This window comes from Watersipora subatra, chromosome 1 (assembly GCF_963576615.1).
Source record: "Watersipora subatra chromosome 1, tzWatSuba1.1, whole genome shotgun sequence".
Classification (NCBI taxonomy): Eukaryota; Metazoa; Bryozoa; class Gymnolaemata; order Cheilostomatida; family Watersiporidae; genus Watersipora; species Watersipora subatra.
This window is the reverse complement of record NC_088708.1, coordinates 20,935,991-21,080,169: the sequence shown is the minus strand read 5'-3', so window position 1 is coordinate 21,080,169 and position 144,179 is coordinate 20,935,991. Positions and strand designations below refer to the sequence as shown.

At 36.9% G+C, this 144,179-nt stretch overlaps 1 protein-coding gene across 2 annotated transcripts; it reads left to right on the top strand.

Annotated features, from left to right (window-relative positions):
• Positions 1 to 37,915: 37,915 nt before the first annotated feature.
• Positions 37,916 to 98,742, top strand: LOC137410460 (uncharacterized). Of its 2 annotated transcripts, XM_068095876.1 has the most exons (7): positions 37,916 to 38,030; positions 67,055 to 67,198; positions 73,520 to 73,846; positions 89,209 to 89,505; positions 90,493 to 90,789; positions 94,501 to 94,627; positions 98,496 to 98,742. In XM_068095876.1, the coding sequence occupies exons 4-7, from the start codon at positions 89,235 to 89,237 to the stop codon at positions 98,542 to 98,544; spliced, it is 744 nt and encodes a 247-aa protein (XP_067951977.1). In that variant the 5' UTR covers positions 37,916 to 38,030; positions 67,055 to 67,198; positions 73,520 to 73,846; positions 89,209 to 89,234; the 3' UTR covers positions 98,545 to 98,742. The 2 variants fall into 2 exon arrangements, with proteins under 2 accessions (XP_067951977.1, XP_067951978.1); XM_068095877.1 differs by lacking the exons at positions 37,916 to 38,030; positions 67,055 to 67,198; positions 73,520 to 73,846 and adding exons at positions 77,698 to 77,860; positions 78,883 to 79,178.
• The last annotated feature ends 45,437 nt before the right edge of the window (positions 98,743 to 144,179 follow it).

Sequence of the window (144,179 nt, the reverse complement as noted above, 5' to 3'; positions counted from 1 at the left end):
CACTATACTCCTTAAGAAACAGGATCTGAATTCTGAATACAGAATAAAAGTAGAAACTGATTAACCCAAAGCTACAGGTAAAAGTTTAGAAACTATATCAAGTCATGAGGGCTTAACCTAACCAGACTTGCTTGATAGAGCCCCAGTGACAATCATCCGTATAAAATGAGAGTTAGTTGAAACCCTTTCATAACTGCCTGGATAATCTAGGAAGAGTGCCAGCTACTGTGAAACATCAAAAAGGGCTTAATAAAAAGGGCTACTACAGTCAATTACTATTGCACCTTGCAGTGAGCTAGTACTCTCTCATAGATATACCAACATCTACACCGCATACATCAATTTATTTTCTGACTAGTCTGTTGACGTGACTAAACCAGGTGACACAGTACAATCCCTTGTGAACATGTTGTCCTGTTGAAGTAAATGACGATTAGTGAAGAACAGTGCTTGGCGGGCTCACTAGATTCAAACAATTAGTTTGTGTTCATGTGTAAGAGCACAGCCCTTTCTAGTTCAGACAAAGGAATGCAGCCTCTAGCAACATAGAAGAAAAATGCTTTGGCCAGACTGCCTCTATAAGCAAATATGTTTCACGCAGAAATGTTCATGTTGAGTCACACCTATTTGGCCTTCTGCATCCAGGAGCGACTAGCCATGACCAACTTAAATCATTCTCTACAAATATATGCTAAGCTAGGTGCCAGGAGAAGCACCTATCAAAATACAAGAACATCTCAATTGGATAAATTTGGCTGACAGAGCCGAGTTGCCCGAGCCAGTTTGAATTTGTTGTATGTCAGAAACCGAGCCGTTGCAGCACCATCCTTGTCTAAAGCAATCACCCAGAATCTACAATTACTGATAGCCACACTGTCTGCCGAGCTGAAAAAGTGAATATGTTTTGACGCAGCGGTATATCAGTGGTGAAACCTGGTCAAAAGTGACCGAGGCCGCCATAGTGTACAAAGAATACTCCTGAAAACTGCCATACCACCTGAAGGCCAGCAGCGTGGTAGCATGCAACAACATACTGCTGGGTGTCTGACTATCTGCAAAAACTAATGCGTACTCAATGTACAGAGGAGTAAAACAAGCTGCCTTATCAGTTGATGAGATCTTATGGGAATCAACTGCATTTATCTAATGCAAACAACTCTTTCTCTCTCTCTCGGTATAATAACATCAAAATTTTATATACATACTCAACATATTGAAATTAATAAATAAATAGTATATCAACTTTAGTAACTTCAAGATTTATAGCAAATATTAAACATAAAAATAACAAATTTGATATCAATTTACTCACATAATATCAAGCCTTCACAAAACACGAATAGTGTTGAAGTGAAAGAGAACATTTTAAATCTTGCAGATGTTGTGAGAAACGTTTCAGCAAATATTATATTGGCTTTTTTGTAACTCTGATATATGCAGCACACTAACCACCAAATTTGAATACGTTTTAATTTAGTTTAAAATTATAAAGGCATTTTGTTGATGTCTTTTGGGGAAAGAAATGCAGTAACAAGAGGCAGAAAAAAACATGCAAAAAATAAGACAAGGCCGCCGTAACTTGAAGTCTACTGTATTATAATATGCCATGAGAGAATCGCAACCAAAATTCAAATGCTTCAGTAATGTCCAACCACTCATTCACTAACTTCACATAGGGTATTCAAAAGCATCATGAAATTGTAATACAAATATTTAGTCATGATGCAGCTTTTATACCTCAGGCCTTCTCTCTCTGTTTCTCACCATCTGTTTCTATGTTTCTTTCACCCTCAGTTTTTCTATTTTATTCCCTTTATCCACCATTTTCTGTTGCTCTTTATTTCTTTTTCTATTCGTTTCTCTCTCTCTTTTTTTTGTTCATTGCTTCGCGGTTCATTTCCTTTTTTGCTCTTTCATTTCCTTGAATCCCTTGACACTTTTTTTCAATAGTCTTTTACTCCTTCATTCTCACTCTTCAGTTTAATCATGTTTTTTTTCTTGGTCTCTCTCATTCTCTCTTGTTTTCTTGGTTTTTCCAGCATCAACCAAGGTTAGCTATATAAGCTGGTAGACGAACCCTGTTTGTTAGTGTTTGCTCTTACCTTAGCAGAATAAGACTGCACATGATAACTATTTCTTGAACAATAAAAATATCGACAAGGCTTAATAATTAGTTTTCTTGCTACACTGTTAGTCAAATTAATATAAATATGTATGAATCGTGTACTGACAAACATTAGACAACAGCATAGAAATATAAATAAGCTGTACATATACAAATCGCATAGTAGTCTTATGCAAGTAGAATACTAGTTGAACTTAAGAAAAGCTGTATGACTCTTAGTTTACAATCATGACCAAAGTTTGAGCTAATGGAAATTTGTTTGTAGGACCTTTGAGACCTGTACGATTCTCAGTTAGTAAGCTTAAACCAAGTATGCCAGGTCGACAATCTTCAGTTACATTTAAATGGGCTCTGTCAACTATGGTCCCTTATCACGGAGTTAAACTGGAAATAAAGATTGGCACAAACATTGAACAACGGTTGGTGATTTCTAAAGTAATAAATGGCTCGCAATCTAATAACACCTGGACTTTGTCAGACATAGATGGAGAACCTCTAGATGTGGGAAACTACTTTGCTAGTCTACAGACTTATTATGATGGACATTCTTCACGGTTTTACAGCAAATCAAAAGGTGCTACTTTTACAATAGGTAAGCTTTTTTTACTATTTAATAGGTAGGTGTAGAAATATGGCTGACATAAACCTACCAAAGTTAATAAATGCTGTTTTGTATTAATTATTATACTAATATATCTCAATAATATATATTTTCATGGTTTACCTTTCACATGGACAAACAAGATGGCAGCCATAACTAAAAAACAACATTGGAAAATGAGAAGCTTAGAGAAAATAAAAGGCAAACCTAACTTAAAAGGAGACAAGAAGCAATGCAAAGAATGAGGAATCAAATGAGTAAAATTGATAAAGTTGCTTATAATGATTGTAGTAGAGAACTATGGCAAGCAAGATTAAATCAAATGAATGAAAAAAGATACAATAATTTTCCAACATTCAATCAAGCAAAATGGTATAAGCAAAGATAAATGCGATTGATCAAGTTGACAGATAAGAGTAACAAAGTGTTGACAATCGGCAGAGGAAAGTTAGAATAAATGAAATGACTTGAAAAAATTTAATTGACCGTTTGACCTTATCACTCTCAATTAAACTATGCATAAGTTAGGGACGTTATACAGTGTATTGAAATACCATGTCATGCAATTTACATATCTTTAAACATGAGAGAAAATAAACATGTCAGATATTGAACTTGAAAAAAAACTAAACAAGAGCAAAAACAAGCACGTTGGAAGGCTTACAGAAGAAAAACATGGAAGAATGTAAAGCTGGGAATCTGTTAGTTTTGAAAAAGGCAATTATATATAAAAGTAAACATAGTGGTGAAGTAAACTTGGCAAAAAATTAAAAATCTGAAAAATTTCAAAATCAGCGTCTTTTGGATGGATTAATAGTCAACTAATAAAAAAATGAGCTTTCAATCGCCTGTGTTGAATTAGGGTGACTAAACAAATAATACACGACTATGAAATCTTCCTGGATCTTGCTAGCATTACATGCTTATATCAAAGCAGAAAATTTTTCAAACACTACTGCCAGTAGTAGGAGATATATAAAATGCTAATTAAGAAACCGGTAATTATATTAACAAAGGCGTTTCTCTTGTTCACACCTAAAAAATTAACCTATAGTTTACTATAATTTTTATTTGCACAATGTCAAGCTGCATGTTATTTCAAATTTGTGTTTATTGAGTTTGTTCTCATTGGTGGTTCTTGGTGTTCTCATAAGTGTTACTCAAGAATTACTATCTCAACTAAGTGCAGAGCTAGTAGGAACTTTTTATAACAGAAGATTTACAACTTAACAAGTTTGTTCAATTTTTCCCCTTTAACGCTCTGCCTTATATTTTTTCAAACCCAATTTTAATATTTTCAAAGATAATCAAAACTGCCCAATAGAGGCATAGCTGGGTAAGCGTACACCCTAGAGACAAAGTCCAATGATTACTCTCTTGCTACTTATTTCATGGTTTGTACTACCAGGGTAATGTTAATTTGTTAACTGAGCTGTTCCCGCTACATATCATTGGGTTATTTTAACACATTAAGCTATCTCATTTACATTACAAAGGAAAAAACTGAATAATAGAAAATTACAAAAAAAGAATAGATAGTGTGTAAAAGTTAAAAAGAAAGTAGTAGAGTGAGTACATAAATAGTTGAGAAAAAAGAGTAGAGAAGGAGGTACATTGTTAAAAGCAAAGACTAGATTGTGATTACAATATTAGGATAAAAAAATTACATAGCGAGTACCTACATGGTTAAGGAAAAGTAGATAGTGAGCTCATGGTTCAAACAAGTATATAGTGAGTACAAACATGTATGTAGTGGAAAAGACCAAAACGGCCAGCTGAACTCTAAATCCTGGTTCCCAGATCGATTGCAAGACTCCGGCGGTAACATGCACAGCAAAACGCTTGCGACGCTAAGCTCAGCAGGATCTGTTCACATAAAAGCCACACCGTTAATAATATCGTAAAAATAATTGTGTAATCAAATAAAATGTTCACTCGCCATGCCGTTCCTATAATGGTGACCTTTACCCGCACATTGCATCTCGGGAAGGTTTTGCCTGCGGTCTTTTGCGAAATTTGAGCAGCGCGAAACTATTGCGATGCCGCCGGCAACTACCGGAGGTCCTAGGCGGTACCCGACGCGTAGGTTCTCATTTCACTGCTAATAGTCTGCGGTGCTGTTGCCAGTGCTTTGCGACGTATATGGGAACCAGGCTTAACAATTAGTCAGCGGGCTAAGCACAACTATCACGACGTAAGCCGATATAGATAAAGGCAGCACAGTTAAAGTCGGCACAGCTATTTTGACTAGAGCCATCATGATTAAGCAGAGACAATTATCAAAACTAAAGCATCATTGTCATGGCAATGCTTGCATGGCTGAGGCTGGCATAGACAAAACCTGCATGGCTATCGCATACACATGATCCGCCGAGCTATAAAGAGCTCAGATAAAGAAAAGCAGAGCTTGCAGTATACAAAGAGTTTAGATGAGCGAAGAGGTCCAGAGCACGCAAAAGCCTCAATATGTTATGGAGTGCCATTTGTAAAATTTTGTGATATTCACACTATAAAACATTTTTAGTATATCAGTTTACATGTTTAATATGTGAAGATTTATGTTTAGTATGCTAACTTACATATTTAGTATGCCAACTTACATGTTTAGTATTTGAAGATTCGTGTTTAGTATGTCAGTTCACATGTTTTATATGGCAAGGTTCATGTTTAGTTTGCTAATTTACATGTTTAGTATGTGAAAATTGTTGTTTAGTATGTCAAAATTCATGTTTGGTATGCTAACTTTAATGTTTTGTATTGCGAAACGCGCATGTTCGCTAATCCGTTGCGATCCTGTTTGATATGTCAATACACATGTTTGTTATTCAACTTTTATTTTATATGCGATCTCCTTTTTATTACATTTCGAAGAAATGCTCCTAAGTCAATCGCGCCCTTTTTACACGTAGCCCGCGGCCCATCGCTAAATAGTTGGCAAACTATTTAGCGTAAGTAGTCAGTAGTCGTAACTCAGTAAGTCGACGGATAACTTCCTCAATATACAGTGCACCCTCGAGATACGATTACCCTGATATACGTTTTTTTCACCTTACGAAGTCAAACATCGTGATATCTTCACCTCGCTATACGAATTTTATTTCACCATACGAATTTGAGAAAAGTTTCGCCCGAGTTAAAATTTGGCCGTCGGTGTGCTCATAACACACGTCGAAATAAAAAAGACACCGAAATATAGTTTGCCGAAAACATTCTTAGAACGTTTAGAAGAGACACGATGATCGACTTCTCTCATATCCGCGTGAAAAATTTCGTGTAAAATGCACAAGCGAGAGCAAATATTCATTTGTAGCGTTATTATAGCTTTTGCTATAAACTTTCAAGTCAGCATACGTATATAACTACAAGTATCTACATTTATTTCGTTATCTATGGAATCTGAGACCGATCCAAACGTTACAAAACGAAGGAAAATTGATTTCTATGTCAACGAAGTTGGATGTCGTAAATAAGAAGGGACCCGTATTATTAACATTGTCAAGGAATATGATCGCAACCAATCAGCATTTGCAATTATTATGCAATTATTATTAAAACAAGAACTCCATTAAAGCAAGCACAAGAAAGAGCTTCCGACAGAAGATTTGAATGAGCTAGGTCATGCACGCGATCAGCATTCAAAAGGAGCAACCATTTAGTAAAGGCAAGGATGTAGAAGATACGGAAAGCCCCACATTCGCAGAAATATTTTAAGTGTTTAATTTACTGATGTGGACTGGTACATTAAAACAATGCATGTATAATATATATTATTTATCTCTTGTGTGGCATGTTTTTCATATTTTAGTCATTTTATTTGTTTCCTTTTGGTTTTATGTTTTATTCTCTTGTTTAACCATGTCTTTGCATATGGGCTTGTTATCTTCTACGTGAATACAATTCATCGTATGTATGTATGTAACTCATATAACTAGCTACTCAGGATAGTTGAAGCATCCACATTACTTTCTGAAACTTGCTAAAGCCCTGTCCCCCCTAGGGTATAAATACGTACAAACTTTGTATGTATAGTTACATTGATTCTTTTGCACATTTCATACAAGACAAACTACTGTACCACATTCTCTGGATCCTTTTACAAGCGCTAGCTAGAAATTTTCTGCATTGCACCATCAATTTTTTTCGTAGAAAAGGTAGAAGAATTGGACAGGAATGGACAACTTCTTTTAGCCTACTAAAAAATTCCAATTCATTACGTTTTAAATTTATTTTCAAGTGCACAGCACCATAATTAGCATTGATACGCTTTTGCCTCATCTCTGCTTTACTCGCTACATGTACCAGCTAAAGCCACGTTACTCCAAAGGTATGTACGTCCTGTATAGAAAATAAAATTTTATTTTTCTTTTCGGTAGCCATTAAATGGTCAAGTGTGCGAGGGGCCGCTTTCTATAACTGCATCGCTCGGCCTTATTGATTTAGGTTGAAAAAGGTTTCAAACAGATAGTGTGGCAGATTTGTTACTCATCATATTATACAGCTCATTTCAAGTGCATGCTTACTTACATTATTAGTCAACCCCGCGTCGTTAACCCATATATGGTCATTATTACCATATATAGTCATTATGCCCTTATATGGGCGAGCTGCAACCTATATAAAGGAAGGCAGCCCGCAGTGGGGGCAGTTGTTTTGTAGTCTAGTCAATACAATTATACACACACACACACACACTCTCTCTTCATTTCTCGCTTGAGCGGTCAGCAAGAATTAATGCAGGATAGTTGACCAGTATAGGCATCATCGGTCAGCTGGTTGACTACGGGGGTCAGCAGCTAAAGGTGCCCTGAGTGGGTCGACCTAATTAGTAGCAGAGGGGTCGACCTAAGCTAATCAGACGACGGACCTTAGGGTTGACGTGGTCTTCTATAATCACATACAGTTATAGGCACGGCAAGCTAATGTAAGCCGACCTGTCGGGTCGCCATTAGGTACACTGGTAGACCAAGACAAAAACCAGTACACTGGTGGCAGCGGTGGGATCTTCTGACCATGCCTGGAAGGCGGTCAACTAGGAGAGAGGCAGCTGAGGCTGACCTCCATCAAGCTGATCAGTATGGGCGGATGGCTGACGCCATAACTGAGGCTTTACGGCAATCTCGACCAGAGAGGGACTTCAAGCCCCCTAAGTTTGATGGCAGTGATGATGTTGAACTGTTCATCAGTCAGTTTCAGGAAGTAGCTGAAGCTAATCAATGGTCTGCAGGGTCAGCACGTCTGCACCTCAGAGAGGTGCTGAAGGATGGTGCTAAAAGCTGTGGCAGGGGAGAAACTACAGATGCCATCTTTGCAGCCTTGAGAACTAAATTTGGTCTGACAGTTAGAGAGGCCAGGAGTCGATTAAACCTCAAGAAGGAAGTCAAGGTTAGCTTGCAAGATCATGCTGCGGAAGTAGAAAGACTAGCCAATATAGCTTATGCTGATCTGCCTGAGCACCATCGTGCAAATATGGCATTAGATGCTTTCTCCATGACATTGGGCAACACCTATCTACAGAGGCATCTGTTAGCGGTGGGAGCACAGACTTTGGGAGAGGCAGTGCAGGCTGGAAATGACTTTCTGCAAATTCAGCCATTTAATCCTCGGTTGACCCAAAGGTCAACCATCATGGCTATAGAAGGGGAGGAAGAGGATGACCCCAAGGCAGCCCAGGTCGACCTCCCACAAGCTACAAAATCGGCTACGTTGGAAGATGTCCTTGTAGCCCTAAAGGAGCTGACCACCTTGACGACAAAACTGGCGGTCAATGGTAGCCGACCCAGAAGCCAAGGTCGGACTACTCCAGAGCCGCAGCAAATCAGAAGGGCGACCAGCTGTTGGGAATGTGGAATAGTCGGACATGTCAGACGACAGTGTCCTCAGATGGCAGCTACCCAGCCAGCAAGAAACCAGCAGCAGGGAAACGAACATCGTCCACAGCAGTAGGGGGACATACTGACTGTGGACCTTCAAACCAGAAAAAGCCACCTTGGCAAACCCCACGTTGGACAGGTCGACCTCAGACCCCCCATGGGTCGACCTCAGTCCTACTAGAAAACTCCTTTGACTCACTAACTGAGCAGCAAACAGAGGAAATCCAAACCCCAAACCCAGTGGTTACAGAAAAGCTCCAGACAAGGAGACGGCGTAAGAGGTGGCAGCACACCGGTCGGACGACTCAGCAGGTCGGTCGTGAGAGAGTGGCTGCGGACACCCTTTGGAAACCGTATAGTAGTAGCTATTTCTTACCTGGGAAGATTATGGGCCGACCTGCTCATTTCCTGATAGACAGTGGATGCACCTCCAACCTACTCAGCCGTCATGTCTTTGACCGGCTTCCCGCTGGGATGAAGGCTCAGTTGGTAGAGAGAACAGACTATGGCACGATGGCTGACGGGTCTCGCCTAAACTTTTATGGCATGTTGACCGTACCCATCCGAGTCAGAAGTGTACAAGTGACTGTATCACTTCTTGTATGCCCCCTAAAAGAAGATGCCATCATCGGGATGCCATTCTTGACAGACCAATGCTGTGAGATGAATTTCCAAGAATCCACATTGGTAGTGAATGGTCAGAAGCTGATCTGCACAGATCGGGACGGACGACCCTTGGTGAGCAAGGTGCAGGTTGTCCGTACCATGACACTTCAACCTCGGTCGGAGATGGTGGTTACATGCCGCCTCACGACCCACACCTACCAACCCTTAGGAATGGTGGAGGGATCAGGAGATCGGTACATGGTGGCTGCCAGCCTCCACCTACCTGATGAGAAGGGAAGAGTGGCCCTGCGTTGTTTGAACCCGACAGATTCCCCTGTACAGGTAGCGTCGGGAACTGTGATTGGCAGCTACACAGGAGTCGATGAAACTGAAATCGGCCAGCCCTGGACAGAAGGGGGGCCAAAGGGAGCGAAACCAAGCCAGGATACCCGGCCTGACCCAAAGGTGGCTCCTCACGTGAAAGAGCTGTATAGCCAAGCTATAGTGCACTGTAGGAGTGACTACGACAGACAACAGGTAGTTAGGCTCCTTGACCAGTATGCCGATGTTTTCAGTAAAGGGGATGGAGATGTGGGTCGGACTACCCTGGTCCAACATGAGATACCCACGATAACGGATGCTCAACCCATTCGGCAGACCCCATACAGGGTTGGCCCTGAGAAGGAAGCGGAAATAGATCGGCAGGTCTCTGAGCTGGCCAAACAGGGAATGATAGAGCAGGCATATGGAGCTTGGAGCTCTCCTGTGGTCCTGGTCAGGAAAAAGGATGGAACCTGGAGACTGTGCATTGACTATCGGAAGTTGAATGCGGTCACTAAACAGGACGCATATCCACTTCCTCGAATCGATGACAGTCTGGATGCTCTGTCAGGCAGCAAGTTGTTCAGCACTCTCGATTTGATGAGCGGCTATTGGCAGGTACCCCTGTCGCCGGGAGCGCAGGAGAAATCAGCCTTCATCACGAGAAGTGGGCTTTGGAGATGGAAAGTGCTGCCTTTCGGGCTGACGTCAGCCCCTGCCACGTTCCAGAGGCTTATGGAGCGAGTGCTGCAAGGGCTCCACTGGAAGACGCTCTTGCTGTATCTGGACGACATCATAGTCATGTCAGCCGACCTCCAGAGTCACCTGTCTAGGCTGTCAGAAGTACTAGACAGGCTTCGACAAGCCGGCTTGAAACTAAAACCATCTAAATGTACCCTCATGCAGACAAAAGTAAAGTACCTCGGACATGTGGTGAGTTCGACGGGGGTAGCCACGGATCCGGAAAAAGTGGAAGCGATCCACAGGTGGTCAGAGCCAACCGATGTGACTCAGCTGAGGGCTTTTCTCGGCACTACCGGTTACTACCACCGATACGTGCCCAACTACGCTTCGGTTGCCAAGCCCTTGACACTACTCACGGCAGAAGGGTCCACCTGGAAGTGGGGTCAACCTGAACAAGAAGCTTTCAGTCACCTCAAGTGGCTCTTGACGCATGCCCCTGTACTAGGCTACCCAGATCCGACCTTAGAGTACACCCTTGACACAGATGCCAGCAACGTCGGAACTGGGGCGGTATTGTCCCAGGTCCAACAAGGACAGGAGCGAGTTATCGCCTATCACAGCAAGACGCTCTCCCCTGCGAAGAGGAACTACTGTGTCACGAGGCGAGAACTCCTGGCGGTGGTGTTAGCCGTGAAACATTTCCGGCCCTATTTGTACGGTCGAGAGTTTGTCATCAGGACCGACCATGCTTCCCTAGTCTGGCTGCATCGGAGGAAGGAACCTTCCTGTCAGATAGCCAGGTGGTTGGAAAGCTTGTCGGAACACAGATACAAGATTGTGCACCGAAAGGGAGAGAAGCATGGAAATGCTGATGGCCTGAGTAGGCAACAGTGTGAAGACTGCAAGCAATGTGCCTCAATAGATAGACGAGATGGTGGGCCTCCCCGCTCGGAGATCTGTAAGGAATTACAGGAGGGGACGATTCCATCAAGTCGAGTTCCCACGGGAAATCTGGATGAGATTGAGTGGCCACTTCTGCCCGAACAACCCCAGAGATGGAGGAACCAAGCAGTGGGCATCCCGGCAGATGTGGAGATCGACCAGGTCGGACCCAACAGCGGACCTCGGAGGGACAAGGAGGCCGGCCCCAGGCCAATCCAAGAGGGCGACCCTAGTGTAAACAAGAAGGTCGACCAAGGCTTAGGTCAGCCCCTCCCTATTATAGAAAAACGGCCCTCCGCACAGACGAAAGCTGGCGAAATTGTCGCGCTACAAAAGAGAGCAGAGACGGCAATCGGGAAAATTTACCAGGCAGTGCTGACTGGTAGACCCATAGATGCCCAAGTTTTACAACTAGGCGACCCAGAGTTGAAGAGGCTAGCCAACATGTTTTCACAGCTGCGGATCGATCCCGACGGGGTCTTGACAGCGACAATCTCAGGAAATGGTAGAAGCAAAGCAGTCACCGTCTGCCCTTTGCCTGTGCGGCAAAACCTAATCTGGGAGACACATAGACAGGCCCACAGTGGCATAGATCGGACACTAAAAAGGGTCCAGTTGGACTGGTATTGGCCAGGAATGACCAGTGACGTACGTCGGACGGTAATGTCCTGTGAAGTATGCCAACAGGCCAAACATGGCACTGGTGCAACAACCTCCAATAGACAGAGGCTCTACGCTGGTCGACCGTGGCAGAGATTGGCTGTAGACCTGGTCGGCCCCCTACCCTTAACCACCCGAGGAAACATCTGGGCTCTTGTGATGACCGACCACTTCACTAGGTGGTCGGACGCTATCGCAATCCCAGATGCCACCGCGCCTACCGTGGCCAGTACACTGGAGGAAAGGGTTTTCAGTTATTTCGGATTGCCAGAAATAATCCATACTGATCAGGGGGCCCAGTTCGAATCCGACCTATTCCAGGAGCTGTGTCGACTTTGGGGAGTCGAGAAGTCAAGGACGACTCCATACCGGCCTGAAGGTAACGGTATAGTCGAACGAAATAACAGGATACTCGGAGACTCCCTGCGAGCCCTCCTTACTGGAAGAGGACAGGAAGAGTGGGATCTTGTGTTACCACATTTAATGAGAACACTGAGGGGGATTCCCCATTCAGCCACCAAAGAAACTCCAAATTACATGATGCTCGGTCGGGAGTTGCGCCTCCCTGACCAACTCCAACATGGGAGTTCGGTGGAATCTTTTCAGAGTACGAATGAGTACGCTATTGAAATCCAAGATCGGCTCTTACGAGCCCATGAGATTCTCAGGCACAGGCAGTTAGAAATCGTGGCTGAAGACACCACTGAACCACCACTGTTCAAGGCTGGCGACCTGGTCTGGATGACCCGCAGACGTCGACGGAAGGGGGAGAACTCGAAGTTGTCGGCCAAGAGAGTTGGGCCTTACCGGGTAATCCAAAGCTTTCCAAATCACACGTACACAATCGAACGCCGGGGACAGCGTTCTGTACAGTCTGAACACCGGTTGAGAGCTTACAAACCCTGCAGCAATTATCATGGAAAAGCCCCAGTCTTGCTTGAGCCTAGTAGAAGGCCTAACATGCGTGGAGTAAGGAAAAACAATGGAAAAACTCAGGCAGAGCCTGTCTTAGAAGCTGAAAATGCAGAAAAGGCAAATAGGAAGGACAACTCTGAAGGTGGCGATGGGACAACTCCTAAGGAAGCTTTTGACAACCCAGAGAGCCAGCCTTCCAGTGGACAATGCCGAGATACAGAAAACTGCACTCCAGCAAGTGCGGAGGCAGGAGAGTCAGCTGTCCACCGACAGCCAGACAATGTTAGCAGGCCTCAGAGGAGTAGGAATCTGCCTCCGCACCTGCGGGAGTATGAGTTGAACAGTATCCAATTAAACAATTCGGGAGCGATTACTTCATCGGCAGCGGCTAGTTTAAAATGTGCTGCCATGCCCCAATCATTCAGTCAACGCCAGCCTCAGATTTCCGTTCGGACTGTGAGTGTACGTCCAGAGAGGTTGGAAATCTCGATGCCAAGGAAGTCAATGTCAGCCGCTGACCGGTTGAGGTTAGAGGCTCAGCAATTGCGTAGGACGGCCGCATATTTAGAAAAGCTGGCCGACCAGCAAGAGGCCAGACCGTAGCTACGACGGTAACAAGTAGTTGGAACTCATTTCCTTCGCTATTTTATCACCATTACTATCCTTTTTTTATTACTATTTTATATATATGTATATATAGACGGATAGCCGTCTATAGGGGCGGCGTATGTGGCAGATTTGTTACTCATCATATTATACAGCTCATTTCAAGTGCATGCTTACTTACATTATTAGTCAACCCCGCGTCGTTAACCCATATATGGTCATTATTACCATATATAGTCATTATGCCCTTATATGGGCGAGCTGCAACCTATATAAAGGAAGGCAGCCCGCAGTGGGGGCAGTTGTTTTGTAGTCTAGTCAATACAATTATACACACACACACACACACTCTCTCTTCATTTCTCGCTTGAGCGGTCAGCAAGAATTAATGCAGGATAGTTGACCAGTATAGGCATCATCGGTCAGCTGGTTGACTACGGGGGTCAGCAGCTAAAGGTGCCCTGAGTGGGTCGACCTAATTAGTAGCAGAGGGGTCGACCTAAGCTAATCAGACGACGGACCTTAGGGTTGACGTGGTCTTCTATAATCACATACAGTTATAGGCACGGCAAGCTAATGTAAGCCGACCTGTCGGGTCGCCATTAGGTACACTGGTAGACCAAGACAAAAACCAGTACAATAGGCTAAAGTTTGTAGTGAAAGTGAAGATATGAACTGCTGAAGGATAAAATTTCGTGATAACAAGTTGATACATACTAAAACTTAGTTTCAAGTGTAGGTTTAGCAAGCTAAACTTACTTGAAGTGAATTCAAAGTTTATGTTATGCGTACCTTTTGAAGGCAAGAACTCCTTACCGTACGTTATGCATTTGGTACACACATTATAATTTTGCGTTTTATTGCAGATCATAACCATTAAAATACACTAAATACAATACAGTTACTGTAGGTAACTATAATTACTAAAGTTAACATACTATTTTGTTGCTAATTGTCAATATGTACACATTTTTATGAAAAAAATTTGACGATTTTCACCAGGGAGTGTTTGCATTGTTTAATTACAATGGTCTCTATACCCCGATATACGAATTTTTCACCATACGATGCCAACCCTGGAACGAATTAACATCGTATCTCGGGGGTGCACTGTATTAGAAATAAAAAGGCCGATGAAGAAATCCACGTCGTTGTTACTACAAAACAGAACAGCAACCTACAATACTCACTTGCTGAGGTAAAAAAAATCAGATATAGAAAGTTGCGTCTTAATAGAATCTTGCCTTACCTTTTTTTCAAAGTCCAAGTAACTTGAATTTGAAAGAAATTTCTATTAAACGAACGAATGTGGCAAAGCTAGCTTCGGATGCACGCGGTGAGGAAATCTCGCTATAGTGTCTTCGCTCTCCAGGGTCATCGATCGAAATTCTCCAAGTCTGCCAACTATTTAGCGATGGGCCGCGGGCTACGTGTAAAAAAGGGCGCGATTGACTTAGGAGCATTTCATCGAAATGTAATAAAAAGGAGATCGCATATAAAATAAAAGTTGAATAACAAGCATGTGTATTGGCATATCAAACAGGATCGCAACGGAATAGCGGACATGCGCGTTTCGCAATACAAAACATTTAAGTTAGCATACCAAACATGAATTTTGACATACTAAACAACAATCTTCACATACTAAACATGTAAATTAGCATACTAAACATGAACCTTGCCATATAAAACATTTGAACTGACATACTAAACACGAATCTTCAAATACTAAACATGTAAATTGGCATACTAAATATGTAAGTTAGCATACTAAACTTGAATCTTCACATATTAAACATGTAAACTGATATACTGAAAATGTTTTTATAGTGTGAATATCACAAAATTCTACAAATGGCACTCCATAATATGTGCAGTTGCTTGTTGCACACAATTAACTGTATTTATTTATACCTAATAAATATATAAAGGTTAAACTCCAAAAAAGCCTGGTTTTCTGTAAAGTATTAGGTCACAGCAGATCATTTACATTAGCGGCAGCAAACTGGCAAATTAGCAAACCAGCAAACTCAAAGATGAACTTTTCTAGAATACTAAAGGTACTAAGGGACAAGACCCACAGAACATGAGTATCTCAAAACGAGATACCTTGCAGATTGGAGAAGCCTTAGCACCCTGAAACGTAGCAGGTTGCCTCGAAGCATCAAAAGAGTCCATTTCACTGCTGAAAAAGCATGACATGGCTGCTTGGGGTGTCAGGGGCGCTATATGAGATGTAGATCATTTAACCACTGTTTTCGGGAGCCTGCTGATGATGCTGAAGAAATGGCTCTTTACCCTAAAAAATAGAAGCGGTTCACGAATGGCCGACTCCAAAAAGCTCAAGCAGCGGCAAGGCTTTTTAGGCATCGATGAATATGATCATGCGTACGGCTTCTGCGCGAGTTGAAAAGAAAAAATATAGCTTTTGAACCATGTGGCCAAGTAGTTAGAAATTCTAGCTGCGTTTCAATGCACCTTGTAGCACCAAACCAGACTACATATAATAATGCCAATAGATTCAACAGACAGATATGTTAGGACTTCCGACAGTGCTGAATCATTGAGTCGCGGGATCGTTCACCAGAAAAAGACTCACCATGGAAAGTGCCGCTTTTGTTAGTAGACTTCAAAGAAACTCAACAACCTTGTCAGGGGTGGCCATAACTGGGCACAAGGCAGCCAGTTGCACAGACCAGTCTGCTGCCATCAAGGCAGCCAAGAATGGTGGCTACTGTGGAGAGGTGAGCCAAGCCTGCAAACACAGTAAAATGAAAACAGCCAGAGGCAGGCTCGAGCTTCATGCCTGCAGGCTGGATGTTTTTGGCGAAAGGTAACATTAGCTTTAGTAGACTACTGCAAATAGAAGTAAAAACTACAAAGAAATCAGGGCTAAAGATTATTGGATCTTCTACCAAACAATTTCTCCAAAACAGATTCACGCGAATCATGAGCACAGTTTAAGAGTGAAATGATGGCAAAGTTGTGTTGAGTCATGCGCTACCAAATGAAGCTTTCAAACTAACGGAGTGATGAAACACAATGATCAACAGCTGCACGACTTGCTCACAGGGTTGCTACTAAACTAAGTTAAGAAAATTGGAATCTGTTGCGTCTCTAGCTAGCGAGAGTGTGCCGAGGTATGCCACTCTAAATAATAGAAGAGACAGCAAACCTGCTTATGCTCAGATAAAATCTGCACCTACATGTACCAAACCTGATGTATTCCCACTTTCTACTCGCAGAGGCCCAGCTTCAACATGAGTATGGGCTGAGCTAATCAAAAGGCTAAAAAAGATGCAAAGCACACTCCACAAGACGCAGATAGAATTCCAACATGAGTACCAAAAAGAGCAATCGCTTCATGCTTCTGTAGATTGGGTACATATGCTCAACAGAAAATAAACAAAAATAAAAAGCTGTAGGTCAAAGTTGTTGGGCTCTAGCCAATTGTCCAAGCTTAACAAACTACACCTATTTAAATGAAAATCAGGGAAAATCATCCATACAAAATGAAAATCAGTTAAAACTGTATCAAGCTTGCTCGCAAAACTTGGGCCTGGTTTCAACAAATCTGAAACTAAAACCCTGACAAACAAGAAATTAGCTTGGTCCAAACACATAGCAAACTGTATCTTACGGACAAAGATCAGGCCAATAATGCCACAGCCTGTTCTACCACCAAATGCAGAGCGACTAGAGGTTGCATAAAGAAACAGTAAAGCAGGCACTTCTATCGCGAACTGTATTCAAAGATGGCTGGGAGCACAAAAAGCATCTGCGGTCCCTGTCGCCGTCCTGGAATGTAATGTTTGTACCAGTTTGAGAGCAGGTTTAACACTGCCCCTGTCTAGCACAGCACAAAGCTGTCACTGTTAACTATACATTTGACAGGCTGTTCCACTGCTAACGATTCGTTAGAAACAAAAATGTCTTTAATAGGAGGGAGCATGTGGTGAAAGCTAGCTAAATGGATGGACCCACTAACAACTAGTCAGCAGGCAAGACCATCATTTGTGAGCTAAACATGAAGCAATTAACCAGTCAACTATGCATAACTATCACAGCCAAAGACATCACAGATAAAGCCATCGCAACAAAAGCCGGCACGAATAAAGACGGCATGAATAAAGCGGGCACAGATGAAGTCAGCATGAATAAAGCCGGCACGAATAAAGCTGGCACAAATAAAGCGGGCACAGATGAAGTCAGCATGAATAAAGCCGGCAAGAATAAAGCTGGCATGTATAAAGCCGACACAAATAAATATGGCACAGATAAAGTCATCCTGTATAAAGCTGGCACAGATAAAGGTGGCACAGATAAAGTCATCATGTATAAAGCTGGCACAGATAAACTCAGCATGAATAAAGCAAACACGAATAAAGCCAGCATGAATAAAGACGGCATGAATAAAGCCGGCACGTATAAAGCCGGCACAAATAAAGCCATCATGAATAAAGCCGTCACGTATAAAGCCAGCACGGCTATCATGTACGCACCTACAAACGATCAGCTGAGCTCAAATAAAGGCGGGCCTAAAAAGAGTACAGATGAGCAAAGAGAGTCAGAGCATGAAAAAGTCTCACTATATGCAGTTGTTTGTTTCACACACATAAACTATATTTATACAGATGATAAAAATATATAAAGCTCAATAATCTAAAGTCGTATAGCGGTCTGTGAAGTTGTAAAGGGCACCAGCGAACCTTTTATTAAGAATACTTAACAAAGTATCTACTTATTTTCTGTGCTTGGTTTAGAGATAAAAGTGGAAAATAAGTCAAATTAAAAAAAATCAGTAAATGGTGAGTACATGGCTAAAAATGGAGTGGATAGTAACAAAAAAAATCTCTTAAGAGAAAAGTTTAGATGACGAGTGCGCGGTGAAGAGGAAGGAGTACATGGTGTGTACATAGTTGAAAAAAGTGCAAGCAGCAAGTACAATGCTAAAGGAAAAAAGCAAGTCTAATAATAATAATAATGGTAATAATACAATTGTAACTGCCTTTTCTGTAACTTCATAGAAACATTCAAGGTTTGAAAACTTTCTTTCACCTTTCATACAGACTTGTCCATTTTCTTTCAAGTTGTAGGGATTGATTGCTAAAAACGATTTGCTGGATTTTAGCTTACTAGCATTTGAGAAAACAAGTTTTGTGGTATTTTAGATGCCAATCAACCACAGGAACTGATGGCAAGTACCATTCTATGGCAAATAAAACAGAACATAGATGTTGGCTGGAGTATTTTTCCACCAGTTCCTATTGAGTTCCGAGTCAGAGCATGCAGTCTAGAAAGCAATGACTGTGCTGCTGACAAGACAATACCCGTAGAAGATGAAGAACTTTCATCTTTGGTCTTTCAAACAACTTTTGAGGGTCTGGAAGAGGGAGATTATGAAATTTCAGTGACGGCGTACTATGATGATAATTTTACTGGTACCTCTACTACAGTGTTTACTTTGGGTGAGTTACTTGCATATAGGTTAGGAATTTCTAATTATTGCCAAGTATGAAAATATTTGAATTGAGGTATGATCCCAAACTTTGCTGTCTAGCAACAACTCTTTTCAAGTTGTACGTCAATACTAACTTTTTTTTAAATGATAGACCACTAAAAAATTATGGTGCTTGAATTATTTCTGCGCAGCTCAAAACCAGGGTAATCTAGTTAGTCACAACTAGACATGAAGTTTAATCGAAAAATATATTATTAGCAAAAGAAAATGTCTATTTTTATATCATCAACCTGTTCCTTTTGCTTTGCTTTTCTTTCCCCCTTGACCCCTTTGCTCCTGTTGGAAAAAAACACGTGTACTGCAATATATAGATGTTACTTCGTCTTGATGATAAAAGCACCAACAGAAGGTTATAATATATTGTTGTCCTTGATCCATCAGCATCTGCTTTTGAAATGACTACCAAGACTGTGCTAAAATGAATAGTAAGTACTCTTGAACAAAACCAAAAGGACAACAAATATTTATTTTAAACACTGATTTCTTATCAAACCTAAAATAACAGTACCGCTCATTTTGTTGGCTGGGAATATGATTTATGTTACGAATTCATCTTTATTAGATGTCGAATCTCATGACATGAGTTTTGTGAGAAAGTGTTTTAATTGTTCACATGTATTTCATCATAATCAAAAGCATGCATATTGCCAGTCATGCAAAAAATACTAGCGTAATTAAAATGTTGGAAAACAAAACAGTAATTGCTCTTGTTCAGCAGAGTTTGCGTTCCAAACTGACTTGCTTAATCAAAAATAGAGGTTTTATGAAGTTTGAACTGTACCTTTAACTGTTAGTTACACTTTATCTACTTTTTTAGCTTGAAGAATTATTGTACATGTAAGTAAATATTTTTGTTTTTGTACTTACCATTTACAAAGTTTTAAAACATACCATCTACACATTTTTGCTATTTTTATGAAACAGTATTTTGTGAGGTCCAATCTTAAGTAGTAAGATTAGAATAGTAATAAGATAAGAATAGTAAATGAACTCGTGATATAATTACAGTTGTTTATTCTTTGTTTGATAACCACTTTTCAACACAAGCACTCTACTGTTCGTGTTTTTATTTGTTGAGCATTGACAGAGCCAAAAATCTACACTCGCTTCGATTCCATTTTTATTTTATAACTATGTTCCTTCACTGCCAAGTTTACTTTTTGACATAGCTGGTTTTTTTCGATTTGACTTTTTCAGCGGTATATTTACCCAATGATTTTTTTCTGCCATGCTTACTTGTTTACATACTTACTTTCTCTCATGCTTTCGTTCCCTCGTCTTTGCTTTTCCTTATGTTTATGTTTCCTTGCTTGCATATTTCCCCATTTTTACTTTTTCTAATATTTACTTTTCCTTATTTTTATTTTCCCTCATGCTAATTTTCTGTGTGTATAATTTCCTTTATGTTTACTTTTTTACTGGTTTATTTTCCGATATGTTTACTTTTGCTCACTTTTACTTTCCCCAATGTTTTTTTCTTAAAATTTAGGTGCATTTGAAAAATCGAAATAAACCGATTCCCAAGAATGATTGGACGTTCTTGAAGGTGCTCAAGTAAAACTTTTTCAATATCACAGTAATTCAAATACTCGCCCAAAAATTGCAGAGCTTTGCAGTGTTTAACCAAACCATCCTGGTAGACTTTACACCTGACCAGCTCTACTAGGCTTTGGGATTTTTGAATGGGCGATAATCACTCAATTGCTGTCACTTGAGCTCTTCCAAAAATATCTAGTCATTCTAAAAGAATTGAATTATCTTGATTTGTAACTTTATCTTAATATTAAGTATAAAAAACATAAGGCGAAGCAAACATAAGAGAAGGTAAACAAGTAGAAGCGCAAACATGACAGAAAAGTAAACAATGGGAGTTTAAAAATGGTACAAAGGTCAACCTATGTTTATTTAGGCTTTTTAATGCTCAACCACAAACTAACATGAACTGTCGATGCCCTATGTTAAAGAGGTAAAACTAAACAAAAAATACACAGCCACAACTTTTTATTGGTCTGATAGTTACTAGTAAAACATATGGCTAGTAAGGGATATCTTTTTTATCATTCCGTTTTACTAAAACGACGTTTGCAAACGTCTAAATATTAAACCTGCCACCTAAAAGTATACTAGCAAATCTGAAGCAGCTTAATTTCATTTGTTGTTACTCAAAGATTGAACTGTCGGTATATAAGTTGTCTTCTCATTGCACAAGTAACTGTAAACTGTAGCTACTATAATCCCATGACCAAACACGAGCGAAACGAGTGCTTGGCAGATTTATGATAAATGCATATGTGCACACATCTCTCGAAAATTATCCATCATCGACCACACCCAAACTTTTGTACCGAAATCCATCCAAACAAGTTGACCATTTTTCTGTGGAGTCGTTTAAGTATAATAATGATACAAAACACATGTAAACCTATTTAAATATGTTACCAAGTCTTTGAAAAGTGTCGACAATATCCTAAAACTTACCCATCTGATTGGATTATACATCACTAGAAAGAATAATTTGGCCTAAAATCGCCATTAAACCCTGACAAACCTTTCTTAATCAAAATTAAGACCGGCCAACAAAACGCCGATAAAGTCGTGCGACAGGTAGTAGAACCATTAAGCCGTGCGCATTTCACGAGAAAAGCGTGCACATTTCACCAGTCTTTAGCATTGTCCAATTGCCTTAGGTTTCTGTAATTAACGTAGAAGTACTGAAAAGTAATCGTTTCCTTTTTGCCGATTTTAAACATAATAACTCTGCCATTTTGGACATTCATAATTAGTACTTTGGTATTCCAACTGATGTCCAAAGCAGTAAAAATAAAGGAAATGATGATGAAATCTTTTTAACGATTCTTATAAGATTATTAGAATACTTAATTATAAAATAATTATTTGATTTTATAAGATTATTATAAGATTTAATTATAAGAATAATCATTCGAATTTACAAGATCAAAGTATATAGTGACCGATGGTGTGCAATATGTTACTGTTATTACCTTTCTAAAGATCTTGTTGATGATACCACGGCTGTGCTCAATATCGCGGTACTGCCAAGTCGTTATTAATATCTGCAAAATTAAGTAACAGGCCTACATTTTCTTATACATGTAGATATACAGCTATTTCTATGACAACCAACTAAAATCTGTTAAGATTTCTAAAATCAGCATAATTTTTCAGATATAAACACAAAAATTTAAATAAATATTACAACTTCTTGATATTGGTTGCTATGGCGTTTTGCAATGTAAACAAAATTGTGCATTGGTTTTCATTTCTCAAACTTTAACACCAGTTTTCTCAGAACTATGTTTTTGCACTAATGGTAAACATGCATTCAGTTTATTGACCATAAAATCTGCTGAAATTAAGCTGGAATCAAATTTCTTTCGCAAAATAACTGAGAATTTTTTCTTCTGCTAGTGTAGATAACTCTAAATTTCACACACTCGATGATTCAACCATGGTTTCTGTGGTCATGATCCATTTTTTTATTTTGCTCTAGTTTGCAAAAAACTTCCAGACACACGAGAATGCTAATGCTTGCTTTCTGTTACAGATCGCTGTCAAAACCATTCTACATTCAACAAAACCAACTTTCAAACTGTAAATTACACAGAAGTTGGCCATTTTACTTTTAATATTGCATTTCTCCTATTGCAGGAGAGAGATATAAACATATAATCTTTGCCTTTCATTATTGCCGTTTGTTGTACATAATAACACCCAGTATATTACAGCTACCATTTCAGCTACTATTGCAGTTCTCTTATTGCACTGCAGTGCCATTTGACTGCTAATATTACATTTCTCAACCACCAGTATCCTTTCTTTTTTCTAATATCACTTTGGTCGAGGGCTGTATGAATGGGGGATTTCTAGTTTATAGTAAACATTCATCCCTTGATTAGTTCACTCTATCAATTACAATGGCTCTTATTCCTTTTAAAGTTGATACTTTCATTTGAATTGATGAAACTAATTCTCCCTTGTAATGGGTAATAATTCAGGTTATGGATTTATGCTCAAGTAAGAACATAAAACAGTGATAAAATGTTTTAGGGTTGGAGCAATCTCTCAAAGCTGCTGCCGGTGTTTCTGTATTCTTTGTGACTGCCGTAATTGTTGGAGCAGCAACTGTCATTCTGATCAAACTTAAGTATAGCAAAAAACTGCGAGAAAAGTGAGCATCTCCCATACTTTCCTTCTACCTACAAATAATGTAATATTCACTTGTGTAATGGCAAATGTTCAACCTGTCTGGTACAAACATGTTTAAACTTTTGATAAGTTCCAGCCAGAAGGTTGGTTTGTTCTTTCACCCTTTATATTCAAACCACGCAAATGCCCGGCATTGCCGTGGTGCTAAAAGTCTAAACAGAAAAGTTATTTTTATTTTACATATAACAAAAGTTACTATTCTAACTCTCAAACTTCATATCATGAGACAAGTGTTTTGTGCAGTTTTAATAAAATAACGGAAAAAAACCAAACAACTGTAAAGGTTTTCAAACTTCGCCAAACTTTTGTAACTTTCCAACTTCATAATATGGAGAAGATGTTTTGTGCAAGTCAAAAAAAGTAAGAAACAACATAAAGCAACTATATAAGCGTTTAAATATAATTGTTAAATAGTTTGCAGGTTATAGCTAAATTAAATCTGCTTTGCTACAAATAAAACAAAATATGGTTTGGTAACGATACAATTATTAGAAAATGAGATAAAAATCCTGAATACATTAATTTAATAATAGCGATTTGTGGCTAGAAGTGTGTGTCTATAAAAATTAATTACTGTTCTAGCAAAAGCTTTCTTTAAAATTTTGAATGCAACAATACTGGTACCTCTTGATACTGATACAAATGTAAAAATGAGATATGGGACTGTTGCTGTTTGGTACTAGTGTATGTCTAACCGAACAAAAATGATATGTAGAGACTATTCCTAATCGAGATAATGCAATTTTTAATTTGAAAAGTATTTGCCTTTGTCAATTCATCAATCAATTCTTATGAAAAATTGAAAATAAAAGTATAACCAACATTCCAAACTAAAATGACATATTTACAAATAATATATAATATATAATAATATATATAATAATATAAATAATAATAATAATAATAATAATATATGTAGGCCTACATATAAAAAGATTAAGTAGTGGTTGCACAATTCAGTTTTGCTAGAGTTTGCTCAAATTAGTTTAAATCCTCAAGGTAATATTAGTTGATACTAAAAAGTGTACACTTACCATGCAATTTTGCATTGTTTACGTTTGCGTATGCTATACACTATATGATAAATGCAGCACATTCACAACGTTTCTCTAGCACAGGGGTTAGGCGTGTGGATTAGAAAATTGCAGCTGCAATCACCGCGAATTCAATATTTTAATAGCTATAGCTGGACATACATAAACACACACATAAGCACAAGCATTAAAATATATAGCTGTAATAGAAGTTAATTTGATTCAACTGTATATACGTACCTTGTAAACAGTAATATTGAAAAAATTTGTGACACTCAGCTTGATAGACCAACACTTACATGTAGGTCTTACACTTACTTGTAGGTCTGCAACAATTGACCACCTTTCAGCATTTTTAAATTATGATGTAACTAGTTATTCTAAGTGCTATTGGCCCATCTGAAAATTTCTCATTGTTTATTAGGTCACCAAAGTATATATATATATATTTATGTATATATGTATATTTGTCTATCTATCTATATGTATATTTCTCAAAGTTTGTGTGTATGTATGTAGATATGTGTGTGATTCAATCTAGAGCTACTAAAACATATCAATAAAGAATCCGTATCCAGGCAGATTTGATTTTGGACTCGCCGGTTCACCAGTTCAAGGCCCTACCATATTAGCCATGCAAGTTTTTTAGATTTGCTAGGCGATATATGTTGCTACGTGGCAGCACATATGCTACTCCTTTGGTCAAGACGCAAAGTCATAAAAAGCCGTAGGTATTATGAGTAAGTTTTCTCAAATTATCTGTTGGCAATGTGCGAGGCTAATAACAATTGGCAGGCAACTCTCATTTACTCTCATTGTTTAAAAGCTGATTTTTAATACCTGGACAACGCCGGGTAGCACAGATATATGTGCATAATGAAAATAGCCCTACGAGATTTCTCTCCTAAGTGCGACAAAAGAGAAAACAACACTCTCAAGGCTAACAGTAGGATTTTCATTGCGCAAATGGATTATGAGAACTTGCACCAATTTGATGCATGGCATTTTACGACGCTTATTTTGTAATATGAAAAAAAAACTCTGCATAAGTTCCAGTGGGGGTATTGATCTTCAATAGATAGCTTTCTTGGTTTCGCAATAAATAATCAGAGTTAGGTCAAAGTAATGGAGAGGGCAAGAAAAGTTCCAAAACCTTTTTGTTATTGCATGTTCTGCATTATATAATATAGTTAGAGAAGCATATTATTTTATTACTTAAAAAAGTGACTGATCTTAAATGGAGAAGTAAAGATTTGCAAGATATCCTTCACATAGATAGCAGCAGTGCGATCTTTGGTATCCGAGATCCACATTTGCCAGAGTACCTCTTGGTAAACTTCCAGCAACTGCTTTTAAAGTTGCAATTGGCCAAAAATTCAAAGAGACTGAGTAACATAAAGCAGGACACTCTGCATACTGATGGAAGCTGAATTGACTTAAAAGTGTCTGCCTGTGTTTAAACTTGTGAGGGGTAAAATCTTGCATAACAAGCCATGATCAAAGTGCGGAGAATTACAGACCATCTAGCCAATGTAATAGAAAAGCTGCCCTACCACTACCTTACCGGCAGTAATACCTTGGCAAAGTAGCAGTAATACATAAACAATATGGTAGCTAGCTTGAGTCCTTAAAGCAACAGCCAACAGAGCCAATGTAATCATTGCGAGATGAGCACCTGGACTTTAAATAAGTAGTCACAGTCAATGTTTTATTGTGCCAAAACTACAAGAGTCAAGTACAAATCTGATGACATGGCCAAAGTCAGAAGCGCTCCAATTGAAGAAACAACCGAGACCACAGCAGCAGTATTGGTTAATACATGTAGTTGCACAAACCTTCTTCCATGTAAACTCAGCGATATGTGCTCCAATTAGCTAATCAAACCAATGGAGCCAAGATAGACTCATGTACAGATGAGCTCAAGAGTGAGGAGGGAAGTAGAAAATGATTAACTTCCTATGGCTGCTCAAAACTATTACAATGCTCAAACAAAACTTGAATCTAGGCTCGCAAATATAACTCTGGCTAAAAGAAGAGAACTAGCTGAGCAAAGTCTAGATTGATTTATGCACGTTGACCAACAGTTATAGTAGACCGGATCAACAAATAACAAGAGAAAACTAGCGGCTTGCCGGATGCCTGCCTCAAAAGTGACAGGACTGACCCTAACCACTTCTAACTTACCTAGTTTAATTGACAGACAGACCTGACTCTTGTTTTAAAAGTGACAAGCAGAGGAGTGTCTGAGCCAGAGCACATACGACCGTGAGGAAAAGTGGTGCAGAACACATCAAAGTTCAGGTGTTAGACCAGCATCGGTTGACTAACTATTTTCTCCAAAAAAAGCTAGAAAGTCAATATTTTCTAGTTTTTAATTGACACCAAATGCACCACAAGTTTGCTAAGAAAGCAGAGTTTTGACTGGATTTTAGAGGTTTCACGAGTTCAAATAGAAAATGCACTAGCTGTGGCCTTTTTGCTAACATAACTGAAATATTTTTCAAATTAGTTGTCTTTAATTATTTAGTTGCCAGTATGGTTGTGAGATGTGAAAACTGAGGAAGTTGTTGTAGTGACCCACATCAGTAAAGATTCTATGCTGAAGATACCATTTATAGTAGCTGAACAGTGTCTATAATAAAGTTTTAACTGCTTTTGATGACTGATGACAGAAGGCAACAGACACACACCAACGAAATCGATCCCTGTTTGGTGCAAGGTGCAGAGAGTAAGAAACCTATTGGTGCTAGCCTATCTGAAATGGCAGTTTCTTGTCAAGTCTCTACATAAAACTATTGCTCAGCAGGGCTGGTAGAACACTGCACAACAGACCTCTGTTGTCTACTAGCTTGAATCGGCTAAGGCCAAGAAGAAGCGTAATCACATAGTGGCTAAACCTCACTTTAACAGCCCCTGGTACTTTGTTGTTGGTATCACAATAGGGATTTACACTGGAGTGGTAAACTAACAGTTTTATCAGAAGTGACCTCTTATTTGCCAGGACTGATTGGTGTAAGATACAAGAGTGTAGATGTCAGGAGTCTCAACCCAGCTAGTTGACTTATGAAAGAACTGCAAATGGCTTAGACAAGCCAAGCAGCAAAATAACCCTCTGATAAAGTACCAGTGCACTTTTAGCATGGGAAAGGCAACATGGACCAGACTTTTGATGTGTACACCAACTTCTGTTGGTTGCTCTACCTGGGTAACATTTCTTGCACAGCTCAGACCATGCCTTAGTTTTATAGCTATGCAGAAGGAAAAATTCAATAAACTACGTAACGGAATGGCTAGAGATTTTGGCAAAACTTGGTTGTACCCTAAAGCACTCGGCAAGATTATGTCTTGGCAATGCTACTTAGCTTAAGCCAGCAGACCTTGGAGAACAGCAATTATAGGAAACTACATTGAGTTGAAAGATGGCAAACCATCAAAAAAGCTAGGGAGAAAAGATTAGTTCTTACCGTATGAACTCAAAGATAGCCTAAAAATTGTGTAAGGATTCCCTGGAACTTTGCTGGAGACAGCTGGCTTTTTTAGTCAACCTTTTACCTTAAAAATAACAACTAACAGGGTTGGCATAGAGCCCACTAAATCCACTGTAAAATTGTTGCAACAAGGTTCAGGTGAAACATTGAGGTACCATGAAAAGTGAGCTGATAGGGTTACAGGCAACCAGCATAACAGCTTACTGGATGCTCTTGAATAATAAAAAATTGACTTGGAGACAATTGGAAGTAGAAGGGTAGGATTTCCAACAATTGAAAAATACCCAGCAATATTTTATGATTAGACTGGATAGAGTGCTAAAAACCCGGACATCCTCATGACCAACAAAAAAGATGCTCCATCTGCCTGCTGACTGTCTGAAAAAAAATGGGATAAATGCATGTTTTGGCCTATTAGGACAATCTGTCTCCTCTGTCTGAGCTGTATTGCTCAGGTTGGACAGCGATAAGAATGCTAGTCAGGAATATGCAAGATGTGTCAAGCTGGGAAGCACAATGAGAAATACACAGCATAAAGAAAACAAAGGCTGTATGCTGGAGGGTCCTGGCAAAAAATGGCAGTTTACTTGGCAGACCTCTACCAATGAGACAAAACCATTTCACTTCATAGCAGGATGCACTGTGCCGGCAGCAGCCAACATTTTGGATAGTGGGTGTTTTACTACATTGATTGGCTGAAAAAGATCTACACCAACCAGAGTGCAAAGTTTCAACACCCATCAATCATGGAGCTATGCCAACTGTAGCATATCAATTCTCGGCAAACAGCAAAATAACAGGAATCAGAATAATAAAGCAAAATAACAAGAAACTGTACAGTTTTCCAGGACTGCTCCTAAACTGGTGCCAGAAAAATTGGATAGGTTGCTTTTACAGTTTATCAGTGTGTACCAAAGTAGGCCATATTCAGTCACAGGAGAGATGACATACACGCACGTTTATGCTAGGACCAAACCTATTGTTCCCAGATCAGCATAAAGGTCAATCCCGTTAAATGAAGTGTAACCTGAAGCAGCAGTATGTTGTGCAAATGTGAAACAAACTGAAATAGATAAACAGCACTTTTTGCTAGGCACAAATAAATATCAGACAATGAAACTAAAATGAACTGCCCTTCAATAGTCTCATAAACTGGGTCTGGATTATAAACAGAATAGACAACAATGATATAACCTTAAGCTACAAGCCAAATTTGCAGAGCCATGCTAAGTGGTGAACGCCTGGTCCAACCACACATGTTTAGTAAAGCAGGAGGGTCAGTCATCTATAGAGAAAAAATTACATTAAGGTTAAAATCACAACCATGGCTATGCCAATAGACCCTCAAGATCAAATCAGACTATTGTACAGGAAGTAGATGTCAAGCTGACTAGCCAGTCTATATTATAAACTGAACGGTACATCTGTAAAGAAACTTGGAACAGAGTGACAGCGGCTGCAAGGAATATGTGGAATTGCTATGGCATATATGACTAGAAAACTAGTAATCGAAAAGGTTGGTACCAAGTTCTCCAGCACCAAGTTAATTTCATGTGTTCCTGCATGCGGCAACATGCGTCAACAAGTCGGGTGATGTCAGTATATAAAAGAGTGTATCAATTGTAACAGCCCAATAGAACAAGTTTTCTGAGGAAAAGGGTGGGAGCACTAATTGGAGAATGAAGTCATGTACCCCTTCTCTAACCACAACTAGCCAACTCAAGAAGTCAGGTGAGATAGGAAATCAGAAAGAATGGCTTGGGTTCCAATAAGATATCTTCCTTGCTACCGACACCCTTATCTGGATCCCAAGGTGCCGGTTTGTTAACCAGATGCTACAAGACAGGCAACAAAACAAATCTAGCCAGCGTGAGAAAGCAACAATCCTGCTTAATTAAACTGAGACGAGCAATAAATCGCCTGACTGGAAAAGCAACTTGCCAGACAGCGGCTGTCTATAAGAAGTCTGCTGGGCTCCTGAAACAAAATCGGCAAATCCTACAGAATAAAAGACAGAGGCCAAGTTCAAGAAAGCCAAATCATGAAAACTCTCAGAGCTAGATTGTTGCTCAATATTTTTGCTCTACTTTATACAATATATTTATGTAAATATTTCATCATACTATTCAAGCTAGCGACTGTTTCCAAGTCTTTACATAATTATTTTCTAATGGCTAGCATCAGTGTGATTCAATATCATTATAAGAGACTTTATACATTAATGCAAACGTAAATTTTTTAAAGCCAAAAGTACATGTACTGCGACTTCAGCATCCAAATGAAACAGAAATCTTTTTTTCTCAATCCAAGGTTAGCCGATAGCTTATACATGTACTGTGCATTTAAACTCATACAACACCTAAGAGCAGAAACAAGTAAACTCAATGGGCCAGTAGTCACTTGTTATAAGTGGAAAGAAGTGAGGTATGGTGAACAAGTAGCTGAATAAAGAGCCGATAGTTTACAAGCGCAACTCTTATTGTTAGCATGTTGCTGCGTATTACAGGGTAAACAGTGGCCTAAGATTACATTAATTATTGAACTTATCATACAAAGACTAAAACACATAACAAAATAATAGTTTTTTATTAATAATTTAGTTATTACTGTTTACTTTAGGTGTTTTAAACTTATTATTTTCATTATCTATGTTTGCTGAACAGAGATAAATTTATAATTATAATTAATAACAGCAACAAAGTTTATAATTATACGGATCACTGAACTCCTCACTTGAGACACATGCACAGAATCAGAGTTGTGTGCTCATTACATATCAATGTTTAGAAGCTACATTCAGCAATTTATTAGTGTGTGGCTTGTGCTGACTTTGGTAACAGAAAAATGATTTGAGAAATCATATCAAAAGGTTTTGCCGGTTTCAAGTATTTCATAAGTGATTATATTAGAAACTGGCAGGTATTCAAACCAGAAACCATTAAATGATGTTAAACAGACAATAATCCTCTGACAAACTATTTCATGTAGTCTGTTAAAAGAGTATAAAACTATGTTTTAGGTGATATGCAAAGGTTCTTGCCAAAAATATTCTGAAAATCAAATGTCCTTTTTATTTTACTAGTACAAACACAACTTTATTGGTAGATCATTTTAGATTATTACAGTCCTAAAATTCATAAATCAATGTTGCTGTCTATTCAGAATATCTGATTGTTTGTTATTATGCAAAATGTTTATATTGCAGGAAAAATAAAGGTAAGAAACTACTCTTATATTCAAAGTCTTTAATGGTCTTTAAATGCTAAAGGCCAGTAAAGGGAAGATTCAACATTGTAAGCAATTGTTCTAAACATTGTTTGTAAGTATGCTTGATTTGTTAAAAAGATTACTGTGTCTTTAAAAATGCTTTTCGCACTACTGTTGAACCTGGAAGAGACTAAACTGTTAAAGCTACTTAGTGAACCAATCAGGAAGAGTTTATAGCATCAGTTGGTGGAGTAAGTAAAGATGGGGAGTGTTTCCATTCTAAAACCAGGAGTTCCTTGTCCATGTTATACATGTTATACACCCTATAAACCTTATATATCTTATGCACCTTATACATTTTATATACCGTATGAAGCTGATGTACCTTATGCACATTAGTAATTGATTAAAGTTTTATTAAATGTCATGTCCTATTAAATGCTATGCATATCATAAAATCAGAAAATACATTAAAAAGTTTTTACCTTATACACCTTACACACCATACACACTTTATACACTTGTATCCCTTATACACTTTATATACTCATGCAGCGTATAAACCTTATACACCTTATACACCTAATACACCTTATATACCTCCTATACCATATACATCTTATACACATTATACACCTTATATACCTTATATACCTTATACACCTTATACACCTTATATACCTTATACACCTTATATACCTTATATACCTTATACACCTTATACACCTTATATCCCTTATGTACCTTATACACCTTATATACCTTATACACCTTATACACCTTATACACCTTATATACCTTATATACCTTATATACCTTATACACCTTATACACCTTATATCCCTTATGTACCTTATATACCTTATATACCTTATATACCTTATATACCTTATATACCTTATACACCTTATATACCTTATACACCTTATATACCATATACACCTTATATACCTTATACACCTTATATACCACATACACCTTATAAACCTTATACACCTTATACACCTTATACACCTTATACACCTTATATACCTTATATACCTTATATACCTTATACAACTTATATACCTTATACACCTTATATACCATATACACCTTATACACCTTATACACCTTATACACCTTATATACCTTATATACCTTATACACCTTATACACCTTATACACCTTATATACCTTATACACCTTATATACCTTATACACCTTATATACCATATACACCTTATATACCTTATACACCTTATATACCATATACACCTTATACACCTTATATACCTTATGTACCTTATACACCTTATATACATTATATACCTTATATACCTTATATACATTATACACCTTATATACCTTATATACCTTATGTACCTTATACACCTTATACACCTTATATACCTTATACACCTTATATCCCTTATGTACCTTATATACCTTATATACCTTATATACCTTATATACCTTATATACCTTATACACCTTATATACCTTATACACCTTATATACCATATACACCTTATATACCTTATACACCTTATATACCACATACACCTTATACACCTTATACACCTTATATACCTTATATACCTTATATACCTTATACAACTTATATACCTTATACACCTTATATACCATATACACCTTATACACCTTATACACCTTATATACCTTATATACCTTATACACCTTATACACCTTATACACCTTATATACCTTATACACCTTATATACCTTATACACCTTATATACCATATACACCTTATATACCTTATACACCTTATATACCATATACACCTTATACACCTTATATACCTTATGTACCTTATACACCTTATATACATTATATACCTTATATACCTTATATACATTATACACCTTATACACCTTATATACCTTATGTACCTTATACACCTTATACACCTTATATACCTTATACACCTTATATACCTTATACACCTTATATACCATATACACCTTATATACCTTATACACCTTATATACCATATACACCTTATACACCTTATACACCTTATATACCTTATACACCTTATATACCTTATACACCTTATATACCATATACACCTTATATACCTTATACACCTTATATACCATATACACCTTATACACCTTATATACCTTATGTACCTTATACACCTTATATACATTATACACCTTATACACCTTATATACATTATACACCTTATATACCTTATATACCTTATACACCTTATACACCTTATACACCTTATACACCTTATATACCTTATATACCTTATACACCTTATACACCTTATATACCTTATACACCTTATATACCTTATACACCTTATATACCTTATATACCTTATGTACCTTATATACCTTATACACCTTATATACCTTATACACATTATACACTTTATATACCTTATATACCTTATATACCTTATATACCTTATACACCTTATATACCTTATATACCTTACACACCTTATATACCTTATACACCTTATACACCTTATATACCTTATGTACCTTATACACCTTATATACATTATACATCTTGTACACCTTATATACCTTATATATCTTATACACCTTATACACCATATATACCTTATACATCTTACATACCTTATATATCTTATATACTTTATACACCTTATATACCTTATGCACCTTATATACATTATACACCTTATACGCCTTATATATTTTGTACAACTCGTACACCTTATATACCTTATACACCTTGTACACTTTATATAGCTTATATACCTAATACACCTTAATAATTTATTACAATTTTATTAAATATCATGTCGTATTAAAATAATTGTGGTTATAACATGTCAGTAGTAAATATACAGGACAAAACTAAATTTGAATTTTGGGTCTTTGAATTTGTTTATTTTGAACTCTCCTTTGTTGATTGGTAGGTTTGAAGAGCTTGACCTTTTAGATAAATAATTGAAACATTGTCATAGTTTTACTAGGTTATGGTGCTAAAATTATGAAATTTTTTGTTTTGAATAGTATAAACTAGCCGTTGCATACAAATACTCTCAGCAGTACACTTCACCCTAAACAATTACATGACATTCTATGAATATTATTAACATACATTGAATAGGTGTTTTAGAAAGTCTGTTGAATGTCGCATTGTATTCATGAGCTTGTAATAACTAGTAACTACAAAGTTATGCATTAGCCTTTATTCACGGAGGTCAAGGAGATAAGATTACCTTTGATCTAAATGTTAACAATCACGACTGGCACACTCATTTTTCATTGTTTAAATTTTGACAGCTTTTAAAATTTTTAAATAAATTACAACGATGTAAAAAAATTGTTTAACATTTTTTTACGTCGTTAGTATAAATTGTGTTTGATGTTGAGCATATTATGTTTGCTTCACATTTTATTAGTATATGCCCACATCTGCTGCCTTCTGCACGCTTCATTATGAACTGCTTCATTATTGCTGCCTAGTCAGATGCTGCTATTTCAACACTCCCTATGAGCTCAATCCTTTCAGCTGTTAAGCATAAAATTCTAGATTTTCCTCTGCGGCACATTTTCTTGTACTTTTCCTGCACCACAATTGAAACCCTTTTTGGAATAGCAGCTCTAGAATACAGCCTTACCGAGTGTAGAGATTATAGAACCAAATTACCTTTCTCTTAGGAGCATTGAAATTGTCTGTATAAGTTTTTAGATCCATTTTCTTCATTTTATAACTAATTTGAACCAAATTTGTATTTCTAGTTCGGCCCAAACAATTTCCCCGACCACCTCAAGGTAAAAAGCCAACAGAGATACATGAATACGCGTCACTTGATGACTTCTAAAAACCTCCCTTGTTGCTATAACTTTGCGCTTCTGTTATAATTTCTTCTCTGTTTGTGTAAAAATTATCATAAACTAATCATATCAAATACAACCATAAATTTTAACTAACAAAGAGTTTGGTGTTGTCATAGATGGAGCCTGTTCAGTGTCGATAAAATATGTGAGCAGAATTCCATCAGCAGAGCGCATGCAATGATGTTTGTTCTATAACTTGAGTAATCTGTTAATAACTAGTTAATACAAGAAAGAATGGTCACAAAACTGAATGTTGCAGAAAAGTTTATATTAACTCCTAAATGTTACGAGCAATCAAAATATACAGTATTACATGAAAGAATGGATGTCCGCATTTTATCACAAATATTAAAATTTCAGCTAGTTTGTATTTTATCAACCACCTTTGTTCGATCTTCCAATATGAAATTTAAATACACAGTAAGTTGAGGGGTTGTGCAGAAAAAAGTCAAGGGGCTTGTCTAAACTAAGAAAGCTCCTTTAACAAACAAAAACTACGTAACAATTGTAATTGAAATTCATTTAGCTTCTGTTTTAGTGGCTTTTTATAATATGCTTCAGAAATTTGTCAACTGTTTTTTTTGTGTCTGTAAACTTTTTAGAAGAGGTCAAGGTCTCAGAAGGTAAATTTGTTCTTATAAATGTTTTGTTTTCTCAGTAGTTTCTGTTTCAGTATAAACCAGCTGACAATAGCATTCACCATCTATATACCGAAAGGTGAGCAATTGCAAAGGCCAGAGCTGAATGCCAGAGACGAGCTGTTACTAAGACCACAAATATTTCTTCCATCATTAGTTTCTATAGTGAGATGGGCAGACATTTTACCTTATAGAATGGTTACTGCAGTTTACTTGCCAACAGCCTGTGGCTGACACTTACAGTACCTCCAGCCAGTTTCATGCAGTTTTTGACAACCTGTCAAACACTTGCTTTGCACAGAAAGTTTGTAGCACAACCAGTGTTTAACAAGCCTTGGATGTGCTTGCCCTCCAATTTTACGGAAAATGAATTACTTCTGAAAGGGGATGGTCTCAAGACCTGCATCTTTGCTGGGTTATTATTGAATTAGAGATCTCTTTTGTTTTAATACCATTTGACAAAATTAAAAGTGAAAAGACAAAGTGGTATTCAGATAACACCAATGAAAACGTCCATAGCTAGTGGTTCATACAGTAGAGGTGCAAATGAATGGTAAAAACCAAGTTCATCAAACAAAATCTGAGAGTAGAAAATTTGCCCACTTGTGAACTGATTCCTAATCTTGTGATCAAGAATTAATGCTAAAAAATACAACAGCTTTTCAGTTTAACACATCTGGTTGAAGGAAAAGTCACACGAGAGCCGAAACAAAATAATCGATGCAAAACGATGTCGTTGTCAGTTGTAAACTGTTTGGCCAAAGACATTTCTGGCCGCAACAAACCATTTCGGTTTGGCTCGTAATTTCGTGGCCAAATCCCTGCGCTTATTGGCTAGTTAAAATTCTAGCGCGCACGCTTCACATTTTTCCTTACATGCGTGAGCAAAGTTAAAAAAGAAATGTGTGTTCTTTTTATTTCGTTGATTAAACAACATGAAGCAACTTAAGACAAGGCTCACCCGGACTACTTACACCAAAAAAGATGGCGTCATTTACCATATTTGGTCCCTAATTTCGAATGAAATGAGAGCACAAAACTATATGGAATTTGAAAGTAAATAAGTAAAATAATTAAAAGACATCATCCATTGTAATATGATGATATGTTGCAAAATGATTTTGCCGGGCTTTACTCATGCACAATGTAGCTTGTGATTGTGTTGCATAAATGTAAGATGTTGCACTTAAGTGTTGCATAAATGTAAGAAAATTAGTGCAGTTTTTTTTTCGTGTAGAACAGAAGTAGATATACAGAAGTAATGTGTTATACTCATGCTGATGAACAAGCGTTGGCTGATTTATTTATGTAAAATCACAGTACTATGAAAAAGACTGTTTTTGTTTGTTATGTACTCAGCATAGAAAAACAATCATATATGTTGACCAAAACTATATTTTTGTTGATGGAAGAATTGGCAAAATATTTTTATCAATTGATTTGTTTTGAACAGCTGAATGATCATCTGATAAATCTACTGAGTAATCATAATTAATAATTGTTACCCATAATATTTTTTGTTTACAACAGAAATATTTAGCTCAAATACATAAAAAACAGTAATGAAACAGTGTCCTGTCTCCATGCATACGGTGTCTCCCACCAATCAGTTATATTTCTATATTTCAGACGCAGACTATGCTGATAAGTAATAGAGAAGGGGGCCTGCCAGACAAATACCAGAAGGCGAATAAAAGGCAGTGTTCCAAAGAGAAGAGTGGTTATGGCAAATCGACTGAGCCAATGTGGTATCAGTGGTCCCAGATAGCATGGTTAGACGACTGCATGAACCAATTGAAGTAAGAATATATCATGCATATACGCATATTATATGGTGGTATTGTATAACAATTATAAGTGTTATTTTCTACACAAACCCTACTCTGGGCCTATGAAATGTAGGGTTCTTGTGCAATAATAGAAGGAAAACGAAGAGCAATCTTTTGGTACAAGCAAATAAACACTAGAATTAATTCGGTCATGTTTGTAATGTCTTTATGAACTTTATAGAACAACCTCAAATACCTCGACCACAAATATCCCGTTTGTTAAGCTTGACACGCACATCGAGCCACCAACACTGTCTACCTTCACTGATGATCGAAAGATTAGTCTTGAGAGAACTACTTTTCTACCTCAACTATCACACCAGTGACACCATCCTCTCACAGAAAAAAACATGACCTACTGATGACCATATTGCTTCTTCTCTGCTGAACAACATAAACTCTATTCGATCAATTCTTACTTAGATAGCAAGGTGAGTGTGTGAAAGTTAGTTGCAAGACTATTGAATCATAAAACTAGAGTAGCAGCTGAGTCGTTTATATGAAAAAACACCACAATTACATTTGGACATTAACTAGTACAATCACAATACTAATTGAAGTTTTATTGTCAAAGCAGGGCCGTATTGTTCTATGAGGCAGCCTCTGCTGTGCAGAGGCAAAATTTCAGCTCCCATAACGGCCAAACAGTGATTTTCTTGTTGTTTAGTGTCGACAATGTTCGGACGAAAGGTGCGAACGTATCGTGCAGAGCCCGTTTTCAGAATATTACTAGTGGTTGCCAACCTAGCGAATCCATTTCGACAACATTGTTTACTGCTCAGACGTTTCGGTTTTGTCCGTTCTGGATTCACATATTTAATGATAATGTTGATGTGCTAGACGCTGTTGAACTGACGAAGAGTTTTGATTTTGACGACTACCATAAATTCTGGACTTTCAAAACATTTACTTCTACGTAAGATCAATATTTTGATAGTTATGGGAAGCCAATTACTTATGGGATTGTGTAAAATAATTCTTGGTTGGCTTTACTAGCTTTATTGCAGTTTTACAAAACATTTAGAAAATAGTCACTTGACTGATTACAATTTGCAAATGATGTTTGAAATGTTTTCTTTATTATTATATTTGTTATATCGACGCTGCGGGAAGCAGACGTGTTTAGAATTATCTTGAAACTTTCAAGAAAAAAAGAAATTTGCCGCAAGCTTTCTTCTTACTGCTCATATATCGAGTATGCCTGCTAGTTCTTCTACACTTTCTTTATGTGAAAACATCTACCTCATTGCATGGAATTCAACTCAGGATTTTCTGAGGCTGCATAAATGTAACAGCTGATTTAAACTTTTCGTAATTTTGTGTTTTTCTTTTTTTAATATCTGCTTGACAAGCTCTAGTCACGTATTATGTGTCTATAAATTGTTTGTTTAGTGAGCTATATTATTATCTATATTTGCATGGAAATATCTTTTGTATAGTTTTTATTTTATGCTCACTCGTTGAACCTGTTTATCCATGGGTAAGGGGGTAGTACCATTTGCACCAAACCTGATCACCCAAGGTGTGAGAAGAATCTCTAACTTTGTTAAATTTAAAATCAACCATCTTCAAATTTAAATAATCTTCAGGAAAGAACTCTGACATCAGGTTAAACTTTGAGTCACTCAGTGACTGGTGCTCTTGTTATAGATCTAGATAGCTCAAATTAGTTTCATTCTACCATTATTTTTTCTCAGCAGAATCGTAAACCTTCTAATATTCAATTTTAAATAATCTTTACTCTTTTATTTATAGATTAGCTGTTTAGAGTTTATTATCAAATCTTAATCAATAATCATAATATTTTGTTTCTTACCCCTGGCACAAGTTCACATACCACATGACATGTATTCAATAATTCATATGAAAGGTGATACACAGCATTCTTGATGATTTTTGAGAAATTTTTCTAGTATTATGCTTGCTTGTATAAGTTAGAATAATATAATTAAAACTGCTCTCAGATAAGGTTTCTTGTGTGTGTTCTGTAAATTTTTTTCGATATTCAAGAGGGCGTTGCACCCCTCCCAAACCCGCCCCGCTGGCCGCTCGGGTCTACAGCCCTCAAAAGTTGCCTAAGGGGCCCACTCAATATATTGGCAGAGGCATCCTGAAAATGAACAATACAGCCCTGTGTCAAAGATTCACATAAACTTTTGATACTAGCAATCCAATGTTTGAGTTTGTGTTGTTATTACTTGTTTCATTAATTCTGTCATCTCTACCTCCTTTTAGAGAAGTCATTAGACTATTGATGATAATGTCGAAAGATTAGGCACTATGAAGTAAAATGCACTGATACTATTAGAATAATCAATATTATTAATATAGTAATAATATAAAGCCAATGCACAATTTTGTTTACATTTCAAAACGTCATAGCTATCAATATCACAAAGTGCTGATATTTATATAGATTTTTAGAAAATCTGTCCTACGTAGTCATAATATTTTAAAAACATAATATTGGCCAATGTTGCATTTCTCTTTTTGCAGGAGGAGAGATATAAACATATAATCTTTTCCTTTCATTATTGCTATTTGTTGTATATAATAACACCCACACCCAGTACACTACAGCCACCATTGCAGTTATCCTATTTGACTGCTAATATTGCATTTCTCAACTATCAGTACCCTTTCTTTTTTCCAATAACACTTTGGTCGAGGGCTGTATGACAGTGGAATTTCTAGGTAACTATGAAACTAGATAACTAGATAAACTAGATAACTAGGTAACTAAGGTAACAAGTCAAAAAAGAGGAAAAAGCAATTTTCTGCAACTAATAAAGAAGGGCAGATAGACGAACTGGACAGACAGACTTCTGAAGAAGAAACAAGTGGAGTATTAAAATCCAATCAGCTGCCATACATCTTGTCCAAGAGCAAATCTCTTCACAAGAAAATAGATCATGCCGAAAGGACTAAAACTACCTATGACATTCTGGGTAAGCCTGAAAACCCACAGATAGCAATAAATTGTACTGCTGCCGGTTATGAGGTTTTCATACGTAGTTTCGTGGTTCACCTTTCATCTAACTATAAAGTGGAATCGATCAAGAAGAATATAGACCATTCTGGTCTAGTATAAACCACCACTTAAAGCAGCCACTAAATGCGAGCCCTATCTGACTATTTCTTTAAAAGTCATGGTGCTTTAGCTGTTTTCGATGCTACTACTTCTACTATAGCTAGAACATTAAATATACATATATTTGCATAATTCACATGTAGGTTGTAAGAGACAATATGCACACAAAATTTTTAACCCTTTGGCTGGGTTAAAGCCCCGCAAAAACACCCGAAAGTCGTGTAATTTATTTTTGAAAATTCAATAAAATCGGCATTTTACGAACATGCATAGCTCAAACTGGAATTTATTTCTGTGAACAAAATATTTTGTAAACAAACATTCATTTACATATCTACTACTACAAAAAAACTACAACCATGTACAATTGTCCCTGTATAAAATGCCTAGAAGCATTCCATTTGGTAGAGTCTAACGCTATAACGTAGCCAAACGAGCTACCATAACAATCGTTTTTCTCTGTATATTCTAAGTATGTTAAAAGTCCAAAAAGCTTACATCACTTTTATCATCCGAATTATTTTTATTTTGATCAGACAAAAAATATCACTAACGATCGCAGGATCAAATAAATTTTTATTTTATCGTTTTGAACGTCGAGCCGATGTTGACTGGTTTTTCCAACTTTTATTCTTTTCCAAGGAGGCACGATTTCTTTAGCTTTTAGCGCAAAGTAACGCCGCTCAGATAATTGTGTCATATCGTAATTCATCCACTAATATCTTGTTGATGATATCTGAAACTTACTAGCGTTCATATCCTTAGTTTAACGTTACTAGGCGACAGCTTTATGAACGTCTACCAAAGGCGACATAAATGTCGTTTTCCCAAGCAACCCATAAACAACATTTTTGTAGTTTCCCAAGCCAAAGGGTTAACAGGTGTTCTATTACTAACACACTGAGAAAATACTATCTCCTACCACTCTTAAACGAACCAAACCAATTACAAGGAACAAAGCTTGTTGCACAACGTTTTCATGAAAATTGCTCAAATTGTGGCAGCTTGTTACCCCAGATTATGCATGCTTTTTGGAACATCTCAGACTCAAATGTAAGAAAACAGCAAATGTGTGAAATTGGGTCATAAAGTCTGTTGAACTGATTAAGCAAAACTGATTAATGAAGTCAAGCTACTGTTTACCCTAGTTTTTATAATACAAACTAATAATAATTTTGGGAGTACATGAATTAGTAAAGCAAAAACCCAGCCAATAATAAATTATATACTGCTATTTCAACTATGGTGTTTAGTATTGATGATAAGTGATTAATAAACTAGCGGTGCCTAACTTGCATTTGACACTAACTGAACCGTAAACCTTGCAAGAATCTGACCACAATCAACATAATTTACTTGCAAACAACACACATCTGTTCACGACAATAGCTTGCTCAAAATATTTACTATTAGCGCAATCTTATCAAGCTTTGCGAGACACTGTTCTTTCGCATTCAGAAAAGCCACAGTTTTATGCAGTGGCTGAAGCTCTTGAACTCAAGCTCCAGTTGCTCCTTGGTTACATGTAGCTCCTCTCATTTGGATGGTGCTCAGTACATGGTGGTCATGATTTTTTTGCCCGTGGTCTGCATAAGTGCCTGCTCCATGCTAAAGTCTCTTCTAGTTTTCACTAGAAGATGGCATTTATATCTGATATATACAATAGACTCGGATAGGCGAACTCAAAACAGGGGCTAGCAAAATGCATTTTAGTGTCCTAAAAGCAACATCTTAATTACTCTTGGCCAATGTCCACTCTTTGATTTTTCCATCAGCTTTCCCAAGATGCCGTGCCCTGGTAAACAACACAGAACTGATTTTCTGTCTTTTTCCTGACCAACACTACTGGGAAAATCTAGGCACCTTTATCAGGCTAAATCAGGTCCTTGCTGAAAAGCTCTCACGGCTGTCATTTTGCCTGGGCTTCCTTCCATGGTTCACGCAAATAGAGAGACTGACGTTTGAGTTGGGACCCTTTTTTCATTGGAATGGAGTGTTCCACATTAAAGGTAGGACCCATGTCTCCCCAGCCTGTCGTGAAAGGCTGTGGTACGATGTTAACAGGCTTGTCAACCGTTTAGCTTATCTTGGTTATGAACAGTTTTTCCTCATTGTCCTGAACAAGTCATTGATATGGTCGGCACCTCTTTGTCTGGTACTTTTGCATTTCCAATGCTGAAACTAGAGATGGGCATTTTTTAATCCATTATTTTTTTTCGTTCATGTATGCAGGCAGTCTGTGGTGCTGGGTTGGAGTCTCAGAAGTTGGTCTGTGAAGTTCGAACACCTTTTGTTTCCTTCCAGTTTGAGCAGTTCAAGCTTGTAGCCACTAGTAGAACTTTCTATCAGGTTGATATACATATATGTGTAGCACAAAAATTCTAAATTCAAAGGTCATTTACTTCCAGTTTCCAGTGGTATATAAGTATACAAATATTAGCTACTCATCAAAACATGAAAATAATAAAATAAAAAAAAGCTATAAAGGAATATTTTAGTTGCACATTTATGAATCTTTTGGCTTTACAATAATTTTGTCAGCAAAATGCTTTTTTGCTAAAAATTCATGGATACCTTCGACTAAACTTTGATTAGTAGCAGTTTGTTTGTAAAAGCCTAATAGGGCTGAACGGCCTTTGGCTAAAAGCTACTAACAATGCAGGCTGGATGTAACACAATGGAGAATATATTCTAAGAATGTGTTTAAGAATTTGAATCAGCGAAGATGCAGGGATTGAATAAAGCCAGATTTTATACTCTCACAATCCTGCCAATTGTAGCACAGTTTAGCTTCACGGGTAACTATTATATGTACTGCTATCAGATTAGTGAGAATTGCAGCATTGAGATAAAAAACTAGAAGATTGATCAATTAAAACTATTTCATGTGTGAAAATGTTTGCTGCTTTGTCACATTCTTCTTCTGTAGAGGTAACATATCTCTTGCGTTCTTTGATACGTTTCACTTTTTGATGCAGAAAACACTAAAACTTTTTTGTTATCATCATGGGAATCCAATTGCCCGATTGTAAACTCATGTACTCTGAAAGCAAACACTTTATAAAAACTGTTAAGTAAATTGTTGAAGTCGATTAAATACAAATGCTAGAAGTTAAAAAAGGAAGTCAAATTGAGGAGACAGTAGAGGACGGAGAAGCTATAGATACTTTAAAAACACTGATGTTTGCTGTTATAATATACCATAAAACTATACGTTCTATCTTTAGCACCTCTCATAATAGTAGTGATCAAATAGAAGTGGCATTTAAATAGAGGTTAGAGTGGTAGCTTTCAAACAACTTGTCAGAATTTTGAAAAGATAACTTTATCCCTTTCACAGAAAAAACGATTGTTGCTTATATTTTGCACCCTCTTTTGGTCAGAGCGACGTTAAACCTTTCAGATGCAATAAATCGGCTAACTTACCTCAAACTTGTCAAAGATTTTTAAATAATAATGCATGTGGAAGCCGAGAAATATTTCTAGCAGTTGGTATCTATTACTTTCATTTAACTTGCAACGATATTTTATCCTGCCCTGCTTTGCAATTTGTTAGAGCTTCCAAATTGTCATTTTATTCTAAATTAGTAAACATATTTTTATTTTATAACTGCTGTTATTTTTAACAATATTGCAAAAAATGTAATTGCAGTCATTCATGTGTTTGCTACAGTGTTATCAAAGCTTGCGTTTTATGATTAATGGAAGAGGAAGTATGCGTTGATCCATTGTAAGCCATGATAAGATAATCGCAAGAATGTCATCTAGTAATATTAACTTATGAACACATCTCAAAGTTTGTTTGTCTGTTTGTCATTTTCTGACTGTTGCCTTTTTGTTTAGCCATAGCAATAAAATTTTAGCAACGCCAAATCACTTCCATCCTGATTTGGAACTCATGACATTCAAATCAAAAGCACAATAGCAAGTGCTTAACCAGAAGCCGACACTGTATAAATAAATAACTGCTCATTCTATGAATCCTTTAGAATTTAATATGTTGTTGTAGTTGCAAATCAAGTGAGAATTACTAAGGATATAAAAACTTTCACGATTAATCTTAATCACAATGAGAGACATTCAATCACAACAAAAGAGCTTGTAGCAATCACTTGCCGAGAATTTGCGGCAACTTCAAGTAATGGTTCATGTCCATATTTTCCACAGATAACGTTGATAATCAATCCACTTAGAGGTAAGTACTACTTTTGGTTTTACTCAACAAATTTTTCTTAGAAAAAAATACTTTCATATTGAAACAACTTGTGGAACAAAACTGACTGTGTTAAGTCTGACAAATTCATGAAATTAAATATACGTAGAGGGAAAGAAAGAGAAAGAGAGTGAGACAAAAAGTAAAATTGAAGAGTTTAAAATACGGAAAATAGACAAAATTGAATTAGATGTGTAACCATTCTAAAAAACAATCGATAAAAACCTTCATTGAGTGATATCAATAAAACAAAAAAGTTGCCTGATCAAATGGTATAAAGACATTGAAATAGAGATGAGAGGCAAAACAGAAATTAGGAAACCCTGTCTAAACTTGTATAAACTACAGTAACTGACATAAACAACGGATATGTATCATTTGTTTGTAGCCTTTTTTTGAATAATAAAGTCAGAAATGACTACCGAGATATTGCTGTTCTCTGTCATTATAATATCAAAAGTAACAGTTGAGTATTGTACTCTGTATTCATCTACATATTGGTACCAATAAAAAAAATAAAAAAAGGAAAATGCACCAATAATATGGCAAAGCGCAGCAACCAGGGCGAGCTGGCAGTTTCTATGTGCACCACCAGCACAGCCGAGTCAAGTCTTTCTATCACCGGATGAGACTCGGCCATTAGTAAGCCGACTTGATAGGCTGAGGAGAATAGAGAAGAGATTGCAGGGTATGATAGATTATGGGTGGAGCCTATCGCAAGGAAATTGATATATAATGAGCTTGCCAACATCTTTTCAGCAGAGTATTGAACACAATTATATCTGCGGGTTTGTTCATTTGTTTTTTGCATTGTACTACCTGTATACATAAATACTTGTTGTGAAACATATATGTTCTGGTGATTAAACTCTCTGCATGTTCATTTGCTTTGCTGTCTCGTAGAGTGTAAATTTCCAGACCAAATTCTTCACAATGATAGTATTAAGGATCACAGCTCCACAAGACTGTGTCTAGGAATGAAATTCATCAGTTGACGCCTGGCAGGCTGTGTTGCTGGAGCCAGCATCACCAAAACAAGCAGTTGCTGAGCACTTGCTCCAGTGGTCTGTGAGGAGGAGTTTCTCTGATCTAAGTTGGATTTAAATGTTTCCAAATTACACTGCCTACTGAATTTGGCAGGCTCTCCCACCGAGAGAAAATATGGTTAAGGTGCAGATCGATGGTCAAAAGTCCTTGAAACACTGGTGTTAGTACCCTGGGCTCAGACCTCGAGCTACTATTTCAAGACACCTCAATACTTGGATCTAAGGGTATTGAGTACATCATCAGCTGGCTCTATTAAGTAGCGAAGTTGTCTAGTAAGTAGCGAAGTCGATGCTTAGACAGATGGCACTGAGTTGCTGCATGCCTGAGATAATTTGAAACAGAGGCGAAAATCTGTGAATAAGCCATTTGCATAGAAACCATCTTTAATGTGCTTCAAATCCTGGTTTGGTCTATCCCATAGGCAGGCTCACTGCAAGCTGAGCACCCATGAGCAACCCACAGCCACTACTTTCCAGAAACACGTCTGCCAAAGAGAACAGATGGTTTAAGCACACTACTGTGACCTGCCAGCCCTGTGCAAATCTTGCAAAGGCACCTTCTAAGCTGACTTGCCCAGCATTGATGAAATAATTTTAAAAAAGGGGAAAGGTAGGGTTGTAGATAAACGATTGTTTTCGGCTATTGTTGAAGTCGTAAAACCCCGAGATGTTGATGGAATAAATGCGGCTATAAATATTTATGACGAATACTCGCGGCGCGGAGGTACTTATGATGACTTTGTTAGTAAAAGGTTTCTTACGCGAGAAGAAATTGATAGCTATCTCACCTCTTCTATAGATAGTGTACCTAATCCTCCCGTTAACACGCCTGGTGTAGACACGCACACGCAAAATACAATTGGTGTAAAACTATCCAAGCTGGATATATACTCTGGTATAGATCATTCCAAGTTTGTTCTAATGGATAACGGTGGCCTCGCGGTAAAAACGAGCAAAGGCTCGCAAATGTTGACTTATGTGCGTAACCCTGAGCTTTTTGTCAAGAATCCAAAGATCCCAACCGTGGAATATCAAGGACTTTTTGGCTTGAACAAAGATGAATACACGAAAAGAGTAGAAAAAGCCAATGCTAGAACCATCGCTCCGGTGGATGAAGAAGTGGATGCGGATCAAGGCAATTTGACTGACTTCAAGTCATGGCTATCTAAACAGGGAGATACGGTGAAAGACCGAGCAAAAAATTTCATCGATCGGCTCAAAAGTAACAGAAAAACATCAGAGTTTAATTATCGCGAAGAACTTGAAATGAGTGATATAGAGGGAAGGTTACCGGAACGAGAGTTAGTAGCTATTGATCAGAGATTTCAAACTATAGAAGGACAAATATCAGTGGCTGTATCAAAAGCTGCGAACCTGACAGAGCAGATACAACAACTCGATGCTAAAGAGGACAAATCTCCTAATGAACTCGCAAAGTTGCAACAACTAAAAGAAGAGTTGGATGCGCAAAACGGTTTAATCAGTGATCTAAAAGGAGACCTTTCGGATAATACAGCAAAGATGCGAAAGCAGCGCAACCTAATTTTAGGCATTGGTGGTGGGTTAGCCGCTGGAGGAATTTTAACGGCCATATTCGAAGCGGTAGCGAATGCATTGGGATCTGATGCGGTAAAAGATCTTATTCCTAAATCTACCGATCCGAAGGATATTATCGAAAGCGGCATTGGCAAAATTATCAAGAAAAATCTGGAAGACTTGGCCGCGTACTTTCATGACAGATATCTAAACACTTCCGGCGCAGTACAAGCATTTTGGCACATGATGGAAAATGCTGTAGATTATCTCGAAAGCAACTTGTGGATAATCATCGCCGCGGCATTAACTTTGTTAGCGTATGAAATAAATAAGCACAGATAAATCTTTTATGACGCCATAAAAGATTGTTGAAGTTTGCGAAGATTGCAAATATTGCGAAGATTGTTACGAGGAATTGCAAAGTTTGCGAAGATTGCAAAGATTGCAAAAATTACAAAAATTGTTACCTTATTGGATTAGCGCAAAACCTCCTACACCCGCAGCCGTGGCAGCGCCTACAAAAACTCGCTCATATTTTTTTTGTTCAGAGCTAGGGGTGTAATCTAAAGAAGACGCTTTTAAATCAGGGTGAGGTAGTGTAGGCTTTTCACCGTAGAGCTTTTCATAAGTATCAAAGGCCGAATTTACCGAGTATATTTCATCGGTAGCCTCCTGCTTTCGAGCATTTTGCTCGTTTAGCCAATCTTGGTTTTTGGCTCGTTTGATGTTGTAATCCGCTTGTTCAGCGTTTAGCTTTTCTAGCGCCGCATTATGTCTCTTGGCTTCTTCCTGAGCTCCATTTTTATCAATCTTTGAAAAAAGATAATTTCCACCGGCGAACGCTAAAGAGTTTACGACGGCTCCCACTACCATAATCGCGATACTAGCCATTTATTATATCTCATAAAATACTATAAGCTCTTTTATATTAGGACTGAATATGAGACAGGACACAATTCCCTCTACTCGAAGATTGATCGCGTGAAGTTTATTAGTTAACAACCCGGAATACGTTCCTACAACCTCGGAATCGTCATTTAAAAATTGTATATTCAATTCCACTCCGGGTGTGTATGGCCGGTAGAGAATAATATCCTTAATAGTTCCACCTCGAGGAATAACTGGCATAAACAAGGATTTACCATCATAAAGCCTCGCCCGATCTAGCTTGACTTGATGCACATTTACAGATTTTGATTTACTGCCATAAATTTATTCTACGATAACTCGAGCTCCGCAATAAATTTTCCGGGATAAGCGTTACCTCGTTCATCCGAGATTGACACGTTTAAGCTGTTGAGCTCGCCAATGAGCATGGATTTGTAATTATTAGTAGGATGGTGTTGTATTATTTCTCCCACATCAGTTCTGCCTATGGGAATAATCGAAAGGAGATTTGATCGTTTACCGTTCCATAAATTTTTAGACGTGTCTATTCCATCGATGTATAAATACAAACACAATGGGGTCAGATATAAATATTCATTTTCTATCAGTTTGGCTAGTCCACCCGTAATCGTCGCGTCAGTACTAACCTTTAAAGTGTTTTGATGAACTTTAAATGAGCCTGGTAATTTGGAAAGGAGCTGCTCGTACGTGTAATACCCCGGCTGAATAGTAGTCGTTCTACCGTTGTACGTGTAACTGGTCACCTCGGTCAAATTGTAAAAAGATAAATATAACGTAATTGTCTTAAGGCTAATACCGGTTGCCTTCACGGATCGATCGAGCTCAATGCGACCGGTTTTGTTTATTGTCAAAGAGGTCATTTATTAATAAATGACTAGACAACTATCTAGCGGTTATCCCATAGATTTTTACAACTTAACTGTCGTCGTAGCGATAGACGAACATAACAAAATATCGTATAGCTTTGTCAAAAAGTTTGTCGATATCTCACCAGCACCGGTAGTGGTTAAAAGCTTTGATGATGTCAATCGATGGTATGATGACCCCATGTTATATTATTTTCAGCAATATAAGTTTGCCTTATACTGCGCGACTGCTTTGTGCGGTGTCAGTAAAGATCAGTTGACACGAGGTCTACCTCTTACAAAAGCTATTTTAAACTTTCACGTTATGTACCAAACTAAAAAGATGTTGGCGCAAATGGAGATTAGAAATCCCGGAGATCGAGATTTTGATCCGTACAACAATCCTTACAACAAAACCGAGTACTGCAAATTGCTCAATGAGTTTAGAGTAACCGCTAAAGATATTCCTGAGATTGATCAACCAGCCGGAGGTCTCGGATTTATCATACAAGACGGTGGTAGTAAAGTAGGTTCTCTACAAAAACAGATGGCTGATCTAGGCAGGCATCACAAACCGTATCCAAAATATCCATCAAGCAGTAAAGATAAGACGGATATGGATGTGCATCGGAGTGGTGCCAATGGTTGGGGTACTTATTACCAATTTCCGGAGTGGAATTCGAGTGTGGGTACTAAAATGGTTTCTGTAACTCAAGACCCATTTGACTACAAAAGGGTAGTGCCCGACCATATTAAGTCATTCACATCCCCCGGAATAGTTAGACTTAATGATAGTATTAGAGCTTACGTCTACTGTTTACTGGGAGCTCAGGTGCAAGCTAGACAAGCGGGTTCCTTCCTCGAGTCTCAACAAGAATTTTTAGTTCTGGCCAATGACTTGATCATGAAAAAGCAATCTCTCCAAGATTCTATATCAAACTTTGAGGACGCCCTCACTAAAACTCGCGGGCAAACAAATTATGTTATAGCCAAAGGTCTGTACATGATACCGTCAGACTTGAACTTGAACGCTTTAGGACAAAGCGTAAAAGGATTTAACGATAAAATTAAAATAGCCCAAGCGTTTGATAGCGTAGGAATAAAACCTCCACCACCGAAACCAAAACCCACACCGCTAAAGCCTTCACCAAAACCCAAACCCGCGCAACAGCCAAAACCTGCGCAACCTGCACCACAACCTGTGCCACTACAACAGCCACCGAAACCCAAACCTGCACCACTAAAGCAGCCTCCAGCACCGACACTAAAATCAACTCCTTCTGTAAAGCCATCTATATTTCCTACAGAATTATTTTCACCAAAACCTGCCCCTTCTGTAAAGCCATCAACAGAATTGTCACCGTCCGAGGGCAACGTTCACGAAGGAAATAAATTGTTAATTGGCAGCACTATAGTCATTGCGGGTATAGCTTATTCCATGATGTAATTTTATACGACCGTATAAAATTATGACAATGCGGCTTGTAGAGCCGCCTTTTTCATCGTTTTGTACCCGGGTATATCTTTTGCCTTGGCCAGCTTTTTGAGTTCGGGTAAGTTAGCGCACAGTTCTGGTGGCATTCTATTCTCATACCTAGGTATGGGTCTACCTCGAACTGTATATCTTTCCGTTGACTCTTTATATTCGTCATACACAGGGGGTCGGACGAGATCAAACAACTCCATCGCATTGATCCATCTTTGACTCAAACTTTCTTTTGGTTTCCTATTCAAGAAGCGCGGCATTGTTAATGTCATTTATTCTATAATGTCCGTGTGCCAAGCTATTTATTGAATCTAGGTAATAGCGTTTGTCGTCAAAGGCCGACAGAGTCTTTTTTCTAAAAGTCCAGTTCTGGATCTCATGCAGTCGTGATCGGAGAGTTGTCATTTCCACTTCCGCAGCAGGATTTCCGGTATTCAGACACCGCTTGTACGTATCAAAGCTTAGATTTTTAGTTACACATTTTTTCACACCTTTGCACTTACTCACACCTTTGTTTCGTTTCTTAATTTCGTTTATCAGACACTTACAGTTGTTAGAGTCTTTGCAGGAACATTTTATTCCTTTACTAGGTTTACTCTTTTTATTGGGTATGAGGTTTGCCTCAACAGATTTATCGAGACCCCAAGGTTGATACTTTATGCAGTATGACTTAGCCCTAAGAGCCACAAGCTCTGCAATTGGTTGTCCACCACCTTCATCCTTGGGCAGACCTATCACTTTCTTGTTTTTCTCGCTGTAGCACGGGTGAACTTTAGGGTAGTTGCTCGTATCATACTTTTCGAGCGGCATTTCCTTATAAAAATCTTTTGTCTCGATTAATAACACTAAGCTGTCCGTGTCAGTGTACATCATTCTAGCATCGGGGTATCGCCGTCGTATGTCATCGTAAAAGAATTTGTACATGAGCAGTTTGGACAGATCTAAAATGGCCTGACCGACGTAAATAGGTTTGTTTAGGGCCACTGTAGATTTGCTCATGAGAATGGCCGCCAAGTTGTCATTAAACTCTTTCTTACACTTGAATCGCGGCTTATTTATGAGCTTTTGTTTGCGATTCATTTTAGTAGTCAACTCTACATCTATCCGTTTGCGAACATTCTCCATCGATTTCCCGAATACCGCATTGTTCATGAGCTTGAAAAAATCTTTCTCAAAATCAGTCTTAGCTTGCTTTCGAAGATCGGTGTTTAGTCAAATGTACGGCTCCATCCATTCACTTTCTTTAAACTTGAGAACTCGGTGTACTTTAGTCAAATGCAGACCCTTTTTCAAATAATACTTTAAGATACTGTGATGTATGACGTACTTGCGCTTATCTCGAAGGTTTGGCACCAGCTTAGGAACTTTTGCATAGCACGGCTCTCCAAGCTTGTCAAGCTCTCCCACATCGCGCATATACTCTGACCACTGATCAGGTTTCATTGATTCGGGTGCCAGGGGATAATCATTGTGTTCGTCGTGGAGCTTGTTTGGATATTCTAGATCTACCTCCGCCATGTAGCCCTCATCATCATTAATGTCTGGCAGCCCTTTCAATTTCACCCATTCGAAACCAACAGTCGGTAGCTTTTGCAACATGGCCCACCCGTACAGGTTATTCTCATCCAAGTACATCAGGTAGGTAGCTGGTTTCATTTTATCATACCCCTCCACATAAGGATTGTTGGCCTTGGCGTATCGCAAGCCTCCGCATGTAGACACACCACCTCTTATACCACTCTCTACAAAATTGTACATGTCTACATCACTGATGAGCTCTAGTTCTTGTTTTGTTATTTTAAGCAATGCATCCCATGACAATGAGGGTGCTGAGATGTAGTGACACGGATCGAGACCATATACATCCATGGCTGTCGATCTATGGCTCTCAAAAACATCAGTCAAAAGCAAGACATCCGTGTTAAGATAGAGATCGTGATAATCACCCAAAGTCTCACTCCCCAGCTCCTTCCACACTTTTTGAGCATGCCGATAGTCCTCATCACTTATACCGGCATAATTGTCAAGCGATGAACTAAAGTACTTTTTATCCGGGAGTCGTCGTTCTTTAAACCGCTCGTGAGAATCCATGTACTCGTACGGATATACACCCTTCCTGGAAAGTAGCCCGGCATGCTCTGGATACTCTCGTTTCAGGTGCGGTAGATCATCTAGGCCTTCCACCAATGTAGCCAATGAGCTATTGAGGTGCTGGAGGCTGTCCATAAACTTAAAGCGACCTATTCTCATTGACATGTACTTTTCATCCGTGTTCGCTATAACTTCGATGCCCTTGTACCCCTCGTAAGCCTTGACAATTAAATGAGAGTCATACCCCTTGAGGTTGTGAAATATCACGTTAATCTTTTTTGTCTGTCTGTGCTTGAGATTGCAGCTATTGTGCGCGGGGCCTCTGTACGACCCAGAGACATGATCATGATCTCTAACTAGATAATCTTCTTCCGTAGCCTCGCGCCCACACATGTAGCACTCTGTCGCAGTTTTAAATTCTCGCTCTTGCTCCGGAGTGATTATTATTTTCGCGATTGGAATGCTATCTACCAACTCTTCTATTCTATCCAGCTCTGCAAAGTATCTCTCCATGCAATCCTCACCCCTGTAAGTCTCAAACCTCAATGACTTTCCTAAGCTGTTCACCAGGTTTACGCCGTAGCCACACGCTGTATGGACTTTGGTATTTTTGTCTATAATAGACTCAAAGTCCGCGTAGACGGTGTAAGGCGCCTTTTCCATATTTTTAATGTTCTTAAACTTCATGACCGAGCCAGGTTCAGGCATCTTGATGACGCAAGTACCATTGTGAGCGGCTAGGCACTCTTTGATGTGGTCCTTAAATGTTCTCTCACACGTTGAGTGGTGGAGGCATCGTAGGCAGGTATACTTAGACTCTTTGTGCTCTGTCTGGGCATATGTTAGCGCTGACATACTCTTGATCCACATGTAGTGATTTTTATAAAGAATTAAATTCACCTCTGGGAGACCTTTTGCACTATCTGTATACAACCGGTCATCCATGTGAACAATCTCCATTCCACCATCTTTCCACTCAAACACATTAATCACAAGTTTGTTCTTGTTAGCAAACTTTTGAATCTGGTTTATGGTGACCGGGTACTTTAACATTTTGGTATTCAAGCTGTTTTGATATGGCGTGTAATTTGATAACCTGTCTACGTGATCTGATGATGGGTATAGGCATGAGAGTATCGCCCACAAGAAGCACTTGTTATCATCCAAAGCCTCTGGATCTATTTCTTTTATTTTTTTAACTAACGCTGATTTCTCGGTTTTGGTAGTAAAAGGAATGTCCATAGATTTTGCAATCCGTTTTATCACTGCCATTGTTTTGGCACCTCCATTGTTGACGTTTATGATGGCATTTTTGTTCGCTAAAGCTTTAGGGGTTGGTTTGTACGTTCCACCTCTTGGAGGTTTCCACCGATAAATTTCCAAATAAAATCTAGATACTCGCTCCAAAATCCACTCCGAACCGTTGTTCGTAAATTCATCAATTTTTCTGATTATATTCGCTAGCTGTCTGTTTAATTCTTCATCCAGATTGGTTGATGCTAGGATTGGTACGGCGCCTTCTCTAGGGGTACCCCAGAATCGAGTGATTATAGTACCACGCTCCAGATGGGAAAATGCAACTTCAGCACTTACACGAAGTTTTTTAGTTCGGTTAAACGCATCATTAATCCTACCTATAATGACGGGTTTGGCGTGATTCCATACAAAGTCTATGTTGGCTGATTGATAACTGGATACATCTATAGTAGATTTGTTGGTGACCTCATCTATAAAAGTGGTTCTTATCTCCACCCGTGGCGCTCTGTCAACACCTCTCAATGCGCCCACCAAGTCCGCTTTTTTCACACGCGGCCCAACTGTTATATCTCTGGCTCGAGCTAAAGATTTTAGATCTTTCATACTCAAGTCATCCACTGTAAGACGTTTCTTGCCATCGACAATATCCTTTAACTCGGCTTTTCTCAGCTTCGCTGTATTCCCAAACCCCATACGCTTCGCCTCCTCCCTCATCTGACTGGAGGTAGAGTCTCCGTACAGATTTCTCACATTGCGGAGGGCATCATCCGGGTGTGGCTTTTTGTAAGTACCGTCTACCACTATTGGTATACCCTTACTAGTTTTACCAATCACTTTGGATCGATCGCCAGCACGATACGCGAGCTCCGCTTTGCTCATTTTGCTGTATCCCTTTACACCGCTTCGCTTGGCATCCTGTCGAAGCCAGCTCGTATTCCCCTCTCCATAGAGGTTTTTAATGTCAGACACTGCCTCAGGTGGTGCCCGCTTTCTAACTCTCTCCATTTTATTTATTATACAAAATTCTTTAAACCTAAATCGATTGATGTAGGTTTAAAGAATTTTGTATAATAAATAGGTGCAAAAAGCAAGCGTGACCAGCATCAAAAGGTCCTGCAGTCGCGTGCTCTTTGGCAGCCGTACCTTCTCTCCGTACAAATTTCTCACATTCTCCATTTTTTTAAAATCCCAAGGATTTTAAAAACTTTCTAAATTTCTAGGACAAAAATTGTCAGGGCGAAAAATCTGGTCCAGAACCCCCATATTACATACTACTCTGGTAGCTCACTAGCGCAACATAAAGTTCAAGCAGCTCTCGGTTTCTAGGGATAGATGCCTTTTATCCTGAACAGATAAACATGGTCAGCTCGTGGTCAGTAAGGTCAAAGTAGTGTGTGGAATGGTGGGGTCAGTTGCCAGTTGGTGCCAAGTGATTATCAGAAATTGTGGCTTGTGATTTCTGATTGTGCCAAGTGATCAAAGTTTGCCTGGATAGGCTGCCACTGGCCACAAGTTTGAATCAGCCTAAGCCAAAAAGAAATATAGTCACACGGTGTCTCAGCTTCATAGACACACTCCTCCACCTCTAAATCGACACTGCAGTTGTCACCTACACGAGGGCAAAGGGTAATCAAATTGATAATGAAGCAGCCCTTTCCCACTTGAGAACTTTATTCAAGGGTGCAAAAAGCAAGATGAAGTAGTGCCTATAGTCATCTCGAAGACCTCTATACAACAACTTGTATTGACTGCACACAGATAAAACAGGCAAAAAGACTTGCATGGTTGCTGGTACATTACGGTCAGCACCTGCGATGGAGATGTGGGTGAAACATTTGAGGAGGAACATTTCATTCCACTAAAAGAGGGAATTTGTCTTATCTACCAGTTTCATCAATTGAGCCTAAAGGAAGAAGCAGAAGCCAAGCGCTAACCCTTTCGCGGGTGGATTTGTGGAATGCCACAGGTGAATTATTTTGCTAAAAAATGCGAAATTTTGCTACACATGCATAAACCATATTACCGGAAAACCATATTATTAAATAATTTCACATTCTACGTGTAATATATGCATACCACTTACATATAAGATCTAACAAAAAATTTGAGTTGCATAGTTCACAGAATTTACTGGTGGTAGGCTTTGAAATTGGTGCCTTTGCATAAACCAGCATCACAGTCTTTGCACCATGTTCTGATGCGTGTTCCTTTGAAGCCTTGGTCACAGCTTTGTGCACAAACTTGGCACTTTTTATGTTTATTGTCAGGTATTTGCTCCATAAAATGTCTTTCAGTTGGTCTAGCTTTGACAGGACCAAGGCTAGACCAGTTGGTCTAGCTTAGGACGACCAACTTTCTTTCTTGGCTTTTGGTATCCAGCGATGAAACCCTCAACAATTTTCATCGTTAACTTAGAGAGCAAAATACATTTTGCTGTGCGATTGGGGTTCGTTATGTAACATATATAATCTGTTGAGTCTAGGCCACCCATCCCCTTGTTGTAATCAACTAACACTTCGAGAATATTCCGAACAGTGTTGTCATACTTTGTAACCTCCACAGCCTTAGCTGTTGAGTAAGTAGTCAATAGCCTTACAGGTTTTCTATCAAGCCAATTTATTGCCAAAAGATTTTTCTTCTTGCATGTGATAAGCTCACCCTTCGAACTAAACTTGGTCTTCATTTCAGGTGGCAAGTTACAATGACTAGCCTGAACGGTATCAGTTACATATGTATCTTTAAGAGAAATTTATTCACAGAAACCTACACAAGTATAGTAATTGTCTACTAGAACGTGGTGATACTTTTCAACATGAGGCTGCACCAGTTTGTCACACACATGATATGGCTGGCCATGACTGCTTGTTCGAGGCGCTTTTGTAAAGTAAAACATTTGATGGCAGTAACCTATGCTAGAGTCACAGAGACTATACTTCTTCGGACCCCACCGGTGGTGTTTCTTTATTTAAATGTATTGTAGTAAAGAGTGCCGTCCTTTGAACCCAACAATTGACTAGTCAATTGACACTGTTTGTTGTAATTTATATTCTCAAGCCCATTGTTGTACAGTAATGATCCAGAACCGATCGAAATTTGTATGTTTGATTATAGCCCTCTGAACCTTGTACTATTATAACCCTCTAACCTCTGTACTATTATCACTGGCATGTAACAAGTGAAGAATCAGTTTGAAAGTATCTTGCTTGAACACATGTAAAAACATTGGGCTATCTTGGAAATAATCTGTTGTGTTCTAGTATTCTTTGATGTTGTGTTTTTGTAGTAAACCCTTATTGATTACAGTACAAATTAAAGCTTGCATTTGTACTATGTCAACATCTTTTCAAAGCCTAAACATGGATTTGGGAGGTAGTTTTGGATTCTTGCTATTATACCACAGCTTGCAATTGGTGGTTTTAACCACCAAAAGCTTCCATAAAGATTGGCCATTGATCACATTTGGCGAAATTTTTTCTTTGAAGTTGTCTAACGGGGAGCCCTCAGACAGTGTAAACTCTGGACCTGACTGACATACAAAATCATACAACCCTGGGTGTTCATCACGCTGCAAATTCGTTATTTTCCTTCAACCAACAGCATTAGCACCACCTGCAGGTGAACTTGGATGGGAATCGGGACATACATTGAGATCAGTGTCAGAAGTTTCACTTCCTGACTCTGAAGATTCAAAGTCATTTGGGTCTAAATTGCTACAATCATCCTTTAGCATCGGAATCATCTAACAATGAACTTACAATCTCTTCAGTGCATCTTAGACTTATTCTTTTACGTTTTTGTGTGGTGAAATTTGATGTAGTTTTATTACTTTCATTTCTACTGGAGGTCGCCATATGCAAATAAATCTGAAAAAAATCATTCAAAGCGTACGTAGGTAGCGATCGTAGTTTTTCACCTTGTTAGCAATATAACAAAACCAAACTAGACTATAAACAAGCGCTAATATGTTGTGAATTGGAATTGGAAGATAGTTATTTCTTACAAACACTTGGTGCGACAGAGCTTCCGATTTAAAAAGACGCTACCGAAAACGACATTTTGCAAGTTCTCCTTGCGAAAAAAATGATCGCCGGCGACATTAGTGTTGCTCTACCTGTAAAAGGGTTAAATCCAAAAGCTGCTGAGTAAGGAAATCATTGAGCCAGCTGGTGGAGCTTGAAGCTTTTTGATGATACTCGTCAAAAAGGAGAATAGCAAGTTGGGTTTTTGTGTTGATTATCGACAACTACTGAAAATGCTGTCACTGATAAGAATGGTCACTATTTTCTTCGAATTGAAAAAAGTATTGATGTGTTGTTTTAAAGCAGGTACTTCAGCACACCAAACCTAATCAGGGGCTACTGATAAAGGGCTACTGGTAAGGAGCTACTGGTAAGGGGTCGATGAACATGAGAAGTCGGCATTTGCTACTCATTTTAAAACTGGAAAGTGGAACATCTTGCTTTTTAATCTCACTTGCTGAGCTAACCATCTTCTAGAGGTTGATGCAGTGAGTACTGCATGGCTTGCATAGGAAGATGATATCATTCTACTTAAATGACATCATGGTCACTGTCTTCAACTTTGATTCCGACTTTCAACAATTAGAGTATGTGCTTCAGCAGCTTAAAGGAGCTGAATTAAAACTGAAGCCCAACAAGTGTGAACTCCTTCAGTCATGAGTTCGGTACTTAGGCCATGTAGTCAGTTTGAAAAGAGTGGCTACTGACCAGAATATGACCCAGGTGGTCTATTAATAGATGACCCCTAAAGAACTATGTGAGCTGCAAGGCATCCTGGGAACGGTATGATGCTAGCAACGGCATATTCCAAATTTCATCACCATAGCATTGGTTCTAAACCCACGGAGAAGCAAAAAAGCAAAATATATGTAGAATAAGACTGAGCAGAGAGAGTCTTTGAAAAGCTGAAAGAGCATATGTTCTCTGTTTCCGTACTGGGCTACTCAAATCCGTCCGATTGTATGTCCTTGATAGGAATTCCAGCTACTGCAGAGTAGTTGCAATGCTTTTCCAAGTACACGAGGAGACCAAGATGACCAAAGTTTTTTCCAGCAAGATGCTGGGGCCTGCTGAGTAAAACTACTGCATGACCCAAAAAGAGCTGGTCACCGAGATAAAAGCTGCAAAGCACTTCCCGCCCTACTTGTTTGGCAAATCATCCCGTTCCATATGCATTGGCCAAGTTTTTTTGCAGTGACTGTGTTGATAAAATGAGCCCTCTAAGCAGGAGACTAGATGCTCGAAGATCTCAGCCCAGTTTCACTATACAAACACAGGGCTCGTTTTCATCAGGGGAGCACTGATAGGCTTTACCTAGCAGACCTTCAAAGACTGTCGGCATTGTGAGCTCATTGAGCTAGGAGGCAGAAAACCGACTCTCAGTGAGCTTGCCATAAAACAGCAGCACCTTTCAAAAGGACTCAAGAGAAAAAATGTCTACCATGGCAGAAATTTCTAGGATCAGGCAAAATACAGTCATTCATATGAGCCTGTTAGCTGCCACGGCAGTCAAAGAAGCCAGACCAAGACTAATTGAGGTCACCTTTAGATTTGGTGGCTCTGTTAAAGACCCAAGAGACAACAAAAGGAAACTGCCTCAGAAGTAAGCCTCCTACCAGAGAATGGTGGACTCCATGTACCATGATGTTGAACAAGCCAAAGAGCTTACTCACGAGCAGCTAGAGCTAGAAGGCCAAAAGCTCCGATAGCTGTGTAAACTTTGTCGGTTCTGCAGGCTACTTCTGTTAGGATACTGGAGTCTCAGATTTTCCCTCATGATCCCCACAATGGTGCTCAGCCTGTTCGCTAACTATAACAAAGATAACCATTTAGCAGACTTACACTCTTGTTTGCCCTGGGGAGTACAACAATCAATCAACTGCAACTGACTTGGTTTTGGTCAGAGATGACAGTCACAGTGAGAAGACTGATGAAAAGCTATGAACTCGGTTAGACAGCAAAACACAGTAGTACTAAGACAACTGATAGTGGGTATATACTCTATGTCAAGGGTGCTTAGCAGAAGGTAGCCTTGAACCTGGTAGAACGAATGCCAGCAACTTCTAAAGAGAACAAATAGATCCTGGTTTTCACAAACCACATCACAAGTTAGCCGGACATCCTTCTAAAAACCACAACTCCGGTGGTGGCATGTTTTTGAGATTGAACTTACCAGTGCCGATTGGCAACTTGCCAAGAGGTGCAGTTAAAGAGTCAACTAGCGATTGAGCTGAACCGACTTTAGCAGATGAAAAAACTTACACTCCGCCTTACTACCCCTAAACCGGAGGTGTTGTCAAACGCAACAACAGGTAGCTTAATTACTCTCTGCAAGCACTACTGCTGATTCACAGTCGAGAAGATTGGGGCGGGATGGAGAGACGACCAACTTTTTAATGCTCAAACTGGAGTTGTCATTACCCGACTAGCTGGAGATCAGTCTGCCAGTCACCAAGGCTCAACCCTTCCACAATTACATGATAAAAATGCTGAAGAGGCTGAAAAAAGTACACACAACTCTCCAAGAGGAGCAGATGGCCATCCAGCACGAAAATCAAGAAAAGCTTTTGCTATACGCATCAGGAAACTTGATCTGACTCCCGAATAAGAGAAGACAACAAAATAACAATAAACTGCCAATCAAGTTTGTAGAAATATTTTAAGTCATAAAGGCCTGGCCAAACTACACTTGCCTGATTGAATGATCAGGCCAGTTTTTAGTGTAGAGTGACAGCTAGTTGAGTTCTGTTCATGCCTGTCCAGAAGAACTCGGTTCTATTCTCAATCTGATAAAATTACTCAGTTGCTATAGATGGAGGACTTAACACTATGTGACAAGGCAAAGAATTATCTGGTGCAACTGGTAAAAATATTTTATACTGTATTAGAGAAGTATGTCATATTAGTGATAAAAATGGAGAAACGATAAGAGGACAATGCTATATGGTTGCCTGATAGAGATATGGTGAAAGACCTAAAATAATATAGAAACAAATGCTTTGGAATCTTAAAATAAAGTGACATCAACATGAAAGGAATGAAGGTAAAATTATCATAAAATATGAAAAGAAAACAAAGCTGATATAATAATCAAAATTAAATGAAGGGAATACAATCGAAGCCATCAGCAGGGAAGCAGTGGCGGTTCTTTGTTACACATTATACAAATCTCAAATATGTCTAACATACTAATTTGAACACAAAAATCCGAAGATAAATGGATAGAAAGACAAAAAGTGATGTCTATAGATACAGCATTACATTCCTGAGCAAGTGTTGCATGAATGTACTTAGCAAAAAGTAAAGAAGGAGGAGGACTAAAATGGGTAGAAATGACAATACATACTGAAGAGCATGGATTGTTGGATTACAACAAAGACGAAAACAAGGAATATAGCAGACATTTGAAAGCACTAACAAAGAACACTAGAAAAAAAAGAATACAGATAGTTAATTGAGGAAGAAGAGAAAAAAGGGTAGTTGGAAAAGGCTCTGCATTGACAATGCCCGAAGCTAATCAAAAATTATGCAAAAGGGAACTGTTATGAGTGGATAAAAATGAAATTGCAAAAAAGATACTGAGAGACTGATAACTGCAGCATAAAACCGAGTGTTACCTATGAGATAGTAAAAAATCTATATAAAAAGGCAAAAAGGAATGCGAAAATGCAGGATGTGTAAAAAACAAGATGAAACTATATTTCAAGCTTTGAGTGTATGTGGAAAACTTACTTAGTGTGAATATAAGAAGAGGGCTGATAAGTTTGCACAGCTTGTACATTGGAACCTATGTTGTATGTATGAGCTACCATATGCAAAGAGCTGGTATGATCTTGTAGCAGAATAATTTGTAGGGAAAAACAAGGCAAAAGTATTGTAAGAGCAATTTCGCCATACAATCAGACTCTATAATACAAGCAAAGAGACCTGATATATTATTGCTAGATAAAGAACTAGATCATGTGAGGTGAATGTGATACCTGTTGTAATTGGATCATTGGGGGTTATGGCAAATCTAAGAGAGAAATTAGGAGAGCTAAACATGGAAAGGAAGGAGACAGACAGAGCTCGGTTTCTGCTCTGTTGGGATCTGCAAGAATTTTATGGAAAGTACAGAATATTTACAAAGAAGGGTTTTAAGGATTACCAGTACAATACCAGACAAAGAGCTAGGGAAAATCAACAAGTAAAATTAATAATAACAATTATTATTGTACTTTTAATGATGATATTGTACAGCATATCATACCAAGAAAAGAGATGAAATCAACTACCTATTATTCATGGATGACCTGAAGGTTTATGGCAGATCTAAAACTTTTATAAATGCACTAATAAGTACTGTTAGAATATATAATAATAATATTGAGATGGAATTTAGACTAGACCAGTATGCCATTATCACCATAAAAAAAGGGAAACCAACTGCAAGGTAGAAAGTAAAAATGCAAAGCAGAACAGACATTCACCACCTCAAAAAAGAGGAACAATGAAAATATCTTGATGAACTGGAAGCAGACAACATTAAATGTAATGCAATAAAATTATACGATGAATACATAGACAGAGTAACAAAATTATTGAAGTCAAAGTTAAATTCGGAAATATGTTCCAAACTATCAGTACCTAAGTTTTAATTTTGGTATATATTTGGAGTAGGCATTATACATTAGATTAAGGAAAAGTTGAAGAAAATTCACGAAAGGACAAGAAAATTGTTTGTCTTTTAATGTGGAATGCACTCTAGATCAGATGTAGACAAGATCTATGCAGATAGAACAAAATGAGGGAAATCATCATCAGTGTAAAGAAAATTGTAAAGTATGAAAGCCACAACTTTAAGAAATACACAGCAACTAGTGTGTTGAGAATAGTACATCATTCAGATGCACTAAGAGCTACTGATGAGAAAGACATGCCAGCTGAAAATTGCATGGCTAGATAAATAGACATAAAAAACGATAAACGCTAATATAGCAGGCAAACAATCAAGTAGCAATAGAGACATGGAAGTGGATAACAAAAAGAAGCCTAAAGAAAGAAACTGAGAGTCTGATAATAATTAGAAATTGCCAGTAGTGAATATCTGCTAATATTAGCTTGGTCTCTGGCACTGTACTGAATCCTCCAAAATCCATTGGTGCTTGCTGTTTTGCAGTGGTGCTCTTGGCTTGACTAAAGGTTAGGAGACTCAACCCCAACAAAAATGAGAAACCGAAAATGCATAGGATAGGTCATTGAGCAGCGTCTCAAGGAAAAGCCCGAAGCAAATGAATCACTCATACCTATGATGGACCAAAATCAAAACAGAAATGCTAATGGCACAAATGGTAGATTTGGCTCAACTATGTGTGGTTTGCCTGGCAGATTCTCTGCGGCAAGTGCTAAACAGATTAAGCAGTAACTAATTATAGTAATCATGATACTGGCTAAGTTGCATGATCAGCAAATCAGCAAAGGAAGTTCACAAGGCAGGATAATTTAGAGGTAATAGAATGTTACTAAACTAGTGAGCCCCAAAGAAATGGGTACATGAGGGGAATAGCTTAACAGTGGCAAGATTTAGGTGAGATGATTATAATAGATCAGATATTTGCAGATAAAACAATGTCCATCAAGAAATTAAGGCTAAATGATGTTGAACAGTCGGAGATTGAGGTATAGGTAAAACAAGGAGAGTTAGACGGATGTAAGACTAGAGCAAAAAATAAAGAGTAGAGTGTAATGGCAGCTATGTTTCAATCAGAAAAGGTCTTAAATGAAGAATGTAGTTAACCAAACACCTTTGAAGAATTGATCAGAGAGCAGAAAAAATTGGATATCTCTCTTTAATAGAAAGCTATTAGGGAAGAGCTTGCAGAAAAAATAGAGATGATAGCAGCGCTGTGACGGATTCCCAGGAGGAATTTGGTGGCAGAAATAGATAAAATCAATAACATCATTGAGCATGTACCTATAATAACTATTACAGAATTAAGGAACACAATTTATTTAAGTGTGCTGTTAGTGACACAGAGATTTGAGAAAGCGTGAAAATGGCCAAAAGCTGAAATGAAACTCAGATTATACAAATTATCAGAGAGTAACAGAGCAAAAGCGTGATTTAAGCAAATTTCATCAAGCGAAACTGAGAAACTTTAATGATTACAGAAATGAAGTAGAATATGAACACAACATAGAGAAAAACAGATACAATCTACGTAGTTATTGAATAAACAAAAGACTGGCTACAACCAACCAAAACTAAGATCAGAAGAAATAATGACTGAGTCAAACAAATGCAGCACAAAAAGTTGTTTAAAACCAATGAGAAAATACTTTATGAATGTGTACACTGCTGTATCAGAAAAACAGAAACAAACTGACTTGCGTAACAGCATCATTGGTCAAGGATTTTTAGAAATGAAATTGGGGGCAAAAGTTCATAAGACAGCCCTTTAGCGGAGAAATGTTTACAAAAGATTCAAAGATAAATGTAAAGCATGATGATATAAGGATATGCATAAAAATACTGCATAGTACTCTCAAGAATATGCCCAAATGAAAATTGTCAGGGCCTGATAAAAGTGAAAGGATTCTAGATATATAGTTTCTTTAGACTGCATATGAGATTTGCAAACTTTCTGGACAAAGAGAGGCTCCTAGCTGAATGAACACTAGGAGAGCTGCTTGAATACAGAAGGTATGCAAGAAGTGAAGACACAATAACGGGGAACTATTGTTTTCCTATTATTTGGAAATTGATACCTGATAATATTTATTAATATCTTAAATGCAATGAAGTGATTTGAATGGAAAAGAACAGAAAAAATGTCAGCATGATTACAGAGAAGCTAAAAAGCAGTTGATGCCAAACCAGACAATTTTGAAACATTGTAAGGCAAAGAAACTTGTCTGGCTATGGCTTAAATTGGTTACCAATAGGCTTATGATTTTGGGTAACATACATAAATATTAGATATACTCTAGAAGGTAGAACGGTCAGAAAAAATATGAGTATTTAAGGAGCAAAGTATGACCAGTAGACAACTAACATTGAATCTAAGCGAAAAAGTGTAGAGTCAATGCGTACCAAAGGAGGCATATTTCAAAAAGATTCATTTTCATTTTTATGGTTTGTAATTTGTCCTATACCCAAGTATGTTTTACTACTAAATCCAAGATAAGGATATGTAGTGAATAGAGACGTTAATGACACCATAGAGCCTTTACTTTACATAGATGATCTGAAGTTGCAGGGAAAGTGCAAAGAAGATTTGGGAAACCCAGTACAGATGGTCCGAATATTCACACATGATGTAAGATTGACCTTTGGATTACCGAAGAGTGCCACATGAATAATGAAAAAAGGCCAAAAGGAAAATGATGTGACAATAAAACTACCTGACAATGAAATGATGACAAACTAAGGATATGTTGATAATAAATATATTGAAGTGCTGGAAGATTGTAAAACCCAAATGACTTTAATGAACAAGAAAGTGAAGAAAAACGAAAGATTTACATTAATATTGAGATAAAAAATAAAAGGAAAAAATACAATATGATCAATCAACATGTGGGCAGGAGCTGTTTTCAGATATCTATTGGAATTACTAACCAGACACAAAAAGATATGAGAAACATAGATTAGAAAACAAGGAAACGGATGAAAATGAATGGAATGCTTCAACCAAAGTTCAATATGTCACGGTTTTACTCACCTAGGGATGAAGATAGAAGAAAACGTACATAAAAGGAAAAAACCAATACAGACAAAATAATATGGGCTGTCATATTGAGGTAAAAACACTGATCACAGCTACAATGGGTTACAAAAGTCAACAAAAAAAAAGATATTAATAAAAAATACAGAGCTGAGAGAAAGGAATAAACTAAAAACTGGACAAAAAAACATCACGTTGACAATATCTGCAATTAGTGGCAGACACCAACATCAAACAAACATGTCCGGATAAAAAATGATCAAATGAAGAAAGAGACAGAAGGATGTTGACGGCAGCACTCAGGACCTGGTACCACCAGCTAAATGGAACTATTATCAAAGCAGATTGACACCACATTTTGAAGAATATGTGGAGAGAGGGAATAAACTACATGTCATATTTTAAATGGATGCAGTAAAATAGCAGCAATGGAGAACAAGAAAAAGCAAAATTGAATGGCAAAAAAGTGCATTAGAATTAATATTGACAGATTGTATTCAAACATCTATTAAGTAGTTTATTACCAGACAGAAACAGTCTTAAAGAATGAGAATGCAGAAATATTATAGAATATGAACATTCAAACCCACCATCGAATACAAGCTAGACAACCAGATATAGTATCAAAGAACAAGGAGGTAGACCTAGACTAGCTGATTGATGAGGCTGTATCAGGAGTTTTGAAAGTAAAAGACAACAAAACAAGAAAAGGTAGAAATGTATCCAAAGTTGGGAGCTCTGAGTATTCTGGGTTCCAAAGACACCAATACCAGCTCAACATCACACTGTGGTAACTACCAATTGTAACAAAATTGTTCAAAGATAACTCCTGCTTTCATTCAAACATCCGTACATTTACAAGGAAAAAAACATTTTTCATTTTATGTAATGCTGCATGTTGTTGTGGAAATCAGCGCTTACTAGCCACTTGCAAGTGGGTTCTGCGTACAAGTTGTCTTATACCAAATGAGTAATAGTTCTCATGCACCACTTTTGTTGCAAACTGGTCACCAGACAGTATTCACCAGACACCACTTTTGTTGGTGTCTGGTGAATACTGGCTATTCATTTACACAAGCTCTAGAAGCATAAAAAGATGGAACAATTAGATACGATTCACCTCAATCAAGTGTATTGCTAAAATGAGTTACAAATAATAAATATTTATACAGTTGCACTTGTAAATGTAGGAATGTTAAGATATATATGTATACACAAAGCTGCACAAAAGTAGGTTAATGTGACCATGCTGTTCTTAATGAAGATTAAAAACGTCATTCTCAGTCTTTAGTTTTGGCATTTGTGGTCTGTATCACTTGCTCTTTGCTCTTTTTTTCCCCTTAACACTGAAGCATATAGCACTTTCTTATATAGCAAGGACTGAGTGTTAATATAAGAGGGCTTCCTATGCAAGCTGGCTTTTGAATTACAGAGCTAATATGAAAATAGCTGCACACTTATGGTAATTAAAGCAGCTCAGCTTAGCAAATCCATGACAATGTCATGGCCCCTGTAGCATAATGAGCCTGGCGGTGTTACATACTAAATTACATAGCTTCGGTGATTAGTAAAATATGTTCGAATAATGCCACTCTCAAGTGTAACATTGCTTTTCATAATCAGTAAAATGATTTTTGCAAGGTTTGTCGCTCCTAGGATTCAGCGCACAACACGGATGCTAATGAAATTTTCTAGAAAAGGGAATATATTACTTTTATTTCTTTTCAGTTTTCTACTTTAGATGGATTAAGAGTTATGCTAAACTTTACGGGAGTGAGATTTAATCCAGTGAGAGACAGTCGACTTTGGGTTGAGCTTTTTGATTATGCTGATTCACCTCCTTACACTCTACGACTTCGTGGATTGATTGAACTTGTTATACCAAGTAAGGGACATTCTCGTGTTATGAATTGCTCATAACTCAGTGGGTATTGTTATGCAGTATATGATTAGGCATTACTCCTAAATAAACCATAGATATTTTTTAGTGCTATAACATAGTGTTTAGTGTATAACATTTATAATATACTATTATGTTATACTATACCATTTCGAATTTCAAGGCGCTCTTCAAATTACTGCCTTTTTACAATAAAGTGTTGAAATTTTAAGAAGTTAATACAACTCATATCTCAGAGTAGTAACTGTGAGCATTTCAGTTACTCAAAAAGTAGGCCTTCATAACAAAGATACTGTAGTCTTCTAAAAACTGCTGATAGATTGGTAAATGTTTTCTTGTGGGTAGAGTAGGTGAATTAAGTCAGTTAAAGACTTTATAAAACATCTGTAAGTAACCAAACTTGAGGACAACTTTTTCGTTTAACGACTAGTGTCAAATCACAGTTAGTTTAAATAGACGGGAAACGCAAAGTGGTCTGATCATTATCCAATGTCAGACTTTTTTAAAAATAGAGATTCAATTTTTATTCATTTGTTCAGCTATAGCGGTAAAGTTTAAGCAATGAAAAACTGCGTTTGTAATAGGTTTAAACTCGCGATATTTAAATCGCAAGTCTATTAATAAGGCTAAGCCTTTATTATTACACTCATCACCTTTACCATGCCATATAAATTATTTTGGAATAGTACAAGCCAAATATGCTATTTTATTTCGGGTTGCCCTCGGGTTAACATTACTTTGTTATACATTTTCTATTGTATTGCAAAGGAAACTGTTCTCTTTTACTTTTCACAAGACAGTAAAATTACAACACTGGGGTTCAGAGCCAATAAAATACATATTTACTAAATAAACATGTAGGTTTACATGCATAACAGGCTACAAACCACATTCAAAGTATGCAGAGTAGGTGCGCATACCGCTTTGCCAAACCTTTAAAGTTTTCTTCCTTTTATACTTTTACTTTCATTTTAGGCTCAGCTCTTTTTCCTTAGTTCTACGCCCCGTTTGTTCTCAGTCTCTTGGTTTCTTTTTGGTAGCCCGGGTGTTGTAACAGTGGCCTAAGCTTTTTTGAAACCATAGGCTCTGTCACATGACTGTTGTTACCAGGAGGCCTATTGCTATAGCCCTGGTCACAACTCGGCTCTTTCTTCTTGTCCTCTAGTTCTTGCTAGTCATTTAGCCTCTAGCCTTGTAGTCTTTAGCCACCTTCTGCCAGAGACACCCAGCTTAGCCCTTATGTTTGTCACTGATATTCTTGGTGCCACTATGCTTTACTATATAATAGACCTCGAAGATTGCAATCAGTAATCTTACTGTGGCTTTCATACATGTGCCAAGCCAGTACCAAGTCAGTAGCTGCTAGCTGATCATTCTACCCATTCCAGAATAACAAGAGTATGAGTCTGGCAAACGGCTGTTTCCCTGATGGCTGGTGGGCACACCATGCACTATCTTGACTAGCCAAGGCATAGGTCCAGGCCTCTAATGTCTCATTAAATTGTACCCTGAAGAACTGACAAATTTATACAGCTGGCAGAGTTCTCCGCTTCCTAGCTCCAGCTGTTTCCAAGTCAGCTAATCGGTACATATGACCGCATGGTACATGGTACTCACTGGTGCTTGGCTGCGATTGTATTTGCACTAGCTCTTTTTTGATCAAGTTTTGAGTCTTCACTAGTGCACTGACGCTGAGTGCAACAGTGGCCTTGGCAGTCTTGGCCCAGTTCCCAAGCAGTCACAGCAGTAAATGAGCCTGTTCAACCAACCTTTTTACACACAGTACATGCAACCCTTGACACATTGAGTAGGCTTTCCTTGAGTTTTCCCAAAAGGTGCCGGCATTCCAGAGCAAGTTCTCTGCAAGTCAGTCCTTACTCTCGCAGTATGATGAGCTCACACTACTCGTAGTCTTTTGAGGCCCGTCGCCTGAGCCTATTGGCATTACCATGACACATACTGGCTCAAGGCTCTAGTGTAAACTGGATTTTGGCAAGAACCTACAACGACCCGGCTACTAAGTGGCCGCACTCCTTTTGACAAGACAGCCACTGCAGGCAGGCGTAACCCATCCGCTCCAAAACCCCCTTGTTGAACTGCTGTCAAACTTGACGTTCAGCCTCCGCATTTTTCTTGGGACCCAGTCGGTGCAGCGGTTGGCAAATGTGATGTGTTCTCTCCTCGAGGGAGCCTGCTTTGTCCGCCCTATTTCCTCATCTACTATATATCCTCGGGTTTGGCCAATATTTTTATCTTCGGCGCTGAACTTATTTTGATAGCGCATCAGCAGTCATGAAGCTGTTCAGCCTACCCTGGTTTTGCGCAGCTGCGTTGGGCTGTCACATAGAGATCTACTAGGTAGGCTGCACCCTTCTTTTTGATAGATCCTCACCCAAATGTTTGCTTCTCGAGTCCAATTAGGAGGGTTCAACAACTATGTGGCGAAGCTCTATTTTCCTGTTCAAACCGACTGTTTGACCGACTCAGAGTTCGATGAGCAGGTTCATCAAATTAAAGCACCAAGCCAAGACACTTTCCTTTGGCTTCAGTTGGTTCAAGCTTGTGGCAAGCAGCAACCCATTCAGACACCCTTCAATAACTCCTAAAGGGTATTAGTTTTTGGTCGTCACCCTGCAGAAAACAACAGTCTCAGTTCTGACTTGCACCACCAGGCTGCGTACCGCGTGAACTTTATTAAGCTGCAACCAGCTGTATCTGTCTGTACAGGTCAACCGATGATTGCTCACAAATACAATTGACTGCTAGAACTCCATAGCAAACTGGGGGGGCTACATGAAAAAGCATTCCTAAGACAGCGTATTTGATAATATTGGACACTACAAACACTTCTTTGGCTGTTACATCCTGGAGCTGCATGAGTAGCTGTACGCTTCCGTAAAATGACAGCCTAGTCCAATCTATCACAAGCCCGTCGCTGTCATTTTCCTTACAGAAGTTCTTTGAGACCTGGAAGAGCTTTTTGAATACGAGCTTGCTTGAGGCGTAGAGTGGTGCCTGCTTAATGCTTGTACCCAGGTGAGCCCAATGCCACTGCAGCTAAGCTAACTAAACCTATCTTCTTTAGGCACTCCTGAGGCTGTCAGAGATGCCCAACTACTAGGTGTACTATGAGCTGATCATACTGCCTTTAAGGCAGGCTTCTGATGGTGTAGCAAACTGTCAGTCTTTTTACCACCCCATGGACACAGCCCAAAGACCTACACTTTTTGAGAAAGTTTCTGGATTTGCGCAGAAAAAAATATAGGTAATGGAAAAGACGTATGTCCTATCAACCAGTTCCTTTTTTACTGATTTTTGTGTGTGCTCTTGACTGGGGAACCCACTGCAGCTTGTTTGAAGCATTTCAACGTGGCGAGCTCATCATTGTGGAATCAGAACTTCAGATCATCCAAAACCTGATAAAGATTTTGCAGAGCTACTGCAAGAGTTTCTTCCACTGTCAGCCTGGCAAGGGTAAACTTTTTTTCAGCTTTTCATATTGGTACTAGCTCTTCTGTGCTAGAGCCGCTTATACCCTCATCAGCCGTGAACTTGTTGACTGGCCTTTATTACTGGCCTCCGATCCAGGGCCAACTGGCTTCTTTTTGCCAGGAAAATATGGGTTTGAGATTGTAATGCAACCGGTAGTCGGCACCACTGAAGCGACCCGTTTATTTCTCTGATTTAACCGATTCTAAAAACAGTTTCACCACATGTATCCAGAAGCCCAACAGCACCAGCACTGTAGAGGCTTCAGCTTCTTCCTCTCTTGGGCCGGTTCCTTTCTGGCTTCCTGTTCGTCTTGAGCTTCCTCCACGGCTCAGACGCTGGTTGACTTCTTGTCCTTTGGCTCAATCTCTGTCCGCATAAACTTTGTTTCCACATCCACAGCCACCATTCGAGTGGCTACAAGCATGGCAAGGAGATTTCACTGCAAGCATGACTGGTTGACTAAAATACAAAACTACGGCTCTCTCCTGGCAAAACTAATTACCTCACTCAAAAACGATTTTTTGCTACGAAGCTGGCTGATTATTCTTCAATATTTTAGTTGCAGATATATTATGTTTTAAAATTACTTCAACAGCTATTGTGTCATTCAATTTCATTGATAAGGAATTATTAATCTTTGATGATTTGATATGAGTATATAGTTCTATCAGCAGCTCACATAAACAAACAGCAAGAATTTTGCTGACAAAAATACTTAACAACTGATGAGGTTTTTTCACGCACAGCTGAGGTTATCGGATTTGACAGGATCCGCTGCTTAAAACTGTTTATGGATTATACAAAAGAAATTATCGATTTGATTAAAGTAAATTTTGTCATATGAGCTATTGGGAACTAATAATTTTACTACAAAAGTGTTCAAAACTTTACAAAAGTTGCTGAAACCAATATCTTTTGATAACTCTACTATGTTTGGTATTTTTACACAAAACTAAGCCCATAAATTTATAATTATCACAAACAAAGTATAGCCAAGAATAGTTACATTTGTACATGCTGCTAGATTTAGCTGTGTATGTCCCAATTAGATTTTAGTCAAAGTTGTCCACAAGATTGTTAACTGATTCAACAGGTTTTTTCCTGTCAGAATGCATATCGCCATTCAGGCAACATTTCGATCAATTTGCTGACAATATCGGTCTTCTTGCTAAAGAAATGCTTCGTGGTACTATAGGTGCTGCCAGCTTTGATAGGTCAGGTCTTTATTTTAGGTGATATAATGAAGATAAATCTTTGTTTGTATGTTGCAGCTTATAAAATACCACTCTACGGTTACGGCGAAACTGAGCAACTTTGATGTCTGATTGGTCTATCACCTAGTTTTAGCTTGGGCTGGCTCGGTTGCCCCTTGTACTGACAAAAATTAGGCTATGTGAGAAAAAGAGATCGCTTGTGCTCTAGCCTCTCTGGCACAACTTTCAAAATTTTTGAAGTCGAACACATTTTCTCTTTTTCTCATCTGTTTTTCAACAGCTGAGTGATAGCTGTCAGCGCTCATAAAGGTTTGGCCAGTTTCCAAATACTTTAAAGTAATTTGCTTAGCTGAAATTTCTGTACTATTTACTACTATTACAAAAGTGTATATAAAGTGTAGCGTTTGTTCTAACCAGAACGGTTATCCATAAAGTAGACAATGGGTTGGATGTCACAGTCTTCGTTGAGTACAGGGTGAAATGCTGATGTAATATCTTCACATCTTTGTCCTGATATTGCTTCATTCCGTACGGTGTATGCTGCGATGATACTTTTTGTATATTCTCCAACTTGTCCAAAAGTTTAAATGGCAAACAACCATACATATTTTGAAACAATTTGACTTGTAACCCAGAAATCTTAGGAGCATAATAACCTTTGCCAAGTCAACACTGCGTATAGTAGTATTAAGAGTTATGATCCCATCTTCTTTGTTATATACACTGTACAATCATCGCTTCATTTACAAGCTCAATGTGGAGTTTTCTTTCTATACAGACTTTACATGTTGACATACACCTGAGATCTCATAAACTTTCAGCTTAATTTTAACGGACAACTCACACTCTTCTTGACCAAAAACTGCAAAACTAATTTTCATGTTTCTGGCTTGTCTCATATACGTTGTTAGGTCAATTTTTTGATTGCTATTTACTTTCTTAAAGTTAGCATGAATATCTTTAACGCATAATTAATGTGGCAGGTACATGTATAATCTGTTTGGAGCAGCTCCAAGATGATAATGTTATATGCAAAAACTGTATGACTTTATGTGTAAATCGATCATCTCATGCAGTGGATTTACGTCAAGCCTAATTTTGTCTCGTTTATCATGTGTAGCTGTCAGGCTATTGAGGGCTGTTTTAGCAGCTCTTCCATCAGTCCAAGTTTGTTTGTAATCAAGTGTTCTTAAAAAAGTTTCTTGCAAACAGTTTGCTTGACACTTCTGTCATTCCTCTTTCTGTAGAAGTAACAGACATAAAAAATGCAAGATTAAAAACGGTAAACTGAGCCAAACTTGAACTAATATATTTAGCAAAATAGCTAAATCATGAATTACAAATATATTGACTATGCTTAATGATGATACATTTTGTTGTGCTAAAATACAAGACAATGTTTATTTCAAGATGATATAATAATATTATATCAGTGTGCTGACAAAAATAAGACAAAAACAAGCAAATACAAATGAGTTGTACATCTACAAATAGCATAGTTATTTTTGCAAGCGGAATAATAGCTGATGCTATGACCAGCTGTGCATATCTTACTCTAAAATCATGACCAGAGCTTGAGGCAAACATACTTTGCTTGTAGGACCTCTGAAGCCTGTGCGATTCTTTGTTGAAAAATTTGCCCCGTGCCAGCCAGGTAGACAAACTCCAGTTATTTTAAAATGGACTCTGTCAACACTGATCACTTATCATGGAGTTGAACTGTGAGTACAGAAGAGCAACGAAGTTGGAGGGTTGTCATTTATTACTAATAGAATTATTCACTGGCAATCGAATAATGAATGGACTTTTCTAGACATCAATGGACAACATAGAGATATAGGAAACTACATCGCTCACTTGCGGGCTGTTTTCTATGAAGGTTATTTACCTATTTACAGCGAGCCACAAAGTGTTGCTTTCACGATTGGTAAGTTGCGTATGATTTAACAGAAGACAATGTGAGACTATTATGCAATAAATTAAATCAGCTATGTAATGTATAACGATTACATGGTCAGGTATAAAATACCTGTGGTTGTTGTGAGTATTTTGTGTTTTATGATTTTTTGCTCATTAGCGGTCCTCATTTAGGGATTACCACCGTGGCTGACTGCATGGCCAGATGAAACTTGTTATAGCTAAATTATTTCAAGTTCTGTAAATTAGAATCTCCAAAACTCTTTCGTTTGCTGAAAATCGTATGGCCCTTGTATTTTCTAACCAGAAGTAGTCAAAACAACCTAATTGTTGCTAAGCACTGTAAGCATACATCCAAGTGACAAAATTTAGAAACAGACTTAAACTTTCCGTATCAAAAAGTTTATCATGCAACTTACCGTATCCATCAAAAAGTTTTTCTACCACATTTATCTACTATCCACGCTGTTTATCCCACATGCATTAGGGGAAATAAATAGATGGTACAAAATTAAGTGAAAAGAGCGTATAATGTATAAAAGATTAGAAAAAAAGAACTAGATAGTGAGTACTTGTTTAAAGAAAGGAGTAGATAGTGAGTACAGGGTTAAAAGAAAAAGTTGGTATTGAGTATACTGTTAAGTGATTTGTTTAACCAGTTACTGTTGGTAAAATATTTATTCACTTGTTTTGTTGCCAAAATAGTTTTTTTTCATAATCAGCATCTCTGTTGATTTTTCCTTTAATAAATATTTTTGGATTTATTAAAAATGAAGTTGTTTGTAGATGGTTTAAAGAGAAGTATATACATGTATAGTGAGTAAAAGGTTAAACACTTAGTTACTTGTTTTGTTCTTAAAATGTCTCTTGCATAGTCAGAAATGCTGTTGAACTTTTCGAGGTACATATAATTTTTGATTTGTTATGAATGAGATGGTCTGCCTGTTATACTATGTATATGAACAAAAACACTGATTTAATTATTAACTGTTTTGACTGTTTTTTTCATTTATCTAACTGAACCTGGTCTGGCACTGAATAGTTATTTCCTAAGATTTTAACCACACTCTACATGCAGTTTTATGCTTAAATTATAGCATGCTGGCTCCTGAGCACATTATTTTCGTTCAAATTGCAAATCAAAAATCTACTTTGTGCGTTAAGTTGGATGTCAAGGCTCCTAACAATTATTCAAAAGTCTTTTTTAGTAAACCAAACTTGAATAGAATCTAAATTGTGACTTTACTAATTTTATTTTGAAAGGTCTGAATCAGCTTAAGGAACGTGACCTCTGAACTGTAAAAGCAATAGTGTAGTTACCATCATTTTACATTTTGAACACAGTCATATATATGAAACTCGTAGACCAACTTGTAGATAAGTACCGATATGTCTGCCCTATGTTACCTCATTTATTTCTTTGTGTCACAGGGGAAGTTGTACCAGCTGTCAGTTTTAGATCATACATGCATTCCTCATGTTTCAATAAATCTGGCATTTATTTGTAGACATCTGCCGTTTAAATTCCTTCTGTCCATTTATGTTTTTGCATAATATACCATGATCAAAATGTGAAAATAAAATTGCATTCAGGCTTTTTAAAATAATAATAACTCTAAAAATTAAATATTTATAAACAAATTTAGATTTCAGGCCACTATAGGTGCACCACGAAGGTTAAAGTATAAACATTCCTAAAAATTTTTTTAAGTTTCCTTGACCTTTCACACAGACTTGCTTATTTATATATAGTTACAAGTAGAATGCCCAGCGTTGCATGGGTATTGAAAATCAGCCTATAATAGTGACAGATAATGTAGTTGTTTGCCACATGTTATTTTTCAGGACATTGTTGATGGCTAATCTGATCAAACAAGTGATTGAAAGTTACTGATAAAAACCGTGAGAGCGAGTTTTGCTAAATTTGTGCCATAACGTAACGCTATGATTATTTAAACCAAGATAATCACGCATATTGCCCAAAAAATCCATCAATTTGTGTAACTGAATTGATAAGATACATGCTTGTAAATGTCAGGAGTTGAGATCAAATTCATTAGAATGTGAGCTTTTAATTCCAAGACTTGGATAGCTATAACTAAACCAATCGAAACGCACAAACACACACAAAACTTGAGATTTATTTATACGCACTGGCATTTATATGCATTTATTTATATTTAGATGCGCTGGCCAAATGGTCTTATAAACAGCTTGTAAACCGTTGCAGGTAATTTAATTGCTGGTCATTTGTCATTAGCCTGGCACGTTGCCAATGACTCATTTGAATAATTAATTGACTAATTATTCGTATTGCTAAACCTAAGAATCTGAGCAATGAGAGCAAATTTTAGTCATGTTGCACTGCGTAAAAAGACTCATGACAGCTCTTATCGCTTCACACTTCAATGCAACTTACAATAACTCAACTGGTTTAGATATTTTTCCACTGAACGTGAAGCTTTGAAATCAAATTTTCTGCAATTTAATTTCTTCATTCCAACATTTTAACAGCTAATCTTAGCTTAATTTGTTCTGTCCAGAATTAACTGGACAAACCAAAGTACGTGCTCACAAACTTTTAAATTTACATATATATAAATAAATAAATATATATATATATATATATATAAACTATATTAAGAACTGAAAACTTTTAAAACATTTTACAACTTAAAGTTTCATGGTTGCTACCTTATATATATATATATATATATATATATATATATATATATATATATATATATATATACGTATATATAAGGTCAATGAAAATGACCGCGCTAAGATTCTCTGGGACTTGTACACCGGGACTGACAAGCATGTCCTAGCAAACCAACCAGATATAGTGATGGTGTACAAGGAGAGCAAGAGGGCTACTATAGTAGATATAGCAGTACCCAATGACTACAATATAAACAGCAAAGAAAAAGAAAAGGTAGAGAAATATCTCCCTCTTTGAAAAGACAATTAAAAATGCTGGGATGTTGGAACAACGGTAATAACAGTAGTCATTGGGGCACTGGGCGCAATAACACCGGCGCATAAAATGGGGCTTGTCCAAATACCGACAACAATCAACTCAGGTGAGTTGCAGAAAAGTGCGCTGTTGGGAACAGCTAAGATCTTGAGGCAAGTGCTCAAACTCCCAGGTCTCTGGTAGGAGACCCGAGTTAGAGCAGAATTTACCACCCATACGGGGTATCCCAGGTGAGGAAACAATTTTTTTATACATATATATATCTATTTATTAATATATATATATATAGATAAAGATATATATTTATATATATAATAAATGCTGGAATGTAAGAACAACCGTAATCCCAGTAGTCATTGGGGCACTGGGCGCAATAACACCGGCGCATAAAATGTGGTTTGCCCAAATACCAACAACAATCAACTCAGGTGAGTTGCAGAAAAGTGCGCTATTGGGAACAGCTAAGATCTTGAGGCAAGTGCTCAAACTTCCAGGTCTCTGGTAGGAGACCCGAGTTAGAGCAGAATTTACCACCCATACGGGGTATCCGGGGTGAGGAAACAATTTTTTTTTTATAATATATATATAGATAAAAATATATATTTATATACATATCAATATATATAGATAAATATATATATTTATATATATATATGTATAAATTACCAGTGTAGATATACATACAGCAAAAACTGTGTTACAGCTTATTAGCATTCGAGAAAAATAAATTGCTTCATGATATTTTAGAGGCCAACCGACCACAGGAACTAATAGTGAATACTACTTCTTGGCAAAAACACCGTTACATAGATGTTGGTTGGAGTATGTTCCCACCAGCTCCTAGTGAGTTCCGAGTCAAAGCATGCTTTCTAGAAAGCAATGACTGTACTGCTAATAAAACAATACCTGTACACGACGAACAACTTTCATCTTTGGCCTTTAAAACAGCTTTTGAGGATTTGCACATGGGGGAGTATGAACTTTCAGTGACGGCATATTATGATGGTAATTTTACTGGTACCTCTACTACAGTCTTCACTATGGGTGAGTTACATGACTGGTAATGAACATCTAATAGTAGGAGTGTATAAAAATGTATGACCTGGATTCTTGATTTGTTTAACAAGGGCTTTGGGAGAAGTAAGGTATTTCAAGTTTTGCTTCGATATCAAAAACCAATTAAAAAGAGTGAAAATAAACCAGTTTTAGGGTCTAAATTATTGTTGTGCAGCTTAAAGCTAGAGGTGGCATGATTGTACACAACTCGACAATTTTTGTTTGAAGGATGTTTTATTAGCCATGGCAAATATCAATTATTCATGCCATCATTTTTTTTCATTTTATTTATTTTTAAAAATGAAAGTGTTATCAGGTGTTACTATTGCTTTATTTTGCTGATGATATCACTGGTAGAAATATTTGATGTGTTGTTGTTTTTAGTTTATAAGCATTTAGTTTAGAACTGAGAAACAAGACCATCCAAAAAGCTTATAGTTAATTTTTGTAAGAAGTATCAAACAAACAATGACTATAAATTTTAAAAACTGAAATCACTTGTGACAGCTGTAAATTCATTTATAGATTGTCGAAAGTCACTTTTGGCCATGAAGTTTTAAAATTGTTCTTATATATTTCATCATGACTATCACGCTAGTCATGCAACAAACACTATTTCAATTGAAATTATGGAAAGAAAAATATAGTAATCTATTTTGATTTTTTGTTGCTGCATTTACAGCACAACTTTAAAATAGAACATAGATCATTTTTCAAAGATGAGCTTTACATTTAATTGTTTAAAACTCATTTTATAAAGAGTATCGTGTAATTACTCACATTGTATCTTTTGAAAACAGCCGTCTTTATGAAACTCGTAGACCAACTTGTAAATAGGTATCAATATGTCTGCCATATGTAACCTTATTTATTTATATATTTGTAGACTGGTGAAGTGTTACTAGCTGTTAGCGCTCTAATCATACATGACATGCATTTCTTAATTAGCTTTAGCCTAATAACCTAAAGCCTAATATGGATAAATAAAAAAATGTATTGTGGTATTTTAGAGGCCAACCAACCCCAGGAACTAACAGTAAACACCACTTTCTGGCACAAACAACATTACATAGATGTTGGTTGGAGTATTTTTCCACCTGCCCTTAGTGAGTTCCGAGTCAAAGTATGCAATCTAGAAAGCAATGACTGTGCTGCTGACAAGATAATACCTGTAGAAAATAAAAAAACTCATCTTTCGTCTTCCAAACAACTATCAAGGATTTAGATGAGGGAGAGTATGAACTTTCTGTGACCTCATACTATGATGGCAATTTTACTGGTACCTTGACGACAATCATTAGTTTGGGTGAGTTACATGCATATTGGTGATGAGCATTTCATAGTATCAGTCTACGAAATTTGTGACGGAAATATGATCTTGGACTCTTACTTTCTTTATTCACAGCTTGAGGGTTTAATAAGACGTTTTAATTTGAAGAAAGAAATAATGAAGAATACCTTATTAACAAAGGCAATTGTCAGTTTTTTTATATCCTCATCTCAAGCATCTTGTTTGTTTTTAGTAACGCAAGTAATATCATATGTTACTACTGCCTCATTTTGCTGATGATATCATTGTTTGGAGTCTCTGATGTGTTGCTGTTTTTAATTCACTAGAAATAAGCCCAAAAGTGAGAACAAAAATTGTCCTAAAACTTATAGCTGGTCTTTGTAAAAACTACCAAAAGAACAGTATCTGAAAACTTAATAAAAAGTGAAGTTACTTATGACAACTGTCAGTAGCTATAGACTCATTTTAAAATAGTCAAAGGTGACTTTTGACCATGAAAACTTTAATTTGTTTTTATCTCTTTCATCATGACAAAATGCTTGCATATCGCTAGTTTTGCAACAAATACTACTGCAATTGAAAGTTTGAAAAAAAGTAATCCATTTTGATTTTTTGTGGTTACATTTACAGCCTAAATGTAAAACAAAACTAGATCATTTTATAAATATGAGCTGTTTATTTATCAGTTTATAACACATATTGTAAAGGATATAATATAGTTACTCACATTTTACATTTTGAACACAGTCATATTTATGAAACTCATAGACCAACTTGTAGATAGGTATCGATGTGTCTACCATATGTTACCTTATTTATTTATTTGTTGACTGGTGAAGTGTTAAAAGCTGTCAGTCACAGATCATCCATGCATTTCTCCTTTTGTTTCAATAAAGTTGGCAATTGTTTGTAGACAGTTGGCCTTTATTTGTAGCCAGTTGGCATTTATTTGTAGCCAGTTGGCATTTAACTACTGTTGGTCTTTATTTGCTTCCGCATAGCATAACATGATCAAATAGTGATAATATCACTGCAGTTGTGCTTTTGAAACAGAAGTAGCAACACATATTCTTTAAGTTAGACAGTTTATATGAAAACTTTGATTTCAGGCTACTATAAGTGTTATCACTGAGCTTATAGCATAAACATTTTTATATTTTCTTTCACAAAAGTTTCATTCACGTTTCATACCAGTTTGCTTATCCATTTATCTATTTATCTATTTATCTATTTATATATACATTTTATACATATATTTGATATATTAATATATACTAGTATATATTAATATATCTCCAATTTTTGTGTGTGTGTATTCCCTTGTTGTTGTGTGTGTCTAGCTATACCTATTAAAACCATGAAATAATGAATCCATTAAGCAGAAGATTTGATCTCAGATCTTCCCCTTCGCCAGTCCAACACCTTACTAATTTAGTCACATGAGTTTGATACATGTAGATTTGCTAGGCAGTTTATCTCGCTAAATGGGAGCAAATAAACTACCACTTTCCATCACGACGCAACGTGATGGTGTAACGGCATGAAAAGTAGTACCTCTTACTAGTAAGCTTACTCAAGTTATCTATTGGCATTGTGCCAGGGTAATAGCAAGTGGCAGGCCACTCTCAGTACCTCTGATTGTTTATAAGCTGATTATTATTATTATAAACACCCGGGCAACACTTGGTAGCGCAGCTAGTCTATGTATATAAATTGTAAATAAATTGCGCATTTCTGTACGTGTCTGTGTCTGTGTTTGTGTTTGGGTATGTCCAGCTATATATATTAATTTAATTACGTAGTAAGTTTGAATTTACAGTGAGTGAAACCGCAAGTTTCAACGCCACAAATTTGACCACGGCTATGACAGTGGTCTAGCTAGTGGTATTAGCTAGGCAGTCTTTAGCGATTTGTAGCTCTTATCACTCAGCATTTACTGTACGCACACACATACTGTGCAAAAGGGTACACAAAATGTGCACTTTAGATTATCGAATAATATTACCTTTTGAATTTATTATATTTTGAAAATGTTTGAAAACTTGTTTTTTACTGTCATCACTTATTTTTTAATTAGTAACTGTCAAATTTGCCTTTTCAGTTTCAAATGTAGGTTACTTTTCTGTTTCCGGTTTTTTGTGAGCCTTGATTGCCAAATCAGTAAAAGCAAATAACTTTCATGTGGACAATTGTATTATCTCAAGTAGAAGTTGCCTCTGCATTGTCCATTCGTTCAGACAAATAAAGTATCAGACAAAGACAGTCCGATATCTAACTTTTTCATTTGTACCAGTATCGAGAGGTACCAGTATCGTTGTATTCCATGTGTTGATGAATAGCGCTAGCTGGAACAATAACCTCTTTTATACGCGCACACTTCTATGCACAAATCTTTACTTTCAATTCAACATATTTAAGATGTTTTTCTTCTCAGTTTGTTTTAGTGTATCATTGGTAAACTAGAAATTCCCCTGTCATACAACCCACAACCAAAGTGATATTAAAAAAAAGAAAGGGTACTGATGGTTGAGAAATGCAATATTAGCAGTCAAATGGCACTGCAGTGCAATAGGGTAACTGCAATGGAAGCTGTAATGTACTGGGTGTTATTATGTACAACAAGCAGCAATAACGAAAGGAAAAGATTATATGCTTATATCTCTCTCCCGCAATAGGAGAAATGCAATATTAGAAGTAAAATGCACTGATATTATTAGAATAACCAATATTATTAATATAATAATACAGTAATAATAGAAAACCAATGCACAATTTTGTTTACAATTCAAATCGTCATAGCAAACAATACCAAGAAGTTGTGATATTTATATAGATTTGTGGAAAATCCATTTAAAAAAATAATTTAGAAAAAATAATAACAGTAATATATCACCCAACATCGGTCACTAGATACTTCGATTTTGTAAATTTGAATGCTTATTGTTATAATTAAACCTTATAAAATCGAATATTTATTGTTATAACTAAATCTTATAAAATCGAATACCCTATAAGATGAAAATATTCGATGGATATAAAAATTCGCGATTTCGCGAACAGTTATTTCTGCGAATCATTAAATTCCACGAAAAAATAGTTCTATTTTTAATCACAGGGGAGAACAACTACTGCCTCAAATTTAAAAACTAGTCGCTAAGCATAACTACTAAACGTAGCTGAGTTTCAAAACATTTTTAAAATAGTCGCCGGGGCTTTGAGTTAACCCGATTGCTAATACATCACAATTCTTTGCAAAATTATTCAAAGTGTCACAAGATATGCAGAATGACGTCATTGCAAAAATAGCTGCTAGGAAAATGTACTAAACGTAGCCGAGTTCCAAAACTTTTAAAATCATCGCCGAGGCTTCAAGTTAAGCCCATTGCCAATGCATCAAACTTTTTTACAAAATTATTCAAGTTTTTGACAAGTTACTAGGCAAGGTATCGTCATTGCAAAAATCTCTCCTACTGTCATTTTACATTGAAATCAACTCCATCAACCTCTAATACCGAAGTTGAGGATGATAATGATACTAACCTAGACCTTACGGTATGTATTTGATTTGCAGCGCAGATATGTTTTTCCATAATTAACTGCTATTTTAACTCATTTCACCAGTCTATGGCATTGTTTACTTGTAATCGAATTTATCCGAAGGTTTCTGTAATAAACGTAGGCCGTTTGAGGCGTAGACCAATTTACAGGTACGAAATTGTAGTACACAGTTTATCAGCTTATGTTTTTTTGTCCAATTACCGAAGGTCTCATTAAATTATTTAAAATGTTAGCCAAAATTCTTTACAACTTATGTGCAAGCTAGGGCCGAACTACAATGCCCCTTTATGACAAGGACATTTTTTTATTTTGTTCCAGTTTACAGAAAACTTCCAGAAACATTAACGCTCATACTTGCTTTCTGTTAAAGGACGCTATCAAAACCATTCTACATTAAACACAACCAACTTTCAAACTGTGTATAGTACACAGTAGCTTGCCATTTTACTTCTAATTTTGCATTTCAGATCTATAATAAAAAAATTTCTTTTTTGTTGTTGTTAAATTACATACATTACAGTAGGTTGGGCTTACAGCTTTAATTAATATTTATTTGAATGTTGTAAAATATAGGTTTGAGATAGTAAGAGATTAAGTGTGATTTTTTGTGTGATTAGGTGTTATTTATTGTTGTAAAACATAGGTTTTGAGATAGTAGTAGATTTCCAAATGAACATGAAATGTCTGTTGCCGATATTCGCCAACTTGTCAATGAGAATCAACAAAACTTGAGCAATAAAATTCTTAGGTTCGGTTTCCAAATCAGGGGTACTGCTCAATACTGGTATAGCCGACGCAATGAACTCCTGGCAATGAACCAACAACTTGGAAATGCTACTGCTTTCTTCACATTTTCAGTTGCTGACATGCAGTGGCCCGATCTTGCACGTTTTTTTGACACCGACAATAAAACCATTGCTCAAGCAACTGCGCGTTCACTTCTTACTGTTGACTCATACCTAGGTGTAAGATTTGACAGTTCTTCAAACATTTTCTTACTTTCCCATTGATGACCACTGGTACAGATTTGAATGGCGATGTCGAGGCAGCTTTCATGTACATGGCCTAGCTTGGTTACAAAATGCCCCAAACACACAAACTTGTACAAAACTTGAACTAACATCCTATTGGGATAAATATGTATGCACTTGGAATCCTGCCATTGAACATGACCAACATCTTGCTAACTTTTATTGGGATGTTCAAAACCACCCATGCTCAGTAAGGGATCAAAATGTAGATAATTTGGAAAACTACTTGAAAGACCTCGTCAACATTTGCAAAAACATACACGTTGCAATCCGGGGTACTGCTTGCGAACACAGCTAGATGGCACTCAAAAATGCCGATTTGGCTTTCCAAAAGAACTCTAAGCATTAACATCTGTTGATTTTGTTCTAGATAAACAAAATCATAGAACATCTATAGCTATAAAATCTGCCACTAATGACCCTCTCTTGAACAACTATATTCGTAGATGCATGGTTACATGGACTGCAACTCATGACATTTCATTGACTTTTGACATAAGCGATGCAGCCAAATACATTGCCAAATATACTTCAAAAGCTGAAACCACAAGTACTGACTACACACAGGTTTACCATCAAATTATCACACAACAGCTTCCTCCTGAAGCCAACATACAACGCATTGCAGCAGCTTTGCTCCTCAATACTATTGCTAGAGTTGTTTGCGCACAAGAAGCAGTTCATGTCGTTGCTAGCTTACCTCTGTATCACTTCTCATGCAGCGTTGTCACTCTTAAAGTTGATGGTCAAACAATACAGGACAATTTACCTGGTCAAGAAAGCTCTGATATGCAAAAATACATGACCTGTCCTCCTGCCTTCCACGCCATGTCTTTCCTTGCATTCACAAAATCATTCAGACTCATCCATCACCGTAATTCAAACTTCCTTACAGCTCATGCCGGTACCGGTGGTAATGCAATCATGAAAATCTTCCCTAAATACAGCTCAGATCCAGTTAGTGACACATTTGTCAAGTATTGCATGCAGTTTTTAGTCCTGCACAAACATTTCATCCAGTGAAACCAATTGCTCACAGGCTTTGAGAACCCAGTCGACGCTTACACACAGTTAATTTATGATAACCCCTTACTCGTTGACCAAGATCAACCACTTGAAAATGCGGTGGAACAAGAGGCGGCCCAACTTGCTCAAGATGCAGAAAACATCCTTGAAAATCCTCTCCATGAACGTGAGCCCTGGATGACCTACTCGACCAAGAAGACGACTTGCCTCTTGCTCAGCCTGCTTTACAAGTCAATCCACACTTGGACTGGGTTGCCGATAGCCAAGATCTTCTACACCTTGTTTCACATACTCCTACTTTTCTAAGTGATGCTCAAAACAATAACAACAACAACCCACCTCCCATTAAAATACCCCTTGTTGATATTGCCCAACTAAACAATGACCAAAGGCGTGTCTATGACCGCATAGACAACCATTCCCAACTTACCAATCCTCCCCCCCTCAGAGCATTTGTTCTTGGTTCCGCTGGAACAGGTAAAAGCTTCCTAATTCGAGCATTGCATCAACTACTCGGTCAACGTGGCAAACCTTTGGCTCCTACTGGTGTTGCGGCATTGAACATCTCTGGTTCGACCATTCATTCTTTCCTACACTTTGCTAAATTTACTGACATTTGGCAGCTAAATGGCCCTGCTATACAAATTCTTCAAACTAAATGTCTGCAAATTAAATACATCATCATTGATGAACTTTCAATGATTGGCTGTCGTCTGATAAATGCAATTGATAAACGTTTGCTAAAAGCCTTCCTTGAAAAATCTAACCAGCTTTTTGGTAGCTGCTCCATAATCATGTTTGGCAATCTTGGTCAACTTTCGCCTGTTTTAGATGCCAGAATGTTTCAGCCCAACATCAGGAGTGCTGTTTGTTTGCATGGCCACTCAGCTTACCGAAGCTTTGATACTGCTTTCTTTTTAGCCCAATGTATGGGTCAAGCAAACGATCTAATCTTCCACAATCTATTACTAGGACTCCGTGATGGAGAGTCAACCGAGCAAGACTATGAACTACTGTCGCACCGATTTCCTGGTATTGCTGATCATGACCCCGTCTTCGATACTGCTACTCGTTTATTTCCAACATATGAATTGGTCCGAAAATACCACTCAAACAGACTTTTGCTACTTGGAAATCCCATTGCTCAGATTAACTCAAAACACGCTGGCCGCAATGCTCACTTGGCACCTTCTAACTTTGCATGCGGTCTTCAACGCACTGGATTTCTATCAGTCGGTTCGCGAGTTATGCTTAGAGCAAATCTTTGAGTTGAGAAGGGATTAGTCAATGGTTCAATTGGTACTGTCTTGCGTATTATATACTGTGCAAATCAAGGTCAGTCTGCATTACCTGCTTTCGTTGTCTGCATATTTCCAGATTATTACTGGTCCAACGTTTTGTCCTGAACACCCCAACAGTTTTCCAGTTACATCTATCCAACATACTTGGACTGCTGGCCATACCACTCTTAATCGCACAGGCATTCCTTTTAATCTAGCATGGGGTTTGACAATACACAAGAGTCAAGGTCTTACCATGGCTAAAGCTGTCATTGATATAGGACACCACGGAATGACCGCTGGAACGTCGTTTGTTGCTTTCTCTCTAGTTCAAAACATTAATGACTTACTTGTTAACAACTTCGCTAGGGAGCGCATCACTTGATTAGCTATCAATGACTAAAACCTACAACGTCAAAGAGAGGAAACTAGATTGCGCTACCTTCAACAGAACGCTGAACTAATCCAACTTATCTATATTTGTTGAAATTGTTATTTGCACCTTTTTGAAGTCATACTTTCTCAAATTTATTTATGTCATCTCGAACAACTTTCATTTACACTATACTCTGCCAATTCCTGCTGACAACTACGTTTTCAACAACCAGCACTGCCATTTTCTTTCCATTATCACTCATTCCATGATTATCAGGTCATGGGCTGTATGAAAGGGGAATTTCTAGCTATACTTAAATGACTTCATTGAAAAATGGTTAATTTTGTTGATGAGATTTCAGAACAAGGGTTTGCGACGGCCGTTAATGAATAATTTTTGTGAGTTGTGTGCACATATGCCTTTATCATAAATCTCTGAAACAATCGCATCGCTCGTGCTTGGTCGTGGGATCATTTTCCCACGACCAAACACGAGCGAAGCAATTGTTTGAGAGATTTATGATAAATGCATATGTGCACACAACTCACGAAAATTATTCATCAACACTGTCGCAAACCCTTGTACCGAAATCTCATCAACAAATTTAACCATTTTTCAATGGAGTCGTTTAAGTATAATAACAATACAAAACACATAAACCTGTTTAAATATGTTACCAAGTCTTTATTATTTGTAGACAATACCCTGAACCTTACCCATCTGATCGGATTATACACAAATAGACAGGTTAATTTGGCCTAAAATCGCAATAAAACGCTTGAAAAGCATTTTTTATTCATAATTGAGACTGGCTTACAATACGCCAATAAAGCCATGCGACAGATAGTAAAACTATTAAACAGTGCGAATTTCACGAAAAAAATGTGCTCATTTCACCAGTTTATGGCATTGTTTAATTGTCAAAGGTTTCCGTTATTTTTCCGTTTTTAATATCTTGCAAAAATACTTAGTTATAAGAATAATGATTCAATTTTTTAAAACTATTATAAGATTTAATTATAAGAATTATTACTCAAATTTATGCGAAGGTTTTTGAAATAAATGTAGATGGTTTGAGGCGTATGCCGATTTACAGGTACGAAATTGTGGTACAAAGTTTATCAGCCTGTTGTTTTTTGTCCAATTACCGAAGGTTTCATTAAATTATTTAAAACGATAGCCAAAATTCTTTACATCTTATGTACAAGCTAGGGCCGAACTACAAAGCCCCTTTATGACAAGAACATTTTTGTTATTTTGCTCCAGTTTGCAGAAAATTTCTAGACGCGTGAACGCTCATACTTGCTTTCTGTTAAAGATCGCTATTATAACCATTCTACATTCAACACAACCATTTTTCAAACTGAATATATTACACAGCAGCTTGCCATTTTACTTATAATATTGCATTTCAGAATTATGATAAACATATTTTGTTTATGCTGTTGTTAAGTTACATACAGTACAGTAGGTTAGGCATATTATAGCTTTAATTAATATTTATTTTATTGTTGTAAAATATAGGTTTGAGATAGTAGTAGAGTAGGTGTAATTTTTTTACAACCTTTTGTTTTGCAAAATTGACTATTTGAATTTAGTTTCAAAACAACTTGACAACTACTATGAACATACAACTTCCCAGAACACCACATCATGGCCCGCGCAGTGGCCGTCTACGTGCCTCTAAATTATTACAGCGCAATAGGAGGATAAATAGGTCTTCACAGCAACCATCAACATCAAATTCTAATGTTCAACAACACGCTACTCAAATTAATAACATCAACTCATTTTATTCAGATAATTCTTTACTAGATGTTGTAGGCGATGTAAATGACATGGACTTGGCAGCCCCTTTGTTTCCAGATGATTATCATGATTTTATGGACATCATTGACAATGAAAATATTGCACAAAACAATATTGTTCGTTCAAATACTGCCCCCTTCATCACATTTCTCATTTTCAAGTTTAAGATTGTCCTAATCTTCAAGAACTGTAAAACAACTTTCTAGGCAGACTTGACCATATTCATATCACAGCTTACCTGTACTGGATGTTATGAGAAACATTTCATTACATAAAATGCTCAAATACAACTATGTCATACGTGCCAACAAGTTAGACCTGACACTCTTGATAAATTCAGTGCAGCAAACAATATGGACCCAGGTCCATCTGTTGAATTTTTATCTTCTCTTACACTTATAGAACAGTTACTCATTGCTCACGTTAATCCTACAATGTCAACATTCCGTCTTCCGTGGGGTGGCCAACTTGGGTTCAGAGGTCATGTCAAGTCGTGGGCTGTATGACAAGGAAATTTCTAGTTTATCGTAATCATAGCAAAACAGACTTATTTTAGCAATTATTTGCTTATGAGATCACATTTAACAATTAAACATTTTTACCAATGTTTTATGTTGTTTACTAATTTATTTGATCTGCACAAAATATTTTTCTCATAATTTGAAGTTAGAAAGTTACAGTTGTTTGGCAAAGTTTGAAAACCATGACAGTTGTTTTATTTTTTCCTAATTTGTTTAAACTGCACCAAACACTTTTCTCATGATGTGAAGTTTTAAATTTAGTATGGTAACTGTCGTTTTATGTTGAATAAAAATTTTCTGTGCTAAGGCTTTTATTTCTTGGGCAACCCCAGCCCATTAACTAGGTCATACACAACTATGTATTAACATTGGAGAGTTGTATACAGAAAAAGCTGTGTGACAATTTACCAGCATTTGGGAAAACATTGACCTTTGGTATTTTAGAGGCAAACCGACCACAGGAGCTAACAATGAACACCACTTTCTGGCAAAAACAAAATTACATAGATGTTGGTTGGAGTATTTTTCCACCTGCTCCTAGTGAGTTCAAAGTCAAACTATGCTATCTAAAAACCGATGAATGTACTGCTGAAAAAGCAATACCTGTAGAAGATAATCAACTTTTACCTTTGGTCTTCCAAACAACTATTCAGGATTTGGATGTGGGAGAATATGAATTTTCAGTGACGGCATACTATGATGGCAATTTTACTGGTACCTCTACTGCAGTCTTTACTTTGGGTGAGTTACATGCATATTTCTGAGCATCTAATGGCAGGAATCTATGAAAATTTGTGACCTGAAAGTGATCCTGAAGTCTTTTGCTGTTTAACAACAGATTGAGAGTGTGTACTCAAACATTTAAAGTTTTGCTTGAAGATAAAAAATTTTAGAAAAGGGCTAAAAACAATTTTGGTGCCTGCATTATTATTGCCGCACAGCTTGAATCTAGAGGTTGAACAAAAAACTGGTGATCCGATTTGTTTCTTGGTAGCTGGTTTACAGCCCAACTGTAAAATAGAAACTAGTTCATTTTTAAAAAAGTGAGCAATAAATTTAACTTTTTAAAACACATATTGCAAAGACTATCATACAGTTGCTCACATGTTACATTTTGAATACAGCCGTCTTTATGAAACTCGTGAGCAAACTTGTAAATAGATATCAATATGTCTGCCATATGTTACCTTATTTCTTTATTTGTAGACTGATGAACTGTTACCACCTGCCAATACACTAATCATACATGACATGCATTTCTCATTTTGTTTCAATAAAACTGGTGCCTGTTAAATAAAGCTAGTATTAATTTGTAGACAGTTGGCATTCATTTGTAGACAGTTGGAATTCATTTGTAGACAGTTGGAATTCATTTGTAGACAGGTGGCATTTAAATGCCTTCGGTCGTTATTTGCTTTTGCATAGCATAACATGATGAAATAGCAGTAATACATTTGCAATTGTGCTTTCAAAACAAAAGTAGCCACAAATATTCGATAAAATAAATAGTTTACAAGCAAATTCTGATTTCCGTTTACCATACATGTTACGGCTGACCTTATAGTATAAACATTCCTAGATTTTTTTCTTCGAAAAGTTTCTTTAACCGGTCATAATGACTTGCTTATTCATGTTCAATTACGTTTCAACATTGTAGAGATGTATGCAAAAAAAACTGTGTGACAGCTTACTAGCATTTGAGAAAAAAAATGCTTTGTTGTATTTTAGAGGCTAAGCGACCGCAGGAACTAACAGTAAATACCACTTTCTGGCACAAACGACATTCCATAGATGTTGGTTGGAGTATTTTTCTACCAGCTCCTAGTGAGTTCCGAGTCAAAGTATGCATTCTAGACAGCAGCGACTGTACTGCTGAAAAGACAATACCTGTAAAAGATGGACAACTTTCATCTTTGGTCTTCAAAACAACTTTTGAGGATTTGGATGAAGGAGAGTATGAACTTTCAGTGACCTCATACTATGATGGCAATTTTACTGGTACCTCTACTACAGTTTTTACTTTAGGTGAGTTACATGCATATTGGTGATGAGCATCTGATAGTAGCAGTTTCTATAAATGGTGGCCTCAAGTATGATCCCGAACTCTTATTTTTTCAAGAACCACTTAAGAGTGCATAGCAAAGTGTGTTAAGTTGTGCTGCAAGACCAAAACATTTTAAAGAGAGAGCAATCAAACCATTTTAATGCCTAAACTATTGCTGTTGAAGTCGAAGCCAGAGATACTCTGATCATCAAAACTAGACAATTTTTGATTGAATGATACATTACTAAAAGCAAATGACAACTTTTTAAATCATCATCTTATTCATTTGGTTTATTTTTAATAACACAATAATATCAGATGTAACTACTGCTTTATCTTGCTGACGAGATCACTAATAAAAAACTTTGTTGTGTTGATGGTTTTAATTTTAATTTTTACCATCGTTTGGTTTAGAAATTGGAAACAAAGTGGTCCTAAAACTTAAAATTGAAATTTGCAAAAGTTACCAAAAAACGTGACAAAAATTTTTAAAAACTGAAATTACTTGCGACAACTGCCAGTCGCTGTGAATTCATGTTTAAATGGTTGGAAATCATTTTAAGTATGAACTTAGTAAATTGTTTTTATCTCTTTCATCTTGAAAAAATGCATGCTCAGCACTAGTCATGCCAGTCTAGCACAGCGATTGGAAATTTAGAAAGAAAAACAGCAATCCATTTTGATTTTCTGTGGTTGCGTTTACAGCCCAACTGTAAAATGGAAACTTTATCAGGTTTTAAATATGAGCAATACATTTGACAATTTAAAACGCTTAATCCACTTTCTATACTTTAGCAATTATTCTTTATAGCAGCACATGCTGTTGTCCCTGCAAATGTGACATACTTCTATAGGAAACTGCTTTCAATGACATGCATGGCTAGGGCAAGAATTAAACAGGCAAAGCAATGACAAATATTTCAGAGCCAATCATCATTATGGTATCAAAACGACAAAAAAATTCCAATTAATGATTTGCCGCAGAGTAATGAACATGAATTGCCAAATTTTAAACAATGGCTGGAAAGTGGTTTTTGGTTGTTTGTAGAAGCAATTAAACTTTTATTGCTGATACTGACTAGGTTGTTTTGTTGCTTGACCGTACTAATAGACTCTGGACTATGCATTTATGTCGTAGTCGCAGGACTAAATGTTTTGACACACATATCCAAATCAAGGTCACTGCTTGGATATGTGACCTTGATCCAAATAGTAACATTGGATCAAGGTCACTATTTGACCTCGGATCCAAATAGTGACCTTGGATCCTAGGTCACTATTTGGATCCAAGGTCACTATTTGGATCCAAGGTCACTATTTGAACTTTGGATCAAAATAGTGACCTTGGATCACATTTTGGATCCATGGTCATTATTTGATCCTTCTACAAGATAATGTAAGTCACTTCTGACTAACAGTATCTTCTAAATATCCTTAACAAGTAGATAGCAAGCTTTACTATAGAACTTAATATAGGTTTTTCGCAAGCATGCTTGAAAGGTGCTGTAGTGAAAAGTCATGGAAGCTTTTGTGATAACCAAAGAGAGCCCAGGAAAAATTGCAAGCAGACTTGTACAAAAATTAGACTAATAATGGTCGGTGTGCTATTATTTGAGAAACATTTTTTTCAGGTTTGATAGATTAGAAACATGGTTCAGTTCTCTGACATATTTAACTGGCCATCTGTTTAGAGGATTGTACATGAACCTTGAATTGGTCCATCTTTTCTGTAAACTAGACAGCTAATCTGCATTCTTTCCTCTTGTCAACCAGCTCACCGTCTTTTGCTTCCTCATCGCCTAGTTAAATCATGAACAGTTGCCCAATGTAACTACTAAAATGTTGCCTATTTTAACCTCTACATATAATTATTCTTGTAGTGCACTCGTTGATCATAGTTATAATGGTTTCAGAGTCCACTAATTGGACCACTTTTTCAAACTGAAATACACTCTATTTTCCTATAATTGCCTTTACTATGTTGAAAACAGTTAGATCATGTACCTTGATTTGACAAACAAGTATCTTACTCACGAGACCGGTGCAACACTTGAATATGATGTTAAAACACCAAACTGATCCAAACATAGCCAACAAATAAGAAAAACGCAGCCATATGTGATATAATTTTTTTCTGACATGACCACCAAAGTTGGCAATTTGGCGGTGTGACTTAGTTTGAGACAACAATCTAACATAAATTCCTCTAGCTAAAAAAGCTTAAAAAAATCTGAACCCGTTTGCTAAGAAAAAGCTTCATCCACTGGTCATTCTAGTGTGATCTCACAGTCCCCATCTCATCAAAATGTTTTTTGCTGTCTGCGGTAAAGTCAGAATAGTTTTGGTTGTAGATTCAAACGATTGTAGGTTATCCTGAGTATTCACTTGCGATTGAAAAGAGAAATTTAACGCTGATCTAAATCTAATGAAGTTAGCAAATACAGTAGGTCCCAAAGAACACAAGAACCTTAGTGAACTCAATGTTGCAGACAGTTGAAAACGTGGATTATCTGGAATCCGCATAAGATGTTTTCGCACCGCCGAGACGCCATGACTTGACTTCGAACTCTGCTTTGTCTAAAACAGCACTGTTGTAATAAGCTACCTGGACTGCTTTTGCTTAGAACCACTAAATCATCTATGTCATCCATGTTCATTGACAACTGCAACAATGCACCTATCTGTGCATAATTAACTTCGAACATTGCAGCTGTTTTGTACAAAGCTTCATTTATGCTTCAGTTCACCCTCTGGGTTGTGTATGCATCAGGAGACCATAAATCATCAAGGCCTTACTACTACAATTTGTTATACATGTAGCTATGTCCAGTAGAAAGAATGAAAGCAGATTTGTACATTTTTTAAAGTACATATTCAACCATATTTCCTTGCAAGCAGAAAATGACACTGATAGAATTATTTATACCTCTATACATCAATCTCTTAGACAATAAGGAGTTGAGCAATTTTTCCTGAAAACTTTGAAATGAATTAAAGACTACAAGCTGTTGTTGTTTGAAATAGAATAAGTATTTATGTGTTATTCACATCTTAAAATATTGAGCTGCTATCTTTTCTAGTACCAGAATGTAATACATGTAATACTATTTTTACTAATAATTGAATATAATATGTGAAGTACTCTCTTTACTAATAATATAATACAATATGTAAGGTACAGTTGTGACTAATAATATTAATTATTCTATCATTAGTAAATATGGTACCTCAAATATTATATAAATTTTATATAATATCTGAGGTACCATATTTACTAATGATAGAATAATTTAATATAATCAAATGAGATAAGTACAAGTAACACATACTTTTATCACTCTGCGTCATTTAGACACCATTTTCAAACAACTAAATATTCTACCTGCTCTTGCAAGAGTACTAGCAAAAATACAGCAGCGATATTATCATTGCTTTTTACTCAGCGATTACACTGTCTGTATCTAAGATGTCTTTTCTTTGCACTAATAGCTTTAGCACTAGAGAAATCTTTCCAATAAACTCTCCACACTCTATTAATTTACTCTATTAATTACAATGACTCATATTACTTTGATAGTTTATATTAATTGTCTGAACTGATTAAACTAATTATTCTTTAAAATTCTTTATAATACAGGTTAATTTAGATTCATGCTCAAATTAGAAAATTTAACAGTGATCTAATATTTTAGAGATGGAGCAATCTAGCAAAGCTGCTATCGGTGTTGGTCTTGGTATATTCTTTGCTGTTGTTGTACTTTTTGGAGTTATGGCTGCCATTTTCATCAAACTTGGGTATGGCAGAAAGCTACAGCAAAAGTGAGCAAGCATATTCCATACTTCCCTGCTACTTACAAGCAATATTCATTTTTGTACTTGTAAATATTTATGGTGTCTGCTTAAAAATCAGCAAATTTCTGATACGCTCTAGCCATAAGCTAGATTTTTGCTCAAACTGCATTTTCAAATGTAATAGAGGTTAACTTAATTTAACTGCACATACTTAAATTGTGAAAAACTCCATGTTCTTCTTTTTTTAAATTAAAAAAATTGGGAAAAAGCATTGTAAGATGAATATGCCTACTTTGAACAACTGCTGGCAAAGTCTTAACTTTTGATATGGGCATATTTCTTACAAAGGCCACAGGAGCATTGAAATATTTTTATTGAATATCCACTCAGCAAATAGATGCAAAACTAATTATGTATTCATGTACTTGTTAGTCTATATGATGTACTATAGAGCAAATGTTAAACATAATTTATGAAATGATTTCTGCTGACAGTGAACACATTTTTTGTTATACCTTCAACAATCAAAAGTCGGTAAGGTTGTGAGAATGGCTTTTTTGCTTAAATTAAAATGAGTTGTAACAGCTATAATATAGCTGTTATAACTATTTATAGCCAGGGTTGTGTCACGGTAAAATCGACAAGCTGAGCCGGCAAACTTGTAAAGAATGTTGACAGTGTGAGCTCAGCAAGCTGAAGGATGGCGGGGCTAACCAAAGGCAGCTGGCCATAAAGCACCAACTCTTGTTGTTCAATCTCGAGAGAGCCCACAGCTATATCAAATATCACAAGAATTGCTTACAAGATAGCTGACTTTTTGAAAACTACTATTTTCCAAGCAGTAGCTATGGAAGCAGACTCAAGGACGGTCTGAGAAACTATAGCTTCGATGCTCCGATTTGCGACATGGCTTGAATGAAGATTCAAGGTAGCACTTGAAATGAGCTAGCACAGATAAAGACCACGGTGTGCCAATTGCCTTCGAGAAAAACAGACTGACTAAAGAACAACTGGAACTGGGAGATCAGGAGCTCCGGCAACTACACAAATTTTTCATTTCTTTAAAATGCACTCAAGCAAAGCTTGTAATTTTTCTCACAACTAGTCAATATGCTGTGCAGTCTCATCACCATCTGTCAGATAAACCATTGTGTGGCAAACACACACTTTAACTTACTGTTGAGTAGGCAGAACGACCCAGAAACCTTGTTTGAGCTGGTACTCAGCAGGACTGACAACAACCGTGATGAGACTAATCAAGAGCAGTGAGGCGTGCGAAGCTATAAAACATAATAGTACAGAGACAGTCACAAGAAAGCAGGGGTTGAACATTTCATGCCTCTGGCAAAAGTTATTAGTAAACTTGGTGAGACAATTGCCAACGATACCGGAGGGTAACAAAATAGATGCTAGTATTAACTGATTACTTCAATCAATAGCAAAGCGCTTTGGCAATCTCAGAAGTCACAGAACCAGTGATAGCCAGTTTTCTGGAAGAGCGAGTTTTCTGCAACTAAAGTATGCCAGAACAGGTTCACATGAACCGAGGAGTCAACTTAAGAGTCAGCTGATGGCTGAACTGTGTCAACTCTGGCATGTAAAAAAATCGGCGTACCAGTTGTTCTCCCAGTTGCTCCACACATGCAGTCTTAACCAACACACGAGTACTTTGTGGAGTTACTCAAAAACTTAAAAATGCTCATGAAACCATCTGCTATAGGAGCAGTTGAATGTCTGGCAGGTGGACCAAGAAGAGTCACCCCTCTATGCCTCTGAAAAGCAAGTCTGGATTTTTAATGAGCTTCAGAGAATAGGAGACAACCTTACGAGGCAAGTCAGATTCATGGAAACATACCAAGTTATCAAAGCCTGACCAAACTATGCAGACCTACTAAGTAATATGGCAGTATTAATCCTTTATTCAGAATGATGACTAGCTTAAGCCCTATCACGCCTGTCCAGAAACCTGGCGTGCTACCATGAGAATACTAAAATGTTCAAAACATAACAGGAGCCTGTTCAACAAAATAGGAGTCAGAGTGATGTCTAAAAAGGATGTTTGAATTGTTTAATCTAAAGCCAGATGACCAAAGTTCGTGAGCGTTATTGTTCATAATAAAAACCGCATCAAAACCTGGCAGAAAATGTAAATGGAAAAAAGACTTGACATTCCGTGACAACTAGTCTAGACCTGAGACACAAAATAACTGGCTTCTGTACCGATTAAGCACAACTCACAACTTACTTAGCCAATAAGAAAGCCAAACAAATATGGACTTCTGCAGACCGGAAATAGTACAACAGGAGCTCCAAAATCTCGATCACAGAGTTTGTCAGCACAAGCTTTGGGCCCAGCTCGACGCCCTTCCAGATTTTGAATAAGAAACTCATACAGTTGGTAATGGGGGAGAGTTTAACTGATGTAGATAAGCTAACCTATAGGGCTGAAGGTTTGATAATTAGCCCAATGGCTGACTGCTTACTATTTAGCCCATCTGTCGACTGGAAGATACAAAACACCCCCGCACAGCTGAATCGGGAAGGACTCTGGCTGACCCTAGCAGACTGAGCCTAGGCGCGACCGGGCTGACCGGGAGTATGAAGGGTTAACTGCTGGGAGATGAAAACAGACCAGCTAGTCATGGAATTGACACTTACGAGACCAACCAACTGCTGGTCAGGCATAAAATGGCTTTCTGGTCGCAAAAAATGAAAGCAGAACCTAGACATTCGGAGGTCAGAGCACGAAAAAACCATTTCGTATTTAGTTGAAGATGTGACTGCGTCAATTTTTAGTTGATTCAAACAGAATGTTTTGATTTTTTTCTATGGGTGATATATTGTTTGTTGTTTTAGGCAATCTCCTTGTCAATATCTAACCTGCTCGAATCTGAGCTGCTCGAAAAATGACCTTATCTGATTTCTTATATCTGTGGACAGGGTTAGTCTACAAAAACAAAAATGGTATCAAATTTGAGCTAATGTTTCAGTCTTTTATTGGTCCTCATATCAGTTGATCAGCTTTTTTGACGCAATCACATCTTTAACTGTATGTAAAAACATTAACTGTATTTCCACATATTTGTTTATACAAATACATTCATACCTTTGTTTTCAGTCAAATGGTTGGTTAATTTTGGAGCAGTAAAAAGTTTGTAGCGGTTTATTTACATTATATAGTTATGTATCACACATATAATAGCATCTATGAAAATACACGCAAAAATTCACAAGCGAGAGGGGGCTTTAGCATTGACCGAGTAGTTAGAAGAGTGTTTATTCTCACATACTGAGCAGACAACCCAAAGCTGCTCGTACCTTGTTAATGAGTGTTTGTGAGGTTGAGTACATGTTGGTAAAAAAAACCAGTTACAATTAATTTTGAATCATGATCTGAAAGTATTTCCGAACAAAATCTTTCAGTAGAGTTTTTTTTCAAATTTTGTACCTAAATGTAATTCACTGGTTCATCGCTACGCAAATACTAACACAAACACTGGATTTGATTACTTGATGAATAATAAGATCAAAGGTCAATATTGTACCGGACATATTAAAGTATCATCTTTGGGTAGTAAGCTTCCATAACAATATGACTCATCATATCTACTGGAAGGTTTAAATTGAGTGCTATATTTTCATATCATTGCAGCAACTCTAATTCTACTTGTATGTTTGCAATATTTCTTTATGTACATTTATCTAGATCCTTCATGTAATATGTTGCAAAACCTTTAGAATAACTCTTTAGGATTTAGTCCTACAAAGTATGAGGAATATATATTCTGATAAACATTTTCTTTGAAACATTAAAACTGCCCCTTTAGCTTCTTAAGTCACGTTACTCTGTTTGGTCACTAATCTGAATGATATTTATATTTATTCCAAACTTTAGAATAATCCGGTCAAACCAAATCAACAGCTCATCCAGAAGACCTGACTAACAAGAAACCAATTTAAAGGATGCTGAGGACCCAGAGTAAAAAGCGATTTAGTGTCACCAAGTCATTCAATATCTCAGAGAATACTTCATCATCATTTTAATTGTTCCTTTATATTATGATTTCTTGTATACGTCTGTCACAATTTCCTCTATACTCATGCAATATCATAAACATAAGTATATCTAATAAAACCATTACTTACAACTAATAACAAATTTAATGTGGTCATAGCTAGAGTCGTGTTTATTGCTAATCACTAGCTCAGTCACTGGTAACCCTTATCGACTTATAATTTTTTATGCGCTTCTGGTTTCGGAAATTTCTCAGCAAGTGTTTGTTCTAGAAACAAGCTTTTTTAAATAGCTCAGACAGAGTTCAGCTCGAAGGTTTTATATTTTACAACTTTTAAAAAAACCTACCCATTTCAAGCTTCAAAAAATACAAAATGGCATTGATCATACAGCTTCTGAAATTCAACTTATAACTCTTTCGCTGCTCTATGGAAACATGTCTTCTGTAGTGCAAAGCAACAAAGCTATCATAATGAAAAGGTGCTATGGTTACTATAATTGACACGGTTAACTTCAGAGGTCAAAACATGGAAAACACAATTTTATTAGTTGCTATAGCCAATAATCTTCTGCATTTTATTGGCAAATTAGAAATGTGTAAACATAATTCCATCAGCAAAGTGCATACATTAGCATTTATTCTGCAACCAGAATGATCTGTGAGCATAGAATGGCTTTTCTTAAGAATTAGCCTTCCAAATTTCGCAATACCGAAGGTCATTCTGATGTCCTTGCTGTATACCTGAGTGAGGTGTATTAGCGAATCAATGTCCCTTTCTTTGTTTGCGTACGGCTTGATGTCCTCCATGTAGAAGAGGTGGCTTATCTTGGTGCCACTTTTAAACTGGTACCCATAGTGAGTCTTCTCTAGCATATTGCTTAGAGGATTTAGGCATATGCAGAAGAGCAGCGGTGATAAGGAGTCACCTTGATAGATGCCTCGCTTAATTTTTACACTCGCCAACTTTTTGCCATCAGCCTTCAGTTCCATCTTCCATTTGGTCATTGAAATCTTGACGAATGCCACAAGAGCAGGGTGAACATTGTACATACTGAGACACTCAAGTATCCAACTATAGGGAATTGAGTCATAGGCCTTTTTGTAGTTGATCCAAGCCATGGCAAGATTGGTATGCCTTCTCCTGCTGTCTTGACAGACCGTCCGATCCACCAGTAACTGATGTTTGGCTCCTAGGGTGTTGCAACCAATACCTTTCTGAGCACTGGTCATATAGTGACTCATGTGCTCTTCCAGTTTGTCTGCGACTATTCCTGAGAGCAGTTTCCAGGTGGTGGGCAAGCACATTATTGGTCGATAGTTTTTGGGAATCGGCCCCTGCTTTGGATCATTTATCAGAAGTACAGTTCATCCTTTGGTCAGCCATTCCGGATGGTTGCCTTCTTCTATCAGGCATTCCATCTGCTTAGCCATTCTTGTGTGAAGTTACGTCAATTTCTTCAACCAGAAGGCTTGAATCATGTCATGGTCAGGTGCTGCCCAGTTCTTCATACGCTGCACTCTGCACTTGATGTCCACTTTGCTGATGGTGAGTCCTTGCTGAGCCACAGTGTGTTGGTGGCTCTCGTTAAGCCTCGTCAGCCAATTTGCAGTAATGTTATGAGTAGTCACTTTCTCCAAGATGTCCTTCCAGAGCTTTGAGGTGCGGGATCGGGGAGGATCTGACATTGGCCTCCGCAGTTCACCTTTGAACTGAGAATACACTTTAGATGGATTATTGATGAACAGTTTGTTCATTATCTTGTTATCCCGCTCATTGGTGTACCGCTTCAGTCATGCCGAGAGTGCTACTAGCTGTTGTTTGGCAGATTCTAAAGCTTCTATTGTGGCTTCCCTTTTTGGACGCTCCAAACTGTGGTTAGACTTTTCACTGAGCCTAAAAACTTTCTTGTGCAAGTCCTTGATCTTATTTTGTAGCCTCAGCTGCCAAGATGGAATGGTTTGAAGCCTTGTTGACAGTGGCTAAATACCCATCTCTTCTAAGACAACGGTTGCCGTACTGTAGATTAAGGCATTAGTCTCACTGATCGATTTAGTTGAGATCGACTCCAGTGCCAAGTTAATGTCTTTTAACAGCTTCTTGGGTATGGTTTTGCTAACTCTCCATAGTGGTACCCTGCTTCCATAATGATTAGCAGCTGGCATCTTGCTGATGCTATTTTCCGCAAGCTCCTTCACCCTTGGGTCAAGGTCAAAGTGCATGTCTTCTTCAACTTGTGAGTCAACACAAGATCATGTATGTGTGACGGTGTGTGATGATATGCACTCCTCATTGGTTGAGGTTACTTGGGTGAACTGTTCCCTAATTTCATTTACCTCAAATTCTGATATGAGGTGTCGCTTGATTATGTTACTCCTCTGAGCTACAAGTTGCTTAGCGGTTAGTGGCAATTCAGGGCGCATGCCCCACTCTCATAAAGTAGCACTGCGTGAGGTCTGTGTTATCAGTCCGAGTCCATTTCATCCATTTTGAACCAATAGCCTATTTTCCACTGCCTTGTCCTGGTTCAGCTACAGGAAGCGCGGAACTTGTTTGACCAGGCGACGTCCGAGCCAACATGGCTTTAGTTATTGCACTCATCATAGAGGTTGTAGATGTTATACAAGCAAGGGTCTTGTCTAAGGACCACCAGAAGGGTGCAGTTGTTGGGGTTTGAACCTAGGACCTAATGATCACTGTCCCAGCACCTTACCAACTGCTAAGATATAGATATACATATATATATATATATATATATATATATATATATATATATATATATATATATATATGTATATATATAGATATATAGATATATATATATACGTACATGTATGTATATACATGTATAATAATATAGGTAAGATGAAATAATGCTCAGCTAAAAGTCACTGCAAATCTGTATGCAAAAAAAACTGTGTGACAGCTTACTGGCATTTGAGAAAAAAAATGCTTTGTTGTATTTTAGAGGCTAAGCGACCGCAGGAACTAACAGTAAATACCACTTTCTGGCACAAATGACATTCCATAGATGTTGGTTGGAGTATTTTTCCACCAGCTCCATATGAGCACAATCACACTTTTCAATTGACAAATGGGGATATGTTAGTCACTTTTTAGCTTCATATAAAATTATGTCTGGCGGAGATCACCAATCTTAAATAATTATTGGTTTGAGGTACCTTGAGGAGCTTTATTGAGCCTTTAAGTGCGCAGTTTTATTGTCACAGCATTTGAGTAGAATTCAGCTAGTTATTTTCTTATGCTGGTCACTTGGGCGTAATAGGCTTTTATGCTCCATTCTTTTTCAATGTCTGCTGTACACATTTGAGCGCATTGCCCTCATATTTCATATTTCACTAAGGTAGAACTTACCAGTATCAAATCTTAAGTAGAGTGCTCTATGCATGGTTAGCAACTCATGGGTAGCTATGTCTATAATCTTGATAGATTTTTCAGCCCATCTTATTGTGCCTGCTGAGTCTGTCCTTACCAGTAGTACATAAACATTTATTGCTGTGACTTGGTCCCTTGCATTGAGTTTGTCTCGTAAGATCTGCTAAACACATTTTTGAGTCTAATGATTGTTTTGGGATGCACATTGGTTAGCGTAACTTTTCATAGTCCTTAAGTACTTGCATCTTCTTCCTGTATTATCGGTACCTATTGCCAAAACTTTTTTAAGGCTTTAAAATATGACATAGTTTAGTTCAATTCTCATCAAAAAATTAACAATTCAGTTCCCAAAACTTTTATAACATAGAACCATGTAAAAATGATGATTACTGACATGTCGTCAGCTTTTTCTTTATCAGCTTCTTCCCAAATTTCTGGATCATTCGCATCACCAGGATCTTCCTCATTAAACTACACTGAAAATGCTTTGCAAATGTTTGGTGAATTGTTTAGTTTTGCATTGGATGATTGTATTGTGTCACAATCCATTTGAGTTTGTTAAAAATGCCATAGACCTTTAGAAGACTCCCAACACTATTGTGTACATGTTCTCAAGTGCGCTTCCATGCTGAATAAAAAATAACATACGTTATAAACATTGCTTTAATGCATTGGTTTGTAAAACAAAATCTTGTTAAATGTCAACTTTGATTACACAAAATTGTAAAATGCAGCAACATATAGCTAGTCGAGCAGAAAATATTAAAAAAGTCATTTGTACTCTACAGGCAACTAGAACATATAAGATTTGTGTGCTGCAATGGCCAGTTGTATACTGGAGCAGATACCAATACACCAGGGGCGACAAAATACTTTTGGTAGAGGGCCAAACAGGTAACCGACCCTTATCAGGAAAGCCAGGCATAAATATAGCTGAATATATGTACTTGTAAGTGTGTGTGTGTATTTTAATTACTGTGTAAGTAAACATATATACATGAACAAAACATGAAAGTAACAAGGTGTAACATAATAACATTTGTAGGTTTATTCTCAACCAAAGGTACTGTGCAGAAGAAGTATATGTAACGTTAAAGGTATACTTGCAACATAATTCACATTACAGTTATTTGATATCAAAAGATTCACCATGTCTTATTCTGCTGTGTTGTAAGTGCAAAATATGTGGAAACGTGATAAAAGCTCCTAGAAGCTCAAAAGCGAACAGTTAATCGCAGCCATCATAAAAATGCCGTAGTTTGGAATTTCTTTACTTGGCTGACCTACTCCAACAGTTTGGTTATTGTTGTGACATGTGATGTTATCACATAAAATTAAAGGCCAATAAAAGGCTCGATAAAAAACGTCTCGCAGTACTAGTTTATGAAAAACACTTTGAATTCTACCAGAAAGCCCGTATCCAATATAAATGCTCGGAACTTCACAGATCATTTCAACCTGGTCTAATCATCTAGTCGTAATCGGATCATGTGACCCAACTTTCTGCAAATTGCGTGAACATTTTTTGCAGCACTTTTTGACTATCGCAGTTGACTAACAGGCTCTTTTTGCTTATCAAAGGATGATATGCAGTTTTTCGAGCCAAGATCTAAAAAATTGAATAAATCCTTTTGGTAAGTTATAAGTTATCCGTGCTCAAATGGCAGCACTACAATTTTGATGAAATAGAGGCATAAGAACAATAGACATGGCTTTATTGAATGCGTGAAGTATATTTGTGAAAATATTTTGACAAATTGGGTTGCATGAAAGTGTAAACAGAAGCCATGTTGTGTAACTACGTGCCATTTGAGCCGTTTTGAAAACGGGTTCCAATCTAAGACATTTTCGTGATAGCTGCAATTAACTGTTCGCTTTTTAGCTTTTAATAGTTTGTAATCACATTTCCACATATTTTGCACCTAAACACAACAGAGTAAGACATGGTTAACCTTTTGATACTAAATAACTGTATTGTGAATTTTGTTGCAAGTCAACCTGATATGAGAGAAGGAAGCGAGTTTGCTTTCCAGCTATTGCTGCAATATCTGGTTTATCATTGGTTACTGCTACGGTTAAGAGCTGTTGAGTGTGTTCTTCTGTCAGTGCACTCCGATACCTACTTTTTATAAATTTCAGCTTTAAAAAACATTGATTCACACAAGTAGGTTGTACCAAAGAAAGTAAGTAAGTGCACTGCCATATTGCGTAGCATAGGATAGTCCTCCGGCACATCAGGTTGTGTTCAGAACCCTACAATAGTTTGTCCAGCAAATTGAGCTTTAGCTTTAAATCGCAAAGCTCTAATTTTGCCACACCTTTGTTGAACATGGGGAAAGTTATGAGCGCAGCATTTCCAAAGCTGATGCACCTGATATGGGCACACAACCAGCTCAACAATGCAATTGATACTATCAAAGGCAGCAAAGCGACGCTTCCTCTCTGAAAGAACATCAATAAAAAAGAGCGTGCAGCTGAAAGGTCTACAACATCATATCACTGTTTATTGTCTTTGTAAAAGCAGTGGAGTTTGTCTTTAAAAGATGTTACTGTCTGTCAGAGTTCTACCAAATTATGACCTTTGCCCTAAAACTTCAAATTTAGGTCATTCAGATAAGCCATGTCTCTCAGTGAATGCCCCGATCTGAAAATCTCTCAAGATCGTTCTGCTGCATCTCCTCCAATCTCTCTTAGAAACTGCTCAAAATGCTGACTTACAGACAGTACTCTTTGCAAAGCTCTACCCTTACTCAGCCATCTGCACAAGTACATTAAAGTACATTCTATATCAAGAATAATTCACAATATTCACAAATTTGCAGTGGTTTTTTACCTCATCATAATGTAATGAAAATAAGTATGTCAAATATAATTCAAAGATAGCAATATGGTACTATCCTGACATTGTTGTATACTAACAATTCATCATACTGGGAATCAGATTCCTGTAGAAACTTTCTGAGCTGGCAGTGTCGTAGAGATGATTTTGATCTGTGAAAGTTTATTAGTTTCATTATGTTCAGTATAAGACTTCCATATTCATCTTTCAGTTGTGCACAGAGAATGCTTTCGTGTATAATACAATAAAATGCAATCATCTGAGGATTGTTATCTTTCAGGCAATTGACAAAACAAGAATATACACCCGCCATAGCTGGGGCGCCATCTGTTGAAACAAATACTATCTTATGCAAGGACGCTTCATGGGAATCCATGTAAGCCTTATAATGCCTGACATACGAGCATGCCTGACATGCTCGTATATCTTCTCCAGTCATACATTCTATCAGTGGATAAACTGCTGCAAGATCCTCACTAAACATGGTGTTGAGATAATACCAAACAACACACTCAGCTGAGCAACGTCGTTTATGTCAGTACTCTTATCTACTGCAACTAAAAATGACTCACATCTGCTCAAGTTATATATGACACCTTCAGTCATGTGATTGGCAATAGCTTCTATCCGTCGTGTTCATGCATTCTTAAATAGCGGTACTGACTGAACAGCTTACTGATTATCATGCTTTTCAGGGTTGAGCATTTGAACTGCTGAAACTATGCATTCTTTGAATAATTCGCTGTGGTTGTATGAAGACATTGCCTTGGCAATTTGATAACAAACTTTATACCTAGCAGTAGCTGTTCTTTGTTGCAAGCTTGTAGCTCTCCTCATCATAGTAATTTGTCCATTAGCCTGCCTTGTTAATCTATCAAGCGGTTCCTGCCTCCCAGCTTTACCTGAATGAAATCTTTCGTCAAAGTCAGGATGGTTTTGAGTGTAATGCCTTTTGATATTTGCTACTTGGTTTACAACTGAATTACTTCTGCACATCAAACATGTAGGGTTCCCTTTTACTTCATGAAAAAAGAATTGCGTAGTCCATTCTGGATTAAAACGTTAGTTTTTCTGTCTACTAATCTCTGAGCCATTATTGCTTATTAATTATTTGTTTAAGTCATTATTCATAGTAGAAGTCTTGAAAATGCAGGCTGGAAAAATTCTCTGACGTAAGAAACCAAAGTTGAACCAATCTCAAATGGGGGACTTTTGAATACTCCCTAATCAAACAATTTATTTTGAAATTCCCTACACTAATGCAAAACTAAACTTCAACATTGTCAGTAGTGCTGGTCAGGTCATTCAAGACAACTAATAATTAATACTGATACAATAGCAATAATGCAATGCCAACATTGCAAAACATTTAAAGAAAATTACCACGATTAGGGGGCCTGATCTAAACAGCTGAAGGGCCAGATCAGACTTGTGGGCCTCTATTTGGGCACCCCCGCAATACACTCACATATGCATCAACAGATTGGTAGGCAGACATCAATTTGAGGAAAGACTGATGAGTTTTCCCACGACCAAACAAGAGTGAAACGATTGATTGGGAGAATTATGATAAATGCACATGTGCACACAACTCCCGAAAAATTATCCGTTAACGGCCGTCACCAAACCCTTGCAACGAAATCCTATCAACAAATTTACCTATTTTTCAGTAAAGTCGTTTAAGTATAATAATGATACAAAACGCATATAAACCTATTTAAATATGTTACCAAGCCTTTGAAAGGTTGACGCAAATACCTAAAACTAACCCATCTGATCGGATTATACATAAATAGACAGATTTATTAGGACGAAGATCGTCACAAAACGCTTGAAAATCTTCGTTTAATAAAAGTTAAGACCGGAAATTGAAATGCCGAGCGACAGAGAATAGAACGATAAAGTCTTGCCACAAATCGCAACAAAACGCTTGAACAGCTTGGTTTATTAATAGTTTCGACCGACCTACGAAACGCCAAAAAAGCCGTGCGACAGATAGTAGAACTGTTTACTGTGTACTGTTTGTCTACTGTTAGAGGCGTAGACCGATTTACAGGTACGAAAATGTGGTACACAGTTTATCAGCCTATGATTGGTTCTTGGTACAATATTAATAATGTGATTGGCTCTTTGGTACAATATTAATAATGTGATTGGTTCTTTGGTACAATATTAATAATGTGATTGGCTCTCTGGTTGAATATGCCAACATTAATAATGTAATGTGCCCTTTGGTTCAAGGTCAGTAATGTGATTACCGAAGGTTTTTCAAATTATTTTGAACATCCGCCAGATTTCTTTACATCTTATCTAAAAGGTAGGGCGTTACTACAACGCCCTTTGATGACAAGAATATTTCTTTATTTCACTCCAGTTTGCATAAAACTTCCAGACGCGTAAATACCAACGCTTGCTCTCTGTTACATATCGCTGTCAAAACCATTCTACATTCATCGCAACACAACCAACTTTCAAACTGTATATTACAAATCAGTTTGCCGTTTAATATTGGATTTAGATTTACATTTGCAGAGATATAATAAACATAGTTCTTTATTGTTGGCATTGTTGTTGTTAGTTAAATTACGTACAGTAGGTTAGGTCTACGGCTTGAATTAATGTTTATTTTATGATTGTAAAACATAAGTTTGAGATAGTTAAATATTTATTTTATTAATATTTATTTCTGTTACATATCGCTGTCAAAACCGTTCTACATTCAACACAACCAACTTTCAAACTGTATATTACAATATATTTTACTTTTAACATTGCATTTCAGATATGTAATAAACATATTTGATTATTGCTGTTGTTAGTTTAATTACTTAAAGTAATTTAGGTCTACAGCTTGAGTTAATATTTATTTTAACCACCAAACAGCTTTCAAATTGTATATTACACGGCAGCTTGCCATTTACTTTTAATATTGCATTTCAATATAATAAGAGATATAATAAACATATATCATTATTGCTGTTGTTATTTAAATTACGTACAGTAGTTTGAGTCTACAGCTTGAATTAATATTTATTTTATTATTGTAAAACATAAGTTTGAAATAGTTAATTATTTATTTTATTAATATTTAGTTCTGTTACATTTCTGTAACAGAAATGTAACAGAAATACATGCATGTGCACACAACAGATCGATAAGTGCATGTGCACACAACTTAAGAAAACTTTTCATCAACAACGTCTCAAACCATTGTTTCAAAATTTCATCAACAAATTTAACCATCGTTTTGTAGAGTCGTTAAAGTATAATAACGATACAAAACACAAATAAGCCTATTTAAAGATGTTACCAAGTCTTTGTAAATTGTCGACAGTATCTTAAAACTTACCCATCTGATTGGATTATACACAAATAAACAGATTAATTTGGCAGAGAATCGCCACAAAACACTGGAAAATCTTGGTTTAATAAAAATTAAGACCGGCCTACGACACGCCAATAAAGCCGTGCGACAGATAATAGAACTATTTAGCAGTGCGCATTTCACGAGAAAACCGTGCTCATTTCACCAGTCTATGGAACTGTTTACTTGTAATTGATTTTATGCAAAGTTTTCTGTAATAAACGTAGACCGTTTGAGGCATTAACCGATTTACAGGTACGAAATTGTGGTATACAGTTTATCAGCCTATGTTTTTTGTCCAATCACCGAAGGTTTCATTATTTACAACGTAAGACAAAATTCTTTTCATCTTAAGTACATGCTAGGGCCGAACTACAACGCCCCTTTATGGCAAGAACATTTTTTTATTTTGCTGCAGTTTGCAGAAAACTTTCAGACCCGTGAACTCTCATACTTGCTTTTTGTTAAAGATCGCTATCAAAACCATTCTACATTCAACACAACCAACTTTCAAACTGTGTATAGTACACAGTAGCTTGCCATTTTACTTCTAATTTTGCATTTTAGAGTTATAATAAACATATTTCTTTATTGTTGTTGTTAAATTACATACATTACAGTAGATTAGGCCAACAGCTTTATAACACTTTTATAACAGCTTTTATTTTGCTGCAGTTTGCAGAAAACTTCCAGACGCGTGAACGCTCATACTTGCTTTCTGTTAAAGATAGCTATCAAAACAATTCTACATACAACACAACCAACTTTCAAACTGTGTATAGTACACAGTAGCTTGCCATTTTATTTCTAATTTTGCATTTTAGAATTATAATAAACATATTTCCTTATTGTTGTTGTTAAATTACATACATTACAGTAGATTAGGCCTACAGCTTTATAATACTTTTATAACAGCTTTTATTTTGCTGCAGTTTGCAACAACTTCCAGACGCGTGAACGCTCAAATTTGCTTTCTGTTAAATATCGCTATTAATACCATTCTACATTCAACACAACCAACTTTCAAACTGTGTATAGTACACAGTAGCTTGCCATTTTACTTCTAATTTTGCATTTCAGAGTTAAAATTAACATATTTCCTTATTGTTGTTCTTAAAATGCATACATTACAGTAGGTTAGGCCTACAGCTTTAATTAATTATTTTTTATTGTTGTAAAACATGTTTGAGATAGTAGTAGATTAGGTGTGAGTTTTTCTGTGATTAGGTGTGATTTATTGTTGTATTAAACCAAGCTTTTCAAGCGTTTTGTGGCGATTTTTGGTAAACTTGGGTTGTAAAGCATAGTTTTAAGATAGTAGTAGATTAGGTGTGATTTTTTTTACAACCTTTTGTTTTGCATAATTGACTTTTTAAATTTAATCTCAAAACAACTTGACAACTACCATGAACATACAACTTCCCAGAACACAGCGTCGTGGCCAATGCGGTGGCCATCCATGTGTCTCTCAATTATTACAGCGCAATAGGCGAATAAATAGAATAAATAGGAGGATAAATAGGTCCTCACAGCAACCATCTACATCAAATGCTAGTGTTCAACAACACGCTACTCAAATTAATAACACCAACTTATCTCATTCAGATAATTCTTTAGTAGAATTCAACAACTTTTCCAACAACCAACAGTACCTTTTCCTTTTTTCATTATCACTTTGGTCATGGGCTGTATGACAGGGGAGTTTCCAGTTATTCATACTAATATTTTTCGCGTTAGGCATAAATAGAAATACCGTTGCAAAAGAAACTTGTCGCACTGATATACTACACAAATACATGTAATTAAAAAAGTTTGCTGTGCTACCAAAAAAATGAGATCACCAATAAGTCACGCTTATGTTCATTTAGGCACTTTTCCTGGAGCCATATTAATTCATTCAATTATTGCATATTGCATATCACTAGATGCAGCAATCTTTTTTTGTGCTAGCCAAATTAAGTAAAACTCTTTCAGGTTCAGTTCAGATGAGAGGTCATACAATTAGCATCATGGTCTTTAAAGGCACTTCACAATTCTACTTGCCACATACCGACTGCCTCGCATTAATTAAAATGCAATGCATGATAAAATCATGTAACAAGTAGAGTTGATTAACTATACATGATATTATCATGTATAGTTTATCAACTCCACTTGTTAATCTTTTGCTACTCAAACAATATGTATATGCAGGTAACTTTGTCGCTTTTACAAAGTAGACTGTGAAAACCTAAAATCATTGCAAGGTCTATCGCTCCAAATGTTTACTGTTATAGAGACAGATTTGGAGTTTGCTACATTGGCCTGCATGTCATTTTAGAGCTGCTTGAATTTGTCAACGATCAATTTGTGCAAACATGTTTTGGCAAATAGAAAACATATCAAATCAAGATTGTAGCGATTGACTGTAGCAACTTTGAATCAGTAATTTAGTCTCACTTTACATGATTTAAACAAAACCACATTTTACTAGCTCTTTTTTCATCAGCTTTGATGCAAATTAAAATTGACTAACTGAACCTTGGCTTACCAAAGTAATTAGATTTATGTTTGAGTATATTTACAATTGGTCATCATTATTACAAATAAAAATTGAATTAAATCATGGTTCTACTATATCATGTGAATGTTAAAAGCTTTGCTTTCACCATGCTTCCGTCTCACCATACAAACCAAATTCTGACAGCATCTCAAATGCAGAAACAACTGTTTATATAGGCGATCAGAGCAAATCCATCACATGAATATTGGTTATGAGTAGGTAAAATTTGTAGGTCAAACTTGGTGATTAAGAGTAAACTAAATTTGTAGGCAGTTATTTTTAAAAGAACAAACACGATTTGCAAGTAATTACATGGTATAAAAATTTTGCTACATGCGTGTAATGCATTAATTAATATGGGAAAAGAGTTACTAATTAACCAAAGAACCAACAAATGTTCCTTCTCTGATTTTAGATGATTTTTTGCCAAGATAGTGGGTGCTTTATAACTCTTTTAGAAAAAGCATTTTAGCCTGTATTTATTCTAGCAAATGTCTTAGTCTCCGATAGCCGTTGAAAAAAGTCATATATAGTTTAAAGCCTCTAGTTGGATACATAAGCTTTGATTGACTCGCTAGTATAGTTTTAGCCTTTGCTCTTATTCTCTCTTCGGCCCTTCTCAGAGCCACCGACATCTAATAAGGACTCATTCTTTCAATTTAGTGTAAAAACATATCCTTATTAGGTGTACTACATGTAACTACACGTAGTAGATGTACATGCCCATGTACTACATATACATCACCCCCTTCCATTTTTGCATTATGTTCCAGAAGATGCTGGTTGGGCTCTCCTCTCGCCATCAGTTAAGCTAGTAGGAGTCATACTGGTCAGTTATTAGTATCATTAGAAGCTAGGCATGTACTTTGCTACCATCGACTGTCTGAATGTTGGCATGCATGACTCTGCTCTGGGGTTTCAGCCACCCTAGCAGCTGGTGTGCATCTTTTCCTCTGCTCAGTTTGATCTTGAGTTCAATCAGTGGTTTCAGTCACTTTATCTGCTTCCAAATGCTTCCTTTTTTGTTCTGGCTATAGCTTCTATACATGATGCTGAGCACGTGTTACCAATTGTTTGCAATTGATTTTTGCTTTGCTTTTTTGTGCCACGCCGCAATTTTTTTTGAAGTTTTGGCTGTTTCTATTTTTATTTTGAGTTGCATTGTGGTTATAATATGTAGGATTTTTAGCCTTTTCTATACCAAAATCAAAAGTAAGTGATAGCAAACGTGTAAGCAAAACTGCCAGTGATAGAACCGAAATCAACCATGAGTATTTAAAAAATGTTGACAAAGAGATTTGCGTTTTGATAAAAACTTGGCTAAAATGGAAGGTTGAATTGCTGACCAGATAGATAAGTGGTAGTATAACAGAATATTGAGGTAAAATTTGATCGAGCTATATCTTGTACATAGGGAAGAGATAGCAAAAGATTTATTTATAATATAAATTTATAAATATGGAATTTATAGAATTTTACTGAGTTATGAATCGGTATAAATTTATAAATTCACTCAAAGAAATATCAGTAACCTGTGCTAACCAAATTTCCAAGACATATTTATTCTTTTCATGATTACAAAATTTGATGTAAGTTTCATATTTTTTAATGTTTTTTTTTTGTAAAAAAAAACAAAAACATGTGGCTAGTAATTCAATCGGAAATTATCTGTTTTATAACCTGTAACAACTTTTACAACCTTTTTAGCATTTGAGCTGCAGATGGCATAGGATTTTAAAAGATTTATTTCTTCACTTTTTTTACACATGAAATTTATAGGCTAAGAGTATTGGGTAAAATGGGATATCTTGTATCCCAATTGCATACCCAATGCACTGCCATTTCACCTTACGCTTTTATACTTCATTTCTTTACAATTTTTGGTGTCGATATGCCACAAAATAGCATAAGAAATATTAACAGTCTGTCATGGCTTTAGGAATCTATGTTTAAAGCATTAGCTGATGTAAAGGAACGCAATTTTGAATACCTGAATGCGCCAAAGAAGGGTGGTGTTTCAAAGAGCGCATTAGAGTCCCAATGCTAGGATGGCAACAAACTATTCCAAGGAACCAGTAAACGACTGAATAGCAAACAAACTACATTTACAACTGATCAAGAGGCTGAGCTTGCAGCCCATGTAAGTCTACAAATGGTATGTTGTGTGGTCTAACTACAACTGGGCTGCATACTAATTTGGCGCATCAATATGCTTAGAGTAACAACATTCAACATTCATTCAACCATGAGTCAAAACAGGCTGGTTGAGATTAGATGGTAAGTTTTATGAGTAGGCATAACTTGTCTTTGAGGAGCCCCAAGGGTACCTTTGCAGCACAAGCTCAATGATTCAACAGGCTATCTTTATTCTCATTATGTGACCTCATCGGACCTCAAGCTTGCGAGAATGTTCATGCCGGTAACTCTAATCCTTCACCTGTCAAAACGAACTATCAACACCTGCATTAGCTACTGAAAGCACATTTTCTATTAAAGGTTCATCAGAAATATAACAATTTCTTAAGAAATCAACTGACACGCTCAAAAATGTAATGCTAACAGAGGGAAGAATGCTGTACTTGTCAATAGAATTTATTCAACTCATTTGGCAAAAAACCCTCAACAAGTGACCAAATAGCATCTAGGAAGAAATAAAGTAAACAGACTAAAATAGGGAAGATTCATACACCAGTGAGTAGCATCAACTACGACAAGACGTTAGCTGTCTATTATTATACTACAATAATTCCTATTGAAAAAGTAACACTGACAGAGGATGGGTAAAATGCAAGCATTGCAATAGCTGGGCTCAAGAGCTTTGTGCTGGCCTCGATGATATAGATGGTGACTTTATGGGCGAACTATGCAAATAGTCGGCTTAACAATTCACTATTTCTAAAACCATGCAATTTACAGTACTATTTTTTAAAAAATTAGAGTAAATAAATATAGAATGAAATCATTATTTTAATTTATCCAAAAGTTCTTACTGATATTAGCGTAGCATACTAATTTACCCACACTGTTGAGGTAAAGCGGGAAATTGGATTGATTTACAAAACACCAAAAACTCAATATCATAACAAAGAGCTGCAATCATGCTTCCAGTATTTAGAATAAATTTAGACATGCTTGCATTAAAACATATATTACTTGTCTCAGAATACGAGAAGGCAAAAATATCATGTGTCGATATTAAGTATCTTGCTATACCCCCACTTCCGTTATATTTGCTCATTAATTTATATAACTTTAGTAGTAATTAATATTGTAGTTATTGAAACTAATAGATATGATCCCCAAATACGTGATGGTATCTAAAAGCAACAGAATGTGCTATTAACTGGCTTGCAACTTGTATGTGCTCGGTAACAATGGAGTTAAAAGTGAAAGTGGTAACAACTATATAAAATATCTCTTGTTTAAAAGCTACGAAGAACAAAAACAGCCAACTCTCAGTTTGCTTTCATAGGACTTCAATCCTCAAGCTTATGCCTTGTGGTCAGCCTTATCTATTCAGACGTAGAAAATGTTCTGTTTGGGAAATAATTTTTAAATGCTATCAATGTTTGTATTTTGATCTTTGACAGCTGTGCAGTTTAAGGAATCAGCATGGAGTAGACAAACACACAATCAAACGGTTTTCGATTTTTGTAAAGGAAACTGCCTTGTACACCCTTTTACTGCCTTACACCATTTAAGAACCAAACTACTTGAGTACAAGACATGAATCAGTAGCTCATAGAGTAGCATTGGTTCAGAGCCTGTGCCCTGATATCTGGGCAGAATTTCTGGGGCCAGATACTCTTGAAACTGTGAGGACAGTTTTTGGAAGAGTTTGTTGAATCTAAAATAGGGGTGTCTAAAAAAGGCAAGTCAGCTCGGCCATTTCTAAGGCAGGTTTTGGACTATGCAAATTGGATTTTATAGATTTGGTTCTGAGAGTGACTTCGAAGGAAAAAGCTTTTTGATAAGGGTACTGGTCATAGATCTTGCTCAACTCAGGTGGCCGATGGCAGGTCAGCTCTGCTGCTTTTAAAGTAAACCTTAGACAGGGTACCGACAGGGGTACTTTGGTCTGATTTTCAGGTGCACTCCTCGCAGTGCCACATGGCATGACTCGATCTGGCTCGAGTCGTTTTACTTAATTCGCGTGATTTTCCTGATATCTGGGCTTCAGCTTCTCTAAGGCATTGTAATAATTTTGGTGGAGCTATGTGGGTAGGAGCAACTAGTGAGTAGGTGCGTTTTTTGCTCAAGAGTGGTTGGATTTTGGCTACAGTGCAGTCAGTAGTCAACACTAATTTTGCATCATATTGTCATTTCTCCAGTTTGTGGCTTCAGGCTGAGGCATTCCTTGTGGACATGCCCCTGTCTTCTTTACCTTCAGCATTGGAGTGGTTTCTTTTACGTGGCTTTCATAGGTCAGGTGTTCTCTTGCTGTAGCTGCTGGACCAGCTTCATCAGCAGCTGTATGAGTAATGATAGCTGGCATTCCTGTGGTCTGGTCATGAGCTACTGCAGTCTTCATGTCCTGTTTTTTGTTCACGGACCTTACGACCTTACGTGGTTAACTAGCATCTCTCAGATTAGACCAAGTGAAACTCTGTATTCGCTCAGACCGCACCAATCAACATTGGTGTTGTAGTGCTGCAAACAGACTCAAGTGACTCACGGAGTTGAAAAAGAGCCCCTTGGACATATGTGCTATTTAGGGTGTCAGCAGGTCTTCTATAGACCTTAAACTATTCATTTGACTGGGAAGGTGTGTTCTTGGAAGGCGGTGGTGGTGGCTGGCTCTTTTTTGTGTTCTCAGTTTACACCGAGCCTGTCTGTGGAGAGACTGAACCTACTTCTTAACATATCAAAGCAGCTTCAGTGTCATCTACCGAGTCTAAGCTCGGCCATTCCGAGACTCAGTGACTTTAGTATCAGCTCTTCTTCGGCATTCAGCTCCAACCTTGGCAATTGCTGACCACATTTTAGTATATAGATAATAAGTGCTATTTTCAGTTGGTTTATACCGAAACAAGAAATTACTGTCAAAACAAAACATTTAAAAAAACTGATTTACCTTCTGTGACCATAGGGTTTACTAGAGATTTTACAGAAACTAAAGACAGCTGGCAAATTCTATGAAGTATAATACAAAAAACCACTAAAACAGGAGTTAAAGGAATGTCATTTAAAATAATTAAGTATTTTTTATTTAGTCAAGCAGTTTTCCCAGTTCAGCTACCTCTTATTTTAATTTTTTCCAAGTAACTCCTCAACTTAGTATGTGTTTAAATTTCATGCGCTCTGCTTATGAAGTTCTGTTCACATATTTTAATGACACTGAACAGGGATTCAGCTATGACAACATGAAACTCTTTTTTTAGTTGTAAGTGGTGGTTTTATTTGATATGAGTATGTTTATGCTGATTCTTACATATACAAAAAAATCATCACAAAAACAAATTTTTTTTAGCAATAATGAAGGTTTTATAAGTCATTAAGTGAAGCGTATTCGTGTATCTCCGGTGGCTTTGAACTGCGAGTTGATCGTCGAACTCGTTTAGGTTGAACTAGAAATACAAATTTTATTCAAATTAGTTATAAAATGAAAAAACTTGACCTAAAAAATCTGAACAAACAGTTAAATGGTTTAAAGAAAAAGTTAATTAGATTTTATACTCTCTAGACTTAGTAAGGCTGTATTCTAAAGCTGCTATTCCAATCATGGTTTCAAGTATATTTGAGAAAAAGTACAAGAAAACGTGCAGCAGAAGAAAAAACAGAATGTTAAGCGTAACAGTTGAAAGGTTTACAATCATATGAGTGTTGAGATGGCAGCATCTGACTAGGCAGCAGTGATAAATTAGATGTTGTTCGTAATCAAACAGGTAGGTGGCTGCGGATGCAGGTAAATACTAATACAATATGAAGCAAATATAATATGTTCAACATCAAATGCCATTTATACTAATGAAGCGAAAACATGTAAAAATTCATAACTTTGTACTTTCTAGTTATTAGTAATTACAATTTTTGAACATATTGTGACATTCAAAAGATTAAAGAAACTTATTTAATGTATTTAAAGGATATTCATAGCATTTAATAGGACATGACATTTAATAAAACTTTAATCAATTGCTATGGTGCATAAGGTACATCAGCTTCACACGGTATATAAAATATATAAGGTGCATAAGGAACATAAGGTTTATAGGGTCTATATAAAGTGTATAACGTTATAACGTGAACAAGGAATTCCTGGTTTTAGAATAGAAACACTCCCATCTTTACTTACTCTACCAACTGACTGTATAAACTGTTCCTAATTGGTTTGCTAAGTATCTTTAATAGTTTAGTTATTTCCAGGTCGAACAGCAGTGCGAAAAGCCTTTTTGAAGACAGTAATCTTTTTAACAAATTAAGCATACTTACGAAAAATGTTTAGAACAATTTGTTACGCTGCTGAATCTGCATTAAATCATTTAAAATCCCTAGAGGCATTTGAATAGTTGAGTAATTTCTTACCTTTACATTTTTTCCTGTAACATAAAGCTTTGGCATAAACATAAACAATTTGATTTTTGGTATAAATAGTACAATTGTTTATTAACATTGAGGGTAATAACCTTGAATCAACCAATCAATTTGTATTCGTACTATTAGGATAAAAAGGACTTTTGATCTTCAGCATATTTTTGACAAAAACTTTGGCATAGCAGTAAAACTACATAGTTTAATACTCATGCTCTTAACAGCCTACATAAAGTCGCTTTTCAGGGCCTTATTGCCTAACAGTTGGGGATTTTTATTTTAAATTCTTGCCAGTTTTTTATATAATCACTTATGAAAAATACTTGAAACTAACCAAACCCGTGATATAATTTGTCAAATCACTTTACTACTAATACCAAAGCTGGCACCAACCACACTAAGAAATTGTTAAATGTAGCGTTTGAATGAGTTGTAAAGAGCACACAACTCCAATTTTGCTCATTTGTCTCAATCATAATGTCAAGTGAGAACTTGAGTGACTAGCAGAATTATAAATCATTGTTGATGTGAATTCAGCAAACAGAGATAATGAATATGAAAATTTCAAAACTATCTTATTAAATTGTAGTAATTAAATTAATATTGACATTTTATAATTTTATTAAGTGGTCTTGTCTTTTATGATAAGTGCAATAATTAAAGTAATCTTAGTCAGCTGTTTATCCTGTAATACTCAGCAATATGCTGAACATGAGAGTAGCCCCTGTAACATATTAGCTCTTCATTCAGGTACTTGTTCATGAAACCTTACTTATTTCTACTTGTAACAAGCGACTGGCTAGCCCTTTAACTTCATTTATTTCTGCTCTTATGCGTTGTATCTGTTTAGTTGTACAGTATTGTTATCAGCAACTCTTAGATTGAGAAAAAGAGTTTTTGCTTTATTCTCATGTTGTAGTAGCAGTACTTTTGGTTATACAGAACCATCTACTTGCATTTATTACTGGCAGACTGCAAACTACATGTAAGTTGTTAGCTAGCTGGGCTTGACATAATTTCTACCAAGTTAAAATTGATCATACTAAAAGTATTTTTTAAGATATTTATAGTTATTATATAGATATTGCATTACACTGAAGCTTGTCATTTGAAATTTTCTGACAAGGGAAACTCTCTAGAAAAACTAACACAATTTGAAAGATTTATTAATTTGTAAAGGATCTTTTGTAACCCTATAATTATCCACTCAAAAACAGCTACTTGTTTGAGTCGTATGATGACATATATTTACATAAATATACTGTATAAAGCAGAGCATGCAAGTTTGAACAGCAATTCCATTCTGAGATTTTTCATGTTTTGGCTTTTTTGAACTTGGCCTCTGCTTTTTATTCCGTATAATTTGTCGATTCTGTTTCAAAAGCCGGGCAGACTTCTAAAGACAGCCGCTGTCTGGCCAGTTGCTCTTCCAGTCAAGCGAGTTATCTCTCCTCTCAGATCAATTAAGCAGAGCTATTGCTCTTTTACACTGAGTAGCTTTGTTTGATTGCTTGTCTTGTAACATTTGGCTAACAAACTGGCATCCCGGGATCCAGATGAGGCTGTCAGTAGCATAGCAACGCTAAAGCGGAGATAGAGCTCTCTTCTAGAAATCCGTGCCTTTTATGCTGACTCACCCCCCCAGCTGATTTATTGGGTTGGCGAGAAGTGGTTAGGGAAATGGTACCTTCCCTAACCACGACTCACTCTAATTCTCCAATCAGTGCTCCTGCCCTTGTCCTATAAAAATTTCTTCATTGGGTTACTCCATTTATACACCTTGTTTTGATAACGGCTGTCATTGTGTTTACCTTGAAGCTGCATCACCTGACTTCTTGACACATGTTGTCACATGCACGAATTTATGAAACTGTTTTGGTGTTGGAGAACATGGAGTCGTTTTTATTATATGAACTCAAAAAACATGGAGTTTGTTCGGAGATGTACCATTCAGTTCGTAGTATAGACTGCTTAGTCTGCTTGGCATCTACTTAGCCTAGTTCAATCTTGAGGATTTATGGACAGGGCCATGGTTGTGAATTCCATGTCAATGGAACTTTGTTTTCAATATATGACTGACCCTGCTGCTTTACCAGATGTGTGGTTGGACCAGGCGATCACCTCATAGTATGGCTCCACAAACCTGGCTTGTAGTTTATGGTTATCTCAATTTTGTCTGATTTTGTTTACCATCCAGGCTATGTTTTCAAGATCATAGGAGAGCGGCTCCTCCCGATCCTCTTGCCTGATATACACACATGTATGTGCCTAGTGAAAAATGATGTTTTTCTCCTCCATATTTCTTTGCATTTGTACAACATATTCATGATTCAGGTTAAACTTCATTAGATGGGGTTGACATTTATACTGATCTGGAAACCTTATGTTTGGTTCTAGCATGATCAGGCATGTCATCTCCCCTGTGACTGAATGTTGCCTACTTCGGTACACACTCACAAACTGTAGGAAAAACCTATCCCATTTTCCTTGTCACTTAATTAGTAGCAGTTCTGGGCAACTGTATATTTTCCTGTTATTTTACTTTATTAGTCTGTTTGCCAGGAAATGACACGCTACACTTGGCATAACTCCACCACTGATTAACGTTTAAACTCTGTACTCAGGTTAGTATTGATCCATTTTGGGCAATCTATGTAGCAAAACACCTACTATCCAAAATGTTGGCTACTACTGGCACAATACATCTTGCTATCAGGTGAATTGGTTTTGTGTCATTGGTAGGGGGTTCTACGAAGTAAGCTGCCACGTTTTTGTCATGACCCTCAAGCTTACAGCCTTTGCTTTTTTATGCTAGGTTTTTCCCACTGTGCTTCTCAACTTGGCAAATCTTGCAACTTTTTGACCAGCTCCTTACTGCTGTCACACCAGACCCATACCAGCTCGGATGTAGTGAACAAATTGTCTTAGTATGCCAAGGAATGCATTTAAAACAAGTTGTTTTTTCAAACAGTTGGCAGGTAAACAGAGTACGATCTGAGTTAATTGTGGGAAGTTTCAGGTTTCTGCCACTCTATCCAGTCAAATTTTAAAAAATTGCTGGATGTCGGGCAACTTTTGGAAATTCTGCAACTCCGGACTCATAGGTCTCTAGGTCAAATTCTTGTTATTTAAGAGTAAACAATACACTAGTATGCTGGTTGTCTATGACTGTATCAGCTGCCTTTTTGTTGCACCACAATTTTTTAAAATTGTTGAAAAATTTCTAAAGAGGATTTAGTAAACTCTATGCCAACTTCTTCAGCTGCTACTTTTACGGTATAGGGTTGTTTGAAAGGACCAGCTGTCTCAAGCAGAGTTCTAGCAATTCCAGACGCAAATTCTGGTCTTTGAGTTCATATAATAAAAACTAGTTTTTCCTTACTAGCTTTTTTGATGGTTTGCCATATTTAAACTTGATGGGTTTGCACTGTTTTGACTTGCTGTCCTCACAAGTCTGCTGGCTTAAGCTAAATAACATTGCCCGGCCAAGATAGTGCCCAGTGCTCTAGGGTAAAGTTAAATTTGTCAAGGTTTCCAGCACTTGAGCTACCTGGTTGAATGACTCCATCTTCTTGCACAGCCATTAAAGTGAGTCATGGTCTATGCTGTGCAAGAATTTTGACCCAGGTAGAGTGAAAGAAGTTTTTGTACACTTTGAAAATCCGGCCCATATCTCCTTTTTCATGCTGAAAGTGGATTACTACTTCATCAGAAGGTTGTTAAGATGATTGGCTCTGCCAAGCCTCTTGCCATCCTTTCATAAGTCATCCAGTCGGGTGGAGACTCCTCCGTTGCATAATATTCTACTGACATTTTTTCCATAAGGTTGTCTCAAAGTGATTAGCTAACATCCCAAGAAAGTTATGCTTAGAGCATTAGTGGAATGTAAATGTGTAGCCATTTTCAAACATTCCTATAACCTATTCATAACATTAGTATTACAAACATTAGTTTATTTCTTTTAGCCAAAGTGATGTTTAAGGGGCTAGATTCAAGTTCTTTTACAACCTTTAAATATTTTTTTGCAGTCGCAGAAAGTTTTTTCTTTCCTACTTCATTCCTCTCTCTTGAGCTCCTCTGAGCTCTTTTGAGTCCATCTTGGCTTTATTAGTTTGGTTAAAAAATCAGTGCATATATCGCTGAGTTTACAAGGTAAAACATTTGTGCAAATATGACAGTAGTCAACACTACTGCAGCAGTCTTGGTCATTTCCTTGGTTGGAGTTATTCTTACTCTTGTCATTTTATCAGATTAGCTCTTGACTCCTGTAGTTTCAGCATAGAAAGATTTTGACCGTTACTACTTTTTTAGAACCGAGATGCGCTTCCCACAGTGGCCAATTTTGCTTTGTTAGCTGTTGCACTAAGAGTTTAAGCTGCCTAACAAATTGTTTTTATCTACCTTTCCGAGGCATTATCGCTGGATATGTAGCGTTAGGTCACCCTTTCTAATATATTAGCCAACTGGTCTGTTCTCCTCCGCACTTTGATCGTACAGTGGCTTGTTATTCAAGAGCTTACAAGTTTACATACAGTCTGACACTTTTAAGCCAATTTAGCTTCCATCAATTAGCAGAGTGTTCTGCTTTGTGTCACCCGTTCATTTTGGATTTTTGGCTTACTGCAACCTTTAAAGCAGTTACATGTAGAAGTTCACCCAGGGATGCTTTGGCTAATGTAGATCTCAAATACTGAAGATCGCACTGCTGCCATCTATGTAAAGGATAACTAGTGCCCCTTTACTCTTCCACATAACACAAACCACTCGTTTAAGTAATAAGATAATACAGTATATTTAGAGATGTATATTGTATAAAGCAGAACATGCAAAAGCAAATAATATTTTGAGACTTTCCATACTCTGAGCTTTGTGAACTTGGCTGCTGTTTTTTATATTTTAGGCACCACATAATGTTTTTTTTTTGTATTCATGCAATCTCTCCATTAACTTGACCTAATTCTAACTTCTCATCGTAAAATAAAGGAAGCTATTTATTAAAAACCAAAACCCACACTAGTATTTATGAGTAATCATGTCAACATTGAAGATGCTCTTTTGAATAGACTGCTCATTATGGGGCTAGACTATGACTTTACCTTTGATTGTTAGATCTACTCCCAACTTTTTTGTTGAGGAGAAACACACATGACAAACCATAACCCATTTAGTGGAGCTGACCGACTCCTTTCAGAATAAACTTCATTAAATAGTAGTTTTGAGTTAGAGTTTGAGTTTTCAGTTAGTATTTAGGTTAAACCAAAACATTCATTTTAAAATACATAAATGTAAAATATGTTTCAGGTAAGTTATCTAGAAAGTTCTCTTTTGGATAAAACATCTATTATAAGACTAGGTTTTAACATTTGCATTCAATGTTAGATCAGAAAATAGTTGCTTTGTGGGATGAACATAATCCTCACTTTTATAGCATAATACCGCGCAGTGAAGTAAATTCTGAAAAACCTATTTAACTAAAGTAATATTGAGCAAAACAAAATTATTTAGAGCAAAAATAGTCTTACCGAGGAAGGTTCAAACTCGCATAGCCCTGAGGAGAACCCAGGCTATCCGAACTTGTCTTCGGGCATCTACAATTAGCATTTAGCAACTATTACTCATTTTTATATAAACAAAACATACATTCTCACAATCTCAACTACTTTTTATTGCCATAGGTAATACAAAAAAGCATTTCCATGAAAAAGCATAAATTATTTTAGGAAATATGTTTAGAATTTGCTCTAAAGAGTATCTCATACTAATAATTACATAAACACTTCATTACCATGTTGATGAGTATCTACTGTGTACATATTAAATAAAACCATTTGAATGTTTATGTGACCCAGTTGAGAAATATACATATTTCTCAACTGGGTCACACGACCATCAAAATGTTTTTATTCAAAATGTACACAATGGATGTACAGGTACATAACAAAAGTTAAAAATCTGGCTACAGCTACACAGGGTTGTCGTGTTAATCACACAATGGACGCTCTCATGACATGAAAACTGATTTTGCGTAAGTTCATGTTAAACAGAGTTCACCTTCACTCCAGTTTAAAAAAATAACTTATGCAGAGTTTTTTCTTCATATTACAAAATAAATTTTATAGGTCGCAATGCATCAAATCAGTGGCAGTTCTCATATTCCTTTTGAACAATGACAGTCTTATCGTTAGCCGTGAAAATGCTGTTTTCTTTAGTTTTTTCAATGATATTGTTTAAACGTTTTGTATTTGCAACGAATGATGCGTTGAATTAGGTTAACTTCTATTACATTTATATATATACATATATATATATATTTTCTCAAAGTTTGTGTGTTTGTGTGTGTTTGTGTTTAGCTATAGCTATTGAAACTTGGATTAAAAGCTCGTTGCCTGCCATTTTTCAACTCACAGTGATTAGAACAGCAATCTTCAAATCTATGCCCTTATCCATTGAGCTATACCGACATTATGATTGTATTACGCTTATCATACAGTGTATACCGTACGCTTATCATACAGTGTATATCGTACGCTTGTCATACAGTGTATACCGTACGCTTATCATACAGTGTATACCGTACGCTTATCATACAGTGTATACCGTACGCTTATCATACAGTGTATACCGTACGCTTATCATACAGTGTATACCGTACGCTTATCATACAGTGTATACCGTACGCTTATCATACAGTGTATACCGCACGCTTATCATACAGTGTATACCGTATGCTTATCATACAGTGTATACCGTACGCACATGCATAAGGCACAAAAGTTCATGCCAAATGTGCAGTTTTGATTATCATCTAATATTACGTTGTGCATTTGATTTTTTTTTTAAATTGTTGAGCAACTAATTTTTTTCTATCAATGCTATTTTTTTAAATTTGTAATTTGTAAATTTGCTGTTTCAATTTCAAACGTGGATTCGCCTCCATTTGCAGCTTTTTGTAAGGTTTGATTGCTAAATCAAAGAAGGAAAAATTTTCATTCGATCAATTGTATTATCTTAAGCAGGAATAGCCTCTACATTCTTTCTCTGTTTGATCTGCCAAGGTACCAGGAAAAAACAGTTTGGTTTCTCTTTTTTAACAATTGCACAAGTATTGAGAGGTACCAGTATTGTCATATCCAAACTTTTGATGGGTAGCTTTTGTTAGAACGGCAACTTTTTTTTAAAGACATAAACTTCTATGCTCAAGTTGTTATTATTAATTCAACGTATTCAGGATTTTTTTTCAGTTTTTATTAATTGTGACATTAACAAATCATATTTTATTGAAATCATAACAAAACAGAATTATTAAAGCTATTACTTGCTAATTATTTCACATACATATTTAAACACTTTTATAGCTGTTTCTTGTTGCTACTTAATTTTTTAGACCTGCACAAAAATCTTTCCTCATAATTTGAAGTTTGAAGGTTACAGTTGTTTGACAATGTTTGAAAACCTTTGCAGTTGTTTTATTTTTTTCCTAATCTTTTTAAAATGCACAAATACACTTTTTCATGGTATGAAGTTTAAAAAATAAAATTATGGCTGCCGTTATATGTTAAATAAAAAAGACTTCTGTGCAAAGACTTTTATTATCTTGGCAATGCCAGGCTTTCACCAAGTTTGAATATAAAGTGGAAGTACAAATCAATATTACGACTGGAGCTTATCAGAAATTTAATGAAGATTTTAGCAGAAACCTTGAACAGTTGCTAGTAAACAAGTGAATATTCTTTATACATAGCAGGAAATTGTAAAACAGGCTTGCTCACTTTTTTGGTACTTTCTTGGCATACTGAAATTTGATAAAAATGGCCGTCGCTGCTCCAAGAAGTACAACAATGGAGAAGAATACAGCAACACCAGTAGCAGCATTGCTAGATTGCTTTATCCCTAAAACATTTGATCATAATTTGATTTTCTAACTTGAGCATGAATCCGCATCAACCTGCATTATTAAGCATTTCGAGGGATAATTAATTTCTCAGGTAATTAATAGAGTTAATTATTGGAGTGATGAATGTTTATTATAATAAAGTGTGCTGTTTATTTAAAAGGCTTTGGATAATTACAATTTCCAGTGTAATGAGCAGACAGCTTACATGTAGATACAGGCAGTGTAATCCCTGAGTAATGATATTGATGATACAATGATACAGTGATACAACGATACAATGATACGACGATACGATGATGCGACGATGCGAAGATGCGACGATACGACGATACAAAGAGACCATGATACAATGACACAACGACACAACGACACAACGATACAACGATACAACGATACAACGATACAACGATACAGAAATACGATGATACGATGATACAATGATACGATGATACGATGATACGATGATACGATGATACAAATGATATTAGGCTGTTGTAAAATTTGTAGCACACTCTTAAGTGGAAGGTAGAACCTTTAGCTTAGTTATTCAGTTTGAAAATGTTGCTTTGGTAAAACTGAATAGAAAAAAACTATGTTTTACTAGCCAAATTTTATTAATAGTAACTAACAGACTGGTGAAAGTTTTCAGTCGTGTATTTTGGTTTAGTTCCACCTTTTTAACATAAAGAGTTCACAGTTCATGTTAGTTTTTGGTTGGGCATTAACAAAACCTAAAGAAACCCAAGTTGATATTGCACCATTTTTAAATTTCCCAGTGTTTACTTTTCTGCCACATTTACTCTTCCAGTTGGTTACTTTTTCTTGCGCTTGCTTTTTAAACTTGAAAATATTTTACATTTTATACACACAACAGTGTTTACACAAATGAAATTAATTCAATTCCTTTAGAATAATCTTGAAAGAGCTCGAGTAAAACGTTTGGGTTGTGACAGCATTTGAATGATTATAGGACATTCAAAAGTCACAGAGCTTGGTAGTGTGGTTCAAGTGTAAAATCTACCAGAATTATTATATTAAACACGGCCAGGCTCTGCAATTTCATAAGGAAAAGTAAACATGAGGGAAAGTAAACATGATAAAAAGTAAACACGATGAAAAATGAACATGAGGGAAAGTAAACATGAAAGAAAGAAAACATGAAAGAAAGTGAATACGAAAGAAAGCGTGTGTAAAAGCGTAAACAAGTAAACATGGCAGAAAGGAAAAATGAGGAAATGGGCAGTTGGAGAAAAGTCATTATGGGGCAACCAGTTTTGTGGAATGTAAACATGTCAGTGAAGTAAACATGGCTATATATTAAAAATGGGATAGAAGGCAATATGAATTTTTTTAGGCTCTGCTAATGCTCAACTAAAAACAACATGAGCTGTCGAGTGCTTGTGTTGAAAAGTGATGATCAAGAAAAAACTACTGTAAAAATTTTATCAGGTCGTCTCTTATTTTTTATAAATTTACTACTAAAGATAGTACCTCACATAATATTTTCACATAAAATAGCAAAAATAGGTAGATCATTTGCTTGTAAACCTTATAAGTGGTAAAGACAAGGACAAGGACATTTACTTACATGCACAAAAATTCTTAAAATTCAGGAAGTAAACAAAGTGTTCTCAATTGTTAAAGGTACAGCTCATAATTTAAAAAAATCGGGTTTTTTTAGCAGGTTGGTTTGGAATCCCAAATCCACCAAAAAGAGCAATCACTGTTTTTATTTCCAACAGTTTTTATTACAATAGTATTTATTTATTACATTGGTATACTTGACTGACTAACTATGAAAGCTTTTGGTCCCCATGAAAAGGATCTGAGCAAATATACCCACAATTCCAAAAGTCCTTCGTGAGATCTGACATCTGATAAAGATGAATCAGTAACATAATTTACATCCCCAACCAACAAAGTGAGCAGTATTGCTATTTTGGATGTCATAGGTGATTGCAGTTTTTAATTTATTATTTTTATTTTTTATTTTTTTTATTTATTGCTCCTTTTGGTTTTGTTTAGGAGAAAATACTATTACCTTTCAGCACAATCTTTTTAATCATTTAACCCTTTCACAGCCGTAAGCACATTTATGCGAAATCTATGGTCGACTGCCTCACGCAGATTTTTGAAAATTTTCGAGCAATTACGTACTAACCTAGTTTTATTATTTGTTGACAGTGTAACCAACAGTCTTTAAGACTTGTATGGTATTGACAGTGTTATCTAAAGATTTTTCTATCAAATTACTCTAAATCCACGAAGTAATTTTATATTTTTGTTTAGTAATGCCCAACTGAAAAACATACATTTTTTTTGGTTTTTAAACTATTCAGTGTTATTATGGGGTTTGGGAGTTATTCTTGAGTTACAAAACCAAGAATGAATTGTTTTTTTGACATTGTAGCCAATTGAAATTTTAGTGATCGCCCGAATAATTAAAGCTGCAGCACTGACTCTGATGGTAGTGAAAGTAATAGTTTTAGAATAGTAAGGAATATTGTATAAGGTTGTTTTAATTTCGTAGCAATTGTATCTCTACATAGCTTTAATAATGCAACAATTACAGATAATTTAATTTTTGCATTGCATTGCTTGTTAAAGTGTTGGAAAAATAAAATACATAACGCTAGAAATTCCCCTGACATACAGCCCACGACCAAAGTGATAATGTAAAAAAAAGGGTACTGCCGGTTGTTAAAAAAGTAGTTGTCAGCAGGAATTGACAGAGTATCGTGTAAATGAAAGTTGTTCGAGATGATATAAAATAAAGTTCAGACAGCACAACTTCAAAAAAGTGCAACTAGCATTTTATTTTGGAGGTAAAGTTGAGTTGAAACCAGGTTTACTATGAGTAGTTAATTGTTGATATTACAGTTATATTTGGTAGTGTAATATAAATATATATATAAAGGTGAAAAAGTTCTTTTATAGAATTGTAAGTATAGAAAGATATTAGGAATGTTGTGAATAGAAAGTATATGGGAATGTAAAGTTGTATATAAATCCATAGAAATGGAATAATGGTATATGGTATAAAATAATGTTTTAAATATATTTATATGTAGGCCCTATATAAGTATATGTAAATCATTTTGTATACGAACTAACAACAAAGGAAATATATATTATCAGATATATAAAAAAAGAATACAAAGTGTTTAGAAAAAGTTAAATATAGAAAATAATAGAAATAGTTTTGTTAGATAAGTGCAGTGCTCTGTCAAAGGTTGCGCAGTCTAGTCTCCTCTCTTTTACGTTGTAGGATTTGGTCATTGAAAGCTAATCGAGTGATGCGCTCCTTAGCAAAGCGGTTAACAAGTCATTAATGTTTCGAACTCGAAAGAGGAAAGAGTATAATAGTTCATATTGGAAAAAGTTTTGTTTTTTGTTTCAATGGTAAAATATTGAGAGTTAGTTTGTGTGAGCCGATGATTAGTAACTTTAAGATCTTGCGATTGGATTTACTGAAAGTGCGCAAATTTTTTAGTTTCCCTAATAATAAGGAAAAGTATAGTTCAGTAAAATCTAATCTCAAGATTTAAAGTTACTTTTTTCTAAATTTTACTGTTGTAACAAGTAACAAATTTTTTCCAATATGAACTATACTCTTCTGAGAGAGAGAGAGAGAGAGAGAGAGAGAGAGAGAGAGAGAGAGAGAGAGAGAGAGAGAGAGAGAGAGAGAGAGAGAGAGAGAGAGAGAGAGAGAGAGAGAGAGCAACAGACGATATTCCAGCGGTAATTTTGTCTATAGACTGGTAAAATGTGCGCTTTTTTATTGTGAAATTTGCACGGTTTTATGGTTGTGCTATTTGTCACACAGCTTTATGGGCCTTTTATTGGCTGGTCTTAATTTTGATTGAAAGGCTTGTCAGGTTTTAATGGCAATTTTAGGCCAATCTAATCTTTCTAGTTATGTATGAACCGATCAGATAGGTAAGTTTTCGGATATTGTCGACACTTTTCAAAGAATTGGTGACATATTTAAATAGGTTTATATGTGTTTTGTATCATTAGTGTACTTAAACGACTCCATAGAAAAATGGTTAAATTTTTTTGATGATATTTTGGTACAAGGACTTGGATGTGGCAGTTGATAGATATTTTTCGGGAGTTGTGTGCACATATGCATTTACAATAAAGCTCCCGAACACTTGTTTTGCTCGTGCTTGGTTGTGAGAAAAATAATCTAGATAGAGTTTGAAGATGAAAAAAATTGTATACATATAATGAAACAAATCAGCAATTTTCGGTAAAATGGCTGGCAGTATGCATATTTTGCATATTGTGCCTGTCTTTATTATGTGTCTCATCACTAATACTATGTCAGTTTGGTTGTAACTAAGTCAATGTGTGAACCACTTTCCTAACCATTTTCCTTATATGGTTTCTGATCTTCACCTTTTGGGTTGGTTAAGAAGAAGGATAGAAAATGGCGGTTTTGTGTAGATTACCAAAGGCTCAACTCAATAGCAGAACAAGATGCCTATTTTTTTCGAAAATTGACAAGGGTCAGACATTTTAGTGCCCTAAATCTTGTCAGCAGTTACTAGCAGGTTTTACTTCCAAAGAAATATCAGCATTCATCTCTCGCTGGGGTTTGTAGAAGAGGAGAGTGATTATCTTTGAACTGACATTCACTTCGGCTATATTTTACCTACTGATGGAAAGAGTGTTCCATGTGCTCCATTGGCAGACCATACTATTGTATTTAGACAACGTAATTGTTATAGTGCCTGACTTTGAGATTTACCTCCAGCAGCTGGAGGAAGTATTTCAATGGCTGTGGCAAGCCGGATTCAAACTCCAGTCAACAAGGTGTGAACTGCTTCAGGCTCTGGTGCGGTACTTGGGCCACTTATAAAGAAGCAAAAGTGTTGTCACGGACCCAGACAAGGTGGAGGTATTTGAGTGGTGACTCACCGCATATAGAATCCGAGAACTGCAAAGGTTCCTGGGTACTGACAGATACTATCGGCAGTACGTCTTGGGGTTTACCATTATTGCCAGGTCCCTTTTTCAGCTGGTGAAAAGGGAAGAGCCTTGGTGATGAATAAATGAAAAGCAGTCATCAATTGACACACTTCGCCACTGTCTTACTACAGCCCCCGTAATGGGGTACTCAGATCCGGGAATCATGTATATCCTAGAAACAGATGTCAGCAATGTGGCATAAGAGCTGTGCTGTCACAATAACAGGGCGAACAAGAATGAGTAATTGCTTATTACAGCAAAACACTCACACCTTCAGAGCAGAATTACTGTGTGGCGTGCAGAAAACTGTTGGCAATGGTCAAAGTAGTAAAGCATTTCTGTCTATATTTGTCTGAATAGAAGTTTCAGCTTTAAACAGGCCTTGCCTCTCTGTGAGGACTCTACCGCAGGAAGCAACCCTCTATGTTGGTAAGAAGTATTAGCCAAACTTAGATATTTGTTGGAACACTGTGCAGGACTGAAGCACGGCAACTCAAATTGGTTAAGCTAACAGTCTTGCAAAAGGCTGTTGGCAGTGTGCCCAAATAGAGCACCACGATGGGAGTCCAACTCGGCTTGAGTTGGACCAATTTAACAAAGAGTAGATTAAAGCAGTAGGGGGAAACATGTAAAGGCTGAATGGCTTGCATGTGAAGCTGAATTTCAGCCGGTGCGACATCCCAGGATCAATCGTCCCGATCGATGCTTTTTTAGATACCCTGACATCGAGCGAGTAACTACTCGAGGCACTACTAGTTGCCACCGGAAACATCATGAAAGCTTGACTGAGGTCACCAGGATTGTGCATGAGATGGTCAGCTGAGCAACCTTTAGAGTACTCCTATAGAAACACCCTGCCTCTATAGTGGCTCGAGCCAGCCTGAAGCTGGTCGATACCACTCAGGGATTCGAGGCATTGGCTCAGCTAACAAACCAGCTGGCTCGATTACAGAGCATGGGCAAGAGCGTCGTGGCAATGATATACTGAGTGCTCTACAATGTAAAGCTAAATTGAAGACCTCAACGGAAAAATGATCAATGCCACATTTTCTCAAAATACTAGACTTATCTTCTCTTGAATAGTTCTGGCCACAAAGTTTAGTCTCTGAGACCAAGTTTCAGCAAAAATTATCAAGGTCCGGAGATATTTCTGCTTAAAATAAACTAGCTCTTTGCAAAAATTATTAATGTCCGAGGGCTACACAGCAACAATGATCATTTTCCAGTCATGTGGTTACTTTCAGCCAATAGCAAGGCTTACTTGTTTGGAAAGTTTCAACTTATAACGATCGTTTTTTATTTCGGACATTCAAACTATTTAGTGTTATTATGGCTTTCTTAAATGCCTCTCAAGTTAGAAAACAGAGAATTGCTTATGCTGATTATTTCAGATTTTGTTATAAAATTACCCTAAAACAATGAAGCAATTTCAAGTTTTTGTTTGAGAATTTCCAACCTGAAAACAAACATTTTTGTGTAAGTTTTCTAAGTGCCACCAGTATTAGCAAACAGATAATTACATATGTTAATGACATTTTTGCTAATTCAGGTTTTGATTTTTGTGATTGCACAGACAATTCAAGTAGCAGCACTGAATTTAATGGTGGTGAAATTAATAGTTGTTTAAAAATAAAGAACATATTGGTGAGTATCGCTTTACCTTCGTGGCGATCGTAGCTTAACATACCTTTAAAAATGCACAAAGTGTAGATACATTGACATTTTTTCATAGCACTATTTATTAACAAGTGTGCAATAATGAAATATATAACAAAAACGTTCTAGATAGAAGTAAGCGGGTAGTGTAATGCAAAACAAAATATTGCAGTTTTTGTAGGACACATTAAAAATAGTTGTTGTTGTAGTATTGTAAAATGCTTATTTTTGTTCGGTTGAAATTTGGATAGTAAAACCCCATATTTTACTGCAATATACCGTTTAAACTTAGAATATTATGACATTGTAACATTATCACCTAATAAAACATAATGCGTGGAGAGTTGTCAATGGTTTCGAAAGTAAATCGATCAATGTCCGTGTAGTGGTTTTAACTTAGGCCATGTTGTGCCACCCCAAATTATGTTTACCGCTTCTTTGTTGATCTCATTTTTAGGTAACATCTTTATTGACACCAGCTTAAAGGTTTCTATGATATAGGTTGTAATTCTTTTCAAAAAATGTTTGTAAGCTTTAAAATGTATATATCTCAATTTTTAACAATTGTGACATACATATAGATCGGTCTTTTGTTAAGATCACCAAATGAAGTGCCTTCAAAGCACTTGATGTTGGGGAGCAAAAAATCAGGATTCTGCATAGGGAAAATAAATCTCTGAGAATCAGGCAGGATGGCATGATGGAAGTCAGAGTTGCTGCTCATGGTCAGCCTCGGTAGTGTGCCATGCCGTGTGACCATCAGCCATCAGAGAGCCGGTTACCTGGCAGACACACGTCATGACCCACTTTGGTCGGAGAGGATGGCAAGCCGCCTTCAGCTTACATGTTACTGGCCAGGATTACAACTGTTGTTTGCAAGTTACTACATAGCTATAAAGGGTGCAAGACTGCCAAGCACAGCGGGTTAAGCCTGCAGAAACCGGTAGCGATTGTATGTTGGGTGACCCTAGCAGAAGATCGCTGTCAACTAGGTGGGCTTGCTCCCCAACACTGTAAGAGGTAATAAGTGAATACTAGTGCTCTTGGATCATTTTACACAATGGCAAAATGTCATTGCCATCCTAAAGTCCACGGCTTCAGTGGTGACCAGTATTCTTGCTATAAGACTGTTTGACTACTTGGGTAGTAAAACAGCCTTTTACCACCCAAGTAGTAAAAAGCCTGATGAACTGAACCTGATGAACTGTTGCCCCAGCTCAGGTGGGCATACTGGGGTACCTCCACACCGTGACGGGTGAAACAGAAAATTCTCTGATGTTTGACAGAAAGTTGCAACCATAGAGTAATCTCCCCCTAGAGTGATAACTGTGCAATCAACAACACGAGTGTTTCCGGTGCCAACAAGGAGCGTTTAGGTCAAGCCTCTTTTTTGTGCTAGTCAATCGTAGTAATTGACAGAACGATAACATCATCCATGAGAATGATCATGAATTTCCACAGTTAAGATAGTAATAATTGCTCATATTAAAGAAATGGTGATTATAGTTTATTACTCTAATATATGCTTATTTTTTAAAGCAATTCAATACCTACATGCCTTGCAAAGGCGCTGAATGGATAGTGTTAAGTAAGTGAGTTAATGCAATCAGTTACTCCAATGATATACAGCCCCCACACATGGGGGGCAGTATATCATTGGTTACTCATAGATAAGATAGATAGTCATACTGGGGTTGTATTACATTAGTGTGATGGGAAGCTAATCGACTGCCATCAACTGAAAGTATTGACATTGTATAGTGATAGAGTGATTCATTGACCCACAGTCCACAAACAGCCCTTGCATGTAATATTAGATTTCAATACATATCAATCAAATACATAGACTAGCTTGAAGCAAAGATGTCCACTAGTTAGTGGACATCTTTGCTTGATGTAAGCAAGCGAAAAGCTTGAAGGAGTGGCAAATGTTGTTATATGTTAGATAAAAATAAATTATACTTAATTATACTAAATTATAATCATTTAAAATTAAAATAGACTTTTTTATTACCTTATTTATTAAAAATTTTTTTATTGTAATTGTAGCTAAACAGATTATATTTAGCCATTACTTGCTAATTATTTTACATTTAAACACATTTACAGTTTTTTTTCCTAATTTATTTCAACAAAACACTTCTTTCATGATATGAAATTTAAAAGATGTAGTTATTTGAAAAAGCTTGAAAACCTTGTTGTTTCTTTTCTCATTATATGAAGTTTAAAAGTTGGAATGGTAAATGTTATATAATAATAAATTTTCTGTAAAAAGACTTTTTTATTAGTCGGGCAACTCGGGTAGTACAGCTCATAGTTGATGGCAGTCGACTAGCTTCCCATCACACTAATGTAATACAACCTCAGTATGACTATCTATCTTATCTATGAGTAACTGATTGCATTAACTCACTTACTTAACAATATCTATTCAGTGCCTTTGCAAGGCATGTAGGTATCAGGGATTACGTGTATGTCACAATTTCCATTTCCATAAAGTTTCCATAATTTCTTTCCATATTAATTCCAATTCCATAACATTTCTTTACTTCATTTCTATATTATTTTCATTTCCATAACATTCCATAATTCATTTCCATATTATTTCCATTTCCATAAAATTTCCATAATGCATTTCCATATTAATTCCATTTCCATAACATTTCCATAATTCATTTCCATATTATTTCTATTTCCATAAAATTTCCCTTCTTCTTTTCCATAGTATTTCTATATAATTTCCACAATTCATTTTTATTTCTATAACATTTCCCTACTTCAATTCTATATTATTTCCATTTCAATAAAATTTCCATATTATTTCCATTTCAATAACATTTCCATATTTCTAAAATAAAATTTCCATATCCATTTCCCTAAAATTATGGAAATATTTATGTTTATGGAAACAATGCTATACAGGGGGCTGTATATCATTGGCTGTATATCATTGCTGTATGGGGCTGTAGGGGGCTGTATATCATTGATGGAAATGGATATGAAAAAGTAAACATTTCCATAATATGTTTAGCGATCCCTGGTATTGTATTGAATTGCTTTAAATAATAAGCATATATTAGAGTAATAAACTATAATCATAATTTCTTTAATATGAGCATTAATTACTATTTTAACTGAAAATTCATGATCCTTGTTCAACCCTTCTCATGGCTGATGCTATTGATCTAGTCAATCACTACGACTGACGAGCACAAAAAAGGGGCGTGGCCTAGACGCTCCTTGTTGGCACCGCAAACGCTCGTGTAGTTATCACTCTAGGGGGAGATAACTCTATGGTTGCAACTGTATGATCATCTAGAACGGTACCACCCACCCATTGAGATGCAATCAACCAGTGAATATGTGCTGCAGAAGTACCAGAGACTTGAAGAGGCACACAAGACTTTCAGGGGAGGCACAGACAAAAACTCGAAAGGGAAATCAAGAGAAATCACAACGTTTTGCACCCGGGGATTTGGTGTGGTTGGTGAGCAGGCAGAGGTAAAGGGGGACCAAGGCTATGCTACAGAATAAGTTCATAGGTCCTACCAAGTTAGAACCGCCTAGCCCAACCCCACATATGTGGTGAAAATATGGGACCAAACCTCGAATCAGTTTGAGTTCAGATGGAAGCTCTATCATGCCTGCCCAGAACAACTTGGATGTGCTCCAACAACTTTTTAGCCTCGTAGAGGGTCAAACATGAAATTCGGCAGAAGTTTCCAGCCGTTACAAAAAACACGTACAAGATAACAAAGAATTTTTGAAGTTTCCGTACTAAATGAATCTAGCTGTTAAGCTCGATGAAATGAGAAAAACAACTCCACAGGTCAACAAAGAAAGTGAATATCTGCACGACATTTTGAATTTCGAACATCATGCTATGCATCCCTGAAGCGAAACTCAAAAGAAGACCAATCCACCTTTTATTAAGGATCACACTAAGTAGGATACAGGTTTGGACTGCAGACACCTAGCGATGTTCTTTCAGTCTGAGAAAAATAATGCCGTTCTAAATACAGTAGAGCCAAACTACCATCCATCCGGTACTAAACAAAAGCTTGAAAGATAGGGTTACTGGATTCATCAGACGACAAAACATGTAGAGGAACACGGTATGGTGATAGGATGAGAATCTAATTTGCTTCAGAAAAGACAGGAGCTAGCAGAGGCAAAAGCAAAGCTACTTTACCTTACTAAGATGTATACCAATGAAGCAAACTTTAAAATTGTATCACAAAAACTAGGACGAGACCCAAAAAGACTGGATGACTATTGGAAAGAAAATTAATAATAAAAAATACTAAATGTTTAAGACATTACGCTGAGCTGGTTGCTCCACCATTTTATTTTCAATTAGATGCAATTACTTACGGAAAGGAGTGGGTGGCAGACGCCAGGTCAGAAACTTAGTTCTGATGTTTCATCCTTATATACTCGCATATAAATACTCTTATATATATTTTGCATATTGTGTCTGTCTTTATTATCTGTCTTATCGCTAATACCTCATTAGTTTGGCCTTGACCTCGCCAATGCATTATTGATCCTATCTAATGTTATTTTTAAATGGTTTCCTACCCGGTCCCATTATACGGTCTAAGAAAAATGTGTTTAAATAGGGAGCGCTAACGTTAGGAGAGCAGAAAAGTCATAGATCCACCACTAATGAAACTTCTTTCGAAATAAAACAAAAGAAAAATCATACTCACTTCTCTTACAATTCATGCAGCAGTTATTGCAATCTAGATCGTGCCTGATTAAGGGCTCGCAAATCCTTTACACATAGATGACAGTGAAAGGGTTGAAAACAGATGCTGATGAGTCAAGAACAATAAGATATCAAAGCTTTATGTTAGTGCTTTCACCGGCAAGATGAAGCAACAATTACGTTTAGTAGTACTTGTGTTTTTTTGCAAATAAGCAAATGGAACAAGTTGATGGTATAAAAATAGACATTTTATTTTGCAGATAATAGACTTTTCAATCAAACTTTGTCTAGTTTTAACTAACTAGGCTGACCTTTGTTTCAAACAGGACAGAAATATTTTGAGCACCAAGTTGTTGGGTGGTCTCTCATTTAAAAATGCCTCTTTGCTTTGAATCAAAACTTTAAAAAAAAATTGTTCTTGAACACAATAACAATTAAAGATCCTATTTTGAGTCAAGATTTTCCTATTTCGCTACTATTGGATATTCATCACTTATATGCACGTAACTTACCCAAAGTAAAGATTGTAGTGGAAGTGCCAGTGAAATTGCCATCATAGTATGCCATTACTGAAAGTTCATACTCTCCTATAACCAAGTTCTCAAAAGTAGTTTGGAAGACCAAAGACGAAAGTTGTTCATCTTCTACTGGTATTATCTTGTCAGCAGTACAAATGCTGCTTTTTAGTATACAAACTTTGACTCGGAACTCACTAGGAGCTGGTGAAAAAATACTCCAACTAACATCTATGTAACCTTTTTTTTGCCATGCAGTTGTATCTACTGTTAGTTCTTGTGGTTGGTTGGCCTCTAAAATACAACAAAACTGTTTTTTACTCAAATGCTAGTAAGCTGACACTCAGCAAAATGGTTTTTAGCATAAATCTTTACTAGTTGAATACAGATTTTTTATGATCAGACAAGTACTGCACATACATGTATATGTATGATAAGTGATGAGAGTTTCCAGGTCTGTGCATGTTTCTATACTAATATTTACAGAGAATGCAGTTGCAATTATTATATCTTTATTATAACTGTTATACCTCCTCTATTACTTTAGCATTAAACGTGTTGTTTGCACTTTTTCTTCAACTATGTACTCAGTATCTACTCATTTCTCTTAAAACCTTTTTTCTCTTACGATCTAGTTCTTTCTCTTAGCCATGTACTCACCATCTATTAATTTTCTTAACATTTGACTCATTATCCACCTCTTTCTTTGAACCACGCGGAGAACGAGAGGTGGATTCCTAATCATGTTTAAATGAACTGCTGGGGAGCTTCACTACTCCACAGACAGCCATATTAATGTAAGGTATTGAGATTTCCATATTCTTATCAAATGTATCAATACAGTTGATGTGTGTGCAATAAACTACTGCAACAACAAAATGGTTTGTTCATGCTCTGACTCCCTTTGCTCATTTTGGCTCCACATCTATGTATTGTGAGAAATGCCTTTTTTCAAGCTCGGCCGATCACTTGTAGGTGCATGATTATATGATGGCTGTACTAGCTTCATTTGTAGTAGCTATATATGTGCCGGCTTTATCTGGGCCGGCTTTAGCCATGCCAGCTTTAGCACTACCGGCTTTAGCTGAGATAGTTATGCATAGTTGACAGGTAAATTACTTCATGCTTGAACTGCCCAATGATGGCTTAGCTGGCTGACTAGTTGTAAGTGAACTCAAACGTCTGGCTGGCTTCCTCTACACACTCCCCCTATTACAGACATCGTTGTTTTTAATAATTTGTTGACAGTGCAGCAGCCAGTCAAACACATGTTTAGTGGTGTCGGCTTTTTGCTATTCACTTATTCACTTTTCGCCTTCTCAGTACCCATACTGGTCCAGCCTTCTTATGATCTTAAGCTGGCTTGGGGATGTGAACCTGCTCTAGAACTGATACAGCTGCTGATTGTTGTGCTCCAGTACTCTATTAGCCTGGAGGTCATATGTGGTAGTGTGTGATCTTTCCACATGCCAGAGTGACATGTGCCTTTTGATTTGTGTAAATCTGTTTAGGCCAACTCATGAAGTAGAGGGCCTGATCATGTAAAACATTGGCTTCCATTGGCATCATGGCTTCTGAGAAGGCTAAACTTCTTGTCATTGGATGGAGAGGTCAGGAAAGACTAGTATCCATTTGCGACCTTTTACTGCCACTGGCAGTTGTCTACTATGGCTACTACTACCTTTTTTCAAAGACATTCAGCATACAGGCGTGCAGCCTGTAACTGTTTCTGGCAGTATCTTTCTTACTGTGTTTGCAGGCTTGGAACACCTAGCAACTTTTGCCTAGCATTCTCTCGGTCACTATAAATTCTGGCTAGTATTAAGTCAGACGGATGTGGCCAATGTTAAGTCAGACTGGTTATTCCGCTGATCCCCAAGTGGGCCAAGGTATATGTTTGCGACATGATAGACTCTGAAATTTGGTGGACAGACTGCACACAACCGACGCTGGTCTTGGGAAAATGTTCGAGCCTCCAATACACAATTTGATTGTCGTCAGAGGAATGGTCAGATCCTGCCTGGCTGCTAGAGCTCTTAGCCTCTTAGATCTTGCTGATCATTTGTCAGGTTTTTTGGTTGAGTGATGGCTTGGTATATTGTAGCCACTTTTCTCTGGCCTGCAGCATGTATTTACGCCAGCTTCTTGGTAACATCACCTCGAGTCTTTACCCAAGTCGTGTCACAGAGTCTCAAGGAAACCTCGGCCATTTTTGATAACCCATTGGATGCCCTATTGGTATCAGGATGGTCCATGCAACTGACTGCTTTGGGCGTGAACCTGGCCTCCCCTAAAATGGCTGTTGGGCTCTCTTTGAGTCTACCCGATACAGCTTAGCTTTTCATGGTGAGCCCCTTTCTAATTGGTCCACCATCTCGCAGCTCTATGAATTTGCATTGCCGGCTGTCCTAATAGTCTTAATTCAGACCTGCTGAATTCATTGTGATTGTTCTGTTGCAGTCTTTTTCGGTGCTCCAGAAAACATTGTAACTCAGCTAGAAGTCCTAACTACTTGGCTACCTGGTTCAAAAGCTTCTTCTATCTACACGGCTATTGGAAAGAGGCATGGTCACTGCAAAATAATAACTCATCCATACAGGTAACAGCAAATGAGTTTCATGGCTTTGACCATAGCTAACAGCTCTCTTCAGGTAAAGCTGTAACTTTATTAATACTCGTAGCATCAATGATTGTATTTTTGTCCTGTGGTGCAAGCATGTAATACTAGCAAAACTCGAGAGCATTTCAAAGTTGGGTATTTTTTTTGGTCACCCTATTTCACTACAGGCAATCGAAAGCTCATGTTATTATTATTTAACTATTAAAAAACCAAAAGAAACTCATGTTAACTTTACCCTATTTTCAACTAGCTGTCAGGTTTATTTCACCACCATGTTGACTTGTTACATAATAGCCTTTTTTCATATATATTCTCACATGTTTTTTTGCTGCTGTTCACTTTTCTTTAGGTTTACTCTTCCTTATGTCTATTCTCTCTCATACTTTCACACTTTTAAATCACATGAAATGGTATTTTTAACACAAACTGTTAGGTCCCTAACCTACACAATGAGCAATTGAGAGTCATAAGATCTAGTTGTCAATTCATTCTTTTTCAATCCTTTCATTTCTTCTAACTCTCATTTGCTGATTGTCAACACTTTGTCACTTTTGTATGTCTTCTTCATTAATTGTATCTATCCTTGTTTTCATTATTTCTATTGCTCAAGTTATTTATGTGAAATTATTTGTCTTTTTCGCATTCATTGAACTTATTCTTGCCTTCCATAGTTATCAACTACAAATATTGCATACAGCTCTATCATTTTCACTCATTTTATTTTTCATTGTTTGCATTGCTTCTTTCTTTCTGTGAAGTTAGGCTTGCATTTCATGTTTTTTAAGCTTTTCCTTTTTCTTTTTTTATTTCACTTATGCCTGCCATTTTGTTTGTTCATGTTAAGTGTAAACAGTTAAAGAATATATAAATGAGATAAAACAATATAATTATTATTTTATAAGATAGTATATACTAATTAATAGTAGAACTACGTAAGCCATTCATTTGTCGCTACCTTTTAAATAGTGTAAAACTTACCTATCGTAAAAGTAGCATTTTCTGATTCGCTGTAAAATCGCTGTATTATGATGTAAGAATTTGGGTCATAATAAGTCTGTATACTAGCAAAGTAGTTTCCTACATTTAGAGGTTTTCCATCTATGTCCGACAAGGTCCACTTGCTATTAGGTTGCAAGTCATTAATTACTTCAGAAATCACCAACTGTTTTCCAGTCTTCACTTCCAATTTAACCCCATGATAAGTGTCCAGCGTTGAAAGAGTCCATTCAAACAAAACTTCAGATTGTCGACCTGGCATACTTGGTGCAAGCTTCTTAACCGAAAATCGCAGAGGCTTCAAAGGTCCTACAAACAATTTTTTTTTGCTTAAGCTTTGGAAATGGCTGTAAACTGAAAGGTTTTTATTTTTTTATAGCTTCAACTATTATTCTACTTGCATAAAAAAGTCTGTTATTTGTAGATGTACAGCTTATTTATACTTCTATGTTTTTGTTTAAGGTTTGCCTGTACACTAGTGAGACATATTCATATTACTTTATTTACAAACAGCTTATGACTATATTTTAGCAAAATAAATAATTATTCAGCATTGTTAAATGTTTTTACCATTCATGGGCTAGTTAATAGGTACAACTCAATTCTAATTTAAAAAAAAAGTCTTAATAACATGGCTTGTCTCCCAACTCATATTGTTAACTTTGACTGATGCTAAAAACAACAAGAAAATGAGCGGTAATAAAATAGATTGAGAGAAAACGGGAGAAAACAAAAGTAAACAAGAAAAAAAACAATGAAGAAGTGAAAGACTGACGGAAAGAAGTATCAAAAGATCAGAGGTTTGAGAGAGTAAAAAAACAAGTGAGAAAACGGTCCAGGAAACAAGGAACAAAGGAGAGAGAAACAAAGCCAGATAGCAAGGGAGATAAAGAAAAAATGAGGGCGAACGCAAATAAAAAAGAGGGAGAGAATGAAATAGAGCGACTTGAAACTTACCAAAGTTGAGATTTTTTTGACACAAATTTTTAGTCAATAATTTGAGTGTATAGAATTTTGATGTCATTTTACAAAGGGAGGCTTATTTGGATTGGATAGTTGCTGTAAGTTTCCATAATCCTTATGTACAACATTTTTGTCTTATGATCCCAATACCAAAACAAAACAATGTTGTATGACAGAATGCACTTTAATATATTAAATGTTCCCATATATGTAAACATATGTTACAGCAGAGCCGATCAGAGTGGCCAGATAAATTGTGATGAAGTGAGACTGCCCTGACAAAATTTAAAAGTATTTTTCCACATTTTCCTTGAAGATTTTTTTATATTAACTTGGTATAATACAAATACAATGCCCCAATATTCTGCAGTTGTTGTTTATTTCTGAATAAGGTTCCTGTCAATTTAAATCAATCATGACTTGTAACTAGTCACAACCAAAACATTTTTATATGGCTATGTCACATACAGTTGTTTTGAATGGTTACCTGTTAACTTCTACTATTTACTCCAGCTAATAGCAAGCATTTAACAACATGAAGTAGTTTTTAGAGGTCAGCAATAGCTTAGCTATGTATGTTTTGAGTAACTTAGTTGCTCATATTTTACTGTTGTAAAGGAAATTGCCCATTTTTTTCACTGCCACACAAGAATCAAAGCCACTGAGTTTATGGTAATAAGATATCTTTCACAATTAAATATGAATACATGTAACTCAGTGTTCGCCCAAGAAAAAGTGAAAGAGATTGCTAAGAATCCCTGATCTTTTGTGTTTCCTGCCATCTTATCATAAATCGTTCCATTGTTGGTGGTGCCCCTTTAGTTCTTTGTTGGCCTCGGCGCTCTTCTTTTGGCCAACTAGTTGTTCATCGCAAGCTGGAACTCCAGCTGTGCCGGCAGTTTGCCCAATCTTGAGGTCGACCCTGGATTTGGCCTTTAACTCGGCCTTGGACGCGGTCATGTACTTGGCTTTGAAGCTAGCCCTGGTATTGGTCCTCTGCTGTTACATTCTCTAGCCGCAATTGGCAAGTTTTAGAAGCTCTCCATTTAGCATGAAAAGAAAACAGCAGTTTTGATCAGAGCTAGTGCTGTTGCATTCAAGCTTCAGAAATCAAATCTCAGTCTCTGCAAATGCCTGGTCTTTTGCACAAAGCTTATAAGCCTGTATCAAACTGGCAGTACAGAAAAGGTTGACTCCTTCAAATGATGGCGGTACTCAAGTACTCTCTTCTTCTGACAGTGATAGAATGGCTCATTGGCAGTCGGTCCTTCTAGCAAATGAGCCGAATGTTTAACACAGGACTCGAGATGTGTCAGAGTTTCTTCTGCTTGATTCCTAGGTCAAATAAATATACTCCCAAGTCATGCTTTTGTTGACCTTTCTAATAGAATTCTTTCAGATGGCCCAGATCGGCTCAGATATTCAAAGGCAGCGTGCGATTTAATCTCAAACCAAATTGGCTTCAGCTTTGGTGAATTTTCTCTCTGCTTGGGTCGGTATCCTTTAAGTGCATGCCTGTCCAAAAACTAATTGATTTGACTGCCAACTTTTTTAGAGGGGGTCAGCCAGTGTCAGTATGAAAGTACACAACTTCATCAGAAAATAGTTCAGCCATCTTCTTGCCTGCAAGAATGGAGACTTGATCATAATGGCATTGGCACCTCCTGACCAGGTGTCACCACTGATGTACCGCTCCATTAGAAATGTTCTTTTCTTCAGCTAGGCAAGCAGCTATCTATACTTGTAGCCTCCGAGTCAGGGCTTCTGTTGAAAATAGTTTTCCAATGGGATCTGTCTCTGACATAAAACAGATCCGGTCTGGCTCAAACCACTCAGCTCTATCAACTATTTCTAACCATTTGAGACGTTCTTCTATTTTGACCTATGTTTCACCCGAATCCTTACTCAGCACTTCTTTGCAAAAATGGATCTGAGTTGGCCTGGACTATATGCTCGGAGGCAGAATGCCAAACATGTGTGGCTCAACATGAGCATACTTTTGTGAAAAATATTTACCCATACAGGCAGCCTGGCCTAAACACTTTTGTAGGTCGTTAAGGGTCGCGGTACTTTTTCTAAGTTAGCCAGGCCCATGCTCATACACATGAACATGAACTTCCTGTCTGAATCTAGCAAGCCTGCCCAGCACTTTTTCCTCTATTTCATTGACTCCAACTGGCTCGAATTATTTACAAGAGAGCTTACTGTCTCACATGTTTCAGTAATGTCAACAAATTTGTCAGAAAGTAGATTGCTATATGTAGCGGACATTTTGGTATATCTCTGGAGAAATACCTGCTCAATTCTGGGTGCAGAAACAAATAACCCTGGCCTTTTTAATTTTCAGTCCTTTCCAAATTTGCAGTAGCTGGAACTCTTTCTAGCTTTTCCGAGCCGGCATGAAAAGGTTTCAGCTAACTCTAATTGTGTACAGTCGATTGACCCTGGTGCTCTGTCAGAACAATTTCGTTGGGCTAAACCTTTACAATAAGGTATGGTGCTTCAAAATTTGATTGGACTTTTGGGTTAATCCCATCTCTCTACTTGGTGCAAGATCCTGT

Bases quoted from the DNA above. Each gene is read 5' to 3' on its own strand.
- LOC137410460 (XM_068095876.1), top strand. From the start codon at position 89,235: ATGAACACCACTTTCTGGCAAAAACAAAATTACATAGATGTTGGTTGG. The intron at 90,790-94,500 runs GTGAGTTACATG...CTAATATTTTAG, and splicing joins TACTACAGTTTTTACTTTAG to AGATGGAGCAATCTAGCAAA. The intron at 94,628-98,495 runs GTGAGCAAGCAT...TCCAAACTTTAG, and splicing joins GGCAGAAAGCTACAGCAAAA to AATAATCCGGTCAAACCAAA.